The sequence below is a fragment of the Salvelinus namaycush genome, chromosome 19, assembly GCF_016432855.1.
Source record: "Salvelinus namaycush isolate Seneca chromosome 19, SaNama_1.0, whole genome shotgun sequence".
In the NCBI taxonomy this organism is placed as follows: Eukaryota; Metazoa; Chordata; class Actinopteri; order Salmoniformes; family Salmonidae; genus Salvelinus; species Salvelinus namaycush.
In genome coordinates this window covers 30689969-30834147 of record NC_052325.1, presented here as the reverse complement: position 1 = coordinate 30834147, position 144179 = coordinate 30689969, and the positions used below count along the sequence as shown (strand labels likewise).

At 43.7% G+C, this 144179-nt stretch overlaps 2 protein-coding genes across 2 annotated transcripts; one reads left to right on the top strand and one right to left on the bottom strand.

Annotated features, from left to right (window-relative positions):
- The first annotated feature begins 35691 nt into the window (after positions 1 to 35691).
- LOC120064313 (beta-galactoside alpha-2,6-sialyltransferase 2-like) lies at positions 35692 to 57178 on the top strand. The gene is made up of 5 exons (XM_039014799.1): positions 35692 to 36754; positions 49821 to 49918; positions 50345 to 50446; positions 52342 to 52516; positions 56931 to 57178. The coding sequence occupies exons 1-5, from the start codon at positions 35692 to 35694 to the stop codon at positions 57176 to 57178; spliced, it is 1686 nt and encodes a 561-aa protein (XP_038870727.1).
- Positions 57179 to 61643: 4465 nt separating this feature from the next.
- LOC120063979 (opsin-3-like) lies at positions 61644 to 96406 on the bottom strand. The gene is made up of 4 exons (XM_039014289.1): positions 96040 to 96406; positions 66198 to 66523; positions 63548 to 63797; positions 61644 to 61648 (listed from the first exon to the last, which is right to left on the bottom strand). The coding sequence occupies exons 1-4, from the start codon at positions 96404 to 96406 to the stop codon at positions 61644 to 61646; spliced, it is 948 nt and encodes a 315-aa protein (XP_038870217.1).
- Positions 96407 to 144179: the final 47773 nt, after the last annotated feature.

Genomic DNA, 144179 nt, shown 5'->3' with positions numbered 1-144179 from the left:
ACTGCCCAACGCATTACCGGGGGTAAACTTCCTGCCCTCCTGGACACCTACAGCAGCCGATGCCATAGGAAGGCCAAAAAGATCATCAAGGACATCAACCACCCACTGCCTGTTCAACCACCCACTGCCTGTTCACCCCACTATCATCCAGAAGTACAGATGCATCAAAGCTGGGATCGAGAGACTGAATAACAGCTTCTATCTCAAGGCCATCAGACTGCTAAACAGCCGTCACTAGCACATCAGAGGCGTCTGCCTATAGACATAGATTAGGAATCACTGGCCACTTTTAGAAATAGATCACTAGCCACTTTAACAATGGTCCGTGTCTAGCATTACCCATCTCATATGTATAAACTGCACTCCACATTATTCTACAGTATCTTAGTCACTTTTAAATTGTTTACATATTGCATCACTCATTTCATATGTATATATTGTATTCTATACTACACCACTGACAGTTAAACAGCCATCTCCAGCACATCAGAGGCTGCTGCCTATAGACATAGATTAGGAATCTCTGATCACTAGCCACTTTAACAATGGTCCGTGTCTAGCATTACCCTATAAACTGCACTCCACATTATTCTACAGTATCTTAGTCACTTTTTAAAATTGTTTACATATTGCATCACTCATTTCATATGTATATATTGTATTCTATACTACACCACTGACAGTTAAACAGCCATCTCCAGCACATCAGAGGCTGCTGCCTATAGACATAGTTTAGGAATCTCTGGCCAGTTAAGGAAATTAAACACTAGCCACTTTAATAATGTCTCTGTATCTTGCATTACTCATCTCATATGTGTGAACTGTACTCTATACTATTCTACGATGTCTTAGTCACTTTAATTGTTTGTACATTTTGCATCACCCATCTCATGTGTATATACTGTACTCCATACTATGCCACTGTATCTTAGTCCAATGCCTCTGACATATGTATAGATATTCTTAATCCATTCCTTATTTAGATTACGTGTATTTTGGGTATATGTTGTGAAACTTTTAGATATTACTTGTTCGATATTACTGCACTGTCGAAGCTAGAAGCTTAAGCATTTCACTACACCCGCAATAACATCTGTTAAACACGTGTATGTGACCAATAACATTTTTATTTGATTGGATGGAAACTTAACAGCCGAAGGGGGTTTCCTTCCTAAGTTACAGTATTTGGTTCATAGAGTTTTTAATAACATCACAAAATGAAAAGCGATATGGCATGGTTATTCTTTAGCTCCCCACTGACCATTCTTAACATTCCTATCTTAGAAATATTGTTCCAATTAACTTTTTTGGATGTTATAGCTTGAGGCACAAGTTACCTGGAGGACAAAGGCATTCCTTTGGTTGGTACTGAAGAGCAGGAGAGGGTTCTCTGCTGCATAAGAATTTACGTTTGGCGTGAGGTGTCATAAAACTGACCCCCCCCCCCCCCCTCTCCTCTCCTGTGGCAACACGTACATTCTAAGTAATTTCAATGAGTCTTTCTCCATTCGAATTTGTTTTAGAATGTTCAGTTGAACTTCAACCAAAACAAATTTCATCACTTTTATCATTTCTGCATTTCCTGCACTCAATTGCAGTGGTGGAAAAAGTACCCAATTGTCATACTTGAGTAAAAGTAAAGATATGTTAATAGAAAATGACTAAAGTGAAAGTCACCCAGTAAAATACTACTTGAGTAAAAGTCTAAAAGTATTTGGATTTAAATATACAAATATACTTATGTATCAAAAGTAAATGTAATTGATAAAATGTACTGAAGTATCAAAAAGTATAAATCATTTCAAATTGCTTATATTAAGCAAACCAAATGGCACCATTTTATGGATAGCCAGGGGCACACGCCAACACTCTCTTGACATGTGTGTGAATTTGACCATTTTCCTGTCCTGCTAATCATTCAAAATGTACTTTTAGGGTGTCAGGGAAAATGCATGGAGTAAAAAGTACAGTAGTTTCTTTTAGGAATGTAGTGAAGTAAAAGTTATCAAAAATAAAGTACAGATGCCATAAAAACAATTTAAGTAGTACTTTAAAGTATTTTTGCTTAAGTACTTTACACCACTGCTCAATTGAATTTCCACACTGCCACGTAGGGCTGCACGATATAGGCAAATAATCTAGGACTTATTTTTAACCGAATGTTACAATTGCGATTTGACTTGCTAATTAGAGCATAACTGTTGGAATCATGGAAATACAATGACTATTCTAATTCTATAGTTAGAATATAATAGTGGGCACTTTGAATACAGTGTTTGAGATGACAACGAATTAAAATGCCAGGGAGGAGTTATTGTGACAGGGTAAGAACTAAAGTGTTGATAAGTGTTTCCTAGGGGACCCTATAAGCTTTGGCTACATTGCATGTTTTCTCTTAGCAACTTCATGTAGCTAACATATTCTTGTTTTGCATATTCTTCTTTGATTTAGAAGATACTGTTGCATTAACAACATGCTGATTTAGGTCTACACCATCACTGGTATTATCAGGCTGCATTAGCTAGCTACGTTTGCTCTTACTCCACATTTACTATCTAGCTAGCTATTAGCATTAGCTGCTAACAATTAGCATCTCACAAGATTTAGGGCAACTTGCTAAGAAAGACAAACTAGCTGTTTGCTGATGTAAGAAACACAAACTAATAGTGTTTATATTAAGAAGCAAAGTGAAAACAACATTGTTGTCATGAACATTGTTGCATGTGCTGCATTGACCATGCAGACTGAACGCAAGTGTCTCTTAACACCTTACCCAAACCGGCTGCGCGCGTGCGCTATCGTGCGCTATCGTGCATAAATTGATTTAGCCCCCCCCCCCCACACCAAACGCGATCACGACACGCAGGTTAAAATATCAAAACAAACTCTGAACCAATGACATTAATTTGGGGACAGGTCGAAAAGCATTAAACATGTATGGTATTTTAGCTAGTTAGCTTGCACTTGCTAGCTAACGTTAATTTGTCCTGTTTAGCTAGCTTGCTGTTGCTAGCTAATTTGTCCTGGGATATAAACATTGAGTTGTTATTTTACCTGAAATGGACAAGGATCTCTACTCCGACAATTAATCCACATATAAAACGGCCAACCGAATCGTTTCTAGTCATCTCTCCTCCTTCCAGGCTTTTTCATCGTTTAAATTATATGGTGATCGCATCTAAACTTTCATTGTATTACCACAACTACCGGCAAAACAGTTTTCGTCTTTCTATCACCCACGTGGGTATAACCAATGAGGAGATGGCACGTGGATACCTGCTTCTATAAACCAATGAGGAGATGGGAGAGGCAGGACTTGCAGCGCGATCTGCGTCAGAAATAGGAACGACATCTATTTTAGCCCTTGGTGTCGCAGACGCTCGTTGGCGCGCGCAAGCAGTGTGGGTGCAATAATTGAATAACATGGGTTTCTAAATTTATTTTGCGACAATCGCGCACGCGACGTGTCCGGTCTGGTCAGCATGTTAGTTGAGGAACATCAAATGCGCTCCTTGAGTGACAGTACCTAGGAAAGTGGCACGGAGAGAGATGACTCAAGTAGCGAAGTAAACTATAAAAATTTACATTACACATGGCGTATCACATTTAACAAACCAAACATTAAAATACCGGAATAGAAGGTAAAGTAAAAACCCAAACCGGTCCCTGCATCAATACCGGTATATCATAAAATATGGTATACTGCCTAGCAAAAACCTGCTGTTTGTAAAATATTGTGTTCTATAGTTTGAAAATAAATAAATGTGACTCTGGATTACAACATGTTTGTTTCCAACGTTAGATCTGTTTTCCTAAAGAAGTTAAATCCACTTTGTTTTGTTTCAATACTAGGAAGTATCGTAATACTGGTATAGTCCCGGCCCTACCTAACACATTTGAAAGCCTGTGGTGGAGGGGTGTGAACGATTAAGTGAAGTTGGGATCCTTAACCTTAAAAAAAATCCCTAATCGAAAAACTGTTTTAAAATTTAAAATCGCAGTGCAGTTATCACAAAGCCTTATTTTCTGTATTTATAGCCTAACAAGACTATATGGCTATAAAGTTGTGTAATTGAAATAAAACCAGAGAGGAGAGGCAAACTTTAGGCTACATTGGGGAATTTGCGAGGCATGCAAGACAATTAAGACATATGTGCACGGTTCTGCCTGCCCCTGCTCTCTCGCCCTCGCGCTGGACTGCCTGCGCTTTCTCTTTGCTAATGAGGAGAGTGTGTGTTCAGTCTTCGGTCTGTTGTGTGTAGACTATCCTAGTTTAGGCTATAGGCTATTAATGGGATGATGTCGCTGGGATAAAGAGGTATCTTCGGGCCAGTCTTGCGAGCACAGGTAGGCTACTCTTAGTTGCTGAGTGGGTGGGGGTGTTTTTGTCTCATAATATTAAATTACAGTAGGCTACCACTATAGCCTGTATTTATGACCCTTTTCAGATATGTTGGTATGTGGCCCCTTGAAAGCGCCTCGGCAATGGCAAATACAGTGAAATGCCTTTCTTGCAAACTCAAAACCCTACAATGCAATAATCAATAATGTATTAATATTTAAAAAAACACAAGGAATAAGATATGAAATGCACAAAGTAAGCATACTATATACAGGAAATATTTTAAAAGTCAGTTCCAATACCATATTTACATGTGCAGAGATAGGTAGATATGTATAGGTGTAAGGTGACTAGGCTACAGGATATAAGATAAACAGAGTAGCAGCAGCTTGCAGCTGTGTAGAGTCAGTAAAAATGTATGTACATATTATGTGTGAGTGAGCAAATGATGGAGTGAGTGTTTGTTGGAGTGACAGAGTGCATAGAGACAGAGCAAATATTGAAATAAAAGGTCAGTAAAGATACAAGTAAACTCTGTCCATGTAGCTATTTTGTTAGCTATTCATCAGTCATATTGCTTGGGGATAGAAGCTGTTCAAGATCCTGTTAGTGTCAGACTTGATGCACCGGTACCTCTTGCTGTGCTGCAACAGAGAAAATAGTCTATGGCTTGGGTGGTTGGGGTCTTTCACGATTTCAGGCATTCTTTTTACACCGCCTGATATACAGGTCCTGGATGGCAGGGAGCTCGGCCCCAGTGATGGGCTGTCCGTACAATCCTCTGTAGCGCCATGAGATCCTAGCCTTCCTGCTGTCTGCACGCAGTCTACTCTTAACTAACTTTAAAGTTAGTTAAATATCGTGACTTACCAAGACATTTAGTAGAAAGAAAGCACATCTAGCTACCCTTCCATAAAAAAACAGCATAAACAACATGTTTATTGTTGTCAGGGAAACAATATATCATTATATGCCGTAGCACAATTCTACTGCCGAAAAGGTACAGACACTTCTGATGGGACACTTTTTTGTTGTCAATTATCGACATGTTACTGTACTGCATTATTTTGTGTGTAAAGGGTGGCGGGAGAGAACTTCACTGCCTGGCCCTGGCGGGCATGCATATGTAATATTACCATTATTCTGCATTGTGAATTGACTGGAGTTGTATTATTTTCTTATCGTTTTAACGGAAAACCGATTTAAAAAAATTTAATAAAAAAATTTAAACAAAAATGGCTGTTTAAACGTTAAGAACAATTGTCCATTTGTCACATTCCTACTGTGATGTTAACAGGATTTGAGTTGATTACCTCTTGCTGGAACATTGTTTATGTGTGTGTGTGTGTGTGTGTGTGTGTGTGTGTGTGTACTTCACCTCGGGCTATCAGAGGTTGCCCCAGCCTAAACCCCTTTTATGTAATTAACTGTCTCTTGTCTTGTGATTAGTGGTCACTCATTGAGGGCCATAGTCATCAAAATAGTTTGCTGGGTTTCTGCCCTTCCAGGCTAAGACTAATTCTTAGAAGTCTTGCCCTGCAAGGCTGCAGAATTTGATTAATTCAACTTAATCAACAAAACAACGTTCTATTTGAAACATACAATTATTTTAAATGTCATATAAAACATGCATTTCTCACCGAATACACCTTTTTTTCCCTCATCAGCCGTAAACTCTGTTATTGGTTTAGATTGAATAGTGCCACCACATCCACCCCCCTGGGTGAGGTCACCTGATAGATACTGGTCCCTCAGAGTGTCGAGGGAAGGTCTTCCTTCCTGTGGTCATTACTCCCAAATGGCCCTCATGAGGACAATGAAAATGGCATATAGTTGTCAGGGAGAAGTGTCCCTGTGAGTTGACTCAGTCCACTTCTTCTAATAGTTGCTGTGCTGCATCCAGCCCCTGTATTTGTTAGGGTTGGGAATTGCCAGGGACTTCCCCAATACAATATTATCACGATACTAGTTCCCAATACGATATGTATTGCGATTCTCATGATTCTATATGTGTTGCGATTCGATGTTCCAAACATATTGCTCACCATATTTCTGCTGCAGAGGTACAAGAGAGAGCCATGAGAAAACAAGTTTTGATCAGTCATGGAAATAAGTGCTGAAAACAAAACAAAACACATTTTATTTGTCACATGCACCGAGTACAACAGGAATACAATCTTACAGTGGAATGCTTAAAAGCCCTTACAATGTAGTTAAGAAAAATACCTACAAAAAATAAGAAATCACATTTTATTTGTCACATACACATGGTTAGCAGATGTTAATGCGAGTGTAGCGAAATGCTTGTGCTTCTAGTTCCGACAATGCAGTAATAACCAACGAGTAATCTAACCTAACAATTCCACGACTACTACCTTATACACACAAGTGTAAAGGGATAAAGAATATGTACATAAAGATATATGAATGAGTGATGGTATAGAACGGCATAGGCAAGATGCAGTAGATGGTATCGAGTACAGTATATACATATGAGATGAGTAATGTAGGGTATGTAAACATAAAAGTGGCATAGTTTAAAGTGGCTAGTGATACATGTATTACATAAAGATGGCAAGATGCAGTAGATCATATAGAGTACAGTATATACATATACATTATATTAAGTGGCATTGTTTAAAGTGGCTAGTGATACATTTTTGATCAATTCCCATCAATTTCCATTATTAAAGTGAGCTGGAGTTGAGTCAGTATGTTGGCAGCAGCCACTCAATGTTAGTGGTGGCTGTTTAACAGTCTGATGGCCTTGAGGTCCCTTGAGGTCCCTGCTTTGATGCACCTGTACTGACCTCGCCTTCTGGATGATAGCGGGGTGAACAGGCAGTGGCTCGGGTGGTTGTTGTCCTTGATGATCTTTATGGCCTTCCTGTGACATCGGGTGGTGTAGGTGTCCTGGAGGGCAGGTATTTTGTCCCCAGTGATGCGTTGTGCAGACCTCACTACGCTCTGGAGAGCCTTACGGTTGTGGGCGGAGCAGTTGCCATACCAGGTGGTGATACAGCCCGACAGGATGCTCTCGATTGTGCATCTGTAGAAGTTTGTGAGTGCTTTTGGTGACAAAAAAGCCCTCAGGAGGCCGAATTTCTTCAGCCTCCTGAGGTTGAAGAGGCGCTGCTGCGCCTTCTTCACAACGCTGTCTGTGTGGGTGGACCAATTCAGTTTGTCAGTGATGTGTACGCCGAGGAACTTAAAACTTACTACCCTCTCCACTACTGTCCCGTCGATGTGGATAGGGGGGTGCTCCCTCTGCTGTTTCCTGAAGTCCACAATCATCTCCTTTGTTTTGTTGACGTTAAGTGTGAGGTTATTTTCCTGACACCACACTCCGAGGGCCCTCACCTCCTCCCTGTAGGCCGTCTCGTCGTTGTTGGTAATCAAGCCTACCACTGTAGTGTCGTCTGCAAACTTGATGATTGAGTTGGAGGCGTGCATGGCCACGCAGTCGTGGGTGAACAGGGAGTACAGGAGAGGGCTCAGAACACCCCCTTGTGGGGCCCCAGTGTTTAGGATCAGCGGGGTGGAGATGTTGTTACCTACCCTCACCACCTGGGGGCAGCCCGTCAGGAAGTCCAGTACCCAGTTGCACAGGGCGGGGTCGAGACCCAGGGTCTCGAGCTTGATGACGAGTTTGGAAGGTACTATGGTGTTAAATGCTGAGCTGTAGTTGATGAACAGCATTCTCACATAGGTATTCCTCTTGTCCAGATGGGTTAGGGCAGTGTGGTTGCGATTGCGTCGTCTGTGGACCTATTGGGGCGGTTAGCAAATTGGAGTGGGTCTAGGGTGTCAGGTAGGGTGGTGATATGGTCCTTGACTAGTCTCTCAAAGCACTTCATGATGACGGAAGTGAGTGCTACGGGGCGGTAGTCGTTTAGCTCAGTTACCTTAGCTTTCTTGGGAACAGGAACAATGGTGGCCCTCTTGAAGCATGTGGGAACAGCAGACTGGGATAAGGATTGATTGAATATGTCCGTAAACACACCAGCCAGCTGGTCTGCGCATGCTCTGAGGACGCGGCTGGGGATGCCGTCTGGGCCTGCAGCCTTGCGAGGGTTAAAACGTTTAAATGTTTTACTCACGTCGGCTGCAGTGAAGGAGAGTCCGCAGGTTTTGGTAGCGGGCCGTGTCAGTGGCACTGTATTGTCCTCAAAGTGACGAAAGAAGTTATTTAGTCTGTCTCGGAGCAAGACATCCTGGTCCGCGACGGGGCTGGTTTTCTTTTTGTAATCAGTGATTGACTGTAGACCCTGCCACATACCTCTTGTGTCTGAGCCGTTGAATTGCGACTCTACTTTGTCTCTATACTGACGCTTAGCTTGTTTGATTGCCTTGCGGAGGGAATAGCTACACTGTTTGTATTCGGTCATGTTTCCGGTCACCTTGCCCTGGTTAAAAGCAGTGGTTCGCGCTTTCAGTTTCGCGCGAATGCTGCCATCAATCCATGGTTTCTGGTTTGGGAAAAGTAACAGAGTGCAGCAGTAAAATTTCAATAGCGAGGCTATATACAGAGGGTACCGGTTCAGAATCAATGTGCGGAGGCACCGGTTAGTCGAGGTAATTGAGGTAATATGTACATGTCGTAAGAGTGACTATGCATAGATAATAAACAGAGAGTAGCAGCAGCGTAAAAGGGAGGGGGGCAATGCAAATAGTCTGGGTAGCCATTTGTTTAGATGTTCAGGAGTCTTATGTCTTAGGGGTAGATGCTGTTTAGAAGCCTCTTGGACCTAGACTTGGCGCTCCGGTACCGCTTGCCGTGCTGTAGCAGAGAGAACAGTCTACGACTAGGGTCTTCCTCTGACACCGCCTGGTATAGAGGTCCTGGATGGCAGGAAGCTTGGCCCCAGTGATGTACTGGGCCGTACGCACTACCCTCTAGTGCCTTGCGGTCAGAGGCCGAGTAGTTGCCATACCAGGCAGTGATGCAACCCATCAGGATGCTCTCGATGGTGCAGCTGTAGAACCTTTTGAGGATCTGAGGACCAATGACAAATCTTTTCAGTCTCTTGAGGAGGAATATGTTTTGTCGTGCCCTCTTCACAACTGTCTTGGTGTGCTTGGACCTTGTCAGTTTGTTGGTGATATGGACGCCAAGGAACTTGAAGCTCTCAACCTGTTCCACTGCAGCCCTGTCGATGAGAATGGGGGCGTGCTCGGTCCTCCTTTTCCCGTAGTCCACAATCATCTCCTTTGTCTTGATCACGTTGAGGGAGAGGTTGTTGTCCTTGCACCACACGGTCAGGTCTCTGACCTCCTTATAGGCTGTCTTGTCGGTGATCAGGCCTACCACTGTTTTGTCATCAGCAAACTTAATGATGGCGTTGGAGTCGTGCCTGGCTGTGCAGTCATGAGTGAACAGGGAGTACAGGAGGGGACTGAGCATGCACCACTGAGGCCCCCGTGTTGAGGATCAGCGTGGCGGATCTGGTGTTACCTACCCTTACCACCTGGGGGCGGCCCTTCAGGAAGTCCAGGATCCAGTTGCAGAGGGAGGCGCTTAGTTCCCTCAAAGATTATCACTATGGTGTTGAACGCTGAGCTGTAGTCAATGAATAGCATTCTCACATAGGTGTTCCTTTTGTCCAAGTATGAAAGGGCAGTGTGGAGTGCAATAGAGATTGCATCATCTGTTGGGGCGGTATGCAAATTAGAGTGGGTATAGGGTTTCTGGGATCATGGTGTTGTGAGCCATGACCAGCCCTTCAAAGCACTTCATGGCTACAGACGTGAGTGCTACGGGTTGGTAATCATTTAGGCAGGTTACCTTAGTGTTCTTGGGCACAGGGACTATGGTGGTCTGCTTGAAATATGTTGGTATTACAGACTCAGACAGGGAGAGATTGAAAATATCAGTGAAGACACTTGCCAGTTGGTCAGCGCATGCTCGCAGTACACGTCCTGGTAATCCGTCTGGCCCTGTGGCCTGAATGTTGATCTGTTTTAAAGGGCTTACATCAGCTGCGGAGAGCGTGATCACAGAGTCGTCCGGGAACAGCTGATGCTCTCATGCATGTTTCAGTGTTACTTGCCTCGATGCGAGCATAGAAGTAATTTAGCTCATCTGGTAGGCTTGTGTCACTGGGCAGCTATCAGCTGTGCTTTCCTTTGTAGTCTGTAATAGTTTGCAAGCGCTGCCACATACGACGAGCATCGGAGCCGGTGTAGTACGATTCGATCTTAGTCCTGTACTGACGCTTAGCCTATTTGGTTCATCGGAGGTTATAGTAGGACTTCTTATAAGCTTCCGGGTTGGAGTCCCACTCTAGTTAGCGGCAGCTCTACCCTTTAGCTCAGTGCGGATGTTGCCTGTAATCCATGGCTTATGGTTTGGGTATGTACGTACAGTCACTGTGGGGACAACGTCATCGATCCACTTATTGATAAAGCCAGGAACATATTCTAGTCTGTGCTAGCAAAACAGTCCTGTAGCTTAGCATCTGCTAAGCAGATTACCACTTTTTTTTATTGACAGTCACTGGTGTTTCCTGCTTTAATTTTTGCTTGTAAGCAGGAATCAGAAGGATAAAATTATGGTCAGATTTGCCAAATGGAGGGCGAGGGAGGGCTTTGTTCGCGTCTCTGTGTGTGGAGTAAAGGCTTTTCTTTTTTTTCTTTTCTGGTTGCACATTTAACATGCTGGTAGAAATGAGGTAAAACGGATTTAAGTTTCCCTGCATTAAAGTTCCCGGCCACTAGGAGCGCCGCCAATGGATGAGAGTTTTCCTGTTTGCTTATGGCCGTATACAGCTCAATGAGTGCGGTCTTAGTGGTGGTATGTAGACAGCTACAAAAAATACAGAAACTCTCTAGGTAGATAAGCTGTAGACCACACTATCATGAGATACTCTACCTCAGGCAAGCAAAACCTCAACACTTTCTTAGATATCGTGCACCAGCTGTTTATAGATATCCGTAGACCGCCGCCCCTTACCAGAGGCTGTTGTTCTATCCTGCCGATACAGTGTATAACCCGCCAGCTGTATGTTATTCGTGTCGTCGTTCAGCCACGACTTGGTGAAACATAAGATATTACAGTTTTTAATGTCCTGTTGGTAGGATATACGTGCTTGTAGTTCGTCCACTTTGTTATTGAGCGATTCTACGTTGGCCAATAATACCGATGGCAAAGGCAGATTAGCCACTCGTTGCTGGATCATCACAAGGCACCCCGATCTCCTTCTGCGAAACCTCTCTCTTTCTCCTGCGACTCATTAAAGAACAATTATTTGTCCAGTTCAAGGTGAGTAATCGCTGTTCTGATGTCCAGAAGCTCTTTTTGGTCATAGGAGACGGTAGCAGCAACATTATGTACAAAATAAGTTACAAAAAATGCGTAAAAAAAACTAATAAACAAATGGACATTTTGGATATATATCGACGGAATTAATCGAACAAAAGGACCATTTGTGATGTTTATGGGACATATTGGAGTGCCAAAAACAGAAGCTCATCAAAGGTAAGGCATGAATTATATTTCTATTTCTGCGTTTTGTGTCGCGCCTGCAGGGTTGAAATATGCTTCTCTGTCTGTTTACTATTGTGCTATCCTCAGATAATAGCATTGTTTGCTTTCGCCGAAAAGCCTATTTGAATTCTGACATGTTGGCTGGATTCACAACCAGTGTAGCTTTAATTTCGTATCTTTCATGTGTGATTTAATGAAAGTTTGATTTTATAGTAATTTTCATAGTAATTAATTTGAATTTGGCGCTCTGCATTTTCTCTGGCTTTTTGCCAAGTGAGACAGTAGCGTCCCGCCTAAACTCAGATCTTTGGATATAAATATGAACTTTACCGAACAAAACATACATATATTGTGTAACATGAAGTCCTATGAGTGTCATCTGATGAAGATCATCAAAGGTTAGTGATTATTTTTAACTCTTTCTGCTTTTTGTTACTCCTCTCTTTGGCTGGAAAAATGGCTGTCTTTTTCTGTGACTTGGCTCATACCTAACATAATCGTTTGGTGTGCTTTCGTCGTAAAACCTTTTTGAAATCGGACACTTTGGCTGGATTTACAACAAGTGTATCTTTAAAATGGTGTAAAATACTTGTATGTTTGAGGAATTTAAATTATGGGATTTCTGTTTTGAATTTGGCGCCCTACAGTTTCACTGGCTGTTGACGAGGTGGGATGCTACCGTCCCACATACCCTAGAGAGGTTAAGAGACCATAAAAACGGCAGCCGCCCCCTCCGGCGTCATCTGTAAATTGTCTCCCTATTTAAAAAGAAGATGGAGAACAAGCTATTAAGGAAAATACTGGTGTTTTTGGTGCAGGTACAGCTAACAAGTCCAAAAACAATTTTGCCATTATTGTCATTACTATATATCGTCAGAAATAATATCCCAATATGTAACTATCGATTTCTTTTCCATCACCACTAGTATTTATGGAGAAAAGTATTCTGGCTACACTGAGAAAAGGACAGGAGAAAAGTAGCTATGTCAGAGTGCTGTCTGCTGATAGAATGCCTGTTTTGTGAATTCTTATCCAAGTGGAGATACTGAAGCACAAAATGTACAGTAAGAAGCACTTTAGATCTGCATTTACAAAGCGCAGAGATATTTCTTATGCGTTTTAGCTTAGATTTTTTGTAAAAAAACGAGTTCTGCATTTACACGACCCCTAAGTTTAACTTGCTAGTTATGTGATTCGAGTGATTTGGTCTGATGTAGCAACATTTGAAATGTTTTTTTTTTTACATTGGATAAAAGTAGACTCGGAGCTAGAAAATTGTATATAATACGCTGCAGTTGAGGAACAAATAGGGAAAGTAATTCTGCTTTGAAAGTTGATAAACTTGTAACCCCACGTTTGAGAAAATGTCCCTTGAATGTTTTGGGACACCTACTGGAGAGCTCTTTTTCTACACCCATTCAGCATCGTTCACACCCTCTTAAGCATTAGCCCCACCCATCTCTTTAAGGATTCACATTTGAGGCCAAGTGCTAAACAGTGAGTATGGTAGTGTGCAACCAAAGAATAAGATGTAAGGCTTGTTTATACTACTACTTTCGACATGTCACTGCAACAACTGTATACAGACATCATGAACATTCTATTGTCGTCCTACATCAAATTTATCATTGTCATTATGAAAAAGTATGAACACACAAATGTCATGCAGCCTGTCATTTTTGTGTTTATACTTTTTCATAACTGTATGCAGACGATGTCGATAGTAGTAGTATAAACCAGCCTTACGTCTTAATCTTTGGTTGTACACTACCATACTCACTGTTTAGCGCATGGCCTCAAATGCAGTCTGTCATCCTGGGGGTCCAAAATATCATAACAGGCATATTTTAACAGAAATAAACCCATCCGTTTAAAAATGAATTTAGTAGATGTCAATCTAGGAAACCAGGCAACTAAAAGCAACTTTCTAAACAATGTTTTTGGTTAGTTTCTAGCTTGTTAGGTGTAAACAGTACAGTGAGATGATTACTTGCATAGTGGAGTCTTTTTGTGTAGCTAGTTAAACAAAACTGTTCATTTGTACAATATCTTTAATTCGCTTTTAAATGTCCAAACTCACCAAAAATGACATTTGGTAGCTCCTACCTAATATACAGTATATAACTTCATGAGCTGGATTGCCTGTCTTTGCAATTAGTTTATTTTTGTTTGGGCTCGTTAGCATATTTAGCTAGCAGCCTCCATGGAAATTCACTATTACCTTTGCTAATTTTGTTAGCATTCCGGTAATAGACGACCAATGACCAAATACATTTTTTTGGTGCCTCATTGTGTACTAAGCCAGTAATATCGTAAATCCTTGGATGAGAGAAGGACAGTATGACGATATGAAAATCTGGATACTGCCCAACCATAGTTTCCATATGTTTGTATGCACATTCGGAAAGTAATCAGACCCCTTGACTTTTTTCACATTTTGTTACGTTTCAGCCTCATCCTAAAATTTATCATTTTTTTTTTTTTTTTTTTAACTCGTCTATCTACACACAGTATCCCGTAATGACAAAGTAAAAACTGTTTTTTTAGGTATTTTATTAAAAATACATAACTGAAATATCACATTAACATACAATACCAGTCAAAAGTTTGGACACACCTACTCATTCAAGGGCTTTTCTTTATTTTGACTATTTTCTGCATTGCAGAATAATAGTGAAGACATCAAAACTATGAAATAACACAAATAGAAATTTATAAACAAATCAAAATAGATTTTAGTTTCTTCAAAGTAGCCACCCTTGCACACTCTTGGCATTCTCTCAACCAGTTTCACCTGGAATGCTTTTCCAACAGTCTTGAAGGAGTTCCAACATATGCAGAGCACTTGTTGGCTGCTTTTCCTTCACTCTGCGGTCCAACTCATCCCAAACCATCTAATTTGGGTTGAGGTCGGGTGATTGTGGAGGCCAGATCATCTGATGCAGCACTCGTCATGCTCCTTCTTGGTCGAACAACTCTTACACAAGCCTGGAGGTGTGTTTTGGGTCATTGTCCTGTTGAAAAACAAATAATAGTCTCACTAAGTGCAAACCAGATGGGATGGTGTATTGCTGCAGAATGCTGTAGTAGCTTGCTGGTTAACTGTGCCTTGAATTCTAAATTAATCACTGACAGTGTCACCAGCAAAGCACCATCACACCATCTCCTGCATGCTTCAAGGTGGGAACTACACATGCAGAGATCATCCATTCATCTACTCTGCGTCTCATAAAGACACGGCAGTTGGATCCCAAAATCTCAAATTTGGACTCATCAGACCAAAGGACAGATTTTCACCGGTCTAATGTCCATTGCTCGTGTTTCTTGGCCCAAGCAAGTCTCTTCTTCTTATTGGTGTCCTTTTAGTAGTGGTTTCTTTGCAGCAATTCGACCATGAAAGCCTGATTCACGCAGTCTCCTCTGAACAGTTGATGTTGAGATTTGTCTGTTACTTGAACTCTGAAGCATTTATTTGGGCTGCAATTTCTGAGGCTGGTAACTCTAATGAACTTGTCCTCTGCAGTAGAGGTAACTCTGGGTCTTCCTTTCCTGTGGCGTTCCTCATGAGAGCCAGCTTCATCATAGCACTTGATGGTTTTTGCGACTACTTGAAGAATCTTGAAAAGTTCTTGAAATGTTCAAGATTGACTGACCTTCATGTCTTAAAATAATAATGGACTGTCGTTTCTCTTTGATTATTTGAGCTGTTCTTGCTGTAATATGGACTTGGTCTTTTACCAAATAGCGATATCTTCTTGTCACAACACACAACTGATTGACTCAAACGCATTAAGAAGGAAAGAAATTCCACTAACTTTTAACAAGGCACACCTGTTAATTGAAATGCATTCCAGGGGACTACCTCATGAAGCTGGTTGAGATAATGCCAAGAGTGCTGTCATCAAGGCGAAGGGTGGCTACTTTGAAGAATCTCAAATATAAAATATATCTTGATTTGTTTAACACTTTTTTTTTGGTTACTACATGATTCCATATGTGTTATTTCATAGTTTTCATGTCTTCACTATTATTCTACAATGTAGAAAAATATTGTAAAAATAAAGGAAAAACCCTGGAATAAGTAGGTGTGTCAACTTTTGACCGGTACTGTAAGTATTCAGACCTTTTACTTATTATTTTGTTGAAGGACTTTGGCAGAGACAGCCTCTGGTCATCTTGGGTATGACGCTACAAGCTTGGCACACCTGTATTTGGGGAGTTTCTCCCCATTCTTCTCTGCAGATTCTCTCTAGCTCTGTCAGGTTGGATGGGGAGTTTCACTGCACAGCTATTTTCAGGTCTCTCCAGAGATGTTCGATCGGCTTCAAGTCCGGGCTCTCGCTCAGCCACTCAAGGACATTCAGAGACTTGTCTCGAAGCCACTCCTGCGCTGTCTTGGCTGTGTGCTTAGGCTCGTTGTCCTATTGGAAGGTGAACCTTTGCCCCAGTCGGATGTCCTGAGCACTCTGGAGCAGGTTTTCATCAAGAATCACTCCGTTCATCTTTCTCTCAATCCTGACCAAATCAAATGTATTTATATAGCCCTTCTTACATCAGCTGATGCCAAAAAGTGCTGTACAGAAACTCAGCCTAAAACACCAAACAGCAAGCAATGCAGGTGTAGAAGCACGGTGGCTAGGAAAAACTACCTAGAAAGGCCAAAATCTGGGAAGAAACCTAGAGAGGAACCAGGCTATGAGGGGTGGCCAGTCCTCTTCTGGCTGTGCTGGGTGGAGATTATAAAAGAACATGGCCAAGATGTTCAAATGTTCATAAATGACCATTATGGTCAAATAATAATAATCACAGTAGTTGTTGAGAGTGCAACAGGTTAGCACCTCGGGAGTAAATGTCAGTTGGCTTTTCATAGCTAATCAGTGAGAGTATCTCTACCGCTCCTGCGGTCTCTAGAGAGTTGAAAACAGCAGGTCTGGGACAGGTAGCACGTCCGGTGAACAGGTCAGGGTTCCATAGCCGCAGGCAGAACAGTAGAGTGGAGCAGCAGCACGGCCAGGTGCTCTGGGGACAACAAGGAGTCATCATGCCAGGTAGTCCTGAGGCATGGTCCTAGTGCATGTCAGAGCAAAAACCAAGCCAGGAGGTCTCGACTAGTCTCCCTGCTGCTGAAAAACATCCCCACAGCCTGATGCTGCCAGCTCAATGCTTAACCGTAGGGATGGTGCCAGGTTTCCTCCAGACGTGACGCTTGGCATTCAGGCCAAATAGTTCACTCTTGGTTTTACCAGACCAGATAACCATGTTTCTCATGTTCTGAGAGTCTTTGGTGCCTTTTGGCAAACTCCAAGTGTGCTGCCATGTGCCTTTTACTGAGGAGTGGCTTCCGCCTGGCCACTCTACCATAAAGGCCTGATTGGTGGAGTGCTACAGAGATGGTTGTCCTTCTGGAAGGTTCTCCCATCTCCACAGAGGAATTCTGGAGTGCTGTCAGTGACCATCGGGTTCTTGGTCTCCTCCCTGACCAAGGCCCTCTCTCCCGATTTGCTCAGTTTGGCCAGGCGGATAGCTCTAGGAAGAGTCTTGGTGGTTCAAATCTTCTTCCATTTAAGAATGATGAAGGCCACTGTGTTCTTGGGGACTTTCAATGCTGCAGAAATGTTTGGCTACCCTTTCCCAGATCTGTGGCTCGACACAATCCTGTCTTGGAGCTCTACAGACAGTTCCTTCGACCTCCTGGCTTGGTTTTTGCTCTGACATGCACTCAACTGTGGGACCTTATATGGACAGCTGTGTGCCATTCCAAATCATGTCCAATCAATCGATTGAATTTACCACAGTTGGACTCCAATCAAGTTGTGGAAACCGCTCAATGATGATCAATGGAAACAGGATGCTTCTGAGCTCAATTTCGAGTCTCATAGCAAAGGGTCTGAATTCTTATGTACATAAGCTGTTTCTGTTTTTTATTTTTAATAGATTAGCAAACATTTCTATAAACCTCTTCACTTTGTCATTATGGGGTATTGTGTCTCGATTGAGGAACATTTTTTATTTAATTCATTTCAGAATAAGGCTGTAACGTAACAATGTGGAAAAAGTCAAGGGGTCTGAATACTTTCCGAATGCACTGTATTTGATACCATTCCAGCCATTACAATGAGCCCATACTCCTATAGCTTCTCCCACCAGCCTTTTTCTGGTGTATTGGCACTCTTATGGTGTACTTTCCCATGATGAGAGAAACGTCTCTTGAGCAAGGCTTATTAATCAATCCAATGAGTCAATGCAGTGAATCAGCAGAGCTACAGCCTGGCAGTGAAAAAGACCTGGCAAACAGGACCTCTGCTGACTGATAAATGGGTGTGTGTGTGTGTGCGTTTAAACAAGACATCATCCACACTGCATGGTTAACACATTAGTCATGTATTATGGAGGCATCAAGGTCTCTCCCTTCCTCTCTCTTTCTCAATGTTTTTATTGAGGGGTTGGGTGAAATGCGGAAGACACATTTCAGTTTGAATGCATTCAGTTGTGCAACTGACTAGGTATCCCCTTTCCTTTCATCATGTTCTAAATGAAACGTCCTCCACTCTCATAATTACAGGAAGTCTGTACTAGAGCTGGGCAATATGAACAACAATTCTGGTAATTTATAATGATAAATAAAATGCTAAGTTTTTAACATTTAAATGTTCTCACCCTTAAAATTAATACACTGAACAAACATATAAACAACTATTTCAAGAATTTTACTGAGTTACAGTTCATATAAGAAAATAAATCAAATTAATTAATTAGGCCCTAATCTATGGATTTCACATGACTAGGAAAACAGATGCCTTAAAAAAAAAGTATGGGACTGGATCAGAAAACTAGTCGGTGTATGGGGAGACATCTCCTTCACATAGTCTGTTGATTGTGGAATGTTATCCCACACGTCATTGGCTGTGCGAAGTTGCTGGATATTGGCGGTGTTAGGTTCTGAACAGAGAAACTAAAACGGACGACTAGAAAAAGCTCACACCAAGTTTTCACCCTCTGGGTCATACAGCTGCAAATACATTTTGCCCATGATCAAACAACCTTTTTTTACTGCATGTCAGGACAAGAGTAGTGGTGCAACTGTTGTGCCGTTGTCATCGCAGTCACTTCTCCATGATTGTTCATCAGTGACCTCCTGTTCACCTTACTCAACAGACCTGGGTCATATGCTCTGTTCAACTTTTCTTTCACAGTAACTTTCCACACACCTATTTCCTCTTTACCCTTCTTTGACCCCTATCATATACAGTTGAAGTCGGAAATTTACATGCACCTTAGCCAAATACATTTAATCTCAGGTTTTCACAATTCCAGACAATTAATCCTAGTAAAGATTCCCTGTCTTAGGTCAGTTAGGATCACCACTTTATTTTAAGAATGTGAAATGTCAGAATAATAGTAGAGAGAATGCTTTAGTTTCTTTCATCACATTTCCAGTGGGTCAGAAGTTTACATACACTCAATTAGTATTTGGTAGCATTGTCTTTAAATTGTTTAACTTGGGTCAAACGTTTCGGGTAGCCTTCCACAAGCTTCCCACAATAAGTTGGGTGAATTCCTCCTGACAGAGCTGGTGTAACTGAGTCAGGTTTGTAGGCCTCCTTGCTCACACATGCTTTTTCAGTTCTGCCCACAAATGTTCTATAGGGCTTTGTGATGGCCACTCCAATACATTGACTTTGTTGTCCTTAAGCCAACTTTAGAAGTATGCTTGGGGTCACAGTCCATTTGGAAGACCCATTTGCGACCAAGCTGCTGGGGCAGTATTGAGTAGCTTGGATGAAAGGTGCCCAGAGTAAACGGCCTGCTCCTCAGTCATAGTTGCTAATATATGCATATTATTATTAGTATTGGATAGAAAACACTCTGACGTTTCTAAAACTGTTTGAATTATGTATGTGAGTATAACAGAACTCATATTGGCAGGCAAAAACCTGAGAAAAAATCCAAACAGGAAGTGGAAATTCTGAGGCTGGTCGAGTTTCAACCAAGATCCCATTGAAATCACAGCGAGATATGAATGAGTATTCACTTCCTACGGCTTCCACTAGATGTCAACAGTCTGGCTAGAGTCATCAGACAAAGTTCTACAATGTAAACTCAGATGTTTTGATATAAATATGAACTTTATCAAACAAAACATACATGTATTGTGTAACATGAAGTTCTATGAGTGTCATCTGATGAAGATCATCAAAGGTTAGTGATTAATTTGATCTCTATTTGTGCTTTTTGCTTTTCTTTGGCTGGAAGAATGGCTGTGCATATTGTGGTTTGGTGTGACCTAACATAATCGTTTGTGGTGCTTTCGCTGAAAAGCATATTTGAAATCGGACACTTTGTTGGGATTAACAACAAGATTACCTTATACATGTGTCTTATACCATTTTAGTCTGTTTTTTGAATTTGGCGCCCTGCACTTTCACTGGCTGTTGTCATATCGATCCCGTTACCGGGATTGCAGCCATAAGAAGTTATTAACTTCCTGACTTATGTCTTGAGATGTTGCTTCAATATATCCACATACTTGTCCTCCCTCATGATGCCATCTATTTTGTGAAGTGCACCAGTTCCTCCTGCAGCAAAGCACCCGCACAACATGCTGCCACCCCCGTGCTTCACGGTTGGGATGGTGTTCTTCGGCTTTTTCCTCCAAACATAACGATGGTCATTATGGCCAAACAGTTCTATTTTTGTTTCATCAGACCAGAGGACATTTCTCCAAAAAGTACGATCTCTGTCCCCATGTGCAGTTGCAAACCGTAGTCTGGCTTTTTAATGGCGGTTTTGGAGCAGTGGCTTCTTCCTTGCTGAGCGGCCTTTCAGGTTATGTCGATATAGGACACGTTTTACTGTGGATATAGATACTTTTGTACCTGTTTCCTCTGTTTCCTCCAGCATCTTCACAAGGTCATTTGCTGTTGTTCTGGGATTGATTTGCACTTTTCGCCCCAAAGTACGTTCATCTCTAGGAGACAGAACACGTCTCCTTCCTGAGCGGTATGATGGCTGCGTGGTCCCATGGTGTTTATACTTGCATACTATTGTTTTGTACAGATGAACGTGGTACCTTCAGGCATTTGGAAATTTCTCCCAAGGATGAACCAGACTTGTGGAGGTCTCCAATTTTTTTCTGATCTCTTGGCTGATTTCTTTTGATTTTCCCATGATGTCAAGCAAAGAGGCACTGAGTTTGAAGGTAGGCCTTGAAATACATCCACAGGTACACCTCCAATATACTCAAATGATATCGATTAGCCTATCAGAAGCTTCTAAAGCCATGACATCATTTTCTGGAATTTTCCAAGCTGTTTAAAGGCAGTCAATTTAATGTATGTAAACTTCTGACACACTGGAATTGTGATTAAGTAAATTATAAATGAAATAATCTGTATGTAAACAATTGTTGGAAAATTTGCTTGTGTCATGCACAAAGTAGATGTCCTAACCGACTTGCCAAAACTATAGTTTGTTAACAAGAAATTTGTGGAGTGGTTGAAAAACGATTTTTAATGACTCCAACCTAAGTGTATGTAAACTTCCGACTTCAACTGTGTGTGTCATTCTGTCTGTCTCTGTCTGTCTGTGTGTGTGTAACACGGACCCTGGATCATTACTACTCTCCCTTTTGGGATGGATCACACCTCCATTCGGTTCCTTCCCACCTATAGGCAGAAACTTAAACAGGAAGCGCCGGTGGTAAGGACTATTCAACGTTGGTCTGACCAATCAGAATCTATGCTTCAAGATTTTTTTGATCACGTGGACTGGGAAACGTTCCGGGTCGTCTCTGAGAATTTTATCGACCTATACACTGACTCGGTGACTGGGTTCATCAGAAAGTCCATAGAGGATGTTCTTCCCACTTAGACGATCCAAACTTATCCAAACCAAAAACATTGGATAGATGGCAGCATTCGCGCAGAACTTAATGCGCTAACTACCCCATTTAACCACGGCAAAGTGACTGGGGACATGGACGTATACAAACAGACCAGCTACGACCTCCGTAAGGCAATCGGAGAAATGACAGTACAGGGACCAAGTGGAGTCGCAATTCAATGACTCAGACACAATGTGGCAGGAATTTGACAATCATGGATTATACAGGGAAAGCCAGCCACATCGCAGACACCGACACCTCGTTCCCGGACGAGCTAAACACCTTCTTCGTCCACATCCAGGAAAACAACATTGTGCCACCGACGCGGGCCCCCGACGGTCATGAGGACTCAGTGGTCTCGTTTTCCATGGCCAACGTGAGTAAGTAATTTTAGGTGCGTTATCGCTCGCAAGGCTGCCGACCCAGACAGCACCCAACATTGGTCTGACCCAAGCCACATCCTCGGCTCGTGTGCAGACCGGCTTGCTGGAGTGTTTACGGACATATTCAATCTTTCCATATACCAACCTGTTGTCCCCACTTGCTTCAAGATGTCCACCATTGTTCCTGTACCCAAGAAAGTGAAGGAACTGAACTAAATGACTATCACCCTGTCATCATAAAGTGTTGAGAGGCATTTCACCCCCACCTTACCTGACACCCTAGACCCACTACAATTCACATATCTCCCCAACAGATCCACGGATGACGCAATCTCCGTTACATTGTCCTATCCCACCTGACAAGGGAAATACCAATGTAAGAATATTGTTTATCAACTACAGCTCAGCCTTTAACATCATAGTGCCCTCCAAGCTCATCACTAAGCTCAGGGCCCTGGGTCTGAACCCCTCCCTGTGCAACTGGGTCCTGGACTTCCTGATGGGCCGACCCCAAGTGGTCAATGTAGGCAACAACACCTCCGTCATGCTGATCCTCAACACGGGTGCCCAACAGGGGTTCGTGCTCAGCCCCCTCCTGTACTCCCTGTTCACCCATATCCCTCTCCGCAGTGGAGAGGGTCAAAAGCTTCAAGTTCCTCGGCGTGTACATTATTGACAACTTGAAATGGTCCCTTCACACAGACAGCGTGGTGAAGTTGGCCCAACAGCGCCTCTTCAACCTCAGGAGGCTGCTAAGACCCAAACAAACTTCTAGAGATGCACCATTGAGAGCATCCTGTAGGGCTGTATCACCGCCTGGTGCTGCAATTGCATTGTCCGCAACCGCAGGGCTCTCCAGAGGGTGGCGCGTTCAGTCCAACGCATCACTGGGGGCACACTGCCTGTACTTCAGGACATCTATAGCACCCACTGTCACAGGAAGGTTAAGAAAATCATCAAGGACCTCGGCCACCCAAGCCACGGTCTGTTCGCCCTGCTACCATCTAGAAGGCAGACACAGTACAGGTACTTTTCATTTTTAATTAATTTGTAAAAACAAATATTTTGTAATTTTACCAAAACAGTTCCCATTGTAGCCAATTCAGTTAGAGTAATTCTGTTACTGATTTTGGTTTCAATCACTTCAATAATTCAAAAACAAACTTCAGTAAAAAGTAAAAACTTCAGTAAAAACTTCAGTAAATCAGTAAAAACACAAACTAATTGGTACATCTAACCTTGTTACTTCTGTGAACTTTTCATTATTCTCCCTCATGAGGGAGAGAAATGAGAAAATATCTTAAAGATATGTGGGTATTTGGTAACGGAATTACAAAGCACGAGGCAAATCATTTCTCAAACTAAATATGTGTTGCTATTTTATTTGTGTTTCTACTACCTTACGACTTTGTCTGCTAGATGTTTTCTAAGACCCCTTTTCCATCTGTTTGACCAGAAATCAAAGCCTTTGTTTAAAAATGGTTGAAAAATGTATATATCCCTTAATAAAAACATCTTTCATTTGACACCCAATTTGCCATGCTTTGATGAACTTCACATGCTGTTGCTCATGGGTCCTTTTTTAGATGGAAATGCCCAGTACTAGCATAATGATACGTAATTGAGAGTATTTTAGCACTGCTAATGCTGACACTGCCATTCTGGTTGTTGATGATCATTATTATTACACTTTCCAGGTTGTTCAAAATGCTTACCATTGTACAGTATGGGGGGGATACTCACGTCATCCACTAACAATGTGTTGATTTGGTAAGAGCATGGCCTGGGGGATAGAGATGGAGGGGGTTTAAACAGACACCATAATACCACAATAACTTCAATGGATCGGCTCATTATCTTAGGTGGTCAACGGGCTTCTCTGAAACCCCATGGGTAACCACATGGATGTGCTTGTGTGTGTGTCTGTGCTTGTGTGTGTGTTTTGAAAGTGAGAGAGCGAGTAAGCGTGTGCTGCATTCTCTGTGTATGTTATTGAGTGTGTGTACATTAGGTCCATAATTATTGGCACACTTAATAAAGATGAGCAGAAAAGACTGTGTACTGTATATAATAAGTACAAATACTGAGCTATATGCTTAAAAAAAGGGAAATTATTTTATACTAATACAGAAAAAGATACTTTGTTTAATACGTTTTTAAAAAATCTAAAAAAGGGGTCAAAATTATTGCCACCCCAGTTTTCACTCTAGCACCTTCCCCTGTCGAGTATAATGACACTGAGCCTTTTTCTAAAATGTTTTATGAGCTTGGAGAACATGTTGGGAGGGATTTTAGACCGTTCCGCCATACAGAATCTTTCCAGATCCTAGATATCTGTCGTCTGCTCTTATGGACTGGCCTCTTCAATTCAAACCACAGGTTTTCAATGGGGTTCAAGTCCGGAGACTCAGCTGTCCATTGCAAAATTCAGATTTTGTGGCTATGAACTTCATGTTGGTGCTCATGGGTCCTTTTTACATGAAAATGACCTCAGTGTCGTTATCCTCGCAAGCGGAGGGTGGAGTATTGGTAACGGGTGGCAATAATTTTGACCCTTTTATTTTATTGCTTGTTAAACAAACACGGAGGTAATTAGTATAATATAATTTCCCAATTTTTCTGAGACAATAGTTCAGTATTTGTATTATTTATTTTAATATTTTTTGCTAATCTTTTTCAAGGTTTCCAGTAATTATGGGCCTGTTTGTTCACTAGGCTGTGTGCTGTGTTTGAGTGGCAGGTGGTGGGATGGCTGGAATGATCTGTGGGTCTCTGTGGCCTGCAGTGTGAGCTCAGCTCCACGAACTAGGTACTAGCCACAAGGAGACTGGACCTACTGCTGGCACACACACTCGTAGGCATATCTCTACACACAAAGTAGGGAGGAGGCAAGGAAGTAATAAGGTAAGGGAGGAAGACAGAATGTAAGGAAATAACATTACTGTTGGCTATGCTGCTGGATTAAGGTTTTGGCGGAGTGTGTGGGAAGGATTTACCCTCCTGTGATTTAGGTCATAGGAAAAGGAGGAAACATGAACAACATATTCCTCACTCCATCAGCGAGATCTGCCGCTCTCCATCCCTCAGCATTCCTCTCTTCCTCCTTTAGCGAGATCTGCCGCTCTCCATCCCTCAGCATTCCTCTCTTCCTCCTTTAGCGAGATCTGCCGCTCTCCATCCCTCAGCATTCCTCTCTTCCTCCTTTAGCGAGATCTGCCGCTCTCCATCCCTCAACATTCCTCTCTTCCTCCTTTAGCGAGATCTGCCGCTCTCCATCCCTCAGCATTCCTCTCTTCCTCCTTTAGCGAGATCTGCCGCTCTCCATCCCTCAGCATTCCTCTCTTCCTCCTTTAGCGAGATCTGCCGCTCTCCATCCCTCAGCATTCCTCTCTTCCTCCTTTAGCGAGATCTGCCGCTCTCCATCCCTCAGCATTCCTCTCTTCCTCCTTTAGCTCTCTTTTATCTTTCTTTCTCCTCATGTCTCTCTCCTCCTTTATCTCTTTCTACCTTCATCTCTCTCTGCGTCATGTCTCTTTCCTGGCTGGCTGGCTCTCTCTATCTTAGGGCTGGCACAATTCGTATTAACCGTGTAACCGACTGTTATGGATGAAGATGGTCATAACTGTTTGATAATTTTTTTGTGGAACTGTTTCTGCTGTAACATGGACTCTCAACAACACCCCCATAAATGCAGCAGCACACAGAAATAGAATGAATAGAACAGGCTTGGAACCTAGGTCGTTATCAATAAAACGTCACAATACGGTGCAGAGCGTTCGATTTGGAGACCCCCAACTCCACTAAAACCATTGACAACTGTGCCATTTCAAGGGATTGTTATCTCTTTGGTTTTAATATCATCACCTTTTTGAAGAGCGTAGTCAGAATTACACATTTCCGATTTATTCCACATTTCGCTCTATCAGTTATACAGCAAGTAACTGCATGCTTTTCATGATCAGTAAAAGCAATTGATCATGTATTTTCAGATTTCTGAGGGTAGCCTTTCCATTTTGCATGTAGCTAGCTAGCTAAGCAAACGTCCCATTTAGCTTGCTTCATCAGAGATTAGGCTTTTGGAAAAAGCTTGACGTCGGCAAGTCCTGGTCAAGTTGTCAGTTGGACTACTATCATCACCACTATAGGTGGCAAGCAAATATAGCCATCTACCGGTAGTTGACCGCCACAGCCCTAGTCTCGCTCTTCCTTCTCTTCTTGTCCATCTCTCTGTTGGTCTCTCTTTTAGCCTGATCAGCCTGGGGGGGGGGGGGGGGGGGGTAAATTCATGGAGAGAGTGTACGCGTGAGTTGGAGACGGACAGAAGGGTCTATTCATAACAGTGCAACTGTTTGACCTTGTTAGCAAGCAAATTGATCCAAGTTGGTTAGACTTTAAAGATTAGCTGGCTACTCACTAGCATGTGGGCCTGGTGTGCGTGAGAGATTGTTTATGAGACCTGTGTTAATTTTCTGTAAAGCATGCTACAAGAAGTTAGTAATTATTAGTGGATGTGTATAGTTACATTTGTAACAATGGGTATGTTCATAGACAGACTTGAAAGCAATATCAGTGATTATTGTAAAAAAGGTTAAACTATTTTAATAAAATAATTATTATTATGGTTGGTCTCATGGTCTTATGGTTGGTCTCATGGTCTTATGGTTGGTCTCATGGTCTTATGGTTGGTCTCATGGTCTTATGGTTGGTCTCATGGTCTTATGGTTGCGGAAGACTTTTATATTCAGCCTAGGTATAATTTCACAAGCCCTGAATTAATTAGATTATTCCTGACTGTTTGAAATACAGTGTATTGACCTTTTTTAATGGTTCAACAAAGCTTATGTAGAGAAAGTAAACATGTAAATATAAATGGAGATATGATTTTTAGGCCATATGGCCCAGCCCTAGTCCTGTGCTATCCTGTGGCAGCTATATTCATTTTTGATGCTAATAGGCGCTAGCAGGGTTGCCAACTCAGATCAAACTCGATCCTAGAGATGATGGAATCCCTTTTAACATGTTTACGTTTCAGTTATGTTATATTTCATTCAAGAATATTCCTGAATACCTCCAGGCCAAACTAGGGGGTAGCATAGCAACCTTCTGAGCTAGCCTTTCCCTTCACTTGCAGACTAACTGTTATTAGCTACAGTATTAGGTATCTTTAGAGATTAATATCACAGATAGAACAATGAGCCAGATATTTCACCAGATGTATAAATGTGACGCATCCGGTTGCCGTTTCCACTCACTACCAAATATGGTGAAGAGAGGAAGCAAGATGGATTTTGGCCGACATTCTGCAAAAACATTTCCTCGATTTAAACATTTGATATCAATACAGTTTTCTGTTTCCAGAACTAGAATCTGTAACAGGTAACTACGTTTTGTAGACCCTTTGCCAATGTTTGTAAAAATTGCCTTGTTTAGGAGTGCAAGAGCGAATTGAGTTATTGCACATGTGCAATTCACAGAGTAGGCGTTCCCTAACGGAAATATGCAAATAAATGCTAGAAGGTGCCAAGGATCTCGCTTGGCTCTGTCCATCTTCTTGCTTGTTCTACCCACTATGATTCATTTGCTTCCATTTATAATATCACCTCTCTGACCCCTGCGAGTGGAGCAGGGTGAACCTGTAGGTGAGGGGCAGGTTTGCAGGGTCTACACAGGAAGAAAGTGGAGAGGATCCACTGTTCATATGGTCTGGCAAGCATGATATGAGCTCATTGATTTTTATTCTTCCTGTTCATCTTGCCCTTTATCTGCATCTCTTCCTCTCTCCTCTTTAATTTTCTCCCTCTTTCTCTCCTTACTCCCTTTCTCTCCCCACCACCATATTTCTCTCCTCTTCCTCTGAGGATTTATTCCATCCTTTTCTCACTGTGATTTTGTAATATCCAAGCGGCTCGAGTGTCTGCTCTGCTGTCATAAACTGTGAGGGATTTGATACTCATATAAATGCTTTTGGTCTAATGAAAGCAGTAGTGGTGCTTGTGTAAAATCCGTGGGCAAGCCAAGCCAGGGGGGGAAAAAGCCATATAACAACCTATGTATTGTGATGATTGCTTTCTTTGCTCTATAACCTGTTAGGTCTATATATCACGGTCACAAGGCATATGAACTAAGGCCGAGACAATAAGAAGACAGTGGCAGAATAAATTCAACCACACCTTTTTTTTTAAATCACAAAACCGGAGAGCAACCTCCACAAAGCATATTGCATGTAACAAAGAGTTACATGACCTACTGGTCAAGCAAGTTAATGTTTCTGAAATTTTTGGACCACTAAACAACTTGATTTAGAACCACAGAGAGTTACTGCAAGTTGCAAAGAAAACAGGAGCTGCCTCCACTATTCCAGCACCATTTCACCATTTTCCAACATTATCAAATCACCCATGTTTAGTCTAGTACAGTGACAACTAAAAGATACTAAAAACAATTTAATCCAATCAACCTAAGCTGAATATGTGTCTGTCCCTGGTTCTGATTGTGTGTGTGTGTGTGTGCGCGCGCATTTGTGCAAGTAGAAAAAACATGTTTACTCACCCTACTTGTAGAGAAACGCCAATGCCATCCTCCTTTAGCCATCCTACCTGGCTAAAATGCTTAATTTCATGGGCAACTTTAGCTAGTTAACATTAGCCTTCTACGTCTAGCTACATATTGAACTTCCATCCTCTCAGGCCAGGAGCACAACAATGTATGAATTTATGGTGGATCAGAATTGCCATTATAATCATTGGCCAGTATGGAAAATTAAGTAAATCCACAAATCCAAATCTTTATCTCCATCCATAGCTAATTTAGGAAAGGGACAATTTTAGTTAGCTAGCCACTGAAGGACAACATTACATTGAGATGCACTACGAGTTTCTGTCATTGACGTATGCTCTCGAAGTGATGCCAAATCCAAACTGGCTTCCCTTAACACTTTTGTTTGGTGCACCAGGACCATTCACAGTTTAGCTCAACGCTGATTGGCTATTATTTTATAGAAAAAAATGATCACGGGAGACCAAATGCTCGCTGTCTTCCCTTGCATTTAATGCTACGGGCAGCAACAATGTCATACTCCTTTGGACCAGACCGCATCAGATGGTCTACAGAGACAGAGGGGGGCTGTTTCAATCGCTCGGATGCTTTCTTCATTGAGATACATTCAGCCTCTTGCGAATTGAAGGAAAATTATGAAACAGAGAGACGAAAGATTTGTATTTATATTTTATTTAACTAGGCAAGTCAGTTAAGAACAAATTCTTATTTACAATGACGGCCTACCCTGGCTAAGCCCTAACCCGGACGACGCTGGGCCAATTGTGCGCCGCCCTGTGGGACTCCCAATCACGGCCGGTTGTGATACCGGCTGGAATCGAACCAGGTCTGTAGTGACGCCTCTAGCACTGAGATGCAGTGCCATAGACCGCATAATAGTTTTAGTTCAAGGCCGCAATTGGTTGTAGAACGCTCTTTGGTTTCAGTAGCAGCTCTTATGACAGTGGCTGTTCAGACCTGGGTCGAAATAGTATTTTGGTTTTCAATACTTAAGGTGTGCTTTATTTAGCCTTGCCGCCTGACATAATGGAACCAATATGATAGTTCGAAAGTTCAATGAAGTGCACACTGGGTCAATTGATGTTTCGACAGCCTTATCCAAGTGACAAATATGCTGATGTGTATATACAAATAATGCGTTAAGAGAATGTGTTGATTGGGTATATCTCTATTCACAGTTTAGCTTTAGCAGCTGTGGGGTTTAAGTAGGACTGTAAACTATATTATTTGCCATTTATTTCCCTTATCTTTTCCTTAGGGCTCTATCTGGCTTTAGTTATAGTTATATTTCATGATTCTCTATATGAGATCGGGAAGGTTTTAGTAAGTCTTATCAAACAGCACGCCAACTGAGATCCTCGTCCCTCTGTCTTCTGTTTGATCAGACTAACTGAGGGCAGCTTGTGTATGTGTTAGGCTGCAGAGCTGATGAATTATAGAGTATTTGCGCTGTATTACATGGTTCTGCACTACACCTCCCTCCCCATTCTCCTCCTCCGATCATTCTCTCTTTTTCCCCCCAGTCTTACTGGCTGTTATTCCTCCTTTTTTCATCACCTCTTCCACTGTTCAAAAGCTCTGTGTTGTGTATCTAGAGGTCACATTTTACAATAGAGCTAGAACTCTTCCTCCGCCCCCTTTCTCTCGCAGTATGTGGTTTTCTCTGCCATGTAAATTCATGACCACATAATGAACCTCCTCAGGGTAAAGGGCCTGCTAACGCTTAGGCTAACTCAGTCTTAACTCTCTCTCTCTTTTTCTCTCAATGATTGTATAGTGTATGGACTAAAACAGCATATTAATTGTAAGTGATATGGTGACATTTCACCCGGCATATTAGAAGACAAGGTGAAGAAATGACCTTATTGTTTAAACAGACCGGATCCTCTTTGATCAAAAGGAATGGGCAAGGAGTGGATTTGGAATTGAGCATCCAACAACATGCTTCGAGAAGAGAAGGACTTGATGTTTTGGACAGAACACCATGTACACCTCCACTCTGGAACACTTAATTATTTATGAGGAACAAAATGCTTAGCCTGTGCTTTACCTGTGTGTACAGTACACACATGCAGTACACACATTTTAGGGTTGTCCCATTGGTGTACATCAGGGATGGGCAACTGGTGGCCCTTGGCCCCCCTTTTTGAAGGCCCTCGGCAGCAGCAGTTTTTCGTGTTAGCCCATGTCAGCTAGCATTTTTTTGATAGCTGGTTGCAAAACTAACTTAGCAATCTAAACTTATCATGGTCGAGTTACCGCCCGGGAGGCCACACTTGATTTTGTTCGTCAGGCTCACTCAAATATCATATTAAAAACGGCAAACATTTCTCTCCACCCTACGGCAAAATGTGTAGAATTGTAGGAAATGAGCAGTAAAACACAGACCCGCAAGCATCTGCATCCCCTCATGATAATTTCAGATTTTTTTGTGTCCCCCATCAAAGTTGCCCATCCCTGTACATAGTAGAAGGAATTATACTCTACAGGAAAGTATTTTGGTCTCTCTTTGCCCCTCTACTACTGAACTCACTCATACATTATACTCTTGTACACTTTTTCTTTCTTCCTCTCCTTCCTGTCTGGTTGAAGTTTGTGTTTTTAATGAGAAATCCAAACCTCCTGAGACCTAATTATTATTTTTTCACTAATTTATAAATCACCGCACATCTCCCACTACCCACTCAGCATAGGATAGATAAACTCACTGATGAGGGAGGATTGCCACTCAGAGAAAATATTGTAATCCATGTTACAGGGCTCTAAACTAACTTTTTCCACTGGTGGCACTGGGGCTACCAACTTTTTCAGTTTATGGCACCAGCACATGATTTGGTCGCACCAATTTAATGACCTGACCGATGTACCATAATGTACCTGCATTCCATATAGAACCAGGCTAGTAATGACTAGACATCTTTTAAATGTGAATGCCCTTGCAGGGCTTGACATTTAGGTAAATTTGCCAGTGGCACACCGGGCCAGTGCCAACTGAAAGCTACTGGCCTAAATGAAAAGAATACTGGCCTGGGAAAGCGGATGATGCACGCATCATTTAAGGCAAGGCACCACACCCTAATAGGGTATTTTTTTCCCTTAATCACAATGAACTTTTAGACACCAATATAATCATTTTTTTGTATAACAACTTTTTTGAAATGTTGTTTTAAAATATACAAATTAGGCAATATATCATTAAATATGCACATATTTCATGTACCGCAATTCCATTTTTCTGGACACTGGATGAAGTTAGCCTTTAACCATTTTGGTTTCATTTTGTTAAGACACTCCAGGATCAAACTTGTGTAGAGCAGATTGTGGACAAACTGGACTATCTTTCTATCTGTAAAATACTAAAGACATGTACATAAACTGCATCTGTTTAGTGCATATGTTCCTAGAATTTTTTTTATCTAGAATAACATTTTCACAACATAAACAATTCCCTGGTATATAAGTCTGGAGAATATATGTAAGAATAACCACAAACAAATTTGGTGAATGCAAATGCTTCTGAAGCTAAGAAAAATGTGTTGGCATGTGAGAAGAGTGACTTTCAGGAAACTTTAACTTTCAGTTAAAGAGGAGTAGCCTACAATGAATTAAACCTACCGATCATCAAATTCATATTTAGACCCAATCACTATCTCTTCAAAGTAAGTTACTACATATAGTCCAGTTTGTAATATTCTCTATGAATTGGGCTTTTAAATTATGTATGATTTACATGTAGTGAGCTTTGAAATGATGGATTTATGTCCATTTGAATGTGGTCAAAATTCAGTTTTTGCCACTTATTTGTACTAATATTAAAGGACAAAATACCCCAAAATCTAAATTGATAAATTGATGCAAAAATTTAATTTCAGCCTGTGGTGCCTCACCTTAAATGTTATCTTTCATTTGCAGGCTGTGCAAGTAGCGTATAGCCTATAATGACATACGGTTAACAAGTTAGCTAACAATAACACCCTTTTTGAGAATCCGCAAACATTTTTTCCCCCTCCAAACAATCAATGTAAATAAGATAGTCAAGTTAAAATGCATTTAAAATGCGTTTACAATGATGGCAGAGTTTTGCGAGACAAATACCCTCGCGATTGATGCAAATCATCATGATATTCTGCCAGGGAGGCCTACTTTGCAGGCAACAGTTTAATTGGTTTAAAGGTTTTTTGGGAAAGCCTGATGACTTTATTGAAAAATAAGTGTCGCACTGCCAAGTCTAAGGGTCGCAAAAATGTGAGTGTTTTGGTTGCAGTTTTGTGCCCTGAGTTAAACCTTTTGAAATGTTTTCTGCATACAATATTTGGGACCCACTTCAAACAAATTACAACCTTTTTATGAGACTTGTATTGATGTTTATATACATAAATAATTCATAGGCTAATACAGTATATCATGCATATATACTGAACAAAAAGATAAACACAACATGTAAAGCGTTGGTCCCGTGCACAAAAATCTTATTTCGCTCAAATTTTGTTGGCATATTTGTTTATATCCCCGTTAGCGATCTTTTCTCATTTGCCAAGATAATCCATCCACCTGACAGGTGTGGCATATCAAGAAGCTGATTAAACAGTATGATCATTACACAGGTGCATCTTGTGCTAGGGACAATAAAAGGCCAGTTTAAAATGTGCAGTTTTGTCACACAACACAATGCCACAGATGTCTCAAGTCTTGAGGGAGCGTGCAATTGGCATGCTGACTGCAGGAATGTCCAACAGAGCTGTTGCCAGGGAATTTATTGTTAAATTCTCGACCATAAGCCGCCTCCAACATCATTTTAGAGAATTTGGCAGTACGTCCAACCGGCCTCACATATGCAGACCAGCTCAGGACCTCCACATGCAGCTTCATCACCTGCGGGATCGTCTGAGACAAGCCACCCAGACAGCTGATGAAACTGACGAGTATTTCTATCTGTAATAAAGCCCTTTGTGGGGGAAAAACTAATTCTGATTGGATGGGCCTGGCTCCCCAGTGGGTGGTCCTGGCTGCCAAGTGGGTGGGCATATGCCCTCCAAGGAGCACCATGGCTGCACCCCTGTCCAGTCATGTGAAATCCATAGATTAAAGCCTAAATAATTGATTTCAATTAGCTAATTTCCTTATATGAACTGTAACTCAGTAAAATCTTTGAAATTGTTGCATTTTGCGTTTTATATTTTTGTTCAGTATACATTGTATTGAGTGTGAATGTTTAAGCCATCGGTCTCCAACAGGTAGATCAATTCTGTCTTCCTTTGCAAATTGTCATAAATATAACGTTCCCGGCAACAATCCAATCAAAGCCACATTGACATTCCTCCTTTTTCATCCCCTCTTCCATTGTTCAAAAGCTCTCTGTATCTAGAGGGCACATTGTTCAATAGAACTAGCACATCTCGCACTCTCTCTGTGTGGTTTTCTCTGCCATGTAAAATCACGACCACGTAATGAACCTCCTAGGGGTAAAGGCCTGCTAACGCTTAACTCAGTCTCCTCTTTGTCCTTTTCCTCCTGCTCTTCCCCCACTTTCTTCCCCATCAATCCTACTCTTCTCCACCACAAGATGACAAAGACCACCCATTCTCTCCCTGCCTCCTGTCTCCGTCTCTTACTCACTCTCTACATTTCTATGCATCACGGTTTCCCTCTCTCCCCTTCACACTTCCTATCTGTCTCTCTGTCATCTGCTTCATACATTTTTATTTCTCTCTTTTCCATCTTTACGGTTTACAATTATATCATTCACTTTGTCTCTCTCTATTTCCCTTGCCCTCCTGTCCTTCAATCTGTGGTACACATTTGTGTTTTTTGACTGAAGTTACTGATGCACAGATCCTGATTGCTGCCATGTGAAATGCTCCCCCTTCGACACACACACACACACACCACACACACACACACACACACACACACACACACACACACACACACACACACACACACACACACAGACACACAGACACACAGACACACAGGGATTTGTGCATGTTTATCACTCCCACACATCGGGCCCCAGTGGAGCACACAGTATGACTTTGCCATGAGGAACCTTTTTGTTTTTGTCTGGCTGGTGAGTCTTAATGAAGGCTGCTTCTCACTGTTGTTACTGCCCCGGAGGTCAGATGGCACATTTACACAGGTTGACCTCTAACCTGAAAGGTCTGAGCTGCACCACAGAGACTCACAGCAGTCACAGCTCTTGTGGGCAGGGTTGTAAACGCTCAGAGAGAGAGTGGGAGGGAAGACCCACATTCCCACTTCAATATCAAAAACTACACTCAGAATCAAAACGTATGCAAATGGAATCTTATCACATATAAGATGACATTTGCATAGTTTTCCGCTCTTTGAGTGTCGTTTTTGATATGGATGTGTTTCTTCTCTCCCTCTCTGTGTATATGTCCTTTCCCTTGGATTTCATATTCCAGGGTGTGCATGTACCTTTTCCTCTCTCTGTCTTCCCTTGGGCCATAACCCAGCCTGACCCCCTTTCCTGACTCCGTTTAGCCCAGTGGTTTCTCTTGGCTTCCCAGTGTGGGACGTCTGGAGGTCAGGACAACCACAGGGACTCTCCTGAGACCGCTCCTCCTCAGCTCGGAGCCTCCCACCCATCTCTAGAGATTTGTTCCAACAATACAGGCACAAAATACATAATTAGAAGGGGTTTCTAGAACCGTGTCATTGAGGTGTCAGGCAAGTTCATTTAATCTTGCTGTGTGTGTGTTGTTCTAACAAATTTTTACCTTTTTATTTCCCAGGATCCCGTTCTATTCTAGAAGACACATGGACTAAAATAAATAGGGGCACCAGGTGAGGTAAGTCTTGGAAAAGACAATAAGATAAACACACACACCAATACAAAAACCTTTTGAAAAGACACAGGATTTATCCTTTTAACCAAAATCAAAACCCTCAGGTCCACTTTAGGTTAAGACTGTCACCTCTGACCTCTCACCCCTGCAGGCCCTCTGGCTGTCCTCTCTGCTGAGACCTGACTGCTGATTGGAGCCGGCCTGGTGTTCGTATAGGTGTGTGTGAGGAGATGAAGTCCAGTATGCGTCAGTGGCGGAGGCTGGTGTTGGTGGGCATGTTGGCATGGGCCCTCCTCTTCCTGGTTCTGCTATCCTACTTCCTAGATGCCCGCGTGGAGAACGAGGCCCTGACCTCCGCCGGCTCCTCGCTCTCCCAGCATCCTGACACACGGCGCTTGTCTTCCATCCAAGCCGCCTCCCACCAGCAGCACCACTCCATCATGGGCTCCCGACCCGAACCCGCCTACACCACCTTTAGCACCATCTACCCAGACCCTAACTCTAACCATTACCCAGACTCCGAAGCAGAGCCTAGCCCCACTTTCACCACCCCAGAGCCTGGCCTGGAGCTGAGCCAGAGCTCAGACAGCGGTCCCTACGGGACCAGCCATGAGGGGGAGGGGGGCAGCCGACAGCAGCAGGACTACCTGGACCCCCAGACCCTGGCTGCATGGTCCTCCTTTGGCACGGAGAATGTGGGTTCCCACTCCGACCAGGCGGTGACCCGCAGCCGTGAGAGAACCGCCTGGACCCCCTCCGATGCTGACTGGGGGCCCAACCGAACCAAGCGCAGATCCTCACGTGAGGACGAAGAGGAGGAGGAGGGGGTTCAGACGAATAACAGCCACAGGAGGAGGACCACAGTGTGGGGGCGTAGGGGGAAGAGAGATGGGTGGGGAAAAGAGGATGATTTAGAGGAGTACTACTTCTCCAAGTCGGCCTCGGTGGTGCAGCGACTTTGGCGGGGAAGTGTCTCCTCTGGAATGCTGTCCCCGCGGCTGCAGCGCGCTATGCGTGACTACCTGAGCGCCAACAAACACCACGTGACCTATAAAGGAGGCAGACGGGCCGCCCAGAGCTCCAGGGAACTGCTGTGTGAGCTGAAGGACCAGGCCAGGCTGAGAACACTGGACGGGTCCGAGCAGCCCTTCTCCTCGCTGGGCTGGGCCCATCTGGTGCCGAGCCTGGCCCTGGAGCAACTCTACAGACAGGGGGGCCAGAGGGGCTTCAGGAGCTGTGCTGTGGTGACCTCTGCTGGGGCTATTCTGCACTCAGGCCTGGGGAAGGAGATCGGTGAGTGAAGGGTAGAGAGGGGAGTGGACAGGGGATGGTAGAGGGGGAGAGGGAAGGAAGAAAAGGAGATGGAGGGCAGGGGGAGGGAGGTATGCAGGTTAAATGGGATGAAGGGATTGAAGGAGAACTGGGATACGATGGCTGAAACTTGACGCTTTTATTGGTACAGTAAATTGAAAAAACAAACACTTTGTCTTCCGTTTTGCCTAATGCCCTGATAAATAGGACCCTGGTCTTGCCTATATGTGACTGTGTCTATCAGAGTGTGAAATACTGCATTGATCCTGAGCAGATTTCTCCGTGACAACCCAGTCTGTTTATGTGAGGGGAGAATGTCTCTTTACGAAGTGACATCCACAGCATTGATTGGAAAGTAAATTTGTCGTGTAAAGCTATCGACTTCCCAATTCGCCCCACAGCATAGTGTTAGCTTACCGTAGCACAGTGACGTGACATTTGGTCTTGGGCTCTAAACTGTCTCACACACCAAGTAGTAGACATCTATCACCCAGAAGTAACAATTTCTATGATTGGCTGAAAGGGCTTTGGCATAAGTCATATTTCCCGAAGGGTCTTGAGCAGTTAATTTGGAGATATTCTATATACTGTACCTCTAGAATACTTTGGTTGACTGCATTGCAGCTTGTCTTTGTGTGTGTGTTCTGTTCTCTGCGTTGGCGGCTCTGTGGGCATGGGGAGAGTGTGTACTCGGGGACAGATGGCTCACTTGTTTAATTGTATAGATTAGCAGGAAATCAAACCATATTGATCTCACTTAGATACTCCTCATCTGTCCAATGCTGAGGTGTTTCTGGAAATACCTTCCTGTCTTCCTATCCTTTCCTTCATGTCAAAGTGTGTGTGTGTGTGTGTACGAGCATGTGAATGTATGTTTGACATTATAGTCAATAAGATGAGAGGTTTGTGAATCTGTAGTTGGACATCTGTACCAGACTAATGTTTCGCTGCCACCGTGTGGTGAATTGGCTGAATAACATCCTCAACGGCCTTCTACGGTATAGTCCTCTCATCGCCTCACTGCTCTCTCCCGCCATATCTCTCCACATCCACCCCCCCATCCATACACTCTCCTTCTGAATTCCAAATAGACCTCCACCCCTTGGCTATCCCTTAGCTTAGGCCTTTGTGTAGATCTGATAGGTGTATCCAAGATGGTATCTGATAGGTGTATCCAGATGGTGAAAATGACACCTTTTCCTAACCAGAGCACAAGATGGCGCTATTACCACATTGGCATTTCCACGGTAACAGCATGACGCTGAGATTTCGATTTTCTTTTTAAAATGTATGCCAAACAAAAAACATGAATTGCAAAGTTAAACAAATGATTCAACTCTATGCACCAGGACTACTTTTAACAATTTCTACTGACATTTGAACAGAAACACATTTACTTGAACAGAGCAGATGTAAAGTTGGGTTACAGGATGACAGTAAAATCTCCCATAGTTTTTTATGTGATCAAGTTTTTCAAAACTCTGTTTAAATATCTACTCCGAAATTAAGATTCAAAGATGTCTGCTGGAAGAAAAAGTTTATTTTGGTCATTGAACTACAGTAAGTGAAGTGGATTAACACTAGAGGTCGACCGATTATGATTTTTCAACGCCGATACCGATTATTGGAGGACAAAAAAAGCTGATACCGATTAATCGGCCGATTTATTAGATTTTTTAAATATATATATATTGTCATTATTGTCATTATTACAAAAATGTGTGTATGATATCTATATATATCATACACATATATGTAATAATGACAATTGCAACAATACTGAATGAACAATGAACACTTTTATTTTAACTTAATATAATGCATAAATACACACACACACTGTCACGCCCTGACCATAGTGCTTATGTGTTTTGCTTGTTTTAGTGTTGGTCAGGACGTGAGCTGGGTGGGCATTCTATGTTTAGTTTGTCTGTTTCTGTGTTCGGCCTAATATGGTTCTCAATCAGAGGCAGCTGTCAATCGTTGTCCCTGATTGAGAATCATATATAGGTGGCTTGTTTTGTGTTGGGGATTTGTGGGTGGTTGTTTCCTGTCTCTGTGTTTTCTCTGCACCAGATAGGACTGTTTCGGTTTGCCACATTTGTTATTTTGTAAGTGTTGTAAGTGTTCACAGTTTCGTTTTTATTAAACATGTTGAGCACTGGCTACGCTGCGTGTTGGTCCGATCCCTGCTACATTCTCTCTTCTCGTGAAGAGAGGGAAGGCTGCCGTTACAGAACCACCCACCAATCTCGGACCAAGCAGCGTAGCAGCGGCGGCAGCAGCGGCAGCAGCAGCAGCAGCGGGACCAGGAGAAATGGACTTGGGAGGACGTATTGGACGGAAAGGGTTGCTACACATGGGAGGAGATCCTGGCTGGTAAGGATCGCCTTCCATGGGAACAGGTGGAGGCAGCTAGGAGAGCGAAAGCAGCTGAGAAGGGGAACCGGTGTTATGAGGGAACACGGCTGGCCAGGAAGCCCGAGAAGAAATCCCAAACATTTCTTGGGGGGGGCTAAAGGGTAGTGTGGCAAAGGCAGGTAGGAGACCTGCGCCAACTTCCCATGCTTACCGTGGAGAGCGGGAGTACGGGCAGACACCGTGTTATGCGGAAGAGCGCACGGTGTCTCCTGTACGTGTGTATAGCCCGGTGCGGTACATCCCAGCTCCACGTATCGGCCGGGCTAGATTGGGCATTGAGCCAGGTGCCATGAAGCCGGCTCAACGCGTCTGGTCTCCAGTGCGTCTCCTCGGGCCGGCATACATGGCACCAGCCTTACGCATGGTGTCCCCGGTTCGCCAACACAGCCCAGTGCGGGTTATTCCACCTCCCCGCACTGGTCGGGCTACGGGGAGCATTCAACCAGGTAAGGTTGGGCAGGCTCGGTGCTCAAGGGAGCCAGTACGCCTGCACGGTCCGGTATATCCGGCGCCACCTTCCCGCCCCAGCCCAGTACCACCAGTGCCTACACCACGCACCAGGCTTCCAGTGCATCTCCAGAACTCTGTTCCTCCTCCACGCACTCTCCCTATGGTGCGTGTCTCCAGCCCAGTACCTCCAGTTCCGGCACCACGCACCAGGCCTATAGTGCGCCTCGAGAGTCCAGTGTGCCCTGTTCCTGCTCCCCGCACTAGCCTTGAGGTGCGTGTCTCCAGTCCGGTACCACCAGTTCCGGCACCACGCACCAGGCCTACTGTGCGCCTCAGCAGGTCAGAGTCGGCCGTCTGCCCAGCGCCGTCTGAGCTGCCTGCCTGCCCAGCGCCGTCTGAGCTGCCTGCCTGCCCAGCGCCGTCTGAGCTGCCTGCCTGCCCAGCGCCGTCTGAGCTGCCTGCCTGCCCAGCGCCGTCTGAGCTGCCTGCCTGCCCAGCGCCGTCTGAGCCGCCTGCCTGCCCAGCGCCGTCAGAGCCGCCCGTCTGTCCCGAGCCGTCAGAGCCGCCCGTCTGTCCCGAGCCGTCAGAGCCGCCCGCCTGTCCCGAGCCGTCAGAGCCGCCCGCCTGTCCCGAGCCGTCAGAGCCGCCCGCCTGTCCCGAGCCGTCAGAGCCGCCCGCCTGTCCCGAGCCGTCAGAGCCGCCCGCCTGTCCCGAGCCGTCAGAGCCGCCCGCCTGTCCCGAGCCGTCAGAGCCGCCCGCCTGTCCCGAGCCGTCAGAGCCGCCCGCCTGTCCCGAGCCGTCAGAGCCGCCCGCCTGTCCCGAGCCGTCAGAGCCGCCCGCCTGTCCCGAGCCGTCAGAGCCGCCCGCCTGTCCCGAGCCGTCAGAGCCGCCCGCCTGTCCCGAGCCGTCAGAGCCGCCCGCCTGTCCCGAGCCGCCAGAGCCGCCCGCCTGTCCCGAGCCGCCAGAGCCGCCCGCCTGTCCCGAGCCGCCCGCCTGTCCCGAGCCGCCCGTCTGTCCCGAGCCGCCCGTCTGTCCCGAGCCGCCCGCCTGTCCCGAGCCGCCCGCCTGTCCCGAGCCGCCCGCCTGTCCCGAGCCGCCCGTCTGTCCCGAGCCGCCCGTCTGTCCCGAGCCGCCCGTCTGTCCCGAGCCGCCCGTCTGTCCCGAGCCGCCCGTCTGTCCCGAGCCGCCCGTCTGTCCCGAGCCGCCCGTCTGTCCCGAGCCGCCCGTCTGTCCCGAGCCGCCCGTCTGTCCCGAGCCGCCCGTCTGTCCCGAGCCGCCAGAGCCGCCCGTCTGTCCCGAGCCGCCAGAGCCGCCCGTCTGTCCCGAGCCGCCAGAGCCGCCCGTCTGTCCCGAGCCGCCAGAGCCGCCCGTCTGTCCCGAGCCGCCAGAGCCGCCCGTCTGTCCCGAGCCGCCAGAGCCGCCCGTCTGTCCCGAGCCGCCAGAGCCGCCCGTCTGTCCCGAGCCGCCAGAGCCGCCCGTCTGTCCCGAGCCGCCAGAGCCGCCCGTCTGTCCCGAGCCGCCAGAGCCGCCCGTCTGTCCCGAGCCGCCAGAGCCGCCCGTCTGTCCCGAGCCGCCAGAGCCGCCCGTCTGTCCCGAGCCGCCAGAGCCGCCCGTCTGTCCCGAGCCGCCAGAGCCGCCCGTCTGTCCCGAGCCGCCAGAGCCGCCCGTCTGTCCCGAGCCGCCAGAGCCGCCCGTCTGTCCCGAGCCGCCAGAGCCGCCCGTCTGTCCCGAGCCGCCAGAGCCGCCCGTCAGTCCCGAGCCGCCAGAGCCGCCCGTCAGTCAGGAGCCGCCAGAGCCGCCCGTCAGTCAGGAGCCGCCAGAGCCGCCCGTCAGTCAGGAGCCGCCAGAGCCGTCCGTCAGTCAGGAGCCGCCAGAGCCGCCAGTCAGTCAGGAGCCGCCCTCCAGTCAGGAGCTGCCCTCCAGTCATGAGCTGCCCTCCAGTCATGAGCTGCCCTCCAGTCATGAGCTGCCCTCCAGTCATGAGCTGCCTCTCAGCCCGGAGCTGCCCCTCAGCCCGGAGCTGCCCCTCAGCCCGGAGCTGCCCCTCAGCCCGGAGCTGCCCCTCAGTCCGGAGCTGCCCCTCTGTCCTGAGCTACCTCTCTGTCCTGAGCTACCTCTCTATCCTGAGCTACCTCTCTGTCCTGAGCTGTCTCCTTAATTTAGTGGGGACCTTGGTGAGGATTCCTAGGCCAACGTCGGGGGCGAGGGTTGCCACTCAAAGGACGCTAAGGAGGGGGACAAAGACAATGGTGGAGTGGTGGCCTCGTCCTGCGCTGGAGCCGCCACCACGGACAGATGCCCACCCAGACCCTCCCCTGGAGTTTTAGGGGTGCATTCGGAGTCCGCACCTCAGGAGGGGGGTACTGTCACGTCCTGACCATAGTGCTTATGTGTTTTGCTTGTTTTAGTGTTGGTCAGGACGTGAGCTGGGTGGGCATTCTATGTTGTGTGTCTAGTTTGTCTGTTTCTGTGTTCGGCCTAATATGGTTCTCAATCAGAGGCAGCTGTCAATCGTTGTCCCTGATTGAGAATCATATATAGGTGGCTTGTTTTGTGTTGGGGATTTGTGGGTGGTTGTTTCCTGTCTCTGTGTTTTCTCTGCACCAGATAGGGCTGTTTCGGTTTGCCACATTTGTTATTTTGTAAGTGTTGTAAGTGTTCACAGTTTCGTTTTTATTAAACATGTTGAGCACTGGCTACGCTGCGTGTTGGTCCGATCCCTGCTACATTCTCTCTTCTCGTGAAGAGAGGGAAGGCTGCCGTTACACACACACACACACACACACACACACACACACACACACAGCTCTGAAGTGACAATGATACTGAAGAGTCTGCTTAGGAGACAAATACTCTCAACTGTTTGAATAAAAATAGAGTTTAAGTTACCTGTGATGAATGTTGAAAACAAAAACTTGAATTTCTATATGCAGGAAATCCTATTTTAATAATGGGCATGGTAAGAATTGACAACCAAAGTGCGAGTCATAATTCCCATGACACCTTCTAGCATAATCTGAAAAGCGGTTCCTTCATTTATTCCATAGGATATTTTTAGATTCACTTAAAATAAGGTCTGTGTTTTGTGTAGGCTTACACCACCATGCCAATTTTATAACTGTGTAGATATCCATAGGACAAGGTAACTCTGATCAATATTGGCTAAATATAAGCAAATATTTTTTTTTTTGTAGAGTGGATTTATGAAAATATGTTGACAAACGTTACCTTATCCTAGTGAGATTTACACGGGTATCAAAACGTCGAGGCGGTTTAAGCCTGCACGAAACACAGACCTTATTTGAAGTAGATCAAGACATTCTCTATGGAAGACATGAACGGTAAAATAACGAAGGAACCCCTTTCAAGTTCAGCCGCAAGTTATTACTGGAATTATAACGCGTCGACTATTTCTCTCTAAACCATATACCTTTGACTAATCCGGAAACTATCACCTCGAAAACAAAACGTTTATTCTGTTCCGTATTTTATCTAACGGGTGGCATCCATGAATCTAAATATTCCTGTTACATTGCACAACCTTCAATGTTGTCATGGCAAATTAGTTCACAAAGAGCCAGGCGGCCCAAACTGTTGCATATACCCTGACTCTGCGTGCAATGAACGCAAGAGAAATGACACAATTTCACCTGGTTAATATTGCCTGCTAACTTGGATTTCTTTTAGCTAAATATGCAGGTTTAAAAATATATACTTGTGTATTGATTTTAAGAAAGGCATTGATGTTTATGGTTAAGCACACATTGGAGCAATGACAGTCATTGATTGATTGTTTTTTATAAGATAAGTTTAATGCTAGCTAGCAACTTACTTTAGCTTACTGCATTCACTAACAGGCAGGCTCTTTGTGGAGTGCAATGTAATCAGGTGGGAGAGCATTGGACTAGTTAACTGTAAGGTTGCAAAATTGGATCCTGACAAGGTTAAAAATCTGTCGTTCGAGGCAGAACGTTCCTAGGCCGTCATTGAAAATAAGAATGTGTTCTTAACTGACTTGCCTAGTTAAATAAAGGTTAAATAAATGTGTAAAAAATAAAAAAAATGAATCGGCAAATCGGAGCTCAAAAATACCGATTTCCGATTGTTATGAAAACTTGAATTTGCCCGATTAATCGGTCGACCTCTAATTAACACCCAGTAACAGAATGCTGGTAACAGAATGACATCACGGGTCCCTAATTCTCTTCATGGTGGTACATCCTGAATAAGTACACAATAATATCCTCCTTTGCATGTTTGGGTATTATTCTACACACTGGCTATTATTCTAATGAGCTCACCCCAAACAAGCCCAAATTTGGTTGGTCCGGACCAGACCAAATCTGTACCAATCGTACAATCATAGACGTATGTTTCACAAGTTTGGACATCACAGTAAAGCACAGTAGAGTACAGCACAGTATAATACAGTAATCTACTGTACTAAACTCGACTCTACTGTACTGTATTGTACTGACCTCTACTCTAATTTTCTTTACTGTACAGTGCTCTACTGTATTGTACTGTACAAACTTGTGAAACAGACGTCTATGATTTTATCTGGAAAAGGACGAAGCATGTAACAATTGTTTTATTTTTTTATTGCTTCATATTTTAAGGCCCTATAAAATCAGTTGTATTTTTTGCCTTATTCCGTTTAGTTTTCCACCAAATTCTGTTTTCTCCGTTTTGGGTGTAGATGCCCTTTAATTCAAGTAGGCACCAGCAAAATTCTTATTTAAGTGTGTGTGATGCAGAGTTTTCTAAACAAATCACCACTGGATTGATGCACATAATCATGATATCTTTCTGCCAGGTAGGCATAGGCTACTTTGTAGTTAACATTTAATTGAGAAGGTTTTTGAAAAAGCGTTTCCATCTACCAGAAGCTGGTTATTAGCATAATTGCTAACCACTACACAAAGTGGTAGACACACACACACACACACAGACCGGGTATTCCCGTGTCTCCTTAGAAAGTTAAAGGAAAATACGAATCACTGACGCATTTTGTTTATGTCTTATAATATATTGAGCAAAATTAATACATTTTCTAATAAGTTCAATAGATTTAGTGGATTTCCTACTATGTTCAATACATTTCTGAATATTGTTGTATTCCGTTTTAATGTCTGGATTCCGTCCACATTCACCACATCATGGATTTTATAGGGCCCTAATATTTGGATTGCCGAAATGTCAACTACTTTTCAACATCCATGGACTTCCAGTGTCGGTCAGTGCCAAGTGGGTGAGGAGGTTGGTTACAGTAAATGGAAAGAGAGGGCTCATGGGTAGGTTCAAGTAAGAGCTGGGAGCTGTATCATTAACTGGAGTGAGAGAGAAGAGGTTGTCCAGGCCATTTTCACACTCTTGTTGGACCACCAGGCGACAGAAAGAGAAAGAAAACAGTAATGAGCTGAACATAACAGTATGTCAGTGGAAGGGAGGACAGTAGCAGGTGACCCAACTATGGTTTGTGACTACTATGATTTCCCGTTGTTGCCAATTCATTTGCAAACATTGTTAAATTTTGTGGTAATTCTGTCACTGATTTGGCAAAACCTAAATATAAATGTTGAAATTAGTTGGTATTTTTAAGACTTTTTCAGCTAAACATTTTCTAAAACCCTTTTTCCATCTGTTTGACCTGAAATCAAAGCATTTGGTTATTCCTAATTTTTAGAATGGAAAATGGTTGAAAATATATAAATATGCCTTAAGTTCTCAAAAAAATAGGCTCAGCTTTCTTTTTCTTTTTTTATATTTCATTTTTATTAAAAAAAAATATATATATTTTTACTCTAGATACAAACTTATACATACAAATAACAACTTAGACACACACAAACAATGACTACATCTCATCTGACCAGACCCGCATGCTCATACCCCCATCCCAGCCTGCATTATTGTTTGCCACTTGGCCTTAAATTGAACCAATTTGTTTTTCTCAGTCACCTGTGCTATTTCAATAATAAATCACTGGATTTTTCCATTGTGAAAATTGATTTCCAAGTTTAGTATACATTTTTTTCTTGATGAGGGATGAGAAGAGAATTGTCCAGCCCATTGGGTATCTCACTACACCCCCATATGCCAAGTCTTGAAATATGCAGAAAGACAGATTAAAAGTATATTTATATTGTAATAGTTCTGATAGCCAACTTTCTAGCTCCGCGCATAACTTTTGAACTTCATAGCATTCCGAGAAAGCATGGATTATTGAGTCAGTATTTGTTTTTAAGACATGACTCTGCTGTAGCATTTGTGAATTTTGTCTTTTGTATAATACATTCTATACATTAGTTTAGACTGGATTAAGTTTATTCTGAAAAGCTATCCTAGGATTGTTCCCTATAAGGTTGTGTTTTTAGTCAGTGATATTGGTTCTTGTAGAATACAGTGCCTTGCAAAAGTATTCACCCCCCTTGGCATTTTTCCTATTTTGTTGCATTATAACCTGTAATCTAAATAGATTTTTATTTGGATTTCATGTAATGGACATACACAAAATAGTCCAAATTGGTGAAGTGAAATGAAAAATGTACTTGTTTCAAAAGAATATAAAACGGAAAAGTGGTGCGTGCATATGTATTCACCCCCTTTTGCTATGAAGCCCCTAAATAAGATCTGGTGCAACCAATTACCTTCAGAAGTCACATAATTAGTTAAATAGATTGCACACAGGTGGACTTTAAGTGTCACATGATCTGTCACATGATCTCAGTATATATACACCTGTTCTGAAAAGCCCCAGAGTCTGCAACACCACTAAGCAAGGGGCACCACCAAACAAGCGGCACTATGAAGACCAAGGAGCTCTCCGAACAGGTCAGGGACAAAGTTGTGGAGAAGTACAGATCAGGGTTGGGTTATAAAAAAATATCAGAAACGTTTAACATCCCACGGAGCACCATTTTAAATCCATTATTAAAAAATTGTAAGAATATGGCACCACAATTAAACTGCCAAGAGAGGGCTGCCCACCAAAACTCACAGACCAGGAGGGCATTAATCAGAGAGGCAACAACGAGACTAAAGATAACCCTGAAGGAGCTGCAAAGCTCCACAGTGGAGATTGGAGTATATGTCCATAGGACCACTTTTTAAGCCTTACATTCCACAGAGCTTGGCTTTACGGAAGAGTGACCAGAAAAAAATAAGCAAACATGTTTTGTCTTCGCCAAAAGGCATGTGGGAGACTCCTCAAACATATGGAAGAAGGTACTCTGGTCAGATTACACTAAAATTGAGCTTTTTGGCCATCAAGGAAAACCCTATGTCTGGCAAATCCAACACCTCTCATCACCCCGAGAACACCATCCCCACAGTGAAGCATGGTGGTGGCAGCATCATGCTGTGGGGATGTTTTTCACTGGCAGGGACTGGGAAACTGGTCTGAATTGAAGGAATGATGGATGGCGCTAAATGCAGGGAAATTCTTGATGGAAACCTGTTTCAGTCTTCCAGAGATTTGAGACTGGGATGGAGGGTCACCTTCCAGCAGGACAATGACCCTAAGCATGCTGCTAAAGCAACACTTGAGTGGTTTAAGGGAAAACATTATATGTCTTGGAATGGCCTAGTCAAAGCCCAGACCTCAATCCAATTGAGAATCTGTGGTATGACTTAAAGATTGCTGTATACCAGTGGAACCCATCCAACTTGAAGGAGCTGGAGCAGTTTTGCCTTGAAGAATGAGCAAAAATCCCGGTGGTTAGATGTGCCAAGCTTATAGAGACATACCCTAAGAGACTTGCAGCTGTAATTTCTGCAAAAGGTGACTCTACAAAGTATTGACTTTGGGGGGGTGAATAGTTATGCACGCTCAAGTTGTCTGTTTTTTTGTCTTATTTCTTGTTAGTTTCACAATCAAAAATATATTGCATCTTCAAAGTGGTAGGCATGTTGTGTAAATCAAATGATACAAATCCCCCCAAAATATATTTTAATTCCAGGTTGTAAGGCAACAAAATAAGAAAAATGCCAAGGGGGTGAATACTTTCGCAAGCCACTGTACGTTTAACTTTCTTCCATATTGTTAGCTTTCATTTGACACCAAATGTAATGTGTCCTTATGATCTTCACATTAGTGCTCATGGGGCCTTTTACATAGACATGACCTGGTGCTCATGGGGCTTTTCATGGAAATGCCCATATTGCTTGTACTTGACTGTTAATTTTGACCTGGGAAATGAGATGGGGGTGGGGGGGCTGCCTGTGGATCCAGTAATAGTACTTAAACAATATTGGTGCTCTGAGGAATAAATGGTCCTGTACATCAGCCATACTAGCTAGTGGCAAGAGGACGAAAACCTACCAATTCAATGTCAGTGAGAACTTGGTGTGTTGATCTATTGAATGCCAATACACAAACTGATGGTTGACTGGTGTCATTGATGAAGTGTCGGGTAGCTTTGCTGTGGAAGTGTCAGATCAACCATAGAGGATCATACATCCGTGTGTCATGTAGCCCTGCTGAAGTCTAAATGACTGATCGACCAGTGGAGAGGGACTGATTTTAAGTGTCTGAGCTTAACCATTTTAAAATAGTTTTTTAAATTTAACCTTTATTTAACTAGGCAAGTCAGTTAAGAACACATTCTTTTTTACCATGCAATTTTTACATTGCATGGTAGCAACACATGACAGCAACATTGTAGCAACACAACTGGTAGCAGCACAAAACATGGTACAAACATTATTGGGCACAGACAGCACAAAGGGCAAGAAGGTAAAGACAACAATACATCACGCAAAGCAGCCACAATTGTCAGTAAGAGTGTCCATGATTGAGACCATTAATCATAAGATTGTGTGTGAGACCATGTACACTGAGTGTACAAAACATTAGGAACATGCTCTTTCCATGACAAACTGACCAGGTGAAAGCATTGATCCCTTTTTGATGTGACTTGTTAAATCCACTTCAATCATTGTATATAAAGGGGAGGAGACAGGTTAAAATTATTTTTAAGCCTTGAGACAGTTGAGACATGGATTGTGTATGTGGGCCATTCAGAGGGTGAATGGGCAAGACAAAGATTTAAATGCCTTTGAACGGGGTATGGTAGTAGGTGCCAGTCACACCGGTTTGAGTGTGTCAAGAACTGCAACACTGCTGGCTTTTTCACACTCAACGGTTTCTCATGTGTATCAAGAATGGTCCACCAGCCAAAGGACACCCAGCCAACTTGAAACAACGGTGGTAGGCATTGGAGTCAACATCCCTGTTGGACATCCCTGTTGGACGCTTTCGACACCTTGTAGACTCCATGCCTTGACGATTTGAGGCTGTTCTGAGTGCAAAATAGGTGCAACTCAATATTAAGGTGTTCCTAATGTTTTGTACACTCAGTGTATGTGTACACTTCGTGTGTGAAGGCCAGCAGAAGGACACACTGCCTGTGTCTGTTATGTACTAGCCCGTTGGTAGCATCTATGCTATGGTAGCATCTATGCTATGGTAGCATCTATGCTATGGTAGCATCTATGCTATGGTAGCATCTATGCTATGGTAGCATCTATGCTACCAACTGGGCTCAGTTTGAAGGCTTTGTTTCCTGGTGATGTTTGATGATGATCATAGAACAAATACGAGTAGAGCAGGTGCCTGTGAAACTCCCTTCAGTTACACACGTTGACCACTAGAGAATACTCTTTCTCTCTCTATGAGTAGTGATACATTCATGTACTATTGCATCAAAGCACAGAGCTGAATCCTGTACTAGGTTTCTTATTTACCAGATTGTCCATGTCAAATGGCCATTCACGGTGATCGGTTATCCAGGTCAAGTGTTTGGACTATGGCTGAACGAGTGCAGTCAGGGTGAAGTGGAAAAGGTCAAGGAGAGTTAAAAGTGAAGAATTTCACTACCAGACTCTCAGGGTATCACTAGAGGTTAAGAAGAGGCAGGTAGGCAGACTGGGCGCCTGGACCAAGTGAACACTGCCCAAAAGACAGACTATTGGATGTCATCTAGGGACTTGTCGTTTATGAGCACTTGATTGATTTTCTATTTCTGAGGTGGCCTTTTGATATTTGGCTGCCAACTTGATTGTCTTAGTTAAGTAACAGCTGATTGATGTAGAGTGACATTTACATTTTTTCATCGAATGACACTTTGACTGACTTTATTTCTGACGTGTTTTCTTTGTCTGTCCCGCCCCCCAGATTCCCATGATGCAGTTCTGCGGTTCAACGCTGCGCCTACAGAGGGCTACGTGAGAGATGTGGGGAACAAGACCACCATCCGCATCATCAACTCACAGGTGTGTGTCATAAGACTAACATGCACGTCACAAGCTAAGAGTCACTACAACAGGCTTCACGACTCCGCATCAATATGTGCCTGCAATCAAGTGCCACGGCTGAGTAAGTGGTTCAGCATTTTGAATAGACCATTACTCATTCAAACAAACAACATGCATCCAAACACATGAGCCTGATTTGCATATAAATAAGAATGTGATTCATTCAAAGCAGGCACACAGGCACACGTGTGTGTGTGTGTGTGAACCAGCTGTCCTCCAGTATTAGGTAGGCAGTGAGTGATCACCCTTACCCATTTTGCATAAGTGGGTCTTCACCACAGTTCCAGTTCAGTCATCTTCTCCCAGTGAAGAAGCCATCTTCTCCCACTCAGCACAGAGAACAACATGCGTTCATGTGTAACCTTTGACCCCTCCCCTTTACAGATCCTGGCCAATCCCAAGAACCGCTTCAACACCAGCTCCCTGTATAAGAAGGTGACTCTGGTGGCCTGGGACCCTGCTCCGTACGCTGTCAACCTGCACAAGGTGTGTGGGAGTGTGTGAATTTTAGATTCTCCTTGACTGTCTAGTTTTTATTTTGGTGGTTGTTAGTTAAATATATATTACTCCATTATGTTTTTTTTTACATAATTTATATCTGGTTTTAGTCGTTTAAGTTTACACTGAAAAGGTTTTACCATGTGCCGCTGCTAAATACATATAGAGGAAACACTGCACTCTACTCAAACCTTGCCCACTCTTTTTGAGAGGCCCAGTAATGGCACCTAAATGGTGATATTTAAAGAGAGTTGCTCACCAGAGCCCATGGCTCATGTTGAATTGGTGGAAGATGGGCTATGGTTACCATGGTTACGCTAGCAATGCTAATGAGGACCTGCGTAGTGGAAGGCCCCATGTGGAAAAGTTAGCCTCGCTTGTCTGTTTAACTCACGGCCCTCAGGGACAGGGTGCTACATCATATACACCAACACACTGACGGCATCAATGCAGATTTATTACATATCAGCTTTATATACCCTGCACTCCTCCTTCTCTCTCCAGTCCTCTGACACTCTCCTTTATCACCTCCACTTCTTATCCCATTCTTATTTATTTCTTATCCTCTTTTTCTCCTGTTTCTTATTCATCTCTTCCTTTATCTTCGCTTCCATATTTTTCTCCTCTTCTTCCCTCTGGCCTTCCTCCCTGTTCTCTCCTCTTCTTCCCTCTGGCCTTCCTCCCTGTTCTCTCCTCTTCTTCCCTCTGGCCTTCCTCCCTGTTCTCCCTTCTTCTTCCCTCTGGCCTTCCTCCCTGTTCTCTCCTCTTCTTTCCTCTGGCCTTCCTCCCTGTTCTCTCCTCTTCTTCCCTCTGGCCTTCCTCCCTGTTCTCTCCTCTTCTTCCCTCTGGCCTTCCTCCCTGTTCTCTCCTCTTCTTCCCTCTGGCCTTCCTCCCTGTTCTCTCCTCTTCTTTCCTCTGGTCTTCCTCCCTGTTCTCTCCTCTTCTTTCCTCTTGTCTTCCTCCCTGTTCTCTCCTCTTCTTCCCTCTGGCCTTCCTCCCTGTTCTCTCCTCTTCTTCCCTCTGGCCTTCCTCCCTGTTCTCTCCTCTTCTTCCCTCTGGCCTTCCTCCCTGTTCTCTCCTCTTCTTCCCTCTGGCCTTCCTCCCTGTTCTCTCCTCTTCTTCCCTCTGGCCTTCCTCCCTGTTCTCTCCTCTTCTTTCCTCTTGTCTTCCTACCTGTTCTCTCCTCTTCTTTCCTCTGGCCTTCCTCCCTGTTCTCTCCTCTTCTTTCCTCTTGTCTTCCTACCTGTTCTCTCCACTTCCTTTATTTATATTTTGTGTTCTTAATCTCATCTGGGTTCCACTTTATCACCACCCTCTCTTCCGCACGTGCTCGCGCCCTCTCTCTTTCTCGTGCTCGCGCCCTCTCTCTCTCGTGCTCGCGGTCTCTCTCTCGCTCGGGTGCTTGCGCCCTCTCTCTCTCTCTCGCAGGCGCGCTCTCTCGCGCGCTCTCTCGCGCTCTCTCTCGCGCTCTCTCTCGCGCACTCGCCCTCTCTCTCTCGCGCACTCGCCCTCTCTCTCGTGCGCGCTCGCCCTCTCTCTTTTAGTAGAGGTGCATGCTCAGTAACAAGTCCAGGGGAAAAGGAAGAAGCCGTGATTACCACTGTGATAGGAGAATATGATGCAATATGTAGTTGGTCCAGGAATAGGTTGCAAAATGTCTTAACATATTCTAGGAATAACTACAGGAATCAACTTCCTTCAATCTGTCTCTTTGTTTAACTCTTTGTCTATGTCTGTTTCTCTGTGGTATGCCAGTCTAGAGTAGACTATAACTATTACCCCTCCCCCTCCCCCTCTCTCAATCGCTTTCCCTCTTTATTTGTCCCCCTCTCTCTCTTAAACCCCCTTTCTCTCGCTCGCCCCCTACTCTCGCTCTCTGACAGTGGTATGCCAGTCCAGACTATAACCTGTTCAGTCCATATGTGGAGCACCGGCGGTTCCACCCCACCCAGCCCTTCTACGTCCTCCACCCCAAATATGTGTGGCAGCTCTGGGACATCATCCAGGGCAACACCCAGGAGACCATCCAGCCCAACCCACCCTCCTCAGGGTTCATAGGTGAGACTGTGTGTACCCACATATGCATACATGTGTATAGACACGTACAAGCAAACACACACGCACTTACTCAGGTGTTCTATAAAGTAGGCTCTGTGGTTATAATGTTAACATCAGAGAGTCTGATATGCAGCCAGTCGACCCCTCCATGTTGTGTAATGCAGTGCTTGGGCTCGGCGTCATGTTATTGTATTATTATTATAATATAACAGCACTACAGGACCTATAGCAACACTCACTGGGCTATTAAAACCTAGCCTATAACCCACCTCTTCTTCAGGTCACCTTGACTTCAACGCCGGGTTCCAGTTGCCGTTGGCATCCTCCCCTTCTCTAGACCTCTTCCTGGGACATGCATCAAGTAGTACAAGGCTGTGTTGCAGTAGGATTTGGGGTGTTTAGGTATACGGTAGTCGTTGAGTCAGACCCCCATATGTCCAATTTGGGGAGAACAATGTCTCACAGATATTTTATTGAAGGACTATCTTTGTCCCTAATAATAAAGTGTGTTGGTGTATTGCAGTGTGATATTACAAATTGTTTGCGTAATTATAATATTATAATAAAGTACATTTCAATTGCTCAGTAGACCAGTGAAATTAAAAATCACACAAACACACAGAGACATGTTAGACTGAATTCAGCGCTTTCTTTGTACAGGTTCTGATGAAGGGGGAGAGGTCAGGGGGGAAGAAGTTTGGGAGGGGGTTGGTAGGTACCCCAAACATCACACATGAGTTCAAAGCCACTTCTCCCCAAACAAAATGCTGGCAGGTCTGGCAAAAGTCACATTCTCAATCTGTGAGATCCATGTAGTTCCACAATAGAAAAGTCCAAGATCAGAGCTTCAGTCCGAGATCACCCACAGTCACCAGTGTACCAGTATCCTTCAGAGCTGTACTGCTCAGTATTTGTTCTCGAACTTTTATAGTCTTTATCAGCTCTTTACTGGACATCCCATAGCTTATTGCACCAGTCAGTGGATGCATCTCAAATCGCACCCTATTACCCTTACTTCTTTCCCGTGCCCTATGTAGTGCACTACGTTGGGGAATAGGGTGCGATTTGAGATGCAGACACATACCTTCTAATCTGTCTTCACAGTCAGGACAACACAGAGGCTGGGAGTAGCGTAACCACTGGCTGTGTGTGTGTGTGTTAGAGAGGTGGGGTAGGTGTGTGTGTGTTGGGGGGAGGGGGTGAAATGTGACACAGATACTCCTTTTCACTTGGGTAGTCGGTGTGTTTAGAGAAGAAGCAAGTGTATCGAGCAATGGTTTTTACACCTACACAGAGACAAGCAGACAGCCAGAGAGAACAGGCCGAGTGAGATCAAATGGTACACATAGTTCATAACCACACACACCCTCTCTCCCCTTTGAATGCAGCACACATGCTCACTCTACAGCCCCCCCCCCCCCCCCCCCCTCCCCTCATGTATACATACACAGCATGCACAATTTCACTCCCTACATATAAACACAGCCGTCAGTAAACAAATGGAAGGGGTTGGGCTGGAACAGACGAGCGCATGGGCCTTGGAGCCTATTGTTCGGCACAGTACAGTAGCTAGCTAGCTGAGCCATCCATCAACATCCACCAGGCCTTCCCGGCGTGCCTGCTCATGAGAGAGTGACCTCGGGCGGGTTGGTATGCTCGGTGACCGGGGTGCTGCAGCCATGGTTCTGGATACCCGGGGAGATCCGGAAGGTGCACGCCACCGTGTTGCTGTAGACGCGACGGCTAAGCTGGATGGCGGTGGTCTTGGAGGGCATGGAGGATTGGCCGTTCTCCGCGGAGGGCCGTTCACACCGGATCAGGATCAGGAAACACCTGTAGAACTGAGGGGAGGGAGAAGTTATAGGGGAGAAACATGGCAGGGCAGAAATTGAAGAATGGGGTGAGGAATACAAAAGGAAGAGGTGGAGGAAAAGGCTGTTTGTATTTACTGCTTGGTGGTAGCATAAAACCTGCATGTGGAAGGTGTTGCTACAGCAAAGACAAGCGAAAACATCATTATTCATGTTCTCTTTTTGCTAATAGGTCGCATGCGCAAACTAGCATTCATACATTTATTTATCTGCCGGTATTGTTCCATGGTAGCTGACGATTCTATAGGCTCTAGCCTGCTATCTCTGGGTTGTATGAACAGGGTCATTCAGGAGTGCTAATATGACGTCAATTCCATTCTTGGTCAATAATGTTTTAACACTTCAACTGCACTTATTATTTTGGTGGCTGCCTCGCTTGATTGTCTATAACCACAACACACACACACTTGCACACTCGTGTTCAGTCTCCTTTGAGAGGTTGGACAAATGTATCCGTTTCCTGAGTTTGACCTGTCACATTTCTCTCTGTCACAAAGGTAAACAGGAAGTGAGGTGGAAGAGAGGGAATGGCCCTTTAAGGACTTCAGTTCATCAGCAGAGTAGCATGTTCTTGCCATGTTTAGTGTGACCTCACAGGCCATTAAGCATGCTACATACAGTAGTACATCACACTAACACAGCTGCCCCCAGAGCCATGCACATTACGTCAACTCGGCTCTCTTCCTGTATTCCTATTTCTCATGGTTGACTGACCCACTGAGAGATAACATAGTGTACATCAGGCAGGCAGAGTACCCGTACACTGTTTAGATGATCCTGTAGTTCCTTTAGCAATGTTTACTCTAAACTTTGATGAAGACCCTTTTGTGGTTGAAACATTTCCAAATAACTGTGTACATTATTTTGGAGTGGCGGTAGAATGGGAAAAGAAGCTGCTACTTGCTCTGCCTGTTTAGTCCTGGCTGGCACAGCACAGAGAGGGTATAAACAGATGTTTTTGCAGGGTGTGTGTGTGTGTGTGTGTGTTTATGAATAAGAATGGATTTGGGGGTGAATTTAGGGTGTTTATGTGTGAGAGACACATGGTTAGTCTCTGTATGTTGTAGGTGTGTTTGGATGTGTATTTATGTAAACATTGTGTACTGGGTGGTTCATAATTGGTTGGTATCCTAACTGAATGTATGTTCTGTTTAACTGTAGTTAAGAGAAACAATAGTGCAACAGAGCTTGGATACGAGGCAACTTCATAATCACATAATTCAATGTAAGGATTGTGTGTGTGTTTTATGGAATGTATAACTCGTACTAGACCAGTGGTTCTCAACTGTCTATACTAGACCAGTGGTTCTCAACTGTCTATACTAGACCAGTGGTTCTCAACTGTCTATACTAGACCAGTGGTTCTCAATTTTGGTCACGGGAGGTTTTGAATGTGTGTGTGTGTATATATATATATATATATATATACATACATACATTACACGGAGTGTACAAAACATTAAGAACACCATCCTAATATTTAGTTGCACCCCTTTTTCTCTCAGAACAGCCTCAAATCGTCAGGCATGGACTTTACAAGGTGTTGGAAGCGATGCTGGCCCATGCTGACTCCAATGCTTCCCACCGTTGTGTCAAGTTGTCTGGATGTCCTTTGGGTGGTGGACCATTCTTGATACACATGAGAAACTGTTGTGTGAAAATCCAGCAGCGTTGCCGTTCTTGACACACTCAAACCGGTGTGACTGGCACCTACTACCATACCCCGTTCAAAGGCACTTAAATATTTTGTCTTTCCCAAACACCCTCTGAATGCCACACATACACAATCCATGTCTCAATTGTCTCAAGGTTTAAAAAATAATTTTAACCTGTCTCCTCCCCCTCATCTACACTGATTGAAGTGGATTTAACAAGTGACATCAATAAGGAATCATAGCTTTCACCTGGTCAGTCTGTCATGGAATTAGCAGGTGTTCATAATGTTTTGTACACTCGGTGTAGATCTTATTTTAATGTTTTTAAAAAACGGGATGAAAAACGTGCCTGAATTTAAACAACTAACAGGTATAAAGTGTGTAGGAATGATAAGGAAAAAATTGCCACAGTATTTTGCATCATGTGTAGTTCTGTTTAACTTGATTACTGACATGCAAAACATTTTGGGACTATATCAACAATGCATAAATGAAACAAATACCTAAAGATGTTTTTTTGTTTGTTGTGGAATTGTCCTTTAATCACAGTATTTTCAATATAGAGCTATTATCAGCGCTATTTAGTAGATTTTGTGGTCTCAAACAAGCGAGCTTGCCAACATTCTTCAAGAATATGAGCAATATGGAATGATTGAAAATGGGAAAAGATGGGAATGTTGTTCCCTTATTTAATATAATTGCTACATTTACTGTCAATAGAGCATTCAAAATAGTTTTCAGCATTTCAGCCCCCAAAAATTGCGATGCGAATATTGGGTCACAACTGAGACAACCTGCTTCAATTTGGGTCCCGAGGAAAAACTAGTTGAGAACCACTACGCTAGACTATCTAACCCCTTTTTCTCTTCTTTGTCGTTGTAATGACAGGCATCCTTCTGATGATGGCGCTGTGTGAAGAGGTCCACGTGTACGAGTACATCCCCTCGCTGCGACAGACAGACCTGTGCCACTACCACGAGCGCTACTACGATGCAGCCTGCACCCTGGGGGCGTACCACCCACTGCTTTACGAGAAGAGCCTGGTGCAGCGCATCAACACAGGCCCCGAGCGAGACCTGAAGAGGAAGGGCCGCGTCACCCTCCCTGGCTTCAGCACCGTCAACTGTGACCTCTGAACTATCAACTTATGAAATCTGACCCTTAAAAGAAGCCACATGTGGAACCACCACAACCCCACAGGACAAAGTGAAAACAGTGCAATAATAACCCTCTGACCTCTGGGGGAACCCGGAGGGAACCACGTAGAACAGTCGAGAACCCAAGCCATAGCCCCTCTGTGTGGGATGGGATCAAACCGGAGGGTGAAGGTCTAGTATAACTACATTTATGTCAGGACCTTTGAACAGAACCCAGATGGGGTGAAACCCAGCCTTCCTTAGAGGATAATGGACCCAAGACGGCCTGAAGTGACTATCTCCCGATCTCTGCCATTGCTGAGCCGGAAGAGAAGAGAGCTGTATAGTGTAGCAATAGATTAGTGTTATTAGATTCGTTTTTTGTTTATATACAGTACCAGTCAAAAGTTGGACTCAACTACTCATTACAGGGTTTTTCTTTATTTGTACTATTTTCTACATTGTAAAATAATAGTGAAGACATCAAAACTATGAAATAACACATGGAATCATGTAGTAACCAAAAAAGTGTATATTTTATATTTGAGTTTCTTCAAAGTAGCCACCCTTTGCCTTGATAACAGCTTTGCACACTCTTGGCATTCTCTCAACCAGCTTCATGAGGTAGTCACCTGGAATGCATTTCAATTAATAGGTGTGCCTTGTTAAAAGTTCATTATTAGAATTTCTTTCCTCAATGTGTTGTGACACGGTAGGGGTGGTATACAGAAGATAGCCCTATTTGGTAAAAGACCAAGTCCATATTATGGCAAGAACAGCTCAAATAAGCAAAGAGAAACGACAGTCCATCATTACTTTAAGACATGAAGGTCAGTCAATCCGTAAAATTTCAAGAACTTTGAAAGTTTCTTCAAGTGCAGTCGCAAAACCCATCAAGCGTTATGATGAAGTTGGCTCTCATGGGGACCGCCACAGGAAAGGAAGAACCAGAGTTACCTCTGCTGCAGAGGATAAGTTCATTAGAGTTACCAGCCTCAGAAATTGGAGCCCAAATAAATGCTTCAGAGTTCAAGTAACAGACACATCTCCACATCAAATGTTCAGAGGAGACTGCGTGAATCAGGCCTTCATGGACGAAGAAACCACTACTAAAGGACACCAATAATAAGAAGAGACTTGCTTTTGCCAAGAAACACAAGCAATGGACATTAGACTGCTGGAAATCTGTCCTTTGGTCTGAGGAGTCCAAATTTGAGATTTTTGGTTCCAACCACTGTCTTTGTGAGACACAGAGTAGGTGAACTGATGATCTCCGCAGGTGTGGTTCCCACCGTGAAGCATGGAGGAGGAGGTGTGATGGTGTGGGGGTGCTTTGCTGGTGACACTGTGATTTATTTAGAATTCAAGGCACACTTAACCAGCATGGCTACCACAGCATTCTGCAGCAATACACCATCCCATCTGACTTGCGCTTAGTGGGACTAATAATTTGTTTTTCAACAGGACAATGACCCAACTCACCTCCAGGCTGTGTAAGGGCTATTTTACCAAGAAGGAGAGTGATGGAGTGCTGCATCAGATGACCTGTCCTCCACAATCACCTGACCTCAACCCAATTGGGATGAGTTGGACCACAGAGTGAAGAAAAAGCAGCCAACAAGAGCTCAGCATATGTGGGAATTCCTTCAAGACTGTTGAAAAAGCATTCCAGATGACTACCCCATGATGCTGGTTGAGAGAATACTGACAGTGTGCAAAGCTGTCATTAAGGGTGGCTACTTTGATGACTCCCAAATATATATTTAGATTTGTTTAACACTTGTTTTGGTTACTACATGATTCCATGTGTTATTTTGTAGTTTTGATGTTTTCACTATTATTCTACAATGTAGAAAATGGTTATTATAAAGAAAAACCCTTGAATGAGTATGTGTCTAAACTTTTGACTGGTACTGTATAACTTAATGTGTTTTGCTGTTGTGAAGTGTTGTTTTTCTAGAGCTCTGGTTGCTCTTCTTCCTTAAAATGACTTAAAGGACAGTCCACAGTTTTTTAATGGTGGGCGTTTTTTTTAAATGGCTCTCATGGGGTGGTAAATTAATCTTTGAGAAAATGAGCAGTAGTCTGCACTAAATGTCTGAAACACGTCCATACCAAACACACACTTCTGAACATGTACAAACTCGGCATACACCAGCCACACACTCCTGACAACCCATAACAAAAACTTGAACTTTAATTCAAAATGTACCTCAGTACCACTTCAATGACAATACAGGACACATGCTCATACATATAGGTACATATATCTCAATACAGACATGCTGGAACTACACCAAACACTCATCACCTCAGTATTACCTAATCAAGATGGTACATTGTGTTTTTTTTAATCTACAACAGTCACACAGTTTTCTGTGTTCAACATTCCTTAAATGTCCTCTAGTCTTATTTGATGGTGTTGTTGTCATCAGGGTTTTGATTGCTGTTGATGCTACTGCTGCGCTTTATGCCCAATCACTCTTTGCTCTTCTTTTCTCATCTCCCAAGCTGTACCGGACCACTTGCCAACTCGTAAAGAGATTGTCATACTCCCACTTAGCTCTTTAAGACTGTCTGACTGGTTGCCACTTCAAGGGCATGCACAGTTCTGTATCTGGCGGATAGTTAGGTACCAAACCCTGGGAAACCCTTTGGTTGCCCGTTCTTTGGCCTAATCTAATACAATGATGTCCTTTTTAAGATTTGTGAACAACAAAGGATGCAGGGCTAGGCTAGCGGATAGGATTTAGGGGGTAAGAGAGGACTCGCAAAGCATTCTTACAACAGCTGTAACCCTGTGCCTAGTAGCCAACCGAACACTGGGTTGCCTTTCAAAACACCCAAAGACTGATCTTACACATACTGTATGCTATCCATGTAACTGCAGTGTCATTGTTGTGGTTTTTATTGCTGATTTAATTGTTTAACAGTTATGATTTAAAGAAAGCTGTTAGTCACCTCATAGTGTTGCTCAAACCGTCCAGTGTTCTGTTAGTGGCGGGCTGGGGTAGGTCACTAGTCAAACTCCCTTACTTTCCAGTGTCCACCCCATGCCAAAAGGGAATTGAACCAACACCCTCTCTCTGACGTCTCTTTAAAAGCAGCTGTAATTACTACGATGATTGACCTGCCCCTTTAAATGAATGTAATCACACCACACCTACCACCTCTTCCTAGGACAGTTATATCTACGAGCACACTACAGATGTAGGACCTTAATTAATTTGAGCCAGTTGCTACAGCAGGAAAATAATCCTGCGCAACGGGAAATGTGAATTTATTATGTGGATTATAATAAATATACTTTTTTTGTAGGGGTTGAAATTTCAAAGTGAAAACTACAAACTTCAGAAGCTTTTTTTAAACCTCAAATACACTACAAGTTTTAAATGTCCTGCATTTCAGGACAGTTCTCCTTCAACAGGGTGATCAAATTAAGATCCTACATCTGTACACATAATATGTGCCATAGATAGTCAAGGGATTCAGTCCGCAGGGTTCAGTAGCTGGACTGCCTCCCAGGCACGTCATGCTGATATGGTTAGTGGCATTCAGCAGAGCATGGTCTAGTAACTTAAGCCTACCATTCCCTATGTCTTTACCGTTCTCATTTTGACTGAATCCTCCAATATTGTTCTGAAAGTACTCTTTTACCTGGGCTTGCAGCAGGCTGCCACGGTGCGCTGCCGGAGACCTTTTCTTATTATGGCAGGGATTTGAAGCAGTAATATCTCCAGACTCATTCTTTGTCCGGCTTTAATGTCTTCCTTGTTTACACTGTCTCTGTGCCAGACCTGCCTGCAGTGCGTTTCAGCTAGCTATCGTGTGTGTGTGGGAGAGGAGGATCACTCAGAGATCCTATATTGCTCTATATTCTATGGGATCACTATCTGGCCATGCTAGAACGGACAGCGGAGGCTGTTCTTTACAAACATAAATCCGCTTACAACTACTAAGCTTCACCTTTATCCCAAGCTGAGCCTCCTATAAGACCAACCAGATCATGCACTTGTTGTCAATCAGATCTGCCATTATGGCTACTGTAGTCCTTTCTGTAATGGCCAGATGGTGACCATTCCCTGGGTAGGGACAACTGGGAGGGGTTGACATTGGCAGCCATAGTGACATAATTCAAAGAAGAGATTTGTGTGTGTGTGTTTTGTTTGTTTGTTTTGCGTTGTGATATTCAGGAAAGTGTTGCTGTGCCCTTGTTACAGGAAAAGTGCTTAACCAGGGTTGAGGAAACAAATTGATCCGGTCGTAAACATGGCAGTCAAACGCTGCTTGGAATAAAGAGGCATCTGCTGAAGAGATTGTTGTTGTAATCAAGTGATGAGTGAAGAGAGACTGAACAGGAATACCATTTAGAGTTGGAACCGTTTTAAATAGGATTGAGCTACCTAGGATCAATGACATAGTGTTAATAACAGTGCAAACCCTTCCCAACTGGTGTGACAGACCATTAGCCTGGGGAGCCAACACAATTCTTTTAGGTTTTAGGCAAGTTTACTCAGCACACAAGCATGGTTCGGAATAACTGTTACACCGGCACGCCAGGCAAGCAAAATATTTTGAGCCACATCTGCTATCTCATTAACACATGGCTTGAAGGAGCCAGACACACCGCTGCGTCAAATGATTTCCCAAGGCCCACCTCTCACTGAGAGATCTAACAAAGGGAAACAGAGGGGGGCTTTGATGAAACTGTCTGGAATGGTCTCGACTCCCACGACTATCATAAGTATCGTCTCTGATTCATGTCCATGCATCATTATTGAAGTGTTCAAATCATTCAATGTAATTGTTACGTTTGTGATTAACACATTGACAGTGTAAAAAAAAAAATATATATATAATAACTTTGTTTATATTCCAATGCACAGAGCATGCAAATCTATCCGGAGCAAGGATAAGAGTCTTAAACTGTCCATGTATGTGTACTTGTCTGGATCCCAATTAGCGTTTGCAGAAGCAGCAGCTACTCTTCCTGGGGTCCACAAAACATGACAAGTAACAAAACACTGATAGACAAGGACAGTCACACATTTTAATTACAACGGTGATACACAAACAGTACAACAAAAAGAATACAAACAATACAACTAAAAAGTTGGCTGTACTGTGCTTTACTCTGTACTTTCCTGTACAAAAAAATTAGCATTAGAGCTCCAAGACAAGTAAAAAAGACCATGCTGGAAAAATATACGATTTTTCTACCTGCGTTGTGCAAGTGTATATTGTGTGCGTAGGGAAATTTTATCCAGCTGGAAACGAGAGCAGCAATTATTAGTTCCGTAGAAGCACTTCTTGATCAAATGCAATGCCTTTGGCAACAGCATTGAAATGTTGATACTGTGCCAAGTGTAATTTGTGCTGGTGTGTGTCGGTTAGTGGGTGGATATGTTTCTTATAGCAGGTATTTTTAAGGTGCTATATGTTCCCTTCAGAGGGGTGTTATAGGATAAAGATGACCAACGTATCTGTATGGACCATAGAGAATGATAGAGGACGCTTCTTTGTATCTATGCCATTATGGTGTCTGATCACACGGGCGGCGTCATTGAGGCCATATCAATTTGAGTTTGTATACAAACTGTAAGGGTGCAAACTGCCACCTAGAGTGTGTTGTTTGAACAGATATAAAGCCAAGGTTGGCGATTTTACATCCACCTGCAGTTATGGAATGTTTGCTCACAAGATAGTTAATTGGCTGATGACCTGGATGGAATTATGTGATCTTCCTTAACCCATAGGAAGTACCACCCAGTTGACTACTTCAAAATGAGGGCATTTTTCAATGGTGCTGCCCATGCTAAAATAGGCTTTTGGGAACTAGAGTCCTCTTATCATTCTCTGTGGTAAGGATGGACACGCCAGGTGCATTGTGTTCAGCACAGAAATAACACAGAGAAAATAGTTAGTTTTGGAGATCATTGCTTAACTTGATCCCTCCACAGTCGCTCTGTACTCTCTTCTTCTGTCACAATTTTTTTTAGAACTACGTTTTTCCTTTTGATTTGTCATTGCCGGTTTCTTTATTAAATTTGAATAGGTATTTAAGTTGACTGTTTGTATACAATTAAGTTGTTGTTAATTTATTGTTCTATTTTTACCATGTAAATAAAAGCATTGTACGTGTACAAAAGATCTCTCCAGAGTAATCAATACTTAGGTTGGGATTCAATCTGTGGAGTGCTGTCGGCAATGCGCCATTTATAGGTCATTTCTGATTGAACCGACATGTGCAGCGATAACCGTGAATGCAATTGGGAACATTGCCTTTCAAAGCCATATTGTTGACATCCCAACCTCAGATTACTGACAAGAAACACACACTAGCACGCACCCCCAACAAAAAAATACTACCCCCCGCCCGACTAACCTGTTTGTTCATGAGGATGTAGATGAGAGGGTTGATGACGGTGCTGCTCTTGGCCAGGAGCGAGGGCACCACGGCGGCCACGGGGGTGATGATGCCGGGCCGGCCAAACGTCGCCATCATGGCCACCACGCCGTAGGGCATCCAGCACAATATATAGCACACCACCGTAGTCAGCACCATGAACAGGATGTGGTACTCTCTCCGCCGCGCCGCTGTCCTACGTATCTTACCCACCTAGAGAACGGTGAGATGAAAGGAGAGAGTGAGTGAGGGGAGGAGACGGTATGTTTCGTCACCCCAGGGAGAGAATATAATAGTCCTTTTGTCCAAACAGAAATGTACCTGTTTGCTGTATTTATATTCTCAACCCCCTGGACACCTCACACTCTGGATGTTTGATAAATGCTTATATTTGAGAGGGAATAGTCTGTCTCTCTGTCTCTCTCTCACTCACATCCCTGCAGTGTAGGTTCATTGTTCTGCCTGAGGGCTTCTCTCCAAACCCACAGAGAGCCAGTGATAATCAGTCCATCCATTTTGTGACGCTAACCTTCCATTTCAGCCATGAGACAACTAACGCTCCATTCATCTCCCCCACCCTCCCTATCGGGGGACAGCGGAGAGGGAGTCCATTCTCCTCTCTCCATTCTAGAGGACTAAGGCACTGACCCTCTCTCCATCCTGTTGCGCCAACACTTGAACTCTGTGTTAACCTTTTGAGCTAATGACTAAGGCATTTTGGTCTCCCAAGCAAGGTTTAATTATCACATGTATCTGTGCCTTGAGTCGCATGCCATTTTTGCAGACTCATCTGCTGAATTTGGATTTCTCGTTGCCCTGACCTGGACATTCTAGCACGCTTAAATGTAAGTGCGCTATTGGGACCACTCACTAATCCTACTTGTCTGAATTGCTGAATTACTGTGGGGATCTGAGGGGTTGGGCGCTAGGGCTGTCTTCATAAGTCTGTCCCAATTCGGTCGTAATAACTTGCCTGGCTACCGATCCACATCGCTCAGGTCAAATGCCACACCCACTAACGTTTCTTCTCCACGATGAGTCTGTATTTCCTCTCCTCCCGGACTTTGAGAATGCGAACACATTCTGACATTCTAAATGGTCCCAGAAAACGATGGGTTGGGCCAACGCGAATCATGAATCACGTCATTTTGACGTCAGCACAAACAACTTCAAAGATGACAGGTTCAAACTAATGTATGGAGCGATCAACAGGGCAGCAGAATTAAATGTATGATGAGTTGTCAGGCAACGTAATTACAGCTCCAATAGCAAAACAGTGGCGGGCTGTATTCATTGTCGATTGGTCAGTTCTTGACACCGTGCACTGCAACTGACTCTGGCGCTTCAAGGGGATGCTGCAAGACACATTTAGTGAAAGCTGCTTACTCTTATCAGGGGAGTCCGAACAGAAGAAAGGGATTATTTAGATTTGGGATTAGAGAGGGGTCACTAGCTAACACACACAACAAAATAACACCATAATCTTTATGTGTAAGTGTGCATATATAGTGTGCATTCATGCATATACATGCTCACATGTTTCTCAGGACATTTCCCTGCGCTCACTCGGAGTGGTTTAGGGCTTTGTGAAAGCTGCTGATTGTGAGTCCAGGACTCAGAGTGAAATCCCACTAAACAGATTTGCATTGGGTAATCCAGCCAGCACTCAGCTAACACACTCATTCACTCACTCCTGGTCCTGATTCTATCTGAAGGGGAATAAAGTGTGATGGGTCTCCATCAGGATAGCATACACAGACGTTTCGGCTTAAATCATATCAAAGTGTAAACCATACAGTGAAACGCTGACTTACAAGCTCTTCCTCAACAAGGCAGAGTTCAATTATAACAGAAGCACGTAAAAGAGGGAGGAAGGGAGAGGGAGGAAAGAGGAAGAGAAGTGTGTGAACCTACACACTGAAGAAGGCCAAACTATCTGTGTATGCTATCCTGATGAAGTGAGCTTTATGCAACATATTTTTGAGTGCGGACCCATAACACTTATTGCTTATCTGGATTCACATGTTTCACACACCAACCAAATGTTTGGGGGAGTGGACTGGTCCTCTTTTGATTTATAAATCTGAGGGGTGAACACTTTTTGAAGTAGGCACTTAGGGTGAAAGAGATTTAACCACCTCAAAGTAGTGGACGGAGAGGTCCTAAACCAAACCCTCACACATCGCTACACACGCTGGCTGGGGGAATATTTACACACCGTAGCAGCTTCACTTGAAAATGTGTTATGGCAGCATGAAACCCCTCAGATTTGTTCTTGGAAGGTCGTGAACTCAAGCCAAACTGCTATTTTGATTGTAAATGTAGAAACGCAAAGAAATAATGGATAAATTGACACGGTTGAAACCACCTCCTCCAGACTCACTGGGTTTTCTAGAGGGCTGATCTTGGAGTTAATACACCACCCCAAACAACATGCATGTGCAGATGCATGGAGTACATCTTGATTAAAACACAATAACGGTTTTGATCAGAGTGCTGATATTGAGCTCTACAGGGAGCCAGATTCATTTCAATTTGAAGGTCTCCCCAACATGTACACACACACTCCCCTCTACCCCACCCTACCGCCCCCACCACACCCCCCACCCACACCTGTTTGACGGCCCACAGCAGCCGACAGTAGCAGTAGACCATGATGACGATGGGCAGACCCAGGCAGAAGATGAACAGACAGATGATGTAGGCGTGGGACTGAGCAGTCCTCAGGGTCCATGACACAGAGCAGCTGGTGCCGGCGCCCTCCAAGTCGTAGCTACTCCAGCCCAACAGGGGGGGCACCGTCCAGAATATGGAGTAGAGCCAGGAGCCCCCCACAGCCAGCAGGGGCTTGCGGTAGTCAGGACCATGCTTGTTGTACAGGGTCAGGGTGCTGTAGCGGTCGTAGGACAGGACCACCAGGGAGATCAACGACACGATACCTGGGGAGGGGCAGGCATATTATTACAATTACAACATCTAACCTTTCTGTTATTTGCGTGCCATATGGAAATGTTTCTGTCTATCATTATGTGAAATGCTTCGTTGATGATGTCATAAATGACGCTAAGGAGAGTTTACTGTATGATGTCATGAAGACACTGGCGATATGCATCAGCCAATTAAAATCGTAAATTTACTTACACGTGATAGAATGCTACATTGTACCGTGGTGTAAGGTACTTAAGTAAAAATACTTTAAAGTACTACTTTTTGGGGGTATCTGTACTTTACTACTTACATTTTTGACTACTTTCACTTTACTTTTTACTCCATACATTTTCCCTGACAAACACAAAAGTACTTATATTTTGAATGCTTAGCAGGACTGGAAAATTGTCCAAATCACACACTTATCAAGAGAACACACATGCTTTATTTGTAAATGATGTCTGAGGGTTAGAGTGTGCCCCTGGCTATCCGTAAATCAAAAAAACATAAATTGTGCTGTCTGGTTTGCTTAATATGAGTAATTTAAAATGATGCTTAGGTATATTTTTAGAATTACATTTACTTTTGATGCTTAAGTATATTTACAACCAAATACTTTTAAACTTTTACTCAAGTAGTATTTTACTGGGTGACTTTCACTTTTACTTGAATCACTTTCTACGAAGGTATCTTTACTTTTACTCAAGTATGAAAAGGGGGTACTTTTTCAACCACTCACATTGTAGCTGGTCCCATCACATGACCTGGAAGGCTACATGTTAGCCCTACACTAACCTCAGCTGCTGACAGTGATTATTTCCCGTAACAAATTCCTCATCAGCCTATCAAAGATCTTAGGCATTATATCCACCAACCAATGGCATTTCTTAAAATAGGTCAACCCTGGCCACCAGAGGGATAATGTAAGCCTACAAATTCGGGGTTAACTTTTGTTCTGTTGGTCTGTAACAAAATGTTGTGTGTCAATATTGCATTGATACGTCCTTGACTAGGCTACTAGTACTAGTATTAGACAACATTTTCGCATATATGACAAAATCCCACATTTTGCTTATCTGTTTCACACACGTCCATGTGCTTTTATGTAAAAAAATATAAATTATGTCCTTACATGTAAATTTATCGTACATTGTAATAAAAAATAAAGAACCTTATAGACTTGTCAAATAGCAGTGATGTACCATTATTGCCAAATAGCATTGCTTCTGGGAGGCACACATTGCTAAAGCGGATGACTTTGACATTGATAGTTTGCTTAAACCATGGGTTTGAACCCCTTCGTGGCAAGCTTCTTTGTTGGCGGAAAAAACTGTTCACTGCCAGTCCTTAATGGGCTCTCGAGGGCTCCCGAATTGTGCTGCGGACTAATGCATTGCATCTCAGTGCAAGAGGTGTCACTACAGTCCCTGTTTCGAATCCAGGCTGTATCTCAACCTCTCGTAGGAACCCAGCTCGTCCTCTCCTCTTTCCCAGACTTCCGTAGCCCACTCTAACGCGGCCCGGTCAGCAGGGAAATTACTGTGGCAATCTTAGACCTCTCGGTGGTGGGGGCTCCCTTCTGATGGGCGAAATAGAGGGAGTACTGGAGTAGGTATTCCATCGTAATGCCGTGGCTTCCGTCACACTTCTCCGGAAGGGACAGTCAGGCATCACTGACCTGGGCGGAATGCTGGGTAGGCTGGACATTGGCTCACTGTGACAAGCCGTGGTAGGAGGCCCTCTGATAGTGGTATGAAGATCTTCTCTGGTGGTGTCGAGACGGTGGAGAATGGGGAGGACCTCCTCCATAGCCATACCCAGTTGCGCCAGGCGGTGGTGTTGGAGTAGATGACCCTGTTTGTTGATTGTCTGGAAGATGGTTTAATCTTCTGCTGCTTCCATGTGTCGAGGTAGTATTCTGTTAGTATACGCCAGGAGTCAGGAAGCATGTGCACAAGGTGAGTTTAATAATGAATAAATGCAGATAAACAAAACAAGAGAAGCGTACAGAAAGTGAATCAAAACAATACTACCTAGTGACTGATGGCTACTGAGGGCTAAATAAAGAGAGAGTAATCAAGGTGTGCGTCATGCTCGCTTCGAGGCAAGCAACACTGAAGCATGCATGATAGCACCAGCTGTTCTGGACGACTGTGTGTTAACGCTCTTGGTAGCAGATGTGAGCAAGACCTTTAAACAAGTCAACGTTCACAAAGCCTCGGGGCCAGATGGATTCCCACGTGTACTCAAAGCATGCGCGGACCAACTGGCAAGTGTCTTCACTGACATTTTCAACCTCTCCCTGACCGAGTCTGTAATACCTACATGTTTCAAGCAGACCACCATAGTGCCTGTGCCCAAGGAAGAGAAGGTAACCTGCCTAAATGATTATCACCCTATTGCACTCACGTTGGTAGCCATGAAGTGCTTTGAAAGGCTGGTAATCTCACATCAACAGCATCATCCCAGATACCCTAGACCCACTCCAATTTGCATACTGCCCCAACAGATCCACAGATAACGCAATCTCAATCGCACTACACACTGCCCTTTCTCACCTGGACAAAAGGAACACCTATGTGAGAATGCTGTTCATTGACTACTGCTCAGTGTTCAACATCATAGTGCCCACGAAGCTCATCACTAAGCTAAGGACCCTGGGACTAAACACCTCCTTCTGGAACTGGATCCTGGACTTCCTGACGGGCCGCCCCCAGGTGGTAAGGGTAGGCAACAACACGTTTGCCACGCTGATCCTCAACACTGGGGCCCCTCAGGAGTGTGTACTTAGTCCCCACCTATACTCCCTGTTCACCTATGACTGCATGGCCTAACACAACTCTAACACCATTATTACGTTTGCTGACGACGCAACAGTGGTAGGCCTGATCACCGACAACGATGAGACAGCCTATAGGGAGGAGGTCAGAGACCTGGCAGTGTGGTGCCAGGACAACAACCTCTCCCTCAATGTGAGCAAGACAAAGGAGCTGATAGTGGACTACAGGAAAAGGCGAGCCGAACAGGCCCCCATTTAACATCGACGGGGCTGTAGTGGAGTGGGTCGAGAGTTTCAAGTTCCTTGGTGTCCACATCACCAACAAACTATCATGGTCCAAACACACCAAGACAGTCGTTAAGAGGCCATGACAACACCTTTTTCCCCTCAAGAGACCCAGATCCTCAAAAGTTCTACAGCTGCACCATCGAGAGCATCCTGCCCAGCTGCATCACCGCCTGGTATGGCAACTGCTCGGCACTTGACCGCAAGGCGTTACAGAGGGTAGTGCGTACGGCCCAGTACATCACTGGGGCCAAGCTTCCTGCCATCCAGGACCTATATACTAGGCGGTGTCAGAGGAAAGCCCAACAAATTGTCAGAGACTCCAGTCACCCAAGTCACGGTAAGCGGTACCGGAGTGCCAAGTCAGGGACCAAAAGGCTCCTTAACAGCTTCTACCCCCAAACCATAAGACTGCTGAAAAATTTATAAAATGGCCACCGGACTATTTACATTGACACCCCTCCATTTGTTTTGTACACTGCTGCTACTCTCTGTTTATTATGTATGCATAGTCACTCCACCTCTACCTATATGTACAAATTACCTCGACTAACCTGTATCCCTGCACATTGACTCGGTACCGGAACCCCTTTGTATATACCCTCGTTACTTAAAAAAAAATCTACTTTATTTAGTAAATATTTTCTTAACTCTTTCTTGAACTGCACTGTTGGTTATGGGCTTGTAAGTAAACATTTCACTGTAAGGTCTGCACTTCTATTCGGCGCATGTGACAAATAATGTTGGATTTGATTTGATGGTTGCCAGGGCTGGTGGTGAGTAGACCGGTGACGTCGAGCAGGGGAGCGGGAGTAGGCATGACAACGTAGACGTTCAGAGGTAACAGAAATCTTCCACTATGTTCTATCAAACTCAAAAATCAAGAAAATAACATAAAACACAGCATCACTTAATGCACCTGACATGATATATTCTGTAGTCAGACCATTCTAGTTCTAGTGAAGAAGGAGCAATGCTTTTTGCTGACATTATGTATGAATCAAATAGGCCTGGCCGTGCTTCGGGCTATCGCACACACAGAGACAGAACCGGCACGGACACGTGACACACAGCATAAAATAATGCGACCAGCAAAACAAAAAACACACTGTTTACACAACTTATGGAAGCCTAACACCAATATCACACTATCACCAATAGCGACAACCCATGTCACATCAAAGGTGACAGTCTCGTGGTACTGAAAAGACATACATGTGCACTCCATGGTGATGAAGGAGAGACAGTTTTAGTCAAACGCATAGACATTGCTGATAGACAGACGACAGCAGTCACACACAGCATAAAATATTGTTAAAGAATAAGCAGCCCATTCACTCCAGCAGGCCCTATGAAATCATAACAGTACAAAAGCATAACCATTTCATTTACAATATGAAATTAACAAAGCATCTATTACTTCCCATTGCAAATACACAGTTTATTAGGTACACCACCCCGTTCACGAAAATTGATCACGTGGCCGTGGCTTGCTATATAAAGCAGGCAGACAGACATCGAGGCATTCAGTTACTGTTTGATTGAAAGTTAGAATAGGCAAAACAAGTGACATAACCAACTTTGAGTGTGGTATGATTGTTGGTGCCAGGCGCGCCGGATCCAGTATTTCATAATGTCTGCCCTCCTGGGCTTTTCACGCACAACAGTTTAAGGTTTCCCAAGACAAACAAAAAACATCCATGCAGCGGCAGTCCTGTGGGCGAAAACAGCTAGTTGAGAGAAGTCGAAGGAGAATGGCAAGAATCGTGCAAGCTAATAGGCGGGCTACAAAGAGACAAATAATGGCGCAGTACAACAGTGGTGTGCAGAACGGCACCTCGGAATGCACAACTCGTCGATCATTGTCACGGATGGGCTATTGAAGCAGACGACCACATGAGGTTCCACTCCTGTCAGCTAAAAACAAGAAGAAGCGGCTCCATTGATCACGTGATCACCAACACTGAACAATTGAGTGTGGAAAAATAGAGCATCTTTGGGATGAAATGGAACGGGCTGTTCCCAGCATGAATGTACCGCGGTCCAATCTGCAGCAACTTCATGATGCCATTGCGTCAGCATGGATCAACATCCCTGTGGACCGTTTCCGACACCTTGTAGAATTTCCTGAAGAATTCTGGTTGGTCTGGAGGCAAAGGGGGTTCCGACCCAGGACTAGATGGTTTTACTTAATAAACTGGTGTATAAGACTTCATCAACTCTGGGAACCTACACAAATGGTCTGATTGAGTAATCCAAACCATCTGAGACAGAATTCGGAGGACTTTGCAATGAACACATAACATTGACTTTACTACATTCCTAAAGAAAAAAATGTACTTTTTACTCCGTACATTTTCCATGACACGCAAAAGTACTAATTTCTAAGTCGTTCTCCTCCTCGGACGAGGAGGAGCAAGGATCGGACCAAAATGCAGCGGGTGATGAATACATGATGAATTTATTCAGACAAGACGAAACACCAAGTACACTTGAATAAATAACAAAACAACGTAGACAGACCTGAACATGAGAACTTACATAAAACGAAGAACGCACGAACAGGAACAGACTAGACAAAACGAAACAGTCCCGTGTGGTACATAAACTGACACGGAAGACAATCACCCACAAACAAACAGTGAGAACAGCCTACCTTAATATGGTTCTCAATCAGAGGAAACGTCAAACACCTGCCCCTGATTGAGAACCATATAAGGCTAATTAACCATGAACCTAAACAAGAAACAAATAACATAGACTGCCCACCCCAACTCACGCCCTGACCATACTAAACAAATACAAAAACAACAGAAAACAGGTCAGGAACGTGACACTGATCTGGCGGATTCATTCAACACACATGCTTTGTTTGTAAATTATGTCTGAGTGTCGGAGTGTGCCCCTGGCTATCCGTGAATAAAAAAACAAGAAAATGGTGCTGTCTGGTTTGCTTAATATAAGGAATTTAATATGATTTATACTTTTACTTTTGATACTTAAGTATATTTAAGCAATTACATTTACTTTTGATACTTTAGAATATTTAAAACCAAATACTTTTATACTTTTACTCAAGTAGTATTTTACTGGGTGACTTTCAATTTTACTTGAGTAATTTTTTATTAAGGTATCTTTACTTTTTTGCAAGTATGACAAGTGGGTACTTTTTCCACCACTGCACATAGTCCTCCATCTAAAAAAACCTCTGAATTTTAAGTGAAAGCTTCCCGTAATCTGAGACTTCAGACTCATCCCAGGTGGTGTTATAGTTCGCTAGGCAGTCTGCTAAAAGCTCATTATAACTCTGAACACAGACGAGCCGCTTAGAACCGCTGGGACGCCTGGTAAAACAAAGAGACATGAAGAGACCGAGTGGTAGCAGGAGTAGTGGCTCTACATCCTGATGAGCAGATTTAGCCTCATGTATTCCAGGCAGTCTCTCCTCTTTATTACTCATGTCCTATATGCTAAACTCTTAAAAGTAAAGGTGCCTGGAAGAACCTTTTGGGTTGCCACACTGGCAGAACCTTTCCAGTTCAAAAAGAAACCCCTCTGAAAAGGGTCTTCGAGGAACCCCTGTGTAAAGATTCATTTCGGAACCTTTTTATGATTGGAGGGGTTCAATATATTGTCAAGACGGCAGCCTATCAGATTGGAGGTGTGGCTTAGAGACATGGCTTACAGATAGTTATTTTTGACCAACTGTTAGTGTAAATGTAACTACTGTTCATCATGTTAAGTTTGTTCACTTCACATATATCCTACATATAATTATAATACTGCTGATTACATATAGTAATATAGTGGTAACTAAACCAACTTTGGGATTTACATAGGCTCTTGAGGAACTTATACAACTCAGTCAGCCTCATTGAAGTTACAAAGCTGTCAGTGTTCAACCTAACATGTAATGATATTACAACAGAACAGATGAAAATGGTGCCGATTAGATAGGGCAGCTGTGCTTCTAGCTTCTAGGCAACTTTGCAGTATTTCGTTTTTTATGTGTTATTTCTTACATTATTAGCCTAGATTTTTTTTTGTGATATTACATCCAGCCGGGAAGAACTTTTGGATATCAGAGTGACAGTAACTCACCACCATTACCAACATTATGACCAGGAATACGACTTTCCCGAGTCGGATCCTTTGTTCGTACCCCCCAGGGCATTTGAACTGATTCCAGAGGCTGATCCAAAACACTGCCGGCGGAGAAGAGGTATTCGGAGTGGACTTCTAGTCCAACTCAGGAGGCGCACACACCACCCACCGCTTCCGAGTATATTATTCGCTAATGTTCAGTCTCTGGATAATAAAGTTGATGAGCTCAGGACAAGGATTTCCTTCCAGAGAGACATCGGGGATTGTAACATTGTCACAATCGTTATAAGGAGTAGACCAAAATGCAGCGTGGTATGTTTCCATCCTTTTTTTTGGAATAGAAAACTAAAAGGAACAAAACAACAAAACGAACAAACGAAACGTCAAGCTAAATAATAATACTCACAGGCAACTATACATAGACAAGATCCCACAAAGCACAAAGGGGAAATGGCTGCCTAAATATGATCCCCAATCAGAGACAACGATAAACAGCTGCCTCTGATTGGGAACCATAACAGGCCAACATCGACATATAAACACCTAGATGACCCACCCTAAATCACACCCCGACCTAACCAACATAGAGAATAAAAGCTCTCTATGGTCAGGGCGTGACAAACATACTGTTTCACGGAAACATGGCTCTCTCGGGATATACTGTCTGAGTCCTTACAGCCAGTTGGGTTCTCAGTTCATCGCACAGACAGGAATAAATATCTCTCCGGGAAGAAGAAGGGCGGGGGTGTATGTTTCATGATTAACTACTCATGGTGTGATTGTGATAACATACATGAACTCATGTCCTTTGTTCACCCGACCGAGAATACCTCACAATCAAATGGCAAATTATCTCCCAAGAGAATTCTCTTTGGTTATAGTCACAGACGTGTATATTCCTCCTCAAGCCGATACTACAACGATCCTCAAAGAACTTCACTGGACTTTATGCAAACTGGAAACCACATATCCTGAGGCCACATTTATTGTAGCTGGTGATTTTAACAAAGGACATTTGAGGAAAACGCAACCAAAGTTCTATCAACTGTTCTATCTATTGATTGTAGTACCCTACTACTCCAACTTCCGGGATGACTACAAGGCCCTCCCCCGCCCTCCCTTCTGAAAATCTGATCACGACTCCATTTTGATCCTCCTTTCCTATAGGCAGAAACTCAAACAGGAAGTACCCATGGTAAGGACTATTCAACGCTGGTCTGACCAATCGGAATCCACGCTTCAAAATTGTTTTGATCACGCGGACTGGGATATGTTCCGGGTAGCCTCTGACAATAACATTGATGAATACACTGATACGGTGACTGAATTTATCAGGAAGTGTATAGGAGATGTTGTACCCACTGTGACTATTAAAACCTACCCTAACCAGCAACCGTGGATAGATGGCAGCATTCGCTGTCAAGGGGTGCGTAACTGGTGGCATGGAAGTCAAACGCAGGAGAGCAGAGCTTGGTAAATAGCCTGAGCCATTTAATGTACATAACTACCGGCTAACAAAAATAACAAAACACATGGGCACAAAACCCGTATCGCACCAGTCACATAAAGCACACGTACTTACAATAAACAATTCCCAACAAGGACATGGGGGGGAAACAGAGGGAACATATACAACATGTAATTAGTAAATTGAAACCAGGTGAGTTGAAACCAGGTGAATTGAAACCAGGTGAGTGCGACAACCAGACAAAACAAATGGAACATGAAAAATAGATCAATGATGGCTAGAAGACCGGTGACGTTGATTGCCGAACACCGCCCGAACAAGGAGAGGAACCGACTTCGGCAGAAGTCGTGACAGTACCCCCCCCTTGACGCGCGGCTCCAGCAGCGCGCCGATACCGGCCTCGGGGACGATCCGGAGGACGAGGCGCAGGGCAATCTGGGCAGAGACGTTGGAAATCCCACAGCATCGAAGGGTCCAACACGTCCTCCTCCGGAACCCAGCATCTCTCCTCCGGACTGTACCCCTCCCAGTCCACGAGGTATTGCCCGACACCCGACATCTCGAATCCAGGATGGATCGAACGGAGTACGCCGGGGCCCCCTTGATGTCCAGAGGGGGCGGAGAAACCTCCCGCACCTCAGCTTCCTGGAGCGGACTAGCCACCACCGGCCTGAGGAGAGACACATGGAACGAGGGGTTAATGTGGTAATCAGGAGGAAGCTGTAACCTATAACATACCTCGTTCACTCTCCTCAGGACTTTAAATGGCCCCACAAACCGCGGACCCAGCTTCCGACAGGGCAGGTGAAGGGGCATGTTCCGGGTCGAGAGCCAGACCGGTCCCTCACTGCGGTGACAGTCTGCGCCCACTTTCTGGCGCAGCACGGCGCGCTGAAGATGGACATGGGATGCGTCCCATGTCTCCTCCGCGTGCCGGAACCAGTCATCCGCCGCAGGAGCTTCGGTCTGACTCTGATGCCAAGGAGCCAGAACCGGCTGATACCCTAACACACACTGAAAGTGAGAGAGGTTAGTGGAGGAGTGGCGGAGCGAGTTCTGGGCCATCTCTGCCCAAGGCACGAACACGACCCACTCCCCCGGCCGGTCCTGGCAATAAGACCTCAGAAACCTACCCACATCTTGGTTAACTCTTTCCACCTGCCCGTTACTCTCGGGGTGAAAACCTGAGGTAAGGCTGACTGAGACCCCCAGACGTTCCATGAAAGCCCTCCAGACCCTCGAAGTAAACTGGGGACCCCGATCAGACACTATATCCTCAGGCACCCCATAGTGCCGGAAGACGTGAGTAAACAGGGCCTCCACAGTCTGTAGGGCCGTAGGGAGACCGGGCAAAGGGAGGAGATGACAGGACTCACAGTGTTTCCCTGTGAAGGTGGAAGATCGGTTATGAAATCCACGGACAGCTGTGACCACGGCCGTTGTGGAACGGGTAAGGGTTGTAACTTACCTCTGGGCAGGTGCCTAGGAGCCTTACACTGGGCACACACCGAACAGGAGGAAACATAAACTCTCACATCCTTAGCCAAGGTGGGCCACCAGTACTTCCCACTAAGAAAGCGCACTGTCCGACCAATCCCAGCATGACCAGAGGAGGGTGACGTGTGGGCCCAATAGATCAACCGGTCGCGGACAGCAGACGGAACGTACAGACGCCCAGCTGGACACTGAGGGGGAGTGGGCTCTACACGTAACGCCCGCGTCCAGCTCCCACACTACCGGCGCCACCAAACAAGAGGTGGTGAGAATGGGAGTGGGATCCATGGACCGCTCCTCTGTGTCATACTGCCGGGACAGTGCGTCTGTCTTAACGTTCTGGGAACCTGGTCTGTACGAAAGGGTGAAAACAAAACGGGTGAAAAACATGGCCCACCTTGCCTGGCGAGGGTTCAGTCTCCTCGCTGACCGGATGTACTCCAGATTGCGGTGATCAGTCCAGATGAGAAAAGGGTGTTTAGCCCCCTCAAGCCAATGTCTCCACGCCTTCAAGGCCTTGACTACAGCCAACAGCTCCCGGTCCCCCACGTCATAGTTTTGCTCCGCCGGGCTGAGCTTCTTCGAGAAGAAGGCACAGGGGCGGAGCTTCGGTGGCGTGCCCAAGCGCTGAGAGAGCACCGCTCCTATCCCAGCCTCGGACGTGTCCACCTCCACTATGAACGCCAAAGAGGGATCTGGATGGGCCAGCACGGGCGCCGAGGTAAACAGAGCCCTTAGATGCCCAAAAGCCCTGTCCGCCTCAACTGACCACTGCAGACGTACAGTGAGACTGATTCTCTCCTCGTGACTCCCCTGCGTCACCATGGCCAGGGAGATAGTGGCTTCCCTGATTAGCCCGGTCCCAATGGTCGACTATCCAGAGCGTGAACTGGGAAAGGTCTAGCCACAAGGATAATGGGGATCATAAGACTACGAGCGAGCGCTTTGTCAATAAAATTCCCAGCTGCGCCTGAATCGACTAGCGCCTTATGCTGGGAATGCGGGGAAAAATCAGGAAAACAAACAGGCACAAACAGTTGGACAACAGAGGACTCTGGATGAGAGTGGTGCAGACTCACCTGCCTCAACTCCCAGAGGGACCAACCCGGCACCGACCGGCAGTGTGTCCTCTGCGACCACAGATGGTGCACAAACTGGACCCCCTCCGGTCTTCCTACGCACCGCCCCTCCCAGCTCCATAGGTTCAGGAGAGGGGGTGCGAGGGGTTGGAATCACCAGACCCCGATCAGAACGTTCGCAGGTAGCCAGCAGGTTGTCCAGCCGGATGGACAGGTCAACTCCCGACGGATGTCCTCGCACAGACTGCAACGGTAGTGGTCGATCAGGGCCCTGTTGTTCCATCCCGCGCCGGCTGCCAGGGTCCTAAACTCTAGGGCAAAGTCCTGGGCGCTCCTCATCTCCTGCCTCAGCTGGAAGAGGCGCTCACCTGCCACTCTACCCTCGGTGAAGTCCTCCAATGCCGATTCTCCTTCTCCCCACACGGCGTTGGCCCACTCCAGAGCTCTCTCTGTGAGGCACGAGATGAGGGCGGACACCCTCTCCCTTCCCGAAGGAGCTGGGTAAATGGTGCCTAGGTATAGGTCCAGCTGTAACAGGAAACCCTGGCACCGTGCCGCCGTCCCATCATACTCCCCGGGAAGGGCGAGATGCATCCCACTTGGACCAGTTGCAGAAGGAGTGAGTAGTGGAGATTTCTTGTTGCGTTGTTGAACGCGCTGGTGGACCTCCCTGTCTCTCCCAACGGTCCAGGGTCTGGATAACTTGATCCATGATGGCGTCGAGATGGTGGATTATGTTTGCTTGCTCCTGGATACGCTCCTCTACCCCTACCAGGGGCACCTGCTCCTGCTGACTCCATAGCTGGTCGGGAATTCTGTCAAGGGGTGCGTAACTGGTGGCATGGAAGTCAAACGCAGGAGAGCAGAGCTTGGTAAATAGCCTGAGCCATTTAATGTACATAACTACCGGCTAACAAAAATAACAAAACACATGGGCACAAAACCCGTATCGCACCAGTCACATAAAGCACACAGATTCCGATTGGTCAGACCAGCGTTGAATAGTCCTTACTTACAATAAACAATTCCCAACAAGGACATGGGGGGAAACAGAAGGAAAATATACAAAATGTAATTAGGGAATTGAAACCATGTGAGTGCGACAACCAGACAAAACAAATGGAACATGAAAAATAGATCGATGATGGCTAGAAGACCGGTGACGTTGACCACCGAACACCGCCCGAACAAGGAGAGGAACCGACTTCGGAAGAAGTCGTGACATTCGCGCAAAACTGAAAGTGCGAACAACCGCATTTAACCATGGCAAGGTGAATGGGAATATGGCCGAATACAAACAGTGTAGTTATTCCCTCCGTAAGGCAATCAAACAGTCAAAACATCAGGATAGAGACAAAGTGGAGTCGCAATTCAACGGCTCAGGCACAAGACGTGTGTGGCAGGGTCTACAGACAATCACGGACTGCGATAGGAAAACCAGCCACGTCGCGGATACCGACATCTTGCTAAACAGCTTCAGTGCCACCGACGCGGCCCACTACCAAGGACTGTGGGCTCTCCCTCTATGTGGCTGACGTGATTAAGACATTTAGGCGTTATAACCCTCACAAGGCTGCCGGCCCAAACGGCATCCCTAGCCGTGTCCTCAGAGCATGCGCAAACCAGCTGGCTGGAGTGTTTACGGATATATTCAATCTCTCCCTATCCCAGTCTGCTGTCCCCACATGCTTCAAGATGTCTACCATTGTTCCTGTACCCAAGAAAGCAAAGATAACTGAACTAAATTACTATCGCCCTGCAGCACTCACTTCTGTCATCATGAAGTGCTTTGAGAGATGAATCAAGGATCATAAATCCCCTCTACCTTACCAGACAACCTAGACCCACTTCAATTTGCTTACCACCCCAATAGATCCACAGACGATGCAATCACCATCACACTGCACACTGCCCTATCCCATCTGGACAAGAGGAATATCTATGTAAGAATGCTGTTCATACAAATTAATTACTTAAAAATCATACAATGTGATTTTCTCGTCTCTCACAGTTGAAGTGTACCTATGATAAAAATTACAGACCTCTACATGCTTTGTAAGTAGGAAAACCTGCAAAATCGTCAGTGTATCCAATACTTGTTCTCCCCACTGTATATAAGAATGCTGTTCATTGACTACAGCTCAGCATTCAATACCATAGTACCCTCCAAGCTCATCATTAAGCTCGAGGCTCTGGATCTGAACCCCGCTCCCTGGGTCTTTGGCTTCCTGACGGGCCATTCCCAGGTGGTGAAGGTAGGAAACAACACCTCCACTTCGCTGATACTCAACACTGGGACCCCACAAGGGTAAGTACTCAGCCTTCTCCTGTACTCCCTATTCACCCATGACTGCGTGGCCACGCACGCCTCCAGCTCAATCATCAAGTTTGCAGACGACACAACAGTAGTAGGCCTGATTACCAACAACAACGAGACAGCCTACAGGAAGGAGGCGAGGCCCCTGGGAGTGTGGTGCCAGGAAAATAACCTCACACCCAATGTCAACAAAACAAAGGAGATGCTCGTGCACTTCAGGAAACAGCAGAGGGAGCATCCCCCTATCCACATCGACGGGACCGTAGTGGAGAATGTGGAAAGTTTCAAGTTCCTCGGCGTATGGCCATCGAAATGCTAGCTATTAAAATCAGATCAAATAACAACATTCGAGGATTAGAAATCCAAGGCTTAAAAACAAAGGTGTCCATGTATGCCGATGACTCAACTTTTATATTAAGTCCGCAAGCTAGATCCCTTAAATACAGTTGAAGTCGGAAGTTTACATACACCTCAGCCAAATACATTTAAACTCAGGTTTGAACAATTCCTGACATTTAATCCTAGTAAAAATTCCCTGTCTTAGGTCAATTAGGATCACCACTTTATTTTAAGAATGTGAAATGTCAGAATAATAGTAGAGAGAATGATTTATTTCAGCTTTAATTTCTTTCATCACATTCCCAGTGGGTCAGACGTTTACACACACTCAATTAGTATTTGGTAGTATTGCCTTTAAATTGTTTAACTTGGGTCAAACATTGCGGGTAGCCTTCCACAAGCTTCCCAAAATATGTGGGGTGAATTTTGGCCCATTCCTCCTGACAGAGCTGGTATAACTGAGTCAGGTTTGTAGGCCTCCTTGCTTGCACACGCTTTTTCAGTTCTGCCCACAAATGTTCTATAGGATTGAGGTCAGGGCTTTGTGATGGCCACTCCAATACCTTGACTTTGTGTCCTTAAGCCATTTTGCCACAACTTTGGAAGTATGCTTGGGGTTATTGTCCATTTGGAAGACCCATTTACGACCAAGCTTTAACTTCCTGCTGATGTCTTGAGATGTTGCTTCAATATATCCACATAATTTTCCTCCCTCATTATGCCATCTATTTTGTGAAGTGCACCGGTCCCTCCTGCAGCAAAGCACCACCACAACATGATGCTACCACCCCTGTGCTTCACGTTTGGGATGTTGTTCTTCGGCTTGCAAGCTTCCCCCTTTATCCTCCAAACATAACGATGTTTTGGACAAACAGTTATATTTTTGTTTCATCAGACCAGAGGACATTTCTCCAAAAAGTACGATCTTTGTCCCCATGTGTAGTTGCAAACCGTAGTCTGGCTTTTTTATGGCGGTTTTGGAGCAGTGGCTTCTTCCTTGCTGAGCGGTCTTTCAGGTTATGTCGATATAGGACTCGTTTTAATGTGGATATTGATACTTTTGTACCTGTTTCCTCCAGCATCTTCACAAGATCCTTTGCTGTTGTTCTGGGATTGATTTGCACTTTTCGCACCAAAGTACGTTCATCTCTAGGAGACAGAACACGTCTCCTTCCTGAGCGGTATGACGGCTGCATTGTCCCATGGTATTTATACTTGCGTACTATTGTTTGTACAGATGAACGTGGTACCTTCAGGCATTTGGAAATTGCCCCCAAGTATTAACCAGACCTGTGTAGGTCTACAATTGTTTTTCTGAGGTCTTGGCTGATTTCTTTTGATTTTCCCATGATGTCAAGCACTGAGTTTGAAGGTAGGCCTTGAAATACATCCACAGGTACACCTCCAATTGAGTCAAATGATGTCGATTAGCCTATCAGAAGCTTCTAAAGCCATGACATAATTTTCTGGAATTCTCCAAGCTGTTTAAAGGCACAGTCAACTTAGTGTATGTAAACTTCTGACCCACTGGAATTGTGATAGTGAATTATAAGTGAAATCATCTGTTTGTAAACAATTGTTGGAAAAATGACTTGTGTCCTGCACAAAGTAGATGTCCTACCCAACTTGCCAAAACTATAGTTTGTTAACAAGAAATTTGTGGAGTGGTTGAAAAATGAGTTTTAATGACTCCAACCTAAGTGTATGTTAACTTCCGACTTCAACTGCATCTCATTGAAGATCTAGATAACTTTTCTGGACTCTCTGGACTAAAACCTATTTATGATAAGTGTCCAAGATTACGTATTGGATCTTTAAAAAATACAACTTTAACATTACCCTGCAGTTTACCTTTAAAATGGGCTGACAGTGAAGTAGACATACTTGGTATTCATATCACAAAAAATATAAATAAGCTCTCCACAATGAATTTCAATAGAGTACTTGTAAAAATAGACAAGATCCTGCAACCATGGAGAGGTAAATACCTGTCTATTTATGGAAAAAGTCATATCTCAGTTTCCTCACTTACTTATGGCGCTGCGTACTCCTGATGATTCCTTTTTCAAATCATATGAGCAAAAATATTTTGCTTTCTCTGGGACGCTAAACCAGACAAAATAAAGCGTGAATATGAATTGGGTGGGTGGAGATTATTAAATATAAAAGCACTAAACCTCTCTCTAAAAGCTTCACTTATTCAAAAGTTTTACTTGAACCCTAAATGGTTCTCAAGTAGATTACTAAGAAAAGCTCATCCATTGTTTAAAAATAGCTTTTTTGCCATTGTGCAGATTGCCATGTCTCATTTTCAAACAAGCATTGCAGAACTGGCTACAATTTCAATTTCATCCCCCTGAAAAGATAGAACAAATATTACAACACATATTATGGCTGAACTCAAATGTGCTGGTTGATAAAATACCTGTATTTTGGGAAAGGGGTATTTTGTTTTTAAATTATATTGTAAATTGGAATGGTAGAGTTATGTCTTTCATGGAGTTATCAGAATTGTATGGGAAGGTCTGCTTAATCCAAGGGTACAACCAACTGATTACAGCATTACCCCAAAAATGGAGGAGGCAGGTGGCAGTGCGAGGAGATAGGGAATTGGTCTGTCTGCCCAAAATAAAGGATCAAAACTGTCTGAGGAATAAAAATAACATAAATAGGAAAGTATACCAGTTTCATTTGAGGACCAGGATGTTGACCGCTGTGCCATACAGATTGCAAAATAGTTGGGAAGAGATTTTTGATGTACCGATTCCATGGTACAGGGTGTATGAGTTGATATATAAAACGACGCAAGATTCAAGACTTCGTGCTTTTCAGCTAAAATTATTATATAGAAATCTTGTTACCAACAAAATGTTGAATATTTGGGGCATTCAATCATCGAAGCTCTGCAGATTTTGTTGTGAGGATACAGAATCAATAGACCATTTATTTTGGTATTGCCCTCAGGTACCCTGTTTCTGATCTCAGGTTCAGGAATGGCTGAAAATGCAGAACATTGATCTAAAATTGACACTATAAATAATACTGTTGGGAGATCTGGATAGACCGGGTTAGTCAATTACTAATATACTAATACTCTTAGTACAGTATTTATCTTCAACTCACAATCTGTGGATTCTATTCGATTATATAGATTGAAATTGTATGTTAAACATCACAGCATAGTTGAAAGATATATGGGGCATAGAAATCTGAAGAGGATGGCCAGCAGAGATAGGTGGGAGGGGCTGAGGGAAGCTGAGGGTTGGGATGTGGAATTGGAGACAAGTGGGAGTGGAGTTGCTGGGCAGGGGATAGAATGACAGTCAAAGAGAAAAGTATAAAAAAATTAAGTAAAAATAAAACATAACAAAAAGTAAGTTTGAATGACACTGAGGGGCAGTGTTGTTACAGCTAATGCCGGTTTGCCTGAGGATGATGCTGTGTAGGTGTTTGTTCACATGCATATACACACACTTTCATTCAAATGCACACATGTGCACATACACGGACACACACACTGGTAAATAGTCCCATACATGCACTCAAACATATTAAGTTGGCCTTGCTGTTATGATTTTTGTTGTCCTTGATGTCTTTGTTGGGGATCTTGGAGGGCTGGCGGTTGGGAGCTTGGGCCGGTGGTTGATGGATCGCTGGTTCAGGTCCCCGATTTTCGATCAGTCGACGTGCCCTTGAGCAGGGCGTTGACCCTGGTTGCTTCTGTGTGTCGCTCTGGATGGGAGTCTGTTAGATGACTATTGTGATGTAGTTGTTGAGCGGCTTCACTGCAAGTATATTGTATGTTTTAAACAATGACGAGACAGCATACAGGGAGGAGGTGAGGGCTCTGGGAGTGTGGTGCCAGGAAAATAACCTCTCACTCAACATCAACAAAATAAAGGAGCTGATCGTGTACTTCAGAAAACAGCAGAGGGAGCACCACCCTGTCCACATTGACGGGACCGCTGTGGAGAAGGTGGAAAGCTTCAAGTTCCTCGGCGTACACATCACTGACAAACTGAAATGGTCCACCCACACAGACAGTGTGGTGAAGAAGATGCAATAGCGCCTCTTCAACCTCAGGAGGCTGAAGAAATTTGGCTTGGCACCTAAAACCCTCACAAACTTTTACAGATGCACAATTCAGAGCATCCTGTCGGGCTGTATCACCGCCTGGTACGGCAACTGTAACGCCCCATAAATACAAGTAGTGATGAAGTCAATCTCACCTCCACTTTGAGCCAGGATAGATTGACATGCATATTATTAATGTTAGCTCTCTAAGTACTTTCAAGGGCCAGCCAGGTTCTGAGCCAATTGCAATTTTCCTAAGTCCCTTTTTGTGGCACCAGACCACACGACTGAATAGTAGTCCAGGTACGACGAAACTAGGGCCTGTAGGACCTGCCTTGTTGATAGTGCTGTTAAGAAGGTAGAGCAGAGCTTTATTCTGGACAGACTTTTCCCGATCTTAGCTACTGTTGTATCAATATGTTTTGACCAAGACAGTTTATAATCCAGGGTTACTCCAAGCAGTTTAGTCACCTCAACTTGCTCAATTTCCACATGATTTATTACAAGATTTAGTTGAGGTTTAGGATTTAGTGAATGATGTGTCCCAAATACAATGCTTTTAGTTTTAGAAATATTTCGGACTAACTTATTCCTTGCCACCCACTCTTAAACTAACTGCTGCTCTTTTCTAAGTGTTGCAGTCATTTCAGTCGCTGTAGTAACTGACGTGTATAGTGTTGAGTCATCCGAATACATAGACACTGGCTTTACTCAAAATATGAAAATATGGCAAATAGAAGTGTCAATATTGTCTGCTATTATCATCAGTAATTTTCAATCCAAGTTGTCAGATCCCGGGGGCTTGTCATTGCTGATAGACAACAATATTTTTTCACCTCTTCCATACTCACTTTACGGAATTCAAAATTACAATGCTTGTATTTCAAAATTTGGTCAGATATGCTTGGATGTGTAGTGTCAGCGTTTGTTGCTGGCATGTCATGCCTAAGTTGATAACCTTACCAATGAAAAAATCATTAAAGTAGTTGGCAATAGCAGTAGGTTTTGTGATGAATGAGCCATCTGATTCAATGAATGATGGAGCTGAGTTTGCTTTTTTTCCCAAAATTTCATTTAAGGTACCACAATGCATACATTCTAAAAGGGGGCCTCAGACAGGCACATTCTTAAATTCTATGAGTGAGTAGAATGCAATAATGGCGCCGGAGGGGATGGCTGCCATTTTACGGGCTCCTAACCAACTGTGGTATTTTGTTAGTTTTTTCACATTGTTTGTAACTCATTTTGTACATAATGTTGCTGCTACCATCTCTTATGACCGAAACGAGCTTCTGGACATCAGAACAGCGATTGCTCACCTTGAACTGGACAAAGATTTTTTCTTTAATGAGTCTGACGCGAAGGATATACTACTTTCTCAAGACCAGGCACAAATCCCCGTCATCCACGTGAAGAAAAGACGGAGAAAAAGGGGGAGGAGGGCGGGGTGCCTTGTGAGAATTCGTAGGCGAGTGAGTAAAACTCCACCACCATCCGTACTATTGACCAATGTGCAATTATTGTAAAATAAACTGGACAATCTATGATTAAGACTATCCTACCAAGGGGACATTAAAAACTGTAATATCTTATGTTTCACCGAGATGTGGCTGAATGACGACATGGACAATATAGACCCCACACATTGACTCGGTACCAGTACCTCCTTTATATAGGTTTGTTATTGTTATGTAATTTTCTTGTATTACTTTTTTTTTTTTAAGTTTTACTTTAGTTTTCTTAACTCTATTTCTTGAGCTGCATTGTTGGTTAAGGGCTTGTAAGTAAGCATTTCACGGTAAGGTCTTACACCTGTTGTTTTCGGCGCATGTGACAAATAACATTTGATTTGATTTGAGTAGAGATTTTTGCCAAAACAATCCAGTTTTCTCCGTTTGGCCAATTTCATCCTGCTTATCCTGCTCCCTTTATCCTTGAATTCAGGATGTTCCATGATATCCATGTTCAGAAAAAGGGCTGTTGGGGGTGGTGGAGGATCGGCTAAGGTTTCAAAACCTAAGAAGTGGTTATATATGATTATAAAATGAATGAATAAAAGTTTTTTTTTTTTTTTTTTTTTTTTTAATCTTTATTTTAACAGGGAAAACAGACTGAGACCTGGATCTCTTTTACGGCTGTGCCCTGTGTAAACATGTTGACATGTACAGTTTTAGACATACAGACAAGAACATTTCAAAACATACACAATTCAACAGAAACAATCACAGACAACATCATATTGATCCTCCATAAACATTTTAAAATGGGCAAGGGACACCAGAGTGTCTAACTTAAGTTGGATCTGCAGTTTGTTCCATAAATAAGGTGCAAAGGAACTGAAGGCAGTCCTACCCAACTCTGTGGAGACCGCAGGAGTCTCTAATGTAATCCACATCTGTGATCTGGTTTTAAAATTAGTACATCTTGTGGAAATTAATGATGATATATATGGAGGTAGTTTTAAAAGAAGTGCTTTATAAATAAACAAGAGAGCATGTTGCTCTCGCCTCACAGATAGAGAGACCCAACCCACATGTTGATATAGGATACAGTGATGAGTTCTGTAACTATCACCCGTGATAAACCTGAGTGCACAATGGTAAATAGCATCCAGTGGTTTTAATGTGTTTGCCGATGCATGCATATAGATAATATCACCATAATCTAAAACGGACATAAAAGTAGCCTGCACAATTTTTTTCCTATTTACAGAGGACAGACAAGCCCTGTTTCTGTAAAGGAATCCTATCTTGAATTTGAGCTTTTTTCCCAATTCAGTAACATGTTTTTTAAAAGAAAGCCTATCATCTAACCATACCCCTAAGTATTTATATGCAGAGACCTTATTGATTTGAGTACCATCCAAGCTAGTGATTACAAACGTGTTTCTAACTGAGAGTTTAGACCTAGAAAAAAACATGACATTTGTTTTCTTAGCGTTTAAAACAAGTTTAAGCTGTAAAAGAGACCCCTGTAGTATCCTAAAATCAGACTCCAACTGCATTAAAGCTTGGTCCGCTGTTGGAGCAATAGAGTACATCACTGTGTCATCTGCATATAAATGGAATTTACAATATCTGACATCATCACCAATGTTGTTTATATAAAGTGAGAACAATAGTGGGCCAATTATTGAACCCTGAGGGACCCCTTTAAGTAACTGTAAGGGGTCAGACTTGACCCCATCGACCATGACGGCTTGAGTTCTATCTTTAAGATAGTCATAAAACCATCGGCAGGCATCAGTGCCCAGTCCTATTGATGACAGCTTACTCAAAAGGATAGCATGGTCTACAGTGTCAAAAGCTTTTGACAAATCTACAAACAACGCAGCACAGTGCTTTCTATCGTCTAAGGCATTTGCAATATCATTTACAACAAGCATAGTGGCCGATGTGGTACTGTGTTTAGATCTAAAACCAGATTGATTGGTACTAAGAATACTGTTAGCAGAAAGAAAAGATTGTAACTGTTTGTTGACTATAGATTCTAGAATCTTTACCAGACAAGGGAGCCTAGAGATGGGTCGATAGTTATCCAAATCACTACCGTCACCTCCCTTATGTAATGGCAGAACAAAAGCTGCTTTCCACACCTTAGGGATATTTCCTGTGCTTAATGTTAGATTAAAAATGTGTGTTACTGAACCAGCAAAAATAGGTGCAGCACACTTAAGTAAGTACGGGTCTAAATTGTCAGCGCCTAAGGATTTCTTAGTATCAATGGCACACAGGGCAATTAGAACCTCTGCTTCAGTTATTTTCTGGAAACTAAAAACAGGGTTACCATTTTTCAGAGTAACGGTTGAAAAGCAAGACGAAAAATCAACTAACTGGCCAGTACCACAAAGTCCACTTTTCCTTTCAAATAAAAAACCAGCAGAGATGAAATGCTTATTAAAAGCATCACAAATATCATTTTTTTCAGTTAGAATACAGAAGTCTGAGGTAATTTGCTTAGGAAGAGAAACAGCAGAATTCCCCCGTTTCAGTGAATTAACGGTTTTCCCGAATTTTGCAGGATCTCCTGCAGAATCTGTCATAGCATTAAGGAAGTAATTTGATTTTGCCTTTTTGACAGCTGCAGTACATTTATTTCTCAATTGCCTAAAAAACAGCCAATCAGCTGGAGTACCTGTTTTCCTCGCCAAGGCCCAGGCCCGATTCTTTTGCAGGAAAAGACCTGACAATTCAGGAGAGAACCAAGAACTGGTTCGGTTTCTTACTCTGTGATTCTTAAGCGGGGCATGTTTATCAGACATAGAGGTAACAATAGAAGAGAAAAAAGCAAGGGCTAAAACCGGGTCCAGAAAGCAGCAAGTGGATAAAAGCTCAGAGTGATATAAGTCAAGGATAAAAGCTTGCTGTGAGAAATGTTTATAATTTCTCTTAGAGATTATACAGGGATCAGAGTGTTTCAGCCTGGTATCTCTAATACAAGCAATAGGGCAGTGGTCACTGATATCATTTGCAAAAACCCCACTGGCTGTGTATTTATGGGGGGTATTTGTTAGAATAATGTCTAGTAGAGTGGATTTTACTGGGTTCTTAAAGTTGGGACGGGTTGGTTTAGTTATCAGCTGAGTTAGATTTAGCTCAGTACAAATGCCTTTTAATTTATCGGATACTGGTGAGAGCCAATCCAGGTTAAAATCTCCCAAAATCAGTAATTCAGAGTTTGCATAATTAGACAGTATATCAGATAATTTGCATAGAGTACAAGGAGGAGCTGAGGGGGGGCGATATACCCCTGCTAGAGTTAAATGAGCATTATTACCAAGTACCACGTTTAAAACTAGACATTCATATTGCTTTGAGACAGAGGTTGATATGGACACAGAAACATTTAAGCAGCATTTAACATAAATCGCAATACCACCACCTCTACCAACTCTATCAGTTCTATAAATATTGTATCCAATCAACTGAACATCTGAATCTGGCACAGAATCACACAGCCACGATTCAGATACAATCAGAACGTCAACATTTGATTGTGAGACCAAAATTTCAATAAAGTCCAACTTTTGGATCAGGCTTCTAGCATTCAAATGAATTATTCCAATACCATTGCTACGGGAATTCATATCAGATGGAGTATCCAAGGTAGCACCTGAAGCTGCACTGGATGAGCAATAAACCATTTTCGAGCTATTGACAGAGCTCAATTTTATGGGGACAAGATTACTACTAACAATACCTCTCTGCATGTGAGTAGTATTCGCAATACGGTGATTGGACAATAATCTAGGAATTGCAGAAAGGTTGTTAACTGTAGTTTGTTCCATATTTGCAATTGAGGAACTAATTAATGAAACTGGGAGAGGAGCATTGAACATAGTCTGATAGGGGAGCGTACAATCCCAAAAGTCAACCCCCGAGAATACACAACGTCAGGTATCAAAGGCTCTACATGAGGCAAGAGTAAGAGACATGTTGGTGGAGAGGATGCTGGAGCCATACCTGTTAAGATGTAAATTGTCCCGAAGAAATAGACCTGGTCGGTCTGTAAAAGCTGCAAAGTTATCCACAAAAGGAATTCCCATCGTGCAGCAGTATCCCTTAAGCCAGGTGTGTAATTGGCGTATACGACTAAAAACCATATCCGTATAGCGTGGGGATGGAAATGGACCGGAAACAACACACTGCTTCCCAGATTCCAGCAGCGTATTTATCAATGTTTTAAAATCGTCTCTCAATTTCTCTGACTGCTGGAGTTTAATGTCATTTGACCCAACATGGACAATGACAGTTGAAGCGGCGGAGTGCTTGCTAATAAGTAGCGGTAGCATGGAATCTAGGTCAGAGATCCTAGCGCCAGGGTAGCAGAAGGTCTCAGCTTTCCGGATTGAAACGTTTCGGACCATGGATGAACCCACCACGAGAACGGAAGGACTACAGATGGGTTTATTGGGTAAATGACGGGGCCTCTCCCGGGTGATCTGCCTCCTAGCAGGTTGAGGGGGGCTAGCAGCTGAGACTGACGACCTAGTGGCAGGCAAGGAGCGCAGATGAGTGTGCTTGGGCACTTCCACCTGAGAGTGAGATGGCAGCAGTAGAGATGAAGCGGAGGGACCCTGTACAGTATGATTGGAATGCACTTCCAGGTCTTCCAGGACCTTGAATCTCCTCCCCAATTGTAGCACCTCCGAAACATTTGATGGATTCCGTTTCCTGGAGTGCTTTCCTCCCCGGACAGCAATCCAGGCATCCTGAGGCGGAGTAGAAGGGGTGGAACAGACCAGGCCCTTCGGTTTAGCTCCTAGTCTGGGCCATGGCTCGTTTAAGGGAACCGAATGGAGTTTCTCAGTTACAGGCTCCCCAGAAGTGGAGGTGCCGAGCCAGGGGCAGGTGACGTCGTCGATTTTGGAGGTGGTTTGTATAACCATGGAGTCCAGGAGTTCTTCGTCCTCCTTGATCTGGCGCAAGACAGATACTCTCCCCTCCAGCTCAGCGACTCTCTGGCTCAGGTACTGGCAGGTGGTACATCCAGGGGTGAGCGAAGCCATGAGAGACAGGTGGGTTTGGGCCCGGAGGCTAGCAGTTAGCAGTTTGTTTTTAGCCTAAAGCCAGCTTTTTGCCGAACTTTTCCAGAGAGAAAAAAACACTTTCCATCCACCGTGGAGCGAGATTCCGGGACAAGAGAGAGTGGTCCTAGCTGGTAAAAGTTAACCGCGATGCGGAATCCATGCAAACACGTTCGGTATTTATGATTAACAAAGATTGGTTATGTTTTAGTTAAAAATAACAAACCGAGTTTTTTCAGCATACAGTGTACTTAGTTAGTCTTACAGGGATAAGCAATAGGCCTACTTGCTATGCAAGCAGCTTGGCCTTAGTTACACGTGTAGACCTTCATGCAGTAAAAAAGTATAATATGATTATAAAATGAATGAATAAAAGTAAACGAATAAAGATAAAAGATATCCATACGATATGATGGAGGAAACCACAGAGAATGTGAGTCTCTATAAAAGATTAATCATTAGTCTGTGTGTAATACTGCGTAATACTATTACATAAGACAACATAATATGGTGTCATACTGCAGGAAAGTACGTAATACTAATAAATACTTCACAAACTGCATACAGCACTGCATATAAATACAGAGCACTCTGTCATACTGTGTAACACTGCACTACCTAGGCAGCACTACATTGGCTTGAGACCAGCAGATCAGTCGTGGTACATATGAAACGACAGCTTCTCTCTCTAAATAGTAATGATGTATGACACTGCTCTTCAAGTTTTATTGGTGTTAGTTTAAGTTGAATTGTGTTTATTTGTCCTTATCAATTATAATTTCTCCTGACTGCATAACTCTGTTTTAAGGAGTGACGTAACTCACATGGCACAAGACAGAGTTCTTTGTTCTCTGTTTAGAAGCTTTCAGAGTTTTAGTGCAGCAAATCCTCCAGCACTGTCGGGTTTTGTTGGGTTACCAGTGGTCCAAAGGTTGCTTAATTAACTTTCTGGGCATGTAAACAGTGTACAGGTGTTCTCCTGTCTTTTTGTATGCTTTGTAGTTACCCAGCACCTGAAATGCAGTAAGTATACCCTGAAATAAACAACCAGGATGTATCTCAGCCACTCTTTGATGGGGAGGGCTCCCACGTTTCTTCTGCCTGGCCTGCGCTGATTACTCACAATGCACTTTGATGTAGAGCAGGCAAAAAATTGTTTTTGGCAGTGCTGGGTCTCCTGCTGTGCGAATTTGATTGAATTCCGGCAAAATGGAATCCAAAAAAGCTGTATTTCCGCAACAGTTGGGTGAAGGAGGTTTACTGTCAATATCTAAGGCCATAAAATGTCATTATAGAGACTTATCTATGCCCCTGCAGCTGAGATCCCTCCGTATTGCAATGATCTGGTTGTAGCAAACAGAGATTATCACTGCAGTGTCTGGCTGTGTGTGTCTGTGTGTGCACGTGTGCTTGCAAGCATACGTGTGTGTGTGTGTGTGTGTGTGTGTGTGTGTGTGTGTGTGTGTGTGTGTGTGTGTGTGTGTGTGTGTGTGTGTGTGTGTGTGTGTGTGTGTGTGCGTGTCTGCTGTGACAAGTAGAATGGACAGGGAATAAATTGTACAGCTGTAAAGAGCAGAGAGCGAGGGAGTGGAGAGTATGGAGTGATGAAGTGAGACATTTTCTAATTGGTGGGAAAAAAAGACAGTCGGAGACAGACAGTTCATGAGTTATAAATAGATAAACTCAGCAAAAAAAGAAAACGTCCCTTTTTCAGGACCCTGTCTTTCAAAGGTAATTCGTAAAAATCCAAATAACTTCACAGATCTTCATTGTAAAGGGTTTAAACACTGTTTCCCATGCTTGTTCAATGAACCATAAACAATTAATGAACATGCATCTGTGGAACGGTCGTTAAGACACTAACAGCTTACAGACGGTAGGCAATTAAGGTCAGTTATGAAAACTTAGGACACTAAAGAGACCTTTCTACTGAATCTGAAAAACACCAAAAGAAAGATGCCCAGGGTCCCTGCTCATCTGCGTGAACGTGCCTTAGGCATACTGCAAGGAGGCATGAGGACTGCAGATGTGGCCAGGGCAATAAATTGCAATGTCCGTACTGTGAGACGCCTAAGAAAGCGCTACAGGGAGACAGGAAGGACAGCTGATTGTCCTCGCAGTGGCAGACCACGTGTAACAACACCTGCACAGGATCGGTACATCCGAACATCACACCTGCGGGACAGGTACAGGATGGCAACAACAACTGCCCGAATTACACCAGGAACACACAATCCCTCCATCAGTGCTCAGACTGTCCGCAATAGGCTGAGAGAGGCTGGACTGAGGTCTTGTAGGCCTGTTGTAAGGCAGGTCCTCACCAGACCATCGGCAACAATGTCGCCTATGGGCACAAACCTGCAGTCCATGAGGAGGAGATGCACTGCAGTACTTAATGCAGCTGGTGGTCACACCAGATACTGGCTGTTACTTTGATTTTGACCCCCCCTTTGTTCAGGGACACATTATTACATTTTTGTTAGTCACATGTCTGTGGAACTTGTTCAGTTTATGTCCCAGTTGTTGAATCTTGTTATGTTCTTACAAATATTTATATTTGAAAATAAACGCTGTTGACAGTGAGAGGACTTTTTTTTTTTTTGCTGAGTTTATGAGTTTGGCCAACTATAGTGGCATGCTATTTGTTTGAGCCGCTACTGTAATCAGTTCCCCCTGTGAGAACCCGTCAAACACAGACAGACATATTACAGTAGTGAGAGTAGACAAGTCGAAAAAGCAGCCAGACCCAAAGATATGTTCACTGTGAACTTCCAATCAGTCACAATGGAAGTGAGAATAATGAGAAAGATGGATATAACAGTGAATATTCATTATATAATGGTATTCTGGCAGAATGAGATATTTCCTGCTTGTTTGAGTTAGATAACGTGTATGTGTAGTAGATATGCAAATCAATTTCATTGCAGCACAGATCATTTGCTGCTACACTGCCTTGAACAATTTTTCAATCTCACTTATGTACTTCTCTCTCCGATTTTGTGTTAAGGAATATCTGACACATATTTTTTGAACATTAGTGCAGAAGGAAGTCAAGTCCACAGAAACATGAAATGATTAATCTGAGGCAGCAGGTATACACACTGGCCTGTGGAGAGCAGAGCAGGAAGAAAGTACATGTCTATAATTATGTAATCAACTGCCTCCTAGAGAACTACATTCAACATGAGGAATTCAATGTATTTGCCCTACAGGAATGCCTTTCTACTTTAATTAGAATTTACTCTTCCATATGGTACCTCTCCCACTCCAATACTGTGCATTGAAATTGCTATTTTCTATGCTATGCTCCCAAACATAATTTTTCTCATTCAGACTTGTTCACTTCACTTGCCATTTGTTACCTCCTACCAATGATCTTTTATTCAATGGCTGACTGGATGATAGTACAAGTATTCACGTGTTTCGTACCTCCAAGTTATCAAGGCTGGAGGGAAGGGAGCAAGGGCAGGAAAACAGAGAGCAAGGGCAAAAAATGTAGGGAGCAAGGGCAGGAATGAAGGAAGTAAAAGCAGGAATGAATGAATCAAGTGTAGGAAATAAGAGAGCAAGTGAAGGAACGAAGGGAGTAAGGGAAGGAGTAAAGGAAGCAAGTGTAGGAATTAAGGTGAGAAAGGGCAACAATGAAGGGAGCAAGGGAAAGAATGAAGGGAGCAAGGGAAGGAATGAAGGGAGCAAGAGAAGGACTGAAAGGAGCAAGGGAAGGTATGAAGGGAGCAAGGGAAGGACTGAAAGGAGCAAGGGAAGGTATGAAGGGAGCAAGGGAAAGAATGAAGGGAGCAAGGGAAGGAATGAAGGGAGCAAGGGAAGGACTGAAAGGAGAAAGGGAAGGTATGAAGGGAGCAAGGGCGGGAGAGAACTGGGAGTCCTCTGTTTGGAACCCAACCCAGCCCTTTGCCTATGCCTATGCCAAATGCCTATGCCTCTGCCAACCCCAACTTCAACGTCATGTCCTCAGACATGGATTGACATCGAATACTGACTTGTATCATACATGGGGTGACCTGGCTGCCAGAAACAGCATGAGCCCTCAGTCACAATGTCTGGGCCAATCAGATCTCAGAAATCACCCTTACACTGGCCTAGACACACAACACAATATCCTCTCAACCATCCTTGACCACTAACATCCCTTCCTCCTCTTTAGAGTTACTCTACAATAACTCTAAAGTCTTAAGTGCTTGTCAGAGCTCTAACTATAGTCCACAAGGAACTTGTGTGTTGTTGTGATCGCTGGGAGAATAGGCCTACTGAGGACAGTAACCTCGGCTCTGCTGAATGATAATAATAAAAACATATATATTAAAATGTTTGATAATATGTATATATAAATACAATCAATTAGGCCTATTCTTCTTCTTCTTCTTCTTCTTCTTCTTCTTCTTCTTATGCCTTAGTGTAAAGCCTTTGCCTTCTATGTTCGTATTACACATGGTATACCGTATACAGTGCGTTATGCCACTGTATGCTATGGCTTTGTGTTCACTACACAGTACTGCTCTGCGTTAGTGCGTTTCAAACCACTACACCCACGTCTCACCGTCAGAAACAACTTGTATCTTAGTGGGTACCGTTACTATTACACACATTACGCATATTGACATCGATGCAGAGCCAAACTCTCCCGAAATAAAACTCGAAATGCTCCGTTGACACATTGTGACAAGTTGTGGACAAATTTAGGAAACAACATTTTGGTAAGCTATTAATTTATGTGAAAATAACTTATTTGAAGACATTTAGAAGAATTTTCTTAAAACTTAATTCGAGTATGAGCAGCTGCTACCCAGTGATTTAGTTGCCGGAGCTATTCAAATTCGTACAGCGCGGTCAGTCAAATAAACGATGAATAGGGTAGGCTACACCATCCATGAAAGTTGTTTTACGACTACTAAATTACACTTGAACGATTTAACGAAGATACAAGTTTAAAGTTCCATTCATTGGCTAAATATACAATATACAGCAGCCCTACCTTATCACTCACAGCGCATGCAATGAGCCTTTATAGGCTATAGGCTAGAGAGGCATCCGACCGACTCACCGAAGCAGGAGTTGATGAAACCGTACCACAAGCAGCCGTGGCGGCCCAGGAGCCACTTTCCCTTGATACTGGAGGTAAAACTCAGCGTGGTCCCGAACATGCACACCAGCATGTCGCTCACGCTGATGTTGAGCAGGAGCATGTTGACCGGGGTACGCAGCTTCTTGAACTTGCAGAAGAGGAGCAGTACGACGAAGTTGTTGAGGAAGCCGAAGGTCATGATCAAGCCCAGAAACACGGAGAGCACGATGAAGCCAGTCCTGGAGAGGGTCTCTTTCGGAGTGTCGCTCCATTCCCGGTCCAGTAGGCTGAACGGGTCGTCGCTCACGTTGTAGCTATAGTTGAGGTCAGCCAGATCATAAATCATCCTGGTTTCTGTTCACGAAGGTTAGTTTCATATTACTCTGGTTGAGGGAAGTTTGGCTAAGTTGCGGCAGGCAGTGCGCACGGAGCTCACACCATCATTACCTGGCCATATCCCTCCCTATCTCGCCACCAGCGTCAGCGCTCCACAGGACTGTCCAGGCCTCCATTAAGGCCTACACGTACAGCTGGTTGCTTAATCTACGCCGTTAATCACTGTGCATTATCACTCTTATTTTCCATTTGTTGAATATTCTTTTACGGTAAAAAAAAATGTTTCCAGTACTAGTGCAGTTTTGACCAGCTTTTAGCATCAGTTGCGTTAAAAGGTATAAACCTATTTTATATAACGTTGTTACAAGTGCAAGCTCACAAAATACGTGATGATATTCTGTCCCACACGTCTAGTGAAGGTTGGACGATATGATATCTCAACTGCGTGGCAATGTCGCAAGGCAATCCCAGCGTGTGCAGCGAGGCTGGTCCAGGGTGTCCATCGCGGTTACGCGCAGTCTTTGGAGTTCATTCACAAGTCTCGAATGGTGCTTAATGTATCTTGCACACTTTACCCACTAGCTAGGACATTTAAAAAATACATTATTATTGATCATTGCTCATTATATTATTGCTGACCCACATACACTAAGGGTGCATTAACCGTTTATCTTATTTTGACAGATTTCACATGGCATTTAGATTTTGCCTACAGTATTATGTTTTGTTCAAGAGAGTATATAATGGAATTGTTTTGCTTCAATGGTCAGGCGACTCTAAAATGTGCCTGCCTTTGTGATCTAAATCCCAGCTTCAGTTATTGTGTACGGTGCTCCTTTGCTACTGTTGAATTTAATAATCAGTCACTGCGCGCGAGCCTGAGAGTACGCCGTTCCTTGGGCTAGCACCGTGCAGCTTATTATAGCCAGATCTTACGTCACGAGAGAGAGAGCGAGAGAGAAAATGAGAGAGAGAAAATGAGAGAGAGAGAGAGAAGCCAGGTCATACCAGGTCATATGTCTTCTCAAGTCATATTGACACTGGTCTACTGCCATTGATTTAATGTATTGTTGTTCTGATTAATATTGTTGTTGTAGTTGTTGTTAATGGTAATCCCATGTCCACTACTACTATTATTATTGCTGTTGGTCCCACCATTTATTTATATATAAATATATATATATATTGTATATATATACATATATATTTGATTTTTATTTTTCGATATGTATACTTTGACAATGTAAGTAATAATGAACTTGCCATGTCAATAAAGTCAATTGAATTGAATTGAATTGAGAGAGAGAGAGCGAGAGAGAGAGAGAGAGGTATTCTGGAAATAAGCTTTTTTTGTAACAGCAGAATTCGAGCTAAAAACCGGTAACTTCATTCAAAATAAATAATCATGGAGATGCTGTGAGCTACAGGATTCATTAACCTATTGTCTGAGGCTCTTTTCAAATAGAAAAATATTTCACATTCTTACTTTTTTGTCTGGTTCTCTTGCATAAACAAATTCACTAGCATGAAAACTAAATACAGTCACAGACTGTGTGTGGAAAATTATTTAAGACTGAGACACTCCAATTACAACCCAACATTGCAGAGTTATGTGCATCCTTTCAAGCACACCCTTCTCATTAACCTGTGGTGAGTTTTTCAACATTTTCGACGAACAAACATAGTTTTATATGTAAGATGTTTAAATAAAGAGCCAAATTATTTATTATTATAAGAGCTCTTTGTCACTTCCCACGAGCCGGGTTGTGACAAAAACTCATTCTTATGTTTAATACATATGTTTAATATTTACTTAAATGTTTACCTATGTTTAAGAAGTATCGTATAGTGTGAGTGTGGCAGGCTTACAATGATGGCAAAAAACAACATTTGAGAGTGCGCTGACCCTGGTGCTAGAGGGGGTACGCAGCTGGAGGTTAAATGTTTGAAGTGGTACGGGACTATAAAAAGTTTGGGAACCACTGTTCTAGGGAAAGGGGGATATCTAGTCAGTTGTACAACTGAATACATTCAACTGAATTGTGTCTTCCTCATTTAACCCAACCCCTCTGAATCAGAGAGGTGTGGGGGGCTGCCTTAATCAGCACCCGGGGGGAACTGCCTTTCTCAGAATGACAGAATTCTACCTTGTCAGCTTGGGGATTCGATCCAGCAACCTTTCAGTTACTGGCCCAACGCTCCTACCCACCAGACTACCTGCCTCCCTCAAACTGGTTTGACACTGGCTTGATATCCTCATGGTTCTATTTAAAGTCATGTTCTCAGAACGTTAATAAAACCTCCCAGGAAAACTTTCAGGGAACCATAGTAAAACGTTCTCAGAACCTCCCTGCAATCAAAAACATTTATTTTCCTGAACAGGCAAAATTTTCACTTCCATTCTCAGAATGTTTTAAAAACGTTAAGTTTTACTGGTCAGGAAACGTATGGCTTCGTTCCCAAACCAATGGAAAACAAAAACTTACGTTCCCACAACTTCCAAGGAACCAAATGTGTTAGCTTGGTATGTTAACTGGGTATGTTCTGAGGACACATTTTGCCTTGGAAGCCTTCAGGCCATCTTGCTGGTTTCACAGTTCTCAGTGTGTGAGCTCTCAGATGTGAGAAGAATTGCCAGAGGCTTTGGTGCTGATGCTGCTATGCTGTGAATTCCATTCCCAGCTGTAAGCCTTAGAGAGAGAGAGGGGTGGCTTTGAGAACAAGGAGGAATGACGCTCACTACATCATTGTGCTCCAGTATGCATCGAAAAGGCAAGTAGAGGTCAAGAGGGATTTCAAATAAGAAATAAACGTGCACACTGCTCTTGCTCGTATCGTTTTTTTTTTTTAAAGCTTACATGTCAGCCAATTGGAAGGCCTTTGACAAAGGCACTAATGAAAGCTACGAGGCTGACATGTAAGCTTTCATTAAAGAAGTGATACTGTCACGTTCCTGACCTTATTTCTATTGTTCTGTATTGTTTAGTTGGTCAGGACGTGAGCTGGGTGGGCATTCTATGTTATGTGTTTCTATGTTGGGTTCATTGTCAACTAGCCTGATATGGTTCTCAATCAGGGGCAGGTGTTTTACGTTTCCTCTGATTGAGAACCATATTAAGGTAGGCTGTTCTCACTGTTTGTTTGTGGGTGATTGTTGCTGTGTCTGTGTTTGTTTCACCACACGGTACTGTTTCGTTTCGTTCGTTTGTTCCTGTTTGTGCGTTCATGTTTTGTGTTCTCAAGTTCAGGTCTGTTAACGTCGTTTATTATTTTGTAGTTTGTTTAAGTGTTTTTCCATCTTCGTTTATAATAATAAATAAGTATGTATTCAACCCACGCTGCATTTTGGTCCGATCCTTGCTCCTCTTCAGACGAGGAGGAAGACGAGCGTTACAGATACAAACAAGAGGGAGAGAGAGGAGACGTTGTATCGTATCGTTGGCCCAATATCAAATCAACCCTTTGCCCCCACTTGGCACATCTTGACTCCCACTCCAGGATATGATAGGCCTGGATAGGTAACGGCTCAATCTAGCCCTGTGGCAGGCTGAGTGGAGTCTCCACTATGTTTCTTACCTCTATCTATCCTGTTCTGCCAGGTCTTACCTGCAAGGTAAGTATAGGAAAAACTTAGAGGTATAGGGGTTCAGGCTTAGTTTGACTGCAATTAAATCAAACCTGTAATGTTTATGCTGTGTCTACCATGTTTTAGGTAAGACCCAGATGCAGACAGTGTCAAAGTAACAAAAGTTTATTACTAGAACAGGGGCAGGCAAAACAACAGGCCATGGGCAGGCAGAGGTCTGTAATCCAGTTCTGCTGGGAACGCTGCGCCTCATGAACCTGCTTCCCTATCCCCCAGCTGAGTGCCGTCGCCAGGCATGAAGTGGGAAGCATGGTCTTGGGCTCCTGTGTTGTAGCCGTGGGGCTATAGCAGCGCGACAGCGCATCTGGCTTGACATTTTTGGATCCCGGTTGGTATGAGAGGGAGAAGTTGAACCGGGTGAAAAGCAGGGCTAGCTTGCCTGGAATTGAGATGCTTGGCGGTGCGGAGATATTCCAGGTTCTTGTGGCCATTCCACACAATGAACGGATGCTTCGCACCCTCCAGCCAGAGCCTCCACTCCTCGAACGCCATCTTCACCACGAGAAGCTCACCATTCCCCACATCGTAATTCCTCTCCGTGGCGTTGAGGCAATTGGAGAAGAAGGCGCAGGGATGTAACTTGAGGTCCAGGGCAGAACGCTGGGACAGGACATCCCCCATTCCGACATCCGATGCATCGGCCTCCACCACAAACTGGCGGGACGGGTCAGGATGAACCAAGGTGGGAGCTGTGGTGAAACGGTGTTTGAGATCCCGGAATGCCCGGTCAGCAGCTGGGGACCACTTGAACGGAACCTTGGGAGAGGAGGGTGCAGATGGGGGAAGCCAGGGTGCTGTAACCCCGGATAAAGTAGGCGAATCCTAGGAAACATCGCAGCTGCACCCTGGACGTAGGCTGGGGCCAATCCACCACCGTTCTCACCTTCCCGGGATCCATCTGTACACTCCCTGCAGTGATTAGGTAACCCAGGAAGGGGATGGTGGAGCGATGGAATTCACACTTCTCCGCTTTCACAAAAAGTTGGTTCTCCAGGAGGCGTTGGAGAACCTGTCGGACGTGGAGCACGTGTTCTTTGGCGGAGCGGGAGAAGACAAGGATGTTGTCGAGGTAAACGAATACGAACTAGTTCAACATGTCGCGGAGAACATCATTAACCAGAGCCTGGAACACAGCAGGGGCGTTGGTAAGGCCAAATGGCATGACCAGATACTCATAGTGACCGCTGGCCTCGTTGAAGGCAGTCTTCCACCTGTCCCCTTCCCGTATCCGCACCAGGTGGTAGGTGTTCTGTAGGTTCAGCTTGGAGAACACGTTGGCCCTGAAGCGGCTCGAAGGCCGAGGAGATGAGTGGTAGCCGGTAGCGGTTCTTCACCGTGATGTTGTTGAGACCCCGGTAGTCGATGCACAGGCTGCTGGGATCATCCGTCCTTCTGCGGGGGAGGCAGATGGACGGATGAACCCTGCAGCTAGACAGTCCTCAATGTAGGTCTCCATAGCCTTGGTGTCCGTACCCGACAGAGAGTACAGTCGTCCCCGACAGAGAGTACAGTCGTCCCCGGGGCGGAGTGGTGCCTGGGAGAAGGTCAATCCCGCAGTCATAGGGTCGTTGCGGCAGAAGCGAAGTGGCCTGGGCCTTACTGAACCCCTCTCGGAGGTCCTGGTACTCTGTGGGAATGGCAGAGAGGTCCGGGGCAACTTCCAAGCCACCAAGAAAGACGTCTCGGGGCAGGCTGCGCTGACTTCAGGCACTGAGCGTGGCAGAACGGACTCCAACCCATGATGGCACCAGCAGACCAGTCAATAAGGGGATTGTGTCGCTGGAGCCAAGAGAATCCCAATACCACGGGAACCTGAGGAGACTTAACCTGTCTGGCTCTGGCGTTCCGACCAGCGGAACTCCTCCCACATTCCACTGAAAAGGCAGAGCGCGAAATTCAAAAGATATTTTTTTGAAATATTTAACTTTCACACATTAACAAGTCCAATACAGCAAATGAAAGATACACATCTTGTGAATCCTGTCAACATGTCCGATTTTTAAAATGTTTTACAGCGAAAACACCACATATATTTATGTTAGCTCACCACCAAATACAAAAAAGGACAGACATTTTTCACAGCACAGGTAGCATGCACAAAGCCAACCTAACTAACCAAGAACCAACCAAACTAACCAAGAAACAACTTCATCAGATGACAGTCTTATAACATGTTATACAATAAATCTATGTTTTGTTCGAAAAATGTGCATATTTGAGGTATAAATCAGTTTTACATTGCAGCTACCATCACAGCTACCGTCAGAAATAGAACCGAAGCAGCCAGAGTAATTACAGACACCAACGTCAAATACCTAAATACTCATCATAAAACATTTCTGAAAAATCGATGGTGTACAGCAAATGAAAGACAAACATCTTGTGAATCCAGCCAATATTTCCGATTTTTTAAGTGTTTTACAGCGAAAACACAATATAGCATTATATTAGCTTACTACAATAGCCTACCACACTACCACATTCATTCATCAAGGCACGTTAGTGATAGCAATAGGCACGTTAGCGATAGGGAATAAACCAGCAAAATATATTAATTTTCACTAACCTTCATAAACCTTGATCAGATGACAGTCCTATAACATCAGGTTATACATACACTTATGTTTTGTTCGAAAATGTGCATATTTAGAGCTGAAATCAGTGGTTATACATTGTGCTAACGTAGCATCTTTTTCCCACAACGTCCGGATATTTTTCTGACACTTTTTCTGACACACATATTCTGACCAAATAACTATTCATAAACATAACTAAAAAATACATGTTGTATAGGAAATGATAGATACACTAGTTCTTAATGCAATCGCCGTGTTAGAATTCTAAAAATAACTTCATTACGACATCCAGCTTAGGTATAGCGAGAGAGTACCCAAAAGCTGGGCGCAAACGACTAGCACAACATGTTCGACAGATATATGAAATAGCATCATAAAATGGGTCCTACTTTTGCTGATCTTTCATCAGAATGTTGTACAAGGGGTCCTTTGTCGGGAACAATCGTTGTTTGGATTTAGAACGGCCTTTTTCCCTCTCGATTTAGCAAGCACACTTGCCAAGTGGCACGAATCTCTCCATCGTCAACAAACTCAGAGAACGGAACACGGCAAAACTCCCGAAAAAATTTCAATAATCTGATTAAACTATATTGAAAAAACATACTTTAAGATGATATTGTCACATGTATCAAATAAAATCAAAGCCGGAGATATTAGTCGTACATAACGACAGCTTATCAGAAGGCAAATCCAGGTCCCTTCTCGCGCTCTCCAGAAAACAGGAAACTGGTGACACGTCATGCCAAGAGCTATAATTCGAGCCCAGATCAAGTTACACACTCAATTTCTTCTCTCACTGCTTGTCGACATCTAGTGGAAGACGTATGAAGTGCATCTAAACTAATAAATATCAAGGACTTTAATAGGCAGCCCCTAGAAGAGTGCATCGATTTCAGATCTTCCACTTCCTGTCAGGAAGTTTGCTGCAAAAGGAGTTCTGTTTTACTCACAGATATAATTCAAACGGTTTTAGAAACTAGAGAGTGTTTTCTATCCAATAGTAATAATAATATGCATATTGTACGAGCAAGAATTGAGTACGAGGCCGTTTAAATTGGGCACGATTTTCCCCCAAAGTGAAAACAGCGCCCTCTGTCCTCAACAGGTTTTAATGAGCAGGAATTGGATCATCTCGCTGTGGTTCCCTGACACCCGTAGGTTGATGGGGGTGGTATTGTGGGTGACACGGCCTATAGAGCGCTCGTCCAGCGCTCTAACATCCATGGGAATGGAGAGGGACTGAGTGGGGATGCCTAGCTCGGATGCCAGGGTAGCGTCCGTAAAGCTCTCATCGGCCCCAGAGTCGATGAGTACCCGGAGAGATTTCGACTGTCGACAGCAAAATGGCATGAATAGGGGTGCGAGTAAGGGGAGGGGAAAAGATCTCCGTATGGCCCACCAGAGTAATCGCTCCTACCGGTGAGCCTGGTCTTTTAATGGACAGGTGGAGACGAAATGACCAGTAGTCCCACAATACGGGCAACTCTTAGTGTGAATTCTGTATAGCCGTTCGTCTGGAGACAGCCTAGCTCTGCCTAGTTGCATTGGCTTGGGGAGAGGTGAATCGGCAGCCTTCGGGGGAACTCGAGTAGCCTCGGGTTCCCTCGGCAACAGAGCCATCAGGGACTTCCGGGATGCCTCGGAGGCGAAGTGGAATCCTTGGGCGTGCGAGTGAAATCAAATCTCCTCTCCTTCCTTTGTTCCCGTAGTCACCCATCGATCCAAATGGTCAAGGCGATGAGCGAGTCGAGATCCGTCTAGTTTCCGGGCTGCAAGCTTGTCCTTCCTCTGAAACGCCATGCAGGAACATGTCGAACAGCGCTTCCGGGTTCCAGGCACTCTCAGCTGCCAACGTGCAGAAATACACCGTATAGTCTACCACACTGCGGGAGTCTTGTCCAAGCTGGAGTAACTTCCGGTCAGCCTCTCTCCCAGACAATGGAGCATTGAAAATCTCCGCCACAAACTCCTCCAGACTGAAGCATACAGCTGACTGCTGTTCCCATACTGCCGTAGCCCAGGCGAGAGCCCTCCCAGACATCAGCATGATGAGGTACGCTATCTTAGAGCGGTTCGAGGGGAAGGAGGAGGGCTGCAGCTCGATGATAAGGGAACACTGATTGAGAAACGCCGGACAGGTTCCCGGGAAACGGGGGTGGGCGATTCAAGATGAAGTGTTTGATTAGATTTTTGATCACATTTGCATTGATGTCAGAGTGATTAGAGGGACAATAGAGTGCAAAGTACCAGGCAGTTAGCAAGTCTGGTAGGATATTAATGACCATCAGCAGCATCGGAGATGCTCGGAGAAGACTAATTACCGTGACTAAACAGCCACGTGGAATTTGACTGCTGTCATGGCTCGTGACTGCCGGTGTGGCGGTAATACGGTCACCGTAACAGCCCTAGTGCCCACATACTTTTGGTCATGTAGTGTATCTTAATGCTTGCTTGTTAGTGCTCATTAGGACTGCTCCTTTAAAATGAATTAGAAATGGACATTGCATTACAATGAGTTACAATGCGGCAATGGGGAATTGACAGTGTGTGATGTAAGCCCAAAGCCTGTGGTGTGCTGTTGTGATTGAGATTCATTTCAATGGGTTGTTCCACGTGGGAGTTGTAATGTTATAAAAGTAGCTCAGTGTTCGCATCTGTATTCTACAATATGAAACTTATCATGAAGTCGCCTTCATGTGCTCATATAATGACAGGACAGTTTCATGATCCATCACATTAGATCGTATTATGACACCCAAATGCAGTACACCTTTATGGGCATCACAAACTGATCTCAATCTGTTCTAATATTCTATTTCTATTTTAACACCTGACTGAACATCTCACACCATGTCATGACTGGCTTATCTGCCATGTAACTTTAGACAGGCTAATTATCAAACCAAATCAAAGTTTAGTGGTCATGTACACAATTTAGCATATGTTATAGCGGGTGCAGCAAACAGCTTGTCTTACTAGTTCCTAACAGTTATGCAAAAATGTCAAACAAGTACACAAATAATAAACTAATCCCCCCAAAAATATATATAAACGCAACGTGCAACAATTTCAATGATTTTACTCACTTAAATTTCATATAAGGATATAAGTCAATTTAAATCAATTTATTAGGCCCTAATCTATGGATTTTACATGGGGAATAGGCCCACCCACTTGGCAGCCAGGCCCAGCCAATCAGAATGAGTGTTTCCCCACAAAAGGGCTTTGTTACAGACAGAAATACTCCTCAGTTTCATCAGCTGTCCGTGTGGCTGGTCTCAGGCGATCCCACAGGTGAAGAAGCCGGATGTGGAGGTCCTGGGCTGGCATGGTTACACGTGGTCTGTGGTTGTGAGGCCGGTTGGACGTACTGCCAAATTCTCTAAAACGACATTGGAGGCGGCTTATGGTAGAGAACTGAACATTAAATTCTCTGGCAACACCTCTGGTGGACATTTCTGCAGTCAGCATGCCAATTGCATGCTCCCTCAGAACTTGAGACATCTGTGGCATTGTGTTATCTGACAAAACCGCACATTATAGAGTGGCCTTTAATTGGCCCCACCACAAGGTGTACCTGTTTAATGATCCTGCTGTTTAATCAGCTTCTTGATATGCCACACCAGTCAGGTGGATGGATTATCTTGGCAAGGGAGAAATGTTCACTAACAGGGATGTAAAGAAATGTGTGCATTTTTTGTTGTTGTTGAGAAATAAGCGTTTTGAGCATATGAAAAAATTCTGTTGCGTTTATATTTTTGTTCAGTATAAATACCTGCAGTCAACTTGTGCAATATGTTAGGAGATCAAGCAGATTGCGTTCTTCATTTCACCTTGTAACATTATGTTACATTATAAATTAAGCTTATCGTAGTTCCCCAGAACAGTTGAGTAAGTTACATGTTTTTTTTGTAAATAGCACAATGGGAGAAAGTGGGAGCTGGTGAGTCCAGCTGAGTATTTGGTTTAACTTGCTAGTTAGCTCAGTGGCTGAATTAATAAGGAGACGGTGCATCATATAGTTTTAGCGTTCTGCAGTGTTTGAAAAGTCAAAGAACTTTGGATGAGTTATCTGTACAGCTGGCACTGCTATCTTGGTTTCCTTGGGTTTTTTCTCCTCTCCATTCTCTGACCCTCAGTCTGCTCCTCCCCTCTATTTGAGGAGCAGAGCAGGCAGGCCTGTTGTCCTAGTGACTCCAGATTCCACACAGACAGAGCAGGCAGGCCCGTTGCCCTAGCGACTGCAGACTCCACACAGATACAGCGTGTACACATCTTTGTCTCTTACTACAGGATGCGATGGCTGTTCAACAGTCTGATGGCCTGGAGATAATGTTGGCTCAGCCCTAATATATGTGCTCTCTGTCACCTCTGGCTGCATGGCAAATGGCCAGTAAGGGTCAGTACGCCCTTCTCCCTCTGAGGGGCCAAAATGTATCTCTCTCGACAGTATTCAGAGGACTGACTATTGAATGTGTGATAGAATAATGCTATATTATCCATGTTAGGTATCTATCTGTAACTTGTCCTCTGAGTAGAACTCTGATGCCATCTATATGGATGTATGATCTGTGAGGTAACGTGTATCTGTACTGGATGAACTTGAAACAACTCTTTGCAAAGGGGTTTTATTGTCCTCATGAATTCTGTCTTATTTACATTGGTCTCATCCCTCAGACAAGCCTGTAGATGCTGTGACACCCTGTGGAAATTGAGCCTGGGTGATTAGGTTACTGTAATCTTGGTATCGTTTGATTGGTCAATGTTGGTTGGTTTTACACATTCAGATGTTAGAAATTAAATGAAAGTCTGTTGTTCTCTCTATTATCCTATTTCCTGTCCATTGGACAAATTTTGTATGATATTTTCTAATTTCCTTGGCTTCTCTTTGTCCATGCTTTGTCTTGTAAGTTAACCTTAGGATCTACAGTATATGCCTAGAATTATGCTTTGTTGATATCAGTATTGCCTTATAACTTAAGCTTTATGCCTTGTATGTGAATCCCTTCATTTTACAAGTTATTAAATAATACTTGCTTTGATATTCACTTCTCATGACCATTCCTTTATCTTAGCCAGCTAAATGCATAATACCTGATTGCACATGGTTTTACTATAATGTTAAATGGAGTCAGATATAGACTTTGTCCATTAATTGATTAGTCTTATTATGGGTTGCATGTGAGGTATACAGAACCAGTCAAAAGTTTGGGCACAACTACTCATTCAAGTAAAAAAAAAAAAATTGTACTATTTTCTACATTGTAGAATAATAGTGAATACTTAACCTATGAATAACACATATGGAATCATGTAGTAACCAAAAAGGTGTTAAACAAATCAAAATATATTTTATATTTGAGGTTCTTCAAAGTAGCCACCTTTTGCCTAGATGACAGCTTTGCACACTCTTGGTATTCTCTCAACCAGCTTCATGAGGTGCATTTCAACCCTCCGGACTGTAGATCGTCGCCAGAGGCTCTGGACTTGGAACCCTCGCTGAAGGCTCTGGACTTGGAACCCTCGCTGAAGGCTCTGGACTGGGAACCTTAGCTGAAGGCTCTGGACTGGGAACCCTCGCTGAAGGCTCTGGACTGCCGACCGTCGCTGGAGGCTCTGGACTGCCGACCGTCGCTGGAGGCTCTGGACTGCTGCCTGTCGTTGAAGGCTCTGGGCTGCAGATCGTCGCTGGAGTCTCCGGGCTGCAGACCGTCGCTGGAGGCCCCGGACTGGAGACCGTCGCTGGAGGCTCCGGACAGGGGACCGTCGCTGGAGGCTCCGGACCGGGGACCGTCGTTGGAAGCTCTGGACCGGGAACCGTCGCTGGAGGCTCCTTTCCCTGGATCGTCACTGCAGGCTTCGTGCCATGGATCATCACTGCAGGCTCCGGGCCATAGATCATCACTGGAGGCTTCGTGCCATAGATCATCACTGGAGGCTTCGTGCCATGGATCATCACTGGAGGCTTCGTGCCATGGATCATCACTGGAGGCTCCAGGCCATGGATCATCACTGAAGGCTTCGGGCCATGGATCATCACTGGAGGCTTCGTGCCATGGATTATCACTGGAGGCTTCGGGCCATGGATCATCACAGGAGGCTTCATACGTGGAGCCGGAACAGGTCTCACCGGACTGAGGAGACGTACTGGCAGCCTAGTGAGTGGAGCTGCCACAACACATCCTGGCTGGATACTCACTTTAGCTCGGTGAGTGTGGAGAGCTGGCACAGGACGCACTGGGCTATGAAGTGGCACTGGAGGCATAGTGCATAGAGCCGGCGCAAGACACACTGGACCGTGGAGGCGCACTGGAGGTCTGGAGCACAGAGCTGGCACAACGCGTCCTGGCTGAACACCCCCTGTAGCACGGCAAGTGCGGGGAGTTGGCACAGGCCGCACTGGGTGGTGCTGGCGAACTGGGGATACCGTGCGTAGAGCTGGCGCAGGATATCCTGGACCAAGGAGACGCACTGGAGACCAGGAGCGCTGAGCCGGCACAATCCTTCCTGGCTGGATGCCCACTCTAGCACGGCAACTGCGAGGAGCTGGCACAGAGCGCACCGGGCTGTGAGTGCGCACTGGAGACACAGTGCACATCACCGCATAACACGGTGCCTGACCAGTCACACTCTCACACTCTTGGTCCATTTTTGGTTGGATCTTCTGTTACGGCTCTCGTTTGCGGTATGAAGAGTGGACCAAGGTGCAGCGTGGTAGGCGTACATCATTCTTTTTATTGATGACACCAAAAGCAAAATAACAACGACAAAAACGAAAGCGCACAGTTCTGTAAGGCAAAATAAACTATACAGAAAACAAGATCCCACAAAACCCAAAAGGAAAATGACAACTTATATATGATCCCCAATCAGAGACAACGATAGACAGCTGCCTCTGATTGGGAACCATACTCAGCCAAAAACACAAAGAAATAGAAAACATAGATTTTCCCACCCGAGTCACACCCTGACCTAACCAAACATAGAGAGTAATAAGGATCTCTAAGGTCAGGGCGTGACAGATCCAGAGAGAAAGGGGCTCGTCTGGGAGTGAGGCATCGGTGACCACTACGTGGCTGGTTTTCCCTTTATAATCTGTGATTGTTTGATATCCCTGCCACATGTGTTTCGTGTCTGAGCTATTGAATTGTGACTCCACTTTGTCCCTGTAATGTATTTATGTCTCTTTGATAGACTTACGGATGTCATAGCTGATCTGTTTGTAAGCGTCTATGTTCATTGTCACCATACCGTGTTTAATTGCTGTGGTTTCCCCATTCAGTTTTTGGTTTGGATTTGTTCTAATCTTCACAGCAGGAACAATATCCTTCATGCGCTTCCTGATGAAACAAGTGACGAAGTCAGTGTAGTTATCAAAGTTATTCCCAGAGGCGACCCGGAACATATCCCAGTCCACGTGATCAAAACAATCTTGTAGCATGGATTCCGATTGGTCAGACCAACATTGCACAGACCTTTCCACAGGTGCTTTCTGCTTTAATTTCTGCCTATAGGCGGGGAAGAGCAGAATGGAGGTGTGATTTTATTTCCCAAAGGGTAGGCAGGGGAGGGCCTTGTAGCCATTTCGGAAGGGAGAGTAACAGTGATCAAGCGTCTTCTCTGCCCCTGTGGCACAGGTGATGTGTTTGTGAAATTTTGTAAGAATGTTTTTCCGATTTCCTTTGATACAGTCCCCAGCTACAACAAATGCGGCCTCAGGATGTGCAGGTTCCAGTTTGCTCAAAGTACTGTGAAGTTCCTTGAGTGCAGCCGTGGTGTCGGTTTGAGAGGGGATATAAACGGCCATGACAGTAACCGATGTGAATTCTCTTAGGAGGTAGCGGGGTCGGCATTTGTGGGTGAGGTATTCCAGATCAGGAAAGCAAAAGGTCTTCAGCTTTTGAACGTTGTTACAATCACACCATCAGTTATTAATCATGAAACATACCCATCCCCTGTTGCTTTTCCCAGAGTTCTTTCTTCTTGTCCGTGCAATGTACGGAGAAGCCAGCAGGCTGTATGGCCAAAGAAAGAATAGCTGGCGTAAACTGACTGTAAAACAGATTATGTTACCATCTTTCCTGTTCCACTGGAAGGAGATCCTCACCCTGAGCTCATCTACCATATTGTCAAGAGAGTGTAAATTAGCAAGTAATAGACTTTGAAGCGGTGGGTGGTTTGCCCTCCTACAGAGTGACTAGAATGCCAGCTCTTCGTCCTCTCCTTCGGCAGCGTCTTTTAGGTAGTGAAACCGGGATGAATGGAGCCGCTTTGTATTTCCAAAAAAAGGATCCAGGTCTGGGAAGTCAAATTTGATGTGAGTGATCTCCGTTCTATCTATAATTATACCATAAACATTCTGAGCAAAAAAATAAATAAATAACAAAAACGACAAAATAATACTGCAGAGTTGGCTCGGAGCTAGAAACAGGGTGGCCGTGTCTGTCAGCGCCATCTACGACGCAGAAGATACACTTTATAGCGCGATTGACATTTAACCTCTCTGGGATATGTGGGACACTAGCGTCCCGCATGGCCAACATCCAGTGAAAATGCAGAGTGCCAAATTCAAATAAATTACTATAAAAATTAAACTGTCATGAAATCACACATGCAATACACCAAATTAAAGCTACACTTGTTGTGAATCCAGCCAACGTGTCAGATTTCAAAAAGGCCTTACGACGAAAGCACACCAAACGATTATGTTAGGTCAGTACATAGTCACAGAAAAACACAGCCATTTTTCCAGACAAACAGAGGAGTCACAAAAAGCAGAAATAGAGATAAAATGAATCACTAACCTTTGATGATCTTCATCAGATAGGACTTCATGTTACACAATACATGTATGTTTTGTTCGATAAAGTTCATTTTTATATCCAAAAATCTCAGTTTACATTGGCGCATTACGTTCAGTAATGTTTTGCTTCCAAAACATCCGGTGATTTTGCAGAGAGCCACATCAATTTACAGAAATACTCATCATAAATGTTGATGAAAATACAAGTGGAACTTTAGATAAACTTCTCCTTAATGCAACCGCTGTGTCAGATTTCAAAAAAGCTTTACCGAAAAAGCACACCATGCAATAATCTGAGTACAGCGCTCAGAGCCCAAACAAGCCAAACAGATATCCGCCATGTTGTGGAGTCAACAAAGTCCGAAATGGCATTATAAATATTCACTTACCTTTGATCTTCATCAGAATGCACTCCCAGGATCCCAGTTCCACAATAAATGTTTGATTTGTTCGATAAAGTCCATCATTTATGTCCAAATACCTTCTTTTTGTTTGCGTGTTTAGTACACAATCCAAACTGACGAAAAGTTCAGACAAAGTCATATTACAGTTCGTAGAAACATGTCAAACTAAGTACAGAATCAATCTTTAGGATGTTTTTATCATAAATCTTCAATAATGTTCCAACCGGAGAATTCCTTTGTCTGTAGAAATGCAATGGAACGCAAGCTACCTCTCACGTGAATGCGCATGGTCAGCTCATGGCACTCTGCCAGACCACTGACTCAATCCCCTCTCATTCCCCCCTCCTTCACAGTAGAAGCCTCAACCAAGGTTCTAAAGACTGTTGACATCTAATGGAAGCCTTAGGAAGTGCAATATGCCCCCATTTCCACTGTATCTTGGATAGGCAAAGAGTTGAAATACTACAAACCTCAGATTTCCCACCTCCTGGTTGGATTTTTTCTCGGGTTTTTGCCTGCCATATGAGTTCTGTTTTACTCAGACATCCTTCAAACAGTTTTAGAAACTTCAGAGTGTTTTCTATCCAAATCTACTAATTATATGCATATTCTAGCTTTTAGGACTGAGTAGCAGGCAGTTTACTCTGGGCACCTTTTTATCTAAGCTACTCAATACTGCCCCCCTGTCCCAAAGAAGTTAAACGCAACGTTCCCGCAATTGCGGAGACGGCATTCACGCTAAACTCTACATATGTCGGCTCAATCGGAAATTACCTTTAAATGTAAATCACTCTGTAATGTGGATCTTCCGCGGTCCCGGATTGAATCTAGCCCTAACAATAGATTCTGTCAAAACAGAGTCAAGCCACCAGACACAAGTTATGTAACAGTAATAAGTAAGCCAAGTGGTTATGTGAGAGGTCAGGGCCCCATACCTGCCCAGGCAAGGGGCAATGCGTTTGGGGACCAGGTGTAGAAACATTGACAAGAGCCATGCTCTGATGACACGGATGATAGGCTGTGTCATCAGACGTGACAGTATGGTGACAGTACACAAAGGACCACGTAGCTGTCAAATTAGATGGGTATATTTAGTGCAAGATAGAATGGTACATGTAGTGCAAGATATAATACGGAATGATTCACGCGCACGCTCTCTTTTTCCCTATCTCTCTTTCAAGACCTCTCTCTTTTAAGACGTCTTTCTCTTTATTCCTTCTATTTATGTCCAACAAGCTGTCTCGCTGTCTCGCTGTCTCGCTGTCTCTCTGTCTGTCTCTCTGTCTCTCTCTCTGTCTCTCTCTCTGTCGCTTTCTCTGTCGCTCTCTCTCACTCTGTCGCTTTCTCTGTTGCTCTCTCTCTCTCTGTCGCTTTCTCTGTCGCTCTCTCTGTCGCTTTCTCTGTCTCGCTCTCTGTGTCGCTTTCTCTGTCTCTCTCTCTCTCTGTCGCTTTCTCTGTCTCTCTCTCTCTCTGTCGCTTTCTCTGTCTCTCTCTCTCTCTGTCGCTTTCTCTGTCTCTCTCTCTCTCTGTCGCTTTCTTTCTCTCTCTCTCTCTGTCGCTTTCTCTCTCTCTCTCTCTCTGTCTCTTTCTCTCTCTCTCTCTCTCTGTCGCTTTCTCTCTCTCTCTCTCTCTGTCGCTTTCTCTCTCTCTCTCTCTCTCTCTCTCTGTTGCTTTCTCTCTCTCTCTCTCTCTCTCTGTCGCTTTCTCTCTCTCTCTGTTGCTTTCTTTCTCTCTCTCTCTGTTGCTTTCTTTCTCTCTCTCTCTCTGTCGCTTTCTTTCTCTCTCTCTCTCTGTCGCTCTCTCTCTCTGTCGCTCTCTCTCTGTCGCTCTCTCTCTCTCTCTCTCTCTCTCTGTCGCTTTCTCTCTCTCGCTTTCTTTCTCTCTCTCTCTCTCTCTCTCTCTCTCTCTCTCGCTTTCTTTCTCTCTCTCTCTCTCTGTCGCTTTCATTCTTTCTCTCTCTGTCGCTTTCATTCTTTCTCTCTCTGTCGCTTTCATTCTTTCTCTCTCTCTCTCTGTCGCTTTCATTCTTTCTCTCTCTCTCTCTCTGTCGCTTTCATTCTTTCTCTCTCTGTCGCTTTCATTCTTTCTCTCTCTCTCTCTCTTGCTCTCCCTCTCTATCTATCCCTTCTCTCTCTCTATTTATGTCCAACAATCTCTCTCTTTCTCTCTCTCTTTCATTCTTTCTCGCTCTCTCTTGCTCTCTCTATCTGTCTCTCTATCCCCCCTCTATCTCCCTGCTCTCTCTCTGCTCTCTTTATCTCTCTCTCTCCCCATTATCTCCGAGATAGTGAAAGGTAATAGACATACATATTATTGATGGCCTCATAGTGTGTGTTTTTAGAGTTGCTCGTAAACGGTGTGTGAACCAAACAGCTGTGGCTGTTCATTAGTTTATCCTCATTGGATTGAGTCTCTTTCTTCCCATGGAATCCTCATCAGCCTGCCCTCATTCTCATCTACAGTAACAGGGCATACTGCTTTGGGGTACTTGCTTTGTGAGTGCACCAATCTTCAGGATCTTAATTGGATCACTCTTTTGTTGCTGTGAATTTTTCTGTACAGCAGAAACTGCAAACTTGTAGTGTATTCAAAGTTTTAAAAGGCTTCTGAAGTTTGTAATGTCCACTGTAAAATGTCAGACTTGATTTGCCCTTACAAAAAATTACCATTAATTATAATCCATATAATAATTCACATTACCTGTTGCTGCAGGATTATTTTCCTGCTGTAGCAAACTGGCTCAATTTAAGATCCTACATATGTAGGAACATGTCTGTACATACACAGACTCCCTGTGAATACCAATAAAGCCAGACAGCAGGCAGCAGCCGTGTCTTGTACGGGTTATAGTAAAAGACAGTCCTGGTCCCCCAGGCCCAAATAAGGAGTTCTGGTCACTCAGCCGAAGGACCCACACCTGTGAACAGTCTTTCTATAGAAAGAGGAGGAGGATGAGGAAGAGCAGAAGGAGGAGGTTTTATTACAATGATGCAGGGAATGGAGTCATGACAAAATTATTATTATGTTATTACTTCAAACCCTCTCTGGTGTGTCACCTTGTGTTTAGTGAAATAGCTATTTTTTATTGGCCACATCCAGACTGGCATTTATTTTCACCCTTTTTCATGATAACAGTTCATACACAATGCAGTCTTAATGGAAGAGGGATTTGGTTTGGGTAAACTACAAACTAGCAGTCGATCTCTGTATCACACAGTGTTTAGGGAAATAAAAAAATGCATTGGTCACCTTCAGGCTAACATTTCTTCTGTAATTTTTCATCCTTTTTCATTATTACAGTATATACTGGATCCAAGATGGCATAGCAGTCAGACGTCGTTTTGTCCTCGTGTTGTCGTGTCCTGTATATATATATATTTACACCTTTCTTCGCATATCTTTTATATATTTTATTATCCAAGAACTCAGCTACAAGGAGCTTTCCTGCAACCCGCCTCACCAATTACAGAAAAAAGGTATTGTTTGCCTCAGATCTGAAGATCCACAATGGAAGCTAGCCAGAAGCTAGCCAGAAGCTAACCAGAAGCTAGCCAGAAACTAGCCAGAAGCTAGCCAGAAACTAGCCAGAAGCTAACCTGAAGCTACCCAGAAGTTAGCCGGTGTTACGCACGCCTCTAAAAAGAGGGAACGCAACTCCCTGCTGTAACTCAACTCTCCGTGAAGCGAAAGAGGTATGGACCGTAGGTGCGAGAAAGGACGACAAAGGCAGAATTTACCGTTTACTAGGATTTATTTCCTACACGGTAATATGGGGAAAAGGGGCTGGACGGAACCAAAGGAAAGAAAGTAAATATCAAAGCTCCCCCTCTCCTATCTAACCTGCCTACCCACTTAACTTACCTAACTTGCACCACCTGGTGCCCTAACCAAAATACAGGGGGTGGTCCGCCCAGGTCTTACCTAGTGTGCCTAGACATTGAATATACTATGTATATGTATGCCCTCGGGCCTCTTGCCTAAGCACTCCCTAAGTGCCTTCCCCTTCCCCCCTGGGAACAAATGAAACAGAATAATTATTAACAATTTCACAAACACTTTACAACAAACTGAGTAAACTAACTCAGGCCACTAAAGAAGCTTTGACAAAGCAACAAACACAGAACTCTTTCTAATGATTTCTCCAAAACATTCAATCTCCCTCTAATCTTTTCTCCAAAATATTCAATCTCCCTCTAACCTTTTCTCCAAAATATTCAATCTCCCTCTCTCTAATCTTTCTCATCATCTTCCTTCTTCTGAACAGAACACTGGTTTTTATATCTTCTGGTGGCAATGGTGATTAGAGTCAGCTGCTTCTTGACGAGGGGGCGGGGTCAGCTCTCCAATCATCAATTAGCCTGGGGTCGACCAATCAGCTGCTTGGGGAGTTTTCAGGAAGCCATCTCCTGAAACACACACACTCAAATACAACACAGAAACTGGGGAACGTAACAGTCGGTTTTCTGGCTAACGTTAGTATTTCAGCTAACCACGTTTTGTGGTCATCAACTATTCCTTTAGCTCGATAATCTATCGGCACTTTTGTACAATGCGACTCAGACCAGAACATACCGGACCTATTTTTCTCAATATCTCCGGATTTCAACCGCAAGCTCTGGACATTTACACCTTGATTTCGCAGCTAGCTAGCTGCAAACCGTGTGTCTATTGGCTTACGTCGATCCCGGAGCAAACTTAAATTATTCCGGAGCTAGCCAGCTGAAGAGTTCCATCAGCCATTCCTGGGCTACAATCACCTATCCGGACCCGTTTTACTACAAATGCGGAGCCCCACCGGGCCTTCACGACTGACTACCGACGTTATCTGCCCGAGGGAGTTATCCAACTGGTCGCGACGTTACCTGAACGCTCATCTGGGGCCCGCTAATCGTTAGCTGTCTTATCGGCTGCTATCTGAATAAGTATATCGGACAATTTTTCTTGGGTCACTATATCTATTTTGCCAATTGGATTGATCCCCTCTACCACACGGAACCCCACTAATCTACCGACGGAAACGCACGAGGTGACTAAAAATAGACCTCCATCCTATGCTATCTTGCTACCGATAGCCAGCTACCCGGCCAGCTGTCTGGATCGCCGTGACCCCAACCAACCTCTACTCACTGGACCCTTATGATCACCCGATTAAGCATGCCTCTCCTTAATGTCAGTATGCCTTGTCCATTGCTGTTCTGGTTAGTGTTTATTGGCTTATTTCACTGTAGAGCCTCTAGCCCTGCTCACTATACCATATCCAACCTTTCAGTTCCACCACCCACATATGCGATGACATCACCTGGTTTCAATGATGTTTCTAGAGACAATATCTCTCTCATCATCACTCAATACCTTGGTTTACCTCCACTGTATTCACATCCTACCATACCTTTGTCTGTACATTATACCTTGAAGCTATTTTATCGCCCCCAGAAACCTCCTTTTACTCTCTGTTCCGGACGTTCTAGACGACCAATTCTCATAGCTTTTAGCCGTACCCTTATCCTACTCCTCCTCTGTTCCTCTGGGGATGTAGAGGTGAATCCAGGCCCTGCAGTACCTAGCTACACTCCTATTCCCCAGGCGCTCTCTTTTGATGACGTCTGTAACCGTAATAGCCTTGGTTTCATGCATGTTAACATTAGAAGCCTCCTCCCTAAGTTTGTTTTGTTCACTGCTTTAGCACACTCTGCCAACCCGGATGTTTTAGCCGTGTCTGAATCCTGGCTTAGGAAGACCACCAAAAATTCTGACATTTTCATCCCTAACTACAAGATTTTCAGACAAGATAGAATGGCCAAAGGGGGCGGTGTTGCAATCTACTGCAAAGATTGCCTGCAGAGTTCTGTTTTACTATCCAGGTCTGTTCCCAAACAATTTGAACTTCTACTTTTAAAAATCCACCTCTCTAAAAACAAGTCTCTCACCGTTGCCGCCTACTATAGACCACCCTCTGCCCCCAGCTGTGCTCTGGACACCATATGTGAACTGATTGCCCCCCATCTATCTTCAGAGCTCATGCTGCTAGGCGACCTAAATTGGAACATGCTTAACACCCCAGCCATCCTACAATCTAAGCTTGATGCCCTCAATCTCACACAAATTATCAATGAACCTACCAGGTACCACCCCAAATCCGTAAACACGGGTACCCTCATAGATATCATCCTAACCAACTTGCCCTCCAAATACACCTCTGCTGTTTTCAACCAAGATCTCAGCGATCACTGCCTCATTGCCTGCATCCGTAATGGGTCAAACGACCTCCACTCATCACTGTCAAACGCTCCCCGAATCACTTCAGCGAGCAGGCCTTTCTAATCGACCTGGCCGGGGTATCCTGGAAGGATATTGATCTCATCCCGTCAGTAGAGGATGCCTGTTTTTTTTTTTTTTAAATGCCTTCCTCACCATCTTAAATAAGCATGCCCCATTCAAGAAATTTAGAACCAGGAACAGATATAGCCCTTGGTTCTCTCCAGACCTGACTGCCCTTAACCAACACAAAAACATCCTATGGCGTTCTGCATTAGCATCGAACAGCCCCCGTGATATGCAACTTTTCAGGGAAGCTAGAAACCAATATACACAGGCAGTTAGAAAAGCCAAGGCTAGCTTTTTCAAGCAGAAATTTGCTTCCTGCAACACAAACTCCAAAAAGTTCTGGGACACTGTAAAGTCCATGGAGAATAAGAACACCTCCTCCCAGCTTCCAACTGCACTGAAGATAGGAAACACTGTCACCACCGACAAATCCACTATAATTGAGAATTTCAATAAGCATTTTTCTACGGCTGGCCATGCTTTCCACCTGGCTACCCCTCAGCTACTTGCCCAAGCCTTCCCCATTTCTCCTTCTCCCAAATACAGTCAGCTGATGTTCTGAAAGAGCTGCAAAATCTGGACCCTTACAAATCAGCCGGGCTAGATAATCTGGACCCTTTCTTTCTAAAACTATCTGCTGAAATTGTTGCCACCCCTATTACTAGCCTTTTCAACCTCTCTTTCGTGTCGTCTGAGATTCCCAAAGATTGGAAAGCAGCTGCGGTCATCCCCCTCTTCAAAGGGGGGGACACTCTTGACCCAAACAGCTACAGACCTATATCTATCCTACCCTGCCTTTCTAAGGTCTTCGAAAGCCAAGTCAACAAACAGATTACCGACCATTTCGAATCCCACCATACCTTCTCCGCTATGCAATCTGGTTTCAGAGCTGGTCATGGGTGCACATCAGCCACGCTCAAGGTCATAAACGATATCTTAACCGCCATCGATAAGAAACAATACTGTGCAGCCGTATTCATTGACCTGGCCAAGGCTTTTGACTCTGTCAATCACCACATCCTCATCGGCAGACTCGACAGCCTTGGTTTCTCTAATGCTTGCCTCGCCTGGTTCACCAACTACTTCTCTGATCGAGTTCAGTGTGTCAAATCGGAGGGTCTGTTGTCCGGGCCTCTGGCAGTCTCTATGGGGGTGCCACAGGGTTCAATTCTTGGACCGACTCTCTTCTCTGTATACATCAATGATGTCGCTCTTGCTGCTGGTGAGTCTCTGATCCACTTCTACGCAGACGACACTATTCTGTATACTTCTGGCCCTTCTCTTGACACTGTGTTAACAACCCTCCAGGCGAGCTTCAATGCCATACAACTCTCCTTCCGTGGCCTCCAATTGCTCTTAAATACAAGTAAAACTAAATGCATGCTCTTCAACCGATCGCTGCCTGCACCTGCCCGCCTGTCCAACATCACTACTCTGGACGGCTCTGACTTAGAATATGTGGACAACTACAAATACCTAGGTGTCTGGTTAGACTGTAAACTCTCCTTCCAGACTCACATCAAACATCTCCAATCCGAAGTTAAATCTAGAATTGGCTTCCTATTCCGCAACAAAGCATCCTTCACTCATGCTGCCAAACATACACTTGTAAAACTGACCATCCTACCAATCCTCGACTTCGGTGATGTCATTTACAAAATAGCCTCCAAAACCCTACTCAATAAATTGGATGCAGTCTATCACAGTGCCATCCGTTTTGTCACCAAAGCCCCATATACTACCCACCACTGCGACCTGTACACTCTCGTTGGCTGGCCCTCGCTTCATACTCATCGCCAAACCCACTGGCTCCAGGTCATCTACAAGACCCTGCTAGGTAAAGTCCCCCCTTATCTCAGCTCGCTGGTCACCATAGCAGCACCTACCTGTAGCACGCGCTCCAGCAGGTATATCTCTCTGGTCACCCCCAAAACCAATTCTTCCTTTGGCCGCCTCTCCTTCCAGTTCTCTGCTGCCAATGACTGGAACAAACTACAAAAATCTCTGAAACTGGAAACACTTATCTCCCTCACTAGCTTTAAGCACCAGCTGTCAGAGCAGCTCATAGATTACTGCACCTGTACATAGCCCATCTATAATTTAGCCCAAACAACTACCTCTTTACCTACTGTATTTATTTATTTTGCTCCTTTGCACCCCATTATTTCTATCTCTACTTTGCACATTCTTCCACTGCAAACCAACCATTCCAGTGTTTTTACTTGCTATATTGTATTTACTTCGCCACCATGGCCTTTTTTTATATTTTTATTTATTTATATATATATTTTGTTTGCCTTCACCTCCCTTATCTCACCTCACTTGCTCACATTGTATATAGACTTATTTTTCACTGTATTATTGACTGTATGTTTGTTTTACTCCATGTGTAACTATGTGTTGTTGTATGTGTCGAACTGCTTTGCTTTATCTTGGCCAGGTCGCAATTGTAAATGAGAACGTGTTCTCAACTTGCCTACCTGGTTAAATAAAGGTGAAATAAAAAAATAAAAAAATACACAATGAGGTCTTAAAGGAAGAGGGATTTCGTTGGAGGAAACTAGAGAATAGCGGTCGAAGCCTCACACACATACGAACACGCACACACATACACACAATGTCTTGTGCAGAGAACCTTGTGGGGACATACAATTCAGTCCCATTCAAAATCCTATTTTCCCTAACCCGTACCCTTACCTTAACCTTAACCTTAACCTTAACCTAAACCTAAACCTAGCTCCTAACCCTAAAACTAATCCTAAACCTAATTCTAACCCTAACACTAATTCTAACCTTGACCCTAAACCCCCTAGAAATAGCATTTGACCTTGTGGGGACCAACAAAATGTCCCCAGTTGGTCAAATTGTAGTCTGTTTACTATTCAAGTATAGTTAAACACACACACACACACACACATTTGAAGATTACAAAGAGCGAGACAAGAGTATGATAAATAAGGGGAAATCAACAAGGAGAAAATGAGTGCCCACAACTACACTAAAATGATAAACCATTCACCTGGTAAGATAAAGAACAGTAAATGCAAGTCAGAATTTCACAGTCATCACAATAGAGTCTACTAGTAGGCCAATTATAAGCAAGGTCAAGAATACGATGATAATGCGGACAGTGGTATTATAATTGGCGATGAGGAGGCAGCCAGCCACAGTCTGCATAGCCTGGGTTATTGAGACTATAATAGTTATTCTGTGACGTTGAATGCAACAGTAATTGTACTTGTTCATGTGATCAGCTTTCAGATCTTATGAAGAGATGGTATTAGCGTAATGACAGCAATGACAATGACAATGATGATTATGAAGCTGTTTCAGTATGCCACCATCTTCTAAATAATGGTGTGTTATGGAAACATTGTACACCTGGAGCAGAATCCTAACTTGAATTTTCATACAAATCTCCCATTGACATCAATGCAGTCAGTCCTCTCTCATTCTCTCCTTTCCTACCTCTCTTCCCTTCCTCTTATCCGTTGCGTGTGTCACAGCAGACAGTCATGTATCAGGTTGTCGACATTTTCCATTCCATCTATTCTGCAGGGAACAGAAAAAATGATTAATAACAATGATTAAGAGACTCCTTGTCTCCTTGGCAATATGAAGGGAACAAACAAGGAGGGAAAGTGAAAGAATGTCTAACTATAAAGATTGTGCCTGTAAGGGGAAAGGGAAAGGGGGATACCTAGTCAGTTGTACAACTGAATGCGTTCAACTGAAACGTGTCTTCCGCATTTAACCCAAACCCTCATGTTTGTGTGCAAACACTGCAACAACATAATAAAAACAATTGAATGGACATTTTTCCCTCTGCCTTCTCCTCCAACTAATTTTAGCAGTGGGTTTTAATGAGTGTCTACCCCATCCGGCACCTAAACAGATTTAAACTGGGCAGTCTCCGACGTCCTTGATCACATTAACGAGGCCCATCCCCATTGTGCACCAATCAGCTCGTTTTCCTTCAGATGTGGGGGGCAGGCGGTCTCGAGTGACCATGCTAGTTGTCCCAGTGCCCGACATCGTGGATGGAATGGGTATGGCTGGGCCGTTGTTCAGAGAGCAGAACTGATGCTCCATCCTGTTATAGGCCAGCTATGGGGAGATGGAGAGAGAAGGGACGGCCATGCCCGTCGCAGCCCAGCCTGGATCACCCTGCACTGGGTTGAGGCAGGGAGGGAGCATCAGCTGCAAATCAAATTTTATTTCTCACATGCAATACAACAGGTATTTACCATGAAACACTTACTTACGAGCCCTTTCCCAACAATGCAGAGTTAAAAGTAAGAAAAGCAGCAGAAAATAAAAAATGGTAACACAATAAATACCAATAACGAGACAATATACAAAGAGTACACTGTATATAGCCTCGTTATTGTTATTTGATTGTGTTTAAAAAATAATAATTTTACTTTGGTTAAGAAAATATTTACAAAGTAAACTAATCTCAAACCTTTAAAAAGTTGGTGCTGTCTCATCAGCGTAAGAGTCAAAACTAACCTTTTTTTCCCCCACTCATAGCTACAATGTTTGCATGCCCCAAAGATCAACACTTTTCAGCTCGTACATTGATGATCTTCCTTCTGTCTGAGTCTGAAGTTCCAATGTATGCAGATGAAACAGTGATAAACGCATGCAAATAGTAAACAACAAGCTACACAAGAACTCACTACAAAGAAAACAACTGATGCCCCTGAGACAGATGTCTATGTATCAGGAGAAAAGCTCCAGGTGGTATCTGATGCCCCTGAGACAGATGTCTATGTATCAGGGGAAAAGCTCCAGGTGGTATCTGATGCCCCTGAGACATATGTCTATGTATCAGGGGAAAAGCTCCAGGTGGTATCTGATGCCCTGAGACAGATGTCTATGTATCAGGGGAAAAGCTCCAGGTGGTATCTGATGCCCCTGAGACAGATGTCTATGTCTCAGGGGAAAAGCTCCAGGTGGTATCTGATGCCCTGAGACAGATGTCTATGTATCAGGGGAAAAGCTCCAGGTGGTCTCTGATGCCCTGAGACAGATGTCTATGTATCAGGGGAAAAGCTCCAGGTGGTCTCTGATGCCCTGAGACAGATGTCTATGTATCAGGGGAAAAGCTCCAGGTGGTATCTGATGCCCTGAGACAGATGTCTATGTATCAGGGGAAAAGCTCCAGGTGGTCTCTGATGCCCTGAGACAGATGTCTATGTATCAGGGGAAAAGCTCCAGGTGGTATCTGATGCCCTGAGACAGATGTCTATATATCAGGGGAAAAGCTCCAGGTGGTCTCTGATGCCCTGAGACAGATGTCTATGTATCAGGGGAAAAGCTCCAGGTGGGATCAGATTTTAAGTACCACGGCATCATACTTGATTCCAACCTCTCTTTTTAACCTCTCTTGGGTACGTGAGACGTTAGCGTCCCACCTCTTCAACAGCCAGTGAAACTGCTGGGCGCCAAATTCAAATACAGAAATACTCATTATAAAAATTCGGAAAACAAAACATATTTTACATAGGTTTAAAGATTAACTTCTTGTGAATCCAACCACGGTGTCAGATTTAAAAAATGCTTTATGGCGAAAGCATGCCTTACGATTATATGACAATATAGCCCACTAGACAAATCATTACAAACAGTAACCAGCCAAGTAGAACAGTTACACAAGTCAGAAATAGAGATAAAATGAATCCCTTAACTTTGATGATCTTCATATGGTTGCACTCAGCAGACATTAATTTACTCAATAAATGTTCCTTTTGTTCGATAAAGTCTCTTTATATCCAAAAACCTCAGTTTTGTTCGCGCGTTTTCTTCAGTAATCCACAGGCTCAAACACAGTCAAAACAGGAAGACAAAAAAATCAAAATTGTATCCGTAAAGTTCATAGAAACATGTCAAACGATGTTTATATTCAAGCCTGAGGTTGTTTTTAGCCTAAATAATCGATAATATTTCAACCGGACAATAACGTCGTCAATTTAAAAGGTAAACAAGAAACGCACTCTCTCAGTCTCGTGCATGAAAAAGCTCTGTGACACCTTAGGGTCCACTCATTCAGACTGCTCTTACTTCCTCATTTTTCAGAATACAAGCCTGAAACAATTTCTAAAGACTGTTGACATCTAGTGGAAGGCATAGAAACTGCAATTTGAGTCCTAAGTCAATGGATACTGTAATGGCATTGAATAGAAAACTACAAAACCAAAAAAAAAACTACTTCCTGAATGGATTTTTCTCAGGTTTTCGCCTGCCAAATCAGTTCTGTTATACTCAGACACTATTTTAACAGTTTTGGAAACTTTAGAGTGTTTTCTATCCAAATCTACCAGTTACAGTGGGGAGAACAAGTATTTGATACACTGCCGATTTTGCAGGTTTTCCTACTTACAAAGCATGTAGAGGTATGTAATTTTTTATCATAGGTACACTTCAACTGTGAGAGATGGAATCTAAAACAAAAATCCAGAAAATCACATTGTATGATTTTTAAGTAATTAATTTGCATTTTATTGCATGACATAAGTATTTGATACATCAGAAAAGCAGAACTTAATATTTGGTACAGAAACCTTTGTTTGCAATTACAGAGATCATACGTTTCCTGTAGTTCTTGACCAGGTTTGCACACACTGCAGCAGGGATTTTGGCCCACTCCTCCATACAGACCTTCTCCAGATCCTTCAGGTTTTGGGGCTGTCGCTGGGCAATATGGACTTTCAGCTCGCTCCAAAGATTTTCTATTGGGTTCAGGTCTGGAGACTGGCTAGGCCACTCCAGGACCTTGAGATGCTTCTTACGGAGCCACTCCTTGCTGTGTGTTTCGGGTCGTTGTCATGCTGGAAGACCCAGCCACGACCCATCTTCAATGCTCTTACTGAGGGAAGGAGGTTGTTGGCCAAGATCTCGCGATATATGGCCCCATCCATCCTCCCCTCAATACGGTGCAGTCGTCCTGTCCCCTTTGCAGAAAAGCATCCCCAAAGAATGATGTTTCCACCTCCATGCTTCACGGTTGGGATGGTGTTCTTGGGGTTGTACTCATCCTTCTTCTTCCTCCAAACACGGCAAGTGGAGTTTAGACCAAAAAGCTCTATTTTTGTCTCATCAGACCACATGACCTTCACCCATTCCTCCTCTGGATCATCCAGATGGTCATTGGCAAACTTCAGATGGGCCTGGACATGTGCTGGCTTGAGCAGGGGGACCTTGCGTGCGCTGCAGGATTTTAATCCATGACGGCGTAGTGTGTTACTAATGGTTTTCTTTGAGACTGTGGTACCAGCTCTCTTCAGGTCATTGACCAGGTCCTGCCGTGTAGTTCTGGGCTGATCCCTCACCTTCCTCATGATCATTGATGCCCCACGAGGTGAGATCTTGCATGGAGCCCCAGACCGAGGGTGATTGACCGTCATCTTGAACTTCTTCCATTTTCTAATAATTGCGCAAACAGTTGTTGCCTTCTCACCAAGCTGCTTGCCTATTGTCCTGTAGCCCATCCCAGCCTTGTGCAGGTCTACAATTTTATCCCTGATGTCCTTACACAGCTCTCTGGTCTTGGCCATTGTGGAGAGGTTGGAGTCTGTTTGATTGAGTGTGTGGACAGGTGTCTTTTATACAGGTAACGAGTTCAAACAGGTGCAGTTAATACAGGTAATGAGTGGAGAACAGGAGGGCTTCTTAAAGAAAAACTAACAGGTCTGTGAGAGCTGGAATTCTTACTGGTCTGTAGGTGATCAAATACTTATGTCATGCAATAAAATGCAAATTAATTACTTAAAAATAATAATGTGATTTTCTGGATTTTTGTTTTAGATTCCGTCTCTCACAGTTGAAGTGTACCTATGATAAAAATTACAGACCTCTACATGCTTTGTAAGTAGGTAAACCTGCAAAATCGGCAGTGTATCAAATACTTGTTCTCCCCACTGTATATGCATATCATATCTTCTGGGTCCGAGAAGCAGGCAGTTTAATTTGGGCATGCATTTCATCCAAAATTCCGAATGCTGCCCCCTACCCTAGAGAAGTTAAAAAGCAAACAAAAAAGGTAACTAAAATAACCAAATTCAACCACCCTAATTTCCAAAACATATGAAATTGCTTGACTACAGAGGCAACAAACTGTACTTCAAATCTACAATACTTCCCCACTTAACATACTACCTGACTAGTTTGGCCCAAGCTACTCAAACAACGTTCTGCCTTACCTCTATCGTAAGATTAAAAGCAAATTTGACAACTTTCTCTTCTCTTTTGGCTTCACACTTATGAAATGTCCAAGACTTAAAAGTAACATGTAAATCGCCAAATTTATAACATACATCAGTCAATAGAATAAAAAACATTTCGGTGGGCACAACTCTATCGCCATTATCTATCCGCTTATTATTAGAATTCATTAGATTTAGGTAACTGTCTCTTCTGTGATTCAGTAATTTAAATACGACTCCATTCTCTATGTAATTTCAGCAGACCATTTAGGCAATATGTAATTTCAGCAGACCATTTAGGCAACAGACAACGTATTACATCGAAATCGCCACGCTATTATTTTGAATTAATTAGTCTTTCAATTTAAACTAAACAATCTATTAAAAAGTTCAGTTTATCTCTTAAACAAACACTAACGACCGTATCTTTCAAGGCAAAACATATCAAATGTTGAATTACAATCAGAAACCCAGATTTTAGTCAATTGGTGCATAGGCTGGGAAACACACCCGAGCCTCCCGTGTGACAGGCGAGAATTATACCACTGAACCACCAAAGCTATTGAAATGACGAAGACTCCTCGCAAATAACCCTATTTAAAATTGTCTGTAGTCGTAAAATCAGGCACGTACTACCGAGACAATTCCCAGAAAATAGCCCTAATTTAAAGGTCCAAGCATATCTCCGGCGATGATTCTCATTACTCTCGCTCTCGTTGTCTCTGTCTCTCTCTTTCTCTCTCTATCTTTCTGTATGTCCCCTTATCTACTCTTTTCCTTTCCTCTCTTAACTTTTGTCACTCTCTCTATCTCCTACTCAGAATTTTGGAATAATTACTATTGTGACTTTTGATAAGTTATTAGGTCTCACACGCACATAATTTTTCCACTGTTGATATCCTTCTTGAAACTTTCTCTCTCTCTTTCTCTACTCTTGCCTTCTTTTCCGGGCTTCAGACAACCACACCCTGGCTGTATCTAGCACTCGACCTGCTGTTTCCCTTGATTATCTTCACACGTCTTATGTATCTGCTTAATCATTAATACAAATTTTTCTATATTTAAACGTCCATCAAATTCGTATTTTTTTCTCCATCTTGGGCCAAAATAAATGTTGCTTTTATCCTTGGATTCCATATACCTCTCATTCCCGGTTAATTCCGGGATCTCCTTTGAGGATTTACCACCCATATTATTCAATTACTTTCCTTGTTATTATGCTTATTCTCACAATCTATGTGTGTGCTTTGACTGTTTTTATACTTAAATCTTACAATCTATGTGTGTGCTCTTTTGATCGGATATTAAGTCTCAGACATATACAACTCTAAACGGATGGTCCCCCCTGAAACGTATTTCGACAGGCGATCTATATTCATACAATTATGTCTCTGACCTACTTTCTTATAATTTTTATTATTATATTTTGCCTTCTATATTACGTTTTCCGGCTAATGTATATCAACCAGTTTTACGTTTAGGTCTCAACATTAGATAGTTTACATAGATCGGCTAATGTATATCAACCAGTTTTACGGTTAGGTCTCAACATTAGATAGTTTACATAGATCGGCTAATGTATATCAACCAGTTTTACGGTTAGGTCTCAACATTAGATAGTTTACATAGATCGGCTAATGTATATCAACCAGTTTTACGGTTAGGTCTCAACATTAGATAGTTTACATAGATCAGCTAATGTATATCAACCAGTTTTACGGTTAGGTCTCAACATTAGATAGTTTACATTGGTAGTGGCCACAGATACCTTGGGTCATCGCGGACCCACTTCGGTTTGGCTCCATACCCAATTCCTATCTTCCATTTGCACAGAATACTTCGTTACCTTTAAAACTTTTCTCTACACAAAATTCTAAAGATAGGTCACCAGATATGAATACCCTGCGGATATTTCGGCGTTTAACACCTAGATTACATTCAAATCCTTATCTCATTTTATCATTTAATGCAATCATACAGGTACTATCCCCCAAATCCGTGAATAAAGACTACTGACCTTATCCTTGCAGCTGAGAATTCAATGTAGGTTGGATCTCGTCACCGTTTCTGTCGTGCACCAGTTCACCAACCGGCCTGTAAAGAACCCTCAGAATGGGGCCAGGTCTTTAATCTACGGATATTTCATCCGCCTGTGCACGGTTTTCGGCACGCCCATGGGACGACAGAAGCAGGTATTGAGATCCGGCTCGAAAGGACCAAGCTGTCACGAGAATTTTCAATCCCAATGATGATAACAATCACGATAGCTTTGACCAATTCCCCCTAGCTGGGTTAATACGAATTAGGCAAAGACTCAGATTCTGCAAAAGGTTTGTTGTAGTTTATTCATGAGAGCTCTAAAGTCAACCAAAATTTGAACACTCTTTATAACCCCCTCCACACACACACACACACACACACACACACACACACACACACACACACACACACACACACACACACACACACACACACACACACACACACACACACACACACACAGTTTTATCACTTTCCTACCAGCCTTGGCAGTTTCTCGACGTTCTTTTCCTGCCCAGATAAGAGAGGCATTGGAAGGGCCCTCCTGTTGTCAGCTTTTTCAGAGTTATCATGTGTAGTCTACCAGCCTCTGATTTCTCCACATATTTCTCCCTCCTAACCTGTCCCACACATGTATTATTGGAACATAGTCTTATACATTTCAGGGTGGAATTCTTTAGTCATTACCTTAAACATATAAATTCCCTTATCAATAACAAACATCTTGCTGGTTTTTCTATGCATCGTCAAGACCGTACGGCAGCGTTGGGTAAGGTTGGGGGAGGGGTGTGTCGGTAGCATCCCACCTCGTCAACAGCCAGTGAAACTGCAGGGCGCCAAATTCAAAACAACAGAAATACCATCATTTAAATTCCTCAAACATACAAGTATTTTACACCATTTTAAAGCTACACTTGTTGTAAATCCAGCCAAAGTGTCCGATTTCAAAAAGGTTTTACGACGAAAGCACACCAAACGATTATGTTAGGTATGAGGTAAGTCACAGAAAAAGACAGCCATTTTTTCCAGCTAAAGAGAGCAGTAACAAAAAGCAGAAATAGAGATAAAATTAATCACTAACCTTTGATAATCTTCATCAGATGACACTCATAGGACTTCATGTTACACAATACATGTATTTCTTGTTCGGTAAAGTTCATATTTATATCCAAAGATCTGAGTTTAGGCAAGACGCTACTGTATCACTTGGCAAAAAGCCTGAGAAAATGCAGAGCTTCAAAATAAAATTAATTACTATGAAATTTACTATAAAATCTAACTTTCATTAAATCACTCATGAAAGATACCAAATTAAAGCTACACTGGTTGTGAATCCAGCCAACATGTCAGAATTCAAAAAGGCTTTTCAGCGAAAGCATACGATGCTATTATCTGATTATAGCACCATAGTAAACAAAAGAGAGAAAACATTTCAACCCTGCAGGCGCGCCACAAAACGCAGAAATTAAAAATATAATTCATGCCTTACCTTTGACGAGCTTCTGTTGTTGGCACTCCAATATGTCCCATAAACATCACAGATGGTCCTTTTGTTCGATTAATTCCGTCGATATATATCCAAAATGTCCATTTATTTGGCGCGTTTGATCCAGAAAAACACCGGTTCCAACTTGCTCAAACGTGACGACAAAATATCTCAAAGGTTACCTGTAAACTTTGCCAAAAAATGTCAAACTACTTTTGTAATACAACTTTAGGTATTTTTTAACGTTAATAATCGATAAAATTGAAGACGGGATGATATGTGTTCAATACAGGATTAAAACTAAATGTAGCATGCCTTCTGTTTGATTGAAGCGCATGTCCAGGACACCTGGAGTGCCTCGACTTCAAGATGGCCGTATTTCTTCATTACACAAAGGAATAACCTCAACCTATTTCTCAGGACTGTTGACATCTAGTGGAAACCGTAGGAAATGCAAGCAATTCGCTTAGAAATCTGGTTTCCCAATGAAAACTAATTGAAAAGACAGTGACCTCAAAAAAAGAAAAATCTGAATGGTTTGTCCTCGGGGTTTCGCCTGATAAATAAGTTATGTTATACACACAGACATGATTCAAACAGTTTTAGAAACTTCAGAGTGTTTTCTATCCAAATATACTAATAATATGCATATCTTATCTCCTGGGGATGAGTAGCTGGCAGTTGAATTTGGGTATGCTTTTCATCCAAACGTGAAAATGCTGCCCCCTACCCTAGAGAAGTAAACAACATTTTTATCAGCATGTCACCTGTGCAAGCATAGGAGACAAAACTCTAGACCACCTTTAATCCACACACAGAAACACATACAACGTTCTCCCCCGCCCTCCATTTGGCAAATATGACCATAACTCTATCCTGATTCGTGCTTATAAAAAAAACTCAAACAGGACGTACCAGTGACGCACTCAATATGGAAGTGGTCCGATGAAGCGGATGCTAAGCTACAGGACTGTTTTGCCAGCACAGACTGGAATATGTTCTAGGATACATCTGAATAAAATGGAGGAGTTTACCATATCAATTACCAGTTTCATTAATAAGTGCCTCGACGAAGTCATCCCCACAGTGACCCTACGTACATATCCCAACCAGAAGCCTTGTATTACAAGCAACATTTGCACTGAGCTAAAAACTAGAGCTGCCGCTTTCAAGGAGCAAGGCATTAATCTGGATGATTATAAAAAATCCCACTACGACCTCCGGCGAGCCATCAAACATGCAAAGCGTCAATACAGGATTAAGATTAAACCCTACTACGTCGGCTCGGATGCTATATTACGGGTTACAAAGGGAAACATAGCCGCGAGCTGCCCAGTGACGCAAGTCTACCAGACAAGCTTCGGAGCAAGCAACACTGAACCATGCATGAGAGTACCAGCTGTTCCGGACTACTGTGTGATCTCGCTCCCCTTAGCCAATGTGAAGTCTTTAAACAGGTTAACATTCACAAGGCAGCGGGGCCAGGCAGATTACCAGAATGCATTCTCAAGAGCATGCCCTGACCAGCAGGCAAGTGTGTTCACTTACATTTTCACCCTTTCCCTTACCCAGTCTGTAATACCTACATGTTTCAAGCAGACCACCATAGTCCCTGTGCCTAAGAATGCCAAGGTAACCTGTCTGAATGATTATCACACCATACCACTCACATCTGTAGTCATGAAATTCATTGAAAGGCTGGTCATGGCTCACATCAACACCATCATCCCAGACACCCTGGGCCCACTCTAGTTTGCATACCCTTCAAGCTCTTCGGTCCGCATCACTAAGGAAATATCATGGTCCACACACACCAACACAGTCGTGAAGAAGGCATGACAACGCTTCTTCAAATCAAATCAAATGTTATTTGTCACATGCGCCAAATACAACAGGCCTTACCGTGAAATGCTTCCTTACAAGCCCTTAACCAACAATGCAGTTTTAAGAAAATAGAGTTAAGGTAATTTGTGTAATTGATCATTATGATGGAGTATAAAGTTCTGAGACATATTTGTAATTTGAACCAATGAGAAGAAAGAAAGGGCATAGCCTTTGACTAAGGGTAGGCTTCTTTAAGTCTATTTTCCTATGACCATAAGGGTTCAATACTTTTTCTTTGTGGAGTTTTTTTCAGAGTAGTTGTTTTGATCTGATTATGTTATTTGAAATTTTATTTTATCTTTTGACCAGTAGTAGTAGTTTTTTTATACATTACTCTCATGGAGAATTATGTGTTAAAAATGGGGCGAAGGTGGGTTTATAAAAAATTGTCATAGGGTTATTTTGAAACTCCAACTATTTTGGCTTAAAACTTCTTATGCCTGCAGGGGCAGTATTGAGTAGCTTGGATGAAAGGTGCCCAGAGGTGCCCATAGTAAACTGCCTGCTCCTCAGTCCCAGTTGCTAATATATGCATATTATTATTAGTATTGGATAGAAAACACTCTGACGTTTCTAAAACTGTTTGAATGATGTCTGTGAGTATAACAGAACTCATATGGCAGGCGAAAACCTGAGAAAAAATCCAAACAGGAAGTGGGAATTCTGAGGTTGGTCGATTTTCAACCAAGCCCCTATTGAATACACAGTGGGATATGGATGAGTTGGCACTTCCTACGGCTTCCACTAGATGTCAACAGTCTGTAGAACCTTGTCTGATGCCTCTACTGTGAAGTGGGGCCGAAGGAGACAGGAATTAATCAGGTCTATCATGACCTGACCATGCTCTGACCATGCGCGTTCACATGAGAGGGAGCTCTGTTCCATCTCACATTTGAAGTCAATGTACTTCTCCGGTTGGAACGTTACTGAAGATTTATGTTAAAAACATCCGAAAGATTGATTCTATACATCATTTGACATGTTTCTACGGACTCACGTGAACGAGCGTGGTCAGCTCATGCCACTCTGGCAGACCCCTGACTCATTCAGCTCCCATTCCCCCCTCCTTCACAGTAGAAGCCTCAAACAAGGTTCTAAAGACTGATGACATCTAGTGGAAGCCTTAGGAAGTGCAATATGACCCCATTTCCACTGTATCTTGGATAAGCAAAGAGTTGAAAAACTACAAACCCCTGATTTCCCACCTGGTTGGATTTTTTCTCAGGTTTTTGCCTGCCATATGAGTTCTGTTATACTCACAGACATTATTCAAACAGTTTTAGAAATGTCAGAGTGTTTTCAATCCAAATCTACTAATAATATGCATATCCTAGCATCTGGGCCTGAGTAGCAGGCAGTTTACTCTAGGCACGCTTTTCATCCGGACATGAAAATACTGCCCCCTACCCCAAAGAAGTTAAGAGGGAGAAATATGTGGAGAAATCAGAGGCTGGTAGACTACACATGATAACTCTGAAAAAGCTGACAACAGGAGGGCCCTTCCAAGGCCTCTCTTATCTGGGGAGGAAAAGAACGTCGAGAAACTGCCAAGGCTGGTAGGAAAGTGATATAACTGTCTCTCTCTGTGTGTGTGTGTGTGTGTGTGTGTGTGTGTGTGTGTGTGTGTGTGTGTGTGTGTGTGTGTGTGTGTGTGTGTGTGTGTGTGTGTGTGTGTGCGCGCGTAGAGGGGGTTATAAAGACTGTTCAAATTTTGGTTGACTTTAGAGCTCTCATGAATAAACTGCAACGAACATTTTGCAGAATCTGAGTCTTTGCCTAATTCTTATTAACCCTAGCTTTACAACCTAGGGGGAATTGGTCAAAGCTATAGTTGTCACGTCCTGACCTTAGTTCCTTTTATATGTCTCTATTTTGGTTTGGTCAGGGCGTGAGTTGGGGTGGGCATTCTATCTTTTTCATTCTATGTTTTCTATTTCTATGTGTTTGGCCTGGTATGGTTCCCAATCAGAGGCAGCTGTCTATCGTTATCTCTGATTGAGAATCATACTTAGGTAGCCTTTTCCCACCTGGTGTTTGTGGGTAGTTGTTTTCTGTTTTGTGTTGTGTCACCTTTCAGGACTGTTTCGATTTTCGTTGTTTCACTTTTGTTATTTTGTATTCAGTGTTCAGTTATAATAAATTTAACATGGACACGTACCACGCTGCATTTTGGTCCGATCTATCCTGTTCTTCAGATTAAGAAGATCGTTACAATAGTGATTGTTATCATCATTGGGATTGAAAATTCCCGTGACAACTATCCATGTACTTGTTCAGCCACGACTCCGAGAAAACATAGGATATTACAGTTCTTCAGGTCCCGTTGATAGTACAGTCTCGAACAAAGCTTGTTCAGTTTGTTGTCCAGTGACTGTACATTCACCAAAATAATGGAGGGTAGGTGTGGTTTATTTGCACGCCAACGTAGTTTCATCAGAACTGATGTTCAGAAACTGTTTTCGGTCATAGGAAATGATGGAAGAGACATTATGAACAAAAAAAGTAAAGATCAGCATAACAAAACACAAAGTAACAGAATTGGTAGGGAGCCCGTAAAATGCCCGCTTTCCACTGCAAAGCCATCTTTTCATTTTAGTGTTCTTCCGCCATTAGCAGCTATTACCTGGTTCATTACCAAACGCACCAACTGACAGATGGGCCATTACAGAATTAACCAATATGATTAATGATCCCTCCCTCCAGCGCTAATGGTCTCACCCTAGAAAGACATCCCAGCAGGGGAGAGCGATGGAGAGACTGGTGTGTTATTCTTGCCTTCAAACGTCCTCGTCTTTGGATGTACAGTACAGTACTTTGGAGTGTGTGTATTTATGCTTTCCCCCCTCCCTCAGTCTGACATTTAGTTAACTTCTGTCTTGTGATCTACTGTGGTACTCTGTGTTGAGATGGGTGTGGTGATGCAGACATAACCCTTTAATGACAAACGTCTTTAACCTAATGGACTGCGCTTGAGTCTGGGCTGCGTGATTAAGGTAAATATAGGAGTCCTGTTTCTCCTCTGTCAGATTCTGCTCCATGCCCTTAATTTATATCATGGCCCCAATCACCATCAAAACCAGTCCACTCAGTCAATCTAAAGAGCCTATTTGAAGAGCGGGTCACCCCAATCGTGAAACAGGTCAACTACAGGATCTCACTTCTATCACCAAATGACACTTCCCATACATAACTACACTTTCACCCCATATGATCCTGTTAGATTCTCGTCTGTGGTCGCAAGATGATGAGGTCATCACAGATCCTAGCTAGGGCCTCCAGAGAGGCGCAGCGGTCTAAGGCACTGCATCGCAGTGCTTGAGATGTCACTACAGACCCGGGTTCGATCCCAGGCTGTGTCACAACCGGCTGTGACCGGGAGTCCCATAGGGTTGCACACATTTGGCCCAGTGTCATTCGGGTTAGGGGAGGGTTTGGCCAGGGGGCTTTACTTGGCCCATCACGCTCTAGCGACTCCTTGTGGCAAGCCGGGCCCCTGCAGGCTGACTTCAGTCGTCAGTTGAACGGTGTTTCCTCTGACACATTGGTGCAGCTGGCTTCCGGGTTAAGCGGGCGGGTGTTAAGAAGTGGGGTTTGGCGGGTCATGTTTCGTAGGACGCATGACTCGACCTTTGCCTCTCCTGAGCCCGTTGGGGAGTTGCAGCGATGAGACAAGATTGTAACTGGATCGCAATTGGATATCACGAAATTGGGGAGAAAAAGGGGGGTAAAATACACAACAACAACAAAAATCACCTCACTGTGATTGATCAATTTAAAGAAAGAAGTTCAACAGCAGGTTGAAACTGAGTGGAAAACATGGTTGTTGTGGATGTTGTTTCAAAGCCTAACACAATGAAATGGACAGCGCTTTCTAAGGTGATGATTAATTCAAAACAACCATATGTATATTAAAGCTTATGCATACTTAGAGAGAGGGGCTGTCAACCGTTTAATTAAATATGTTTCGTTGTGAAAACATGTTACTATCATGTCACTGTTGCCAAACAGATTTCACCTGGTTTCCCAAATTAAGCACTGGGTAGCTGTAAGAACAGGGTATGCCCATGGCATACAGAGTTTGGGCGGAATATCACATCATGCAGCGAAATAAAGTACAAGTGGGAATGTGGCCTCCCTATTCCAGTGCATACGGAAGACATGTCTTTTTTTGTCTTGCCCTTGTTCTTGCCCGTTTGATAATGGGCCATTCTAAATCAAAACTAATTGTATATATTAGTAAAGACAAGAATACATTGAGAATAGTTTGATGGGTGAAAATATGATCACTTGATGAGAGAACAGCATGTGCAGCCTGAGGCAAGGAACAGAGCGCAAGCTTTTTTAGAAACTTTCTCAAATCATCAATAGCCTATAGTCGCAGCATGCAGCCCATATATCTTTTGATTCCTAAGACATTCTAAGGGTTGTATCATTCACAATTAAAGTTTCCAAAATAACTCTAAATCTAGCATACAGGACCCATTTCAAATTATCACTTTTACTGTCAACATAGCCACTTCATATGCGCACTCTTGCTCTGGAATGGGAAAAATATCCTTTCTATTTTATTCAAGTTGTTCAATTATATTGGAAATGAATGCTAAACGCGTTTATGTTAATGAACGATCAATTACAGTGAGACAGGCAGAATTTTGCATGATAATAACCGGCTGACAAAACTTCACAGCCCTAATCCTAGCTCGAGGAGAGTTTGTTGAAGTGGAAACAGAGTGATTGGGGAGTTTAGTGTCTGAGTTGAGTGTGTGTTTCATCACAGAGTTGGCTTCCACAGGCGACTGTGCTGCCAGGCTTTGGAGTGACCTGAAGGGAGGTCTGGCAGGTGGAAATGATGAGTGGGCAGATCAGGGAGCTATTTCCTGTTTCATTTCCAAGTCATTTCAAAACAGTCTGTGGCCCCACATCTCTGTCCTCAGGCCAGGGCAGGGAGGGCAAACACTCCTGTTTCCCTCTCGGTCTCCCTCAGTACCCTTCCTATACCTGCTCTGTGAGATTGGGATACAGGCTTCATTTGACATTCAGTTGTTCACAGTGATTATCTCTGCCGATTGCTTTGCTGTCAGAAGTCTGCTGGCCTGACCATGCATACAAATTCATCAACACCGGTGGTGGAACAGGTGACGATTACATAAACACACACACAAGCACAGATTACTCTCTCTATCCTTCTTGCACGCACAAATTCACATAAACAAACACACACGCGCACACGCACACGCACAGTCTTGAACAGCTAACCTTGTGGGGACACACAATTCAGCCCCATTCAAAATATTATTTTCCCTAACCCTAAGCCTATCCCTAACCCGTATTCTTGCTCTTACCTTAACCCTAACCTTAACCCTAACTCAAAAACCTAACCTTAACCCTAACCCTAAACCTAGCTCCTAACCCTAACCATTAACGTAATTCTAAACCTAAAACACAAATTCTAACCTTAACCATAAATCCCCTAGAAACCTGAAATAGCATTTGACCTCGTGGGGACTAACAAAATATCCCCAGTTGGTTAAATTTTTGTTTGTTTTACTTGTAGTTAAACACACACACACACACACACACACACACACACACACACACACACACACACACACACACACACACACACACACACACACACACACACACACACACACACACACACACACACACACACACACACACACAGTAATTTCAACTTGCAGCTATTTTTGTTTTATCCTTGGTTGTGTTGAGGAGGATGCAACCTTGCAGATAGAAATGGCATGAATAGAGCTGTTAATTATATACTTTCATTTGAATATTTCACAACATTGTGTGATGCTGAAGACAGCCCATCAAACATTCCATATAGATGTGCGGAAAAAATGATCCCAGCCTGAGTGCTTTTGGAGAAGCTTGTGATAATAACCCTATCCAATCATTATAACATGCTGCTACAATTATGTTCCCACAATGCAGAGGTGTGTGTGTGAGTGTGCACAGCATGAATGTTTATTGTCCTTGGACCCTGAAGGTCTATTTATGACCTATCCCCAGTAGAAGACTACAGAACCTAACACGTGTGGCTGAAAAGTGCTGAGAGCTCTTTTCTGTTTTCACTTTGTGTCTTTCCATTGAGTGTGAGGAAAATGTCCCAAAATACTGTGTAAATTAATTCCGTTCCTCAAGGGTTAGGAGAGAGTGCGAGACACATACAATGGGTGTTGTTATGCACTCCCCAGATCCTAATCAAATACTGTACCGAAGTGTAGGGGTGAAAAGGTGTGTGTGTCTCTAAGTATGTGCACACATGTGAGTGTGGGTGTGCAGGGGGCACAAAGTCTTCACTCAAAATAAGAGAAGAGCAAAATCAATGTCCTATGATGAATGCTGGTGATGGGTCATGAATGGGGCATGTACTGTCTAAATTAACAGCTGATGTGAAAACATGATGTGTGTTGTGTGATAATGTGTGTGTGGGTGTGTGTATCTGTTTGTTTGTGTTTCTGTGTGATAGACTATATGCTTATTTCATATTTTTGGTGATGGTACTGTACGTCTGCTTTCTGAGCTGCGGTATTGTTCTCATCATCGAGCTGTTTTCAGAGCCCTACATTATTTTCCCTTCCACTGCACATTTGGCAGTTGTTTTTAGTAGGAACAGGTGGCCTTTGGACCCTACAGATGCAATAGTACCCTTTGGGCAATTCATATTGTTGGTTGAGGACTTCTTTACTGAGGAATGTGATTGTTTTTCATGATTGTGTTTTGTATTTTGTATTTTTTGGGGGGTATATTTCCTGTACTCCTACAGTATGCTGCTGATTGTGTAATTGTTGATATGCAGGGCTCCCATGCAAGAGACCTTGGTCTGAATGGGTGTGGGTCTCTAAGAACAGTATGTGCGCACACAGAGTCCTTACTCACTAGTATTCAGAAGCCTTCACTCAAAATAAGGAAAGAGCAGAATCAATGTCCTGTGATGAATGATGGAGATGGGTCATGAATGGGGCATGTACTGTCCATTCAGCAGCTGATGTAAAGACATACACTACTGTTCAAAAGTTTGGGGTCACTTAGAAATGTCCTTGTTTTCGAAAGAAAAGCAAACATTTTTGTCCATTAAAATAACAAAAAATTGATCAGAAATACAGTGTCGACATTGTTAATGTTGTAAATGACTATTCTAGCTGGAAATGGCTGATTTTGAATGGAATATCTACATAGGTGTACAGAGGCCCATTATCAGCAACCATCACTCCTGTGTTCCAATGGCACGTTGTGTTAGCCTTTTAAAATGATAAACTTGGATTAGCTAATTGATCATTAGAAAACCCTTTTGCAATTATGTTAGCACAGCTGAAAACTCTTATGCTGATTAAAGAATCAATAAAATTGTCCTTCTTTAGACTAGACTGACACAGCTTTAGACTGACGCAGCTGCGACAGGCTATTGATGCTACAACAGGCAGGCCCGGCTTGGAGTGAGGGAGAGCCCAGCAGCCAGCTATCAACTACTGTGCTAGCCAACGACTACCAAACCAGCCATCAACTACCGAGTCAGACTACCAAGGGAGAGGAGACTAGTATGGCGCTCACAAAACCACATATGGACTGCGACTAGTGGCGGTCGGTGCCATTTCAGATGAGGGAGGACGATTAATTTTTATGAGCATTTCCTTATTTCTATTAGGTGCACACGCAAACACAGTTCACTTTCATAGCAGCCACATACAAACAGCATGATCTCATAATTCCTTCTTGCATCTACACTCTGTCCTCCTCTCACCTTTTCCCTTTGCTTGAGGACTTCAGTGCAAAACAAATCAGCTGTTTGTGAACAGGCGAAAAAACCTTTCCATGCCATACCTTCATATTATAACCACTAACCACTACACAACAGCCGACATCTTTGTCACCATATTAGCTAACGTCATAGTCAACATAGCTACTAGAACTAACGCGTTTGTAAACCCGCTACAATCATGCAGTACAGTGTACAGTTAGCAAGCAGTTTAGCAGTTACACCGGCAGGCCCCTTGGCAATAAATGAATACAACCAAAAGCTTACCTTGACTTGGAAGAGTTCCAGGGTTGGATAGACATAGCCAGCTAGCTAACATAGCATCCTTCTCTGTTTGAGCCGGGTGTTTGAGTAGGATAAACTAGCTAGCTGCATTCGCAAACTTTCAGTGCTAAATTCATTCTCTGATCTTTTGATTGGGTGGATTGAACGTTAGATTTCCACGTAAATAGACAAACCCAAAAGTAATTATTTTTCAGGAGATGACCATGAACAATAACTAGTAATGCTGCATAATTCTAGAAAGCTCTGGAACTCACTTTTCTGGTAAAAAAAAGTAATACATTGCTGAGGTGTACTCACTTTTGAAGTTTTATGAAAATATGGAAATATTTTTTCTTTATATTCAACAAAAGTGGGGGAACAGAGCCTGAAATGACTGAAATTATTTCTAAATGTAATAACAATCAAATTATAGTTAACTTAATATAAGATTTCACTTTTCATATAACTGTGAAAAAAATATGATCATATTTAGTGACTACAAATTTGGCCTCATTTCATAAAACTGAAGCCTCCTGCCAAGCCTCCTCTGAGCGACGTAGACATCAGCAGAACCCCTTTTCTCTGGACAGGGGCCTATCAACCCATGTCACACCAACCTTCGCTTTGGCTCCCCCACCTGTCCAGCTCAGATGTTCGGCGTCGCCAGCCTTCTAGCTGCTGCATAACCTGCTGCTGGAAAACACCCTCCACTCATCAACCCCGGACTTGTCTGGTCATCATTCCACACACCTGGTTCCAATCCCCACTCTATCACTCTATACAGTTGAAGTCGGAAGTTTACATACACTTCAGCCAAATATATTTAAACTCAGTTTTTCACAATTCCTGACATTTAATCCAAGTAAAAATTCCCTGTTTTAGGTCAGTTAGTATCACCACTTTATTTTAAGAATGTGAAATGTCAGAATAATAGTAGAGAGAAATATTTATTTCAGCTGACCCATTCCCAGTGGGTCAGAAGTTTACATAGTTACACCAGCTCTGCCAAGAGGAATGGGGCAAAATTCACCCAACTTATTCTGGGAAGCTTGTGGAAGACTACCCGAAAAGTTTGACCCAAGTTAAACAATTTAAACGCAATGCTACCAAATACTAATTGAGTGTATGTAAACTTCTGACCCACTGGGAATGTGTTTACATACACTCAATTAGTATTTAGTAGCATTGCCTTTAATTGTTTAACTTGGGTCAAACGTTTTGGGTAGCCTTCCACAGGCTTCCCACAATAAGTTGGGTGCATTTTGGCCCATTCCTCCTGACAGAGCTTGGGTAACTGAGTCAGGTTTGTAGGCCTCCTTGCTTGCACACGCTTTTTCAGTTCTGCCCACACATTTTCTATAGGATTGAGGTCAGGGCTTTGTGATGGCCACTCCAATACTTTGACTTTGTGTCCTTAAGCCATTTTGCCACAACTTTGGAAGTATGTTTGGGGTCATTGTCCATTTGGAAGACCCATTTGCGACCAAGCTTTAACTTCCTGACTGATGTCTTGAGATGTTGCTTCAATATATCCACATAATTTTCCTGCCTCATGATGCCATCTATTTTGTGAAGTGCACCAGTCCCTCCTGCAGCAAAGCACCCCCACAACATAATGCTGCCACCCCCTTGCTTCATGGTTGGGATAGTGTTCTTTGGCTTGCAAGCCTCCCCCTTTTTCCTCCAAACATAACGATGGTCATTATGGCCAAACAGTTCTATTTTTGTTTCATCAGACCAGAAGACATTTCTCTAAAAAGTATGATCTTTGTCCCCATGTGCAGTTGCAAACCGTAGTCTGGCTTTTTTTTATGCCGGTTTTGGAGCAGTAGCTTCTTCCTTGCTGATCGGCCTTTCAGGTTATGTCGATACAGGACTTGTTTTACTGTGGATATAGATACTTCTGTATCTGTTTCCTCCAGCATCTTCACAAGATCCTTTGCTCTTTGTTCTGGGATTAGTTTGCAATTTTCACACCAAAGTACGTTCATCTCTAGGATATAGAACGTGTCTCCTTGTCATGCCCTGGCCTTAGTTATCTTTGTTTTCTTTATTATTTTAGTTAGGTCAGGGTGTGACATGGGGGATGTATGTGTTTGTATTGTCTAGGGTTTTTTGTATGTTTATGGGGCAGTGTCTAGTCTAGGTGTTTGTATGTCTATGGCTGCCTAGATTGGTTCTCAATTAGAGGCAGCTGTTGATCATTGTCTCTGATTGGGAGCCATATTTAGGCAGCCATATTCATTGGGTATTTTGTGGGTTATTGTCTATGTCTATGTTGCATGTTAGCACATTGTTTATATAGCTTCACATTCGTCGGTTTGTTGTTTTGTTTAGTTTGTAAAGTGTTCTTCGCTTCGTGTCATTAAACGAGAAGAATGTATTCTAACCACGCTGCGCTTTGGTCCTCCTCTCTTCCACCATACGACGATCATGACACTCCTTCCTGAGCGGTATGACGGCTGCATGGGCCCATGGTGTTTATACTTGCATACTATTGTTTGTACAGATGAATGTGGAACCTTCAGGTGTTTGGAAATTGCTCCCAAGGATGAACCAGACTTGTGTAGGTCTACAATTGTTTTTCTGAGGTTTTGGCTGATTTCTTTAGATTTTCCCATGATGTCAAGCAAAGAGGCACTGAGTTTGAAGGTAAGCCTTGAAATTCATCCACAGATACATCTCCAATTGACTCAAATTATGTCAATTAGCCTATCAGAAGCTTCTAAAGGCATGACAATTTTCTGGAATTTTCCAAGCTGTTTAAAGGCACAGTCAACTTCTGACCCACTGGAATTGTGATACAGTGAATTTAAATGAAATAAACTGTCTGTAAACAATAGTTGGAAAAATTACATGTGTCATGCACAAGGTAGATGTCCTAAACAACTTGCCAAAACTATTGTTTGTTAACAATAAATTGGCGGAGTGGTTGAAAAAATAGTTTTAATGACTCCAACCTAAGTGTATGTAAACTTCCGACTTCAACTGTATATGCTCCCTCTGTCATTTGTCTTCGTTGGTCATTGTAAATGTTGCTTGTTTTCCTGAGAGGAATCTCTCCTACTATTTCCTGAGTACTTGATTATTTTGCACTTTTGGTTTCATCCCGCTTTTATATATATAGTGCTTTAATAAACTCAGTAGTTCTAAACCTGCGACTGCCTCCTGCCTACTCCTCTCTACACTTGTGACAGAATGACCAACCCAAGAGAACAGGAAGCAGCAGGCATTCAGACCTCTCCACTACAGGAGCGAATCTCCTATAACACAACTTGTGCCTGGAGCAACTCTGGACTGCCATGGACGAGGTGCTCCAGACCGTACGTCAGCTGCAGGTTACACCACCACCTTCCCAGCTCTCCGCGGTCGTTCCAGCCACCCCACCATCATCTACATCACCCGGTCCGATCAGCAACGTCCACCTGCCCCTCCCGGAGCGGTTTGACGGCTCCCCAGCTCACTGTAGGGGGTTTCTCCTGCAGTGTGACCTCCACTTTGCCCGTCACGCCAGGACGGCCTCCGAGAGGGACAAGGTGGCCTTGGTGATCTCGGTGCTGACAGATCGGGCTCTGGAGTGGGCGCACGCTGTCTGGAGATGAACGGTCCAGAAGTGCAGTCCTATGAGCGCTTCACCCAACTCTTCCGTGCCGTTTTCAACCACCCTACAGAATGCCGAGAGGGAAGTGAGCATCTCCTCCGTCTACGCCAGGGGTCCAGGACAGTGTCTGAGGACGCTCTGGATTTCCGGACGGTGGCTGCGTCCACTGGCTGGAACGACTAGGCCCTGTTGACGGTTTTCCACAGCGGGCTACAGGCGGACGTCCAGACATAGCTGACCTATCATGATGAGGACCTCACGCTGGACCAGCTCATTGCCATGGCCATCTGCCTGGATCATCCCCTGCATGCCTGTCGTCACCCATCCCGTTGGTTCGGGTCTCTCTCAGGAACCTCCAACGTGACTGAGCCCATGGAGGTGGGCACGAAGCACCTTCCCCCCGAGGAACGTCAACGCCGCTGTCAACAGGGTCTCTGCTCCTACTGCGGGGAGTCGGACCACCCCTGGAACACCTGTCCCAGAAGGACAACCAGGCGAGGAAGCGACAGGCCGAGGAGCGCTCCTGCAACTTCCCAGGTAGGCGTGGACTTGCCTTGCTCCTCTCTGTCTACCCAGCCCGTCCTCCTTCCTGTTACCTTCCCAGACTATCCTGGCTATATATAGTGCTTTATTAAACTCAGTAGTTCTAAACCTGTGCCTCCTCCCTACTGCTCTCTACACTTGTGACAACCCCCTTCAGACCAGGAACCCTGGTTGATCCCACTCGCTAGAAGAATTTCCTTTTGAAGTGCCAGGCTTGATCAG

What these genes read in the sequence shown, in the direction of transcription:
- LOC120064313 (XM_039014799.1), top strand. Translation starts at nt 35,692, where the DNA reads ATGAAGTCCAGTATGCGTCAGTGGCGGAGGCTGGTGTTGGTGGGCATG. An exon ending in ACGCTGTCAACCTGCACAAG is followed by an intron (nt 50,447 to 52,341) that starts GTGTGTGGGAGT and finishes GCTCTCTGACAG; the next exon opens with TGGTATGCCAGTCCAGACTA. An exon ending in ACCCTCCTCAGGGTTCATAG is followed by an intron (nt 52,517 to 56,930) that starts GTGAGACTGTGT and finishes TTGTAATGACAG; the next exon opens with GCATCCTTCTGATGATGGCG.
- LOC120063979 (XM_039014289.1), bottom strand. Translation starts at nt 96,406, where the DNA reads ATGATTTATGATCTGGCTGACCTCAACTATAGCTACAACGTGAGCGAC. An exon ending in TTTCATCAACTCCTGCTTCG is followed by an intron (nt 66,524 to 96,039) that starts GTGAGTCGGTCG and finishes GCCCCTCCCCAG; the next exon opens with GTATCGTGTCGTTGATCTCC. An exon ending in TGCTGTGGGCCGTCAAACAG is followed by an intron (nt 63,798 to 66,197) that starts GTGTGGGTGGGG and finishes ACCGTTCTCTAG; the next exon opens with GTGGGTAAGATACGTAGGAC.